Here is a 144,179-nt window from a genome sequence, read left to right as displayed (position 1 = left end):
AGGAGCTCGCATCGTGAGTGTGCTTCATCTGTCAATGTCAATCAGTTTAGTAGTCGCGTGCATTTGAGATGTGCTGAATGTACCGATCCCTTGTTAGGTTCAGGCGAATCCTTGTGCTCATCTCCCACTCTCAAGACTTCCTAAACGGAGTTTGCACCAACATCATCCACCTGCACCAGAAGAAGCTCAAGTACTTCACGGTAAGAACACAGCAGCGAGCTCACTCACCCCCCTGGTCAACAGACACGATCGATTCACTTTTGCCACACTACTATTTAGCAGTTTATCAAAGGGCATTCAGTCACTAGCCTGGTGGAACCAGGCGGTTTGCTCCTTTCACCATTGTTTTAGTTAATTGATAGATTTTATTTGACAATTTTAAAATACTTTAACATATTACACCTGGCAACAAATTCACATACATTGAAGTGAAAAATAATGGTGAATGCAGCGATCATGCTCGTTCCATCAGGCTATTGAGTCACCCCTTAGAAGGCAACCATGTATTGTGCAGTAGAGCATTATTATTAGATTATTTGAATCGGCTGTGTAATGCTAGAGCAAAAACCAAAACGTGCACCGGGGGGCAGGACCAGTGGAGGCTGCTGAGGGGAGAACGACTCATAATACTGTCTGGAACGGCGCAAATGGAATGGCGTCAAACCATGTGTTTGACACCATTCCACTGATTCCGCTCCAAACATTACCACCAGCCTGTCCTCCCTAATTAAGGGGCCGCCAACCTCCTGTGCCCAGGACCCAGTTTGAGAAACCCTCCACTAGAGTGTCCTGGACAGACACAGCCAACTGTGATCTCATCACACCTTATTAGGGAGGAGAAGGGGGGTCGTGGGGTTATGGCCTGTTGCTAATTATGCATGCGAGACAGTGTGTCCGTTGGCTTCACCGAATGGTGTGGGATGACCATGCAGATTCTATTTTTCGAATGAAAGGGTAACTATGACCAGTACGTGAAGACCAGGGAGGAGCTGGAAGAGAACCAGATGAAACGTTTCAACTGGGAGCAGGACCAGATCTCACACATGAAGGTAGGCGACGCCACATTGTGACAATGCAGAGTACTAATACTACCCCACGTGAAAATATTATTCCCCTGTACTGTAAAAGTATGATAGCCTAAGTCCCGGTCTGTTTGTGCTATCGTTGACACTCATCGTCATGCCAAATGAGTGTCAAGGACAGCAACGGAGTTGACAAAAGGCGCCAACCGTGGGAACCAGGCTAAAAGGGTATGATGCTTTACTCCGACGCCGTCTCTCTCTCTACCCGCTGTGTAGAATTACATTGCCAGGTTTGGTCATGGCTCGGCCAAGCTGGCACGACAGGCCCAGAGCAAAGAGAAGACGCTGCAGAAGATGGTGGCCTCAGGGCTGACTGAACGTGTGGTGGATGACAAGGCAAGAGGCTCACTGAAACATTTCAGTGTGGATGCAATATATTAATGTACTGGACTGAATCACATCCATTGCTTTCTAAAGCCATTCACGGTTTACTCTTGAACAAAGTAGTGCATACTCTTAGGAATAAATAATAGGTTGTTCACGCTATTGCTAATTTTAGTGTTGCAGTGGTGGTAATCATCTCTCTCCCTCTCATAGACACTGTCGTTTTATTTTCCTTCCTGTGGAAAGATCCCCCCTCCTGTTATCATGGTTCAGAACGTTAGCTTCAAATACAGTGACAACCAGGTCAGTATGTAGAAATGAGCGGGTTTTTATTGGAGTCTCGGAGCTCGTTTCTTGTGTTCCGTCCTCATTCACTAATCTGCCTATTCCTCCTCCAGCCACACATATACAAGAACCTGGAGTTTGGCATTGACCTGGACACGCGAGTGGCTCTGGTGGGGCCCAACGGAGCAGGGAAGTCCACACTCCTCAAACTCCTGATGGGAGAGGTAGGTGGTGCCATTTCAGTCAACTCTTTGTTTTACCGTCTCGTAATGACAGTATGGCATATACCGTAAAACCTCTCTTTCTCTCCAGCTGCTCCCCACTGACGGCATGATCAGGAAACATTCTCACGTGAAGATTGGCCGATATCACCAGGTAGGAGAAAGAACGTAGGAATATGACACATTGCCTGGTGGTTCCTAAAGACGGCCATCCCATGCTGGTTGCTGGGTTTTGATTGACAGGCATAAATAAACTCTGCATGCATGGATGCTTCAACTCGCCATAGTCCTGGTCAGTCCCTGGATGGGAGACCAGGTACTGCTGGAAGTGGTGTTGGAGGGCCAGTAAGAGGCACTCTTTCCTCTGGTCTAAAAAATTGGTTGGATGGGACGTTAAACCGATGGGACGTTAAACGGGTGTTCTGACTCTCTGAGGTCATTAAAGATCCCATGGCACTTGTCGTAAGAGTGGGGGTGTTAACCCCGGTGTCCTGGCTAAATTCCCAATCTGGCCCTTAAACCATCACCGTCACCTAATAATCCCCAGTTTACAATTGGCTCATTCATCCCCCTCCTCTCCCCTGTAACTATTCCCCAGGTCGTTGCTGTAAATGAGAACGTGTTCTCAGTCAACTTACCTGGTAAAATAACGGAAAAATAAAAATAGCCCGGTTGCAGAGACATAAACCTGCTTGAGCATAATATGCTGACTAGACCGGGCACACGAGTGCGTCCGCGTGTTGATTTTGTCCATCCACAACAAACGCGATCAGGACACGCAGGTTGAAATATCAAAATGAACTCTGAACCAACTATACTGAACAAAAATATAAGCGCAACATGTAAAGTGTTGGTCCCATGTTTCATGAGCTGAAATAAAAATGTTACAGAAATTTTCCATACGGACAAAAGCTTATTTCTCAAAAATTCTGTGCACAAATTTGTTCACATCCCTGTTAGTAAGCATTTCTCCTTTGCCAAGATAATCCATCCACCTGACAGGTGTGCCATATCAAGAAGCTGATTAAACAGCATAATCATTGCACAGGTGCACCTTGTGCTGGGGACAATAAAAGGCCACTCTAAAATGTGCAGTTTTGTGTCACAACGCCACCGATGTCTCAAGTTTTGAGGGAGCGTGCAATTGGCATACAGACTGCAGGAATGTCCACCAGAGCTGTTGCCAGAGAATTGAATGTTAATTTCTCTTCCAAATGCCGCCTCCGTCGTTTTAGAGAATTTGGCAGTAATCCCAAAACCGGCCTCACAACTGGCGGGGCTGCCCAGTCATGTTAAATCCATAGATTGGGGCCTAATTAATTTATTTCAATTGACTGATTTCCTTCTATGAACTGTAACTCAGTAAAGTGTTCTTAATTGTTGCATGTTGCGTTTATATTTTTGTTCTGTATATATTAATTTGGGGACAGGTTGAAACATGAAATATTCATGTACATTTAGCTAGCTAGCTTGCTGTTGCTAGCTAATTTGTCCTGGGATATAAACATTCGGTTATTTTACCTGAAATGCCCTTAAGGTCCTTTTTTTTATGGATCTTCGTAGAATTTTGACCCATTTTGAGTCACATAAAATTGTGTTCTCCAACAATTCACCCACAGATAAATGGGGAAACTCAGTTAGTTTCTAGTAATCTCTTCTCCTTCAGCCTTCTTATTCTTCTGTGGACTTTACATGGCGGTTGGCAACCAACTTTGACTGGAGTGTGGATCTCAGTTCATCTTTCAATCACCCACGTGCTCCTAAAAACCAATGATATGGGAGAGGCGGAGCATCAAACGTCAAAAATTGATCCAAGTTCTATTTTAGCGCCTGGGTGCACAGATGCTCCTTTGTTGACACGCATGAGCAATTTGGATGAAATTCAGTAACATGCGTGTGTACATTTATTTAGCGACGCTCATGCATGCAACGCAGGCGGTGTGGTCAGCATGTATGGGTGCTGACACTGGGATTTTGTGTCTGAAAATGTGGGATTGAGTCAATGGTTTTTCAAATGGGAGTTATCGTTTGTCGGATGATAGACAAGAGATTGTCCGTCTAAAATCCCACTATGTCCGATATTTTTACGTACAAAGCTTATTTTGAAAATACTTGACTTAACTTTTTAGACCAAAAACAGACAATAGATCAATTTCAAGTGTGTTCGTGTCTCTGTCCGACCTCAGCCGAAGACCTTAATGCCTTTGTACTTCACGCCTGTACTGGGTCAGCACGTACGCTTGTTAAAGTGCATCTGAATGTATCTAATATACCTGTATGGTGTTATCTCTCTGCAGCATCTGACAGAGCAGCTGGAGCTGGACCTGTCTCCTCTGGAGTACATGATGAAGTGCTACCCAGAGATCAAGGAGAAGGAGGAAATGAGGAAGATCATCGGCCGCTACGGCCTCACAGGAAAACAACAGGTGAGACCGCAGAGCTCGGTCCGGGCCCAGGATCCACTGGAGAAGCATTGACCGAATCAGATTGGTCACCTGGTATAGAAACGCTGTTTGAAGTGACTTTGACATGATTGTGTCGTCGTCACTGATAGTACAGGAATTAGTGACTTTGAAAGCTTTTCCCGTGTTTGTTCGGAATACCTGTTCCTCTCAAACCCTGTGTCTTTTAATCCTCCACAATCATTGTAGCGTTAACCTGTGGTGTATTCTGGTGGGTACTTAATGGTGGAATTTGATAGTTCTTCAAGAGCATGGAAGCACTTGCACTCCTTCATGGTCCTTACTCTGTCCTCTCCCCTAGGTGAGTCCGATCAGGAACCTGTCGGACGGCCAGAAGTGTCGGGTGTGCTTCGCCTGGTTGGCCTGGCAGAACCCCCACATGCTCTTCCTGGACGAGCCCACCAATCACCTGGACATCGAGACCATTGACGCCCTGGCTGATGCCATCAACGACTACGAGGGCGGCATGATGCTGGTCAGCCACGACTTCAGACTCATCCAGCAGGTACCACAATTATATCCTCCCTGACCGGTCCCACATCTATACTTCACATCACTTAAGTCTTAGACCCTGCTAGGTAGTTACAATATGGATAATCTCTCGTGGACAGACACATGTAACATAGGATGGCATCGTAGCGTCTGTCAACAGACTGTGTGATGCGACGACGTGATCATTTGTACAAATCAAGATTTTGCAGGTGTGCGTGCACATCTTTTGAATTTCAGAAAGGGAGGGGATTTTTTTGCCCATGCTTTGGCTGAGAGTTTCCATTTAGGGGGGGTGGAAACTTCGCCAGTAACTTTTCTCATACATCTTCCCCCAGAACCTAATCGAGCATTTGGGTTTCCGAGATACAATATGGATAGAATTGGAGAGAAAGGGAACATGTTTTCAATTGAGGTTTGTTCATTGCCTATGCTTCTAATATTGAGTTGTGACACCAATTGTTTTTTTTATTTTATTTTTCAGGTGGCTCAGGAGATCTGGGTATGTGAGAAGCAAACCATCACCAAATGGAACAGGGACATCCTGGCATACAAGGAACACTTGAAATCGAAGATTGACAAGCAAGCGCATGACATCTAGAGCCCCTGCAATCTGAGCCAGTAAACCCAATCACCATAATGGATTTGGACTCCAAAGTGCTTGTGTGGTGGAACAGTAGTCCTCAATGCTCCGGGGGGAGGTTTCCTCCAGGTACAGATCTAGGATCAGCTTTCCTCCCCAAATCCTAACCATTAGTGGGGAAAATGCAAAACTGACCCAAAGTCAGCCTCTAAGGGCAACTTCACCCTACACCCACCCGCCTCCAGCTGCAATCTGATTGGCTGATTCACCTGAAGCATCTCAAAGTGCATCATGGAACGCATTCCATATTACTGCCGTCATCATAGAAAAAGTTATATTTTTTCTAATAAGTGTAACAACCAAAAATGAATGCAGCAGCTTGAAGGTAATTTGTGCAAAAGAGCATTAATTATGCCTTTTATTTTTATTTAACGTATTGCAATAACGATTTGTCTGAATAAATTACTGAATTGACAATTGAATACTTACTGTCTCATATTTTGGGGTCTTTGAACAAACACATCTTCCAAAATGCAGCTTTTAATTCTGCATTTTCCTTTGACAATGTAGGGAATACAGTGCACTTATCTAAAACATTTACATCTTGAGAAAATAAACCTTATTTTACATCTGTGTAAACATAACATAAGAAGCAAAACTATATTCATTATGAACGGAGATGCTTTGGATTCCTGCTGTTGAACCCAACCACTCAATATGCAACCCATATCATGGCCCACTATTTGCTTTGAGAAGTCAACCTCTCCACAACCACCAACAATGCTTAGCTTTCCACTTGCTGGCTAATCAAATGTTAGTACAGTTGAAGTCTGAAGTTTACATACACTTAGGTTGGAGTCATTAAAACTCGTTTTCCAACCACTCCACAAATGTCTTGTTTACAAACTATAGTTTTGGCAAGTCAGTTAGGACATCTACTTTGTGCATGACAAGTAATTTTTCCAACAATTGTTTACAGACAGATTATTTCACTGTATCACAATGCCAGCGGGTCAGGAGTTTACATACACTAAGTTGACTGTGCCTTTAAACAGCTTAGAAAATTATGTCATGCCTTTAGAAGCTTCTGATAGGCTAATTGACATAATTTGAGTCATCAGTCAGGAAGTTAAAGCTTGGTCGCAAATGGGTCTTCCAAATAGACAATGACCCCAAGCATACTTCCAAAGTTGTGGCAAAATGGCTTAAGGACAACAAAGTCAAGGTATTGGAGTGGCCATCACAAAGCCCTGACCTCAATCCTATAGAACATTTGTGGGCAGAACTGAGAAAGCATGTGCGAGCAAGGAGACCTACAAACCTGACTCAGTTACATCAGCTCTGTCAGGAGGAATGGGCCAAAATTCACCCAACTTATTGTGGGAAGCTTGTGGAAGGTTACCCGAAACGACGTTTGACCTAATTTAAAGGCAATGCTACCAAATACTATTTGAGTGTATGTAAACTTCTGACCCACTGGGAATGTGATGAAAGAAATAAAAGCTGAAATAAATCACTCTTTACTATTATTCTGACATTTCACATTCTTAAAATAAAGTGGTGATCCTAATTGACCTAAAATTGAATTTTTACTTGGATTAAATGTCAGGAATTGTGAAAAACTGAGTTTAAATGTTTTTGGCTAAGGCGTATGTAAGCTTCCGACTTCAACTGTAGATAGAACCTGCCTTAGCTTGAACCACCCCCAACATTTCGTTTTTTGACAATACAGGAAGTAAGTAAAACTGGAGTTAAATGTTGGACCTCAGTAGTGTTAACTGATTCGTTAGATAATTCAGGCAGAAAAATCTGGGTGAAAACATGCTGTGATATATTAAGGTTATACCCCTGATCAATTCCTAATCATAGTTCCTTTGCTTTATGTAGATTGGACATCATGCATACTATACCTCTGCCAGGCCCAGGGGGATCTACACTCTGGAGTGACGTTTCCCTTAGGTACAGATCTAGGATCAGCTTTCCCTCCCCCAATCCTACACTGAACCATTAGCGGGAGAAATGCAAAACTGACCCAAAATCTGCGTTTAGGGACAACTGAACCCTACACCGGGATCAACATAGCACACTTATGTGAGACTTCGTCGTAATAACTTTAATGGGGGTTGAGATTAACTACAGGGAGCAGGGATCCCATCTAGACCTTTAGAAGCACAAGAAGGCACCCTTCTAAGGTTTCGACAGCTATTATGGTGGACTTGTGATTGAGCGAGTAGTGCCACTAGCCGCTGTTGAAGCAGTGCAGTTAGAGCTGGGTTTCTCTTCACCCAGACTACGCTGAGCCTGTCAGCTGGATGCAGAAACATGGGGCTGATACCGCCGAGCACAGCGGAAGCTACTAGCTAGCTGACCCAAGCCTCATCAGAAAGGGCTGGGCGGGGGCACTACTCATCCCCCTACTGATTGTCACCGTCGTTGTCGTCGGAGACCTGGTCAGGGGGGATGGCTCGCGGGTTGCTGGCCCTGATGCTGGTGATGTGGGGACAGGAGGCGACCAGGTTGGCGATGCCCGATAGGGTCACGCCCGAGCCGTCCAGGTTCACCTGGGTCAGACACATGCACTTCAGGAACTTCAGTCCTGAGGGAAATGGACACAAAAAGAAGGTATATTAGGTTTTCACCTCTAAATACTTCCATGGAAGTGTTGCAAGATAATGAGTGGGACCTATTTTTATTTATTTATTCGTTATTTTACCAGGTAAGTTGACTGAGAACACGTTCTCATTTACAGCAACGACCTGGGGAATAGTTACAGGGGAGAGGGGGATGAAAGAGCCAATTGTAAACTGGGGATTATTAAGTGACGGTTTGAGGGCAAAATTTGGGAATTTAGCCAGGACACCGGAGTTAACACCCCTACTCTTACGATAAGTGCCATGGGATCTTTAATGACCTCAGAGAGTCAGGACACCAGTTTAACGTCCCATCCGAAAGACAGCACCCTACACAGGGCAGTGTCCCCAATCACTGCCCTGGGGCATTGGGATATTTTTTTAGATCAGAGGAAAGAGTGCCTCCTACTGGCCCTCCAACACCACTTCCAGCAGCATCTGGTCTCCCATCCAGGGACTGACCAGAACCAAACCTGCTTAGCTTCAGAAGCAAGCCAGCAGTGGTATGCAGGGTGGTATGCAGGGTGGTATGCTGCTGGCATATAGAGATGTATTAGAGAGCTCATGTCCTATCTTTGCAATGACCGTTCAGTTGACTATTTTGGGCCAAGTGCGCCCTTTATTCAACTGTATGATGGGATCTTACCGTGGTCAGTGATGCGTGTCCGGCTGAGGTTGAGCTTGAAGAGCTGAACACAGTGGACCAGACCTCTCCTCACGACCGTGTCGCCCACCTGAGTACTGGCCAAGCTTAATACCTGGAACATAAAGCCACAACATCAATGTAACTACTGCTAATAATTGCATCAAATCAAATTTTATTAGTCACATGCACCGAATACAATAGGTGTAGTAGACCTTAGTGAAATGCTTACTTGCAAGCCCCTAACCAACAATGCAGTTAAAAAAATATTAATAAGAATAAGAAATAAAAGTAACAAGTAATTAAAGAGCTGCAGTAAAATAACAATAGTGAGACTATATACAGGGGGTACTGGTACAGAGTCAATGTGTGGGGGCACCGGTTAGTCGAGGTAATATGTACATGTAGGTAGAGTTATTAAAGTGACTATGCATAGATAATAACAGAGAGTAGCAGCGGTGTAAAAGAGAGAGAAGGGAGAATGCAAATAGTCTGGGTAGCCATTTGATTAGATGTTCAGGAGTCTGTTTAGAAGCCTCTTGGACCTAGACTTGACTCTCCGGTACCGCTTGCCGTGTGGTAGCAGAGAGAACAGTCTATGGTGGTGGCTGGGGTCTGACAATTTTTAGGGCCTTCCTCTGACACCGCCTGGTATAGAGGTCCTGGATGGCAGAAAGCTTGGCCCCAGTGATGCACTGGGCTGTACGCGCTAGCCTCTGTAGTGCCTTGCGGTCAGAGGCCGAGCAGTTGCCATACCAGGCAGTGATGCAACCAGTCAGGATGCTCTCGATGGTGCAGCTGTAAAACCTTTTGAGGATCCATGCCAAATATTTTTCTGAGGGGGAATAGGTTTTGTTGTGCCCTCTTCACGATTGTCTTGGTGTGCTTGGACCATGATAGTTTGTTGGTGATGTGGACACCAAGGAACTTGAAGCGCTCAACCTACTCCACTGCAGCCCCGTCGATGAGAATGGGGGTGTCCTCAGTCCTCCTTTTCCTGTAGTCCACAATCATCTCCTTTGTCTTGATCATGTTGAGGGAGAGGTTGTTGTCCTGCTGACCTCCTCCCTATAGGCTGTCTCATCGTTGTCAGTGATCATGCCTACCACTGTTGTGTCATCGGCAAACTTAATGATTGTGTTGGAGTCGTACCTGGCCGTGCAGCTTGAACAAAGTTTTACAACGGAGCGCTGTTAGCGCCATTGGTGCCCTATAACTTATTTGCAGAGTTCTATCCACTTACACAATAGTTGTCTATGGGGTTTCATGCGTGCTCCGTACCTGCAGGTGTGGCAGACCGGTGACGAGGGCGGCCACTCCTCGGCTGGTGACGGCCGTGCGGTCCAGACACAGCTCCAGCAGCTCCTGCAGACAGCGCAGGGAGGGCAGCCCCGCGTCTGTCACCTGGGTGTTGCTGAGCGACAGCCTCTTCAGCCTGGAGACAAGAGAGGGGGACATTTCTATCAGGGTCGTATACATTAGTGCTGACCGTAGCGAAACGTTTTGCAACAGAAAACAAAAATGAGCGTTTCTTATTGGACAGGTAATTCAGGTAGTCCCTCGTTTCAGTCCGTTTTCTTCTGTTTGGTCCCTAATGAATACGGCCCAGCATTTCTTCATTCACTGCAATGTCAACACTGGAGGACGCTGGTGAATCAACTAGAGCAGTGACCACCAATTCTAGTCCATGTGAGCAATGGTGTGCAGATTTTTGTTCCAGCTCACCACGAACACAACCAGTTAGTCTAAATGATTAGTTGAAATCACTGTATAGCTCCACAAGACAGAGGTTGGTGACCACTGAGTGCCATTCTATCATGACAAGCGTGTATATTGACACCAGGAGAGGATAATAGTTATGAGAGAGAGTGAGCTGACCTGGTCATGGTAGCCAGCTGGGTGACCCCCTGGTCGGTGACGTATGTGTAGTCAGTAAGGTCCAGCTCGGACAGCAGGGACAGTCTGGAGAGGAAGGCCAGGCCGGCGTCCGTCACCGAGTGGCGTCCAGGCAGGGTCAGCTGGGTCAGCCGGAGACCTGGGATGAACAAGCCAAAACAGACGTAGTACTTTAGTAAATACATTGAACTATATACTGTGAGCCATACACAACAATAACATCTGCTGTAATCTTCCCCTCTAATCAGGGACTGGACCTGAGAAAACAGGGAGAATGGACTCTGGAAAATCAATGACTTTAAGTCAATCAAACAGCAGTACTGCAGACCTTGAGGCCCTGATTTGAAAACTCCTGCTGTACACAGTCTCTCTCCCTCTCAGATGTGAATACTGCTGTACACACACATACCATGTGCAGCTCACCTGAGATGATCTGGAGAACGTTGTTGCCATCAGCGACGGAGATGCCGGCCACGCTGAGGGCAGAGAGGGCGGAGTGGGTGGCCAGGTGCTCCAGAGAGCCCTCCCTCACCGCCGTGCCGTCCAGGTAGAGGGTCTGCAGGCTGGGAAGCTCAGCCAGGGCCGACACGTCACTCACCTGACAGACGAGGGAGGAAGGGGTCAAAGTAGACCTAAATCTCAAAACGGGCTCAGGATATTGTGGTTGGGTGTGTTGTCGTGTTTGTGTGCTTGTACGAGCGCAAGAGTGAGCTACCTTAGTGTGTTTGATGCTGAGCAGTCGTAGCTGGGGCACATAGGCGGGCAGCGCTGCCAGGGTGGCCTCCGTGATAGAGGTCTGGTTCAGACTAAGCTGGGTGAGTGTCGAAGGAGCAGACTGCAGGTACAGCACCATCCCTACATCGCTTACTTTGGTCTGGTCTAGCGACAGGAAAGACAGGCTCTTCAAGCCTTTAAGACACAAAGGGTGCGGAGTGAGATTTTTGTTTTTATCTTAGTCCTCCTTTCAAGTTGGTGAAATGGTTGACACATTTATCCGTAATTATGATTTCAATCATTTTTACCAAGTTGAAGCGCCACTCTTGCCATATTATGCTCCCATATCATGCTTTCGGAAAGTATTCAGACCCCTTGACTTTTCCCACATTTTGTTACGTTAAAGCCTTATTCTAAAATGTATTAAATAGCTTTTTCCCCCTCATCAATCTACACACAATATCCCATAATTTTTGGGAAATGTTAGCAAATGAAATATTACATTTACATAAGTATTCAGACCCTACTTTGTTGAAGCACCTTTGGCAGCAATTACAGCCTTGAGTCTTCTTGAGTATGACGTTACAAGCTTGGCACATCTCTCTGTACTTTGCTCCGTTCATCTTTCCCTCGATCCTGACTAGTCTCCTAGTCCCTACTGCTGAAAAACATCCCCACAGCATGATGCTGCCACCACGCTTCACCGTAGGGATGGTGCCAGTTTTCCTCCAGACGTGACGCTTGGCATTCAGGCCAAAGAGTTCAATCTTGGTTTCATCAGACCAGAGAATCTTGTTTCTTATGGTCTAAGAGTCCTTTAGGTGCCTTTTGGCAAACTCCAAGCGGGCTGTCATGTGCCTTTTACTGAGGAGTGGCTTCCGGCTGGCCATTCTACCATAAAAGCCAGTTGGTGGACTGCTGCAGAGATGGTTGTCCTTCTGGAAGGTTCTCTCATCTCCACAGAGGAACTCTAGAGCTCTGTCAGATTGACCATCTGGTTCTTGGTCACCTCCCTGACCTAGTCCCAAAGTATAGCGAGATCCTTGATGAAAACCTGCTCCAGAGTGCTCAGGACCTCAGACTAGGGCCAAGGTTCACCTTCCAACAGGACAATGACCCTAAGAACACAGCCAAGACAACACAGGAGTGGCTTCGGGACAAGTCTCTGAATGTCCTTGAGTGGCCCAGCCAGACCCCAGACTTCAAACATCTCTGGAGAGACCTGAAAATAGCTGTGCAGCGACGCTTCCCATCCAACCTGACAGAGTTTGAGAGGATCTGCAGAGAAGAATGGGAGAAACTCCAAATACAGGTGTGCCAAGTTTGTAGCGTCATACCCAATAAGACTCAAGGCTGTAATCTCTGCCAAAGGTGCTTCAACAAAGTACTGAGTAAAGGGTCTGAATACTTTTGTAAATGTGATATTTCAGTTTTAGATTTTTTATAAAATGTGCAAAAATGTCTAAAAACCTGTTTTTGCTTTGTCATTATAGGGTATTGTGTGCAGATTGATGAGGATTATTATTGTTTAAATCCATTTATAATAAGGATGTAACGTAACAAAATTTGGAAAAATTGAAGAGGTCTGAATACTTTCCGAATGCACTGTATTTACAAGACTGCTTACCAAGCATTAAAAACTTAATTCATCCACAGCCGTTCTATGCTGTAGCCAGGGTCGTATTTATTAGTGCACACCATAGCAAAACGTTTTGCAACAGAAACCAAAACAAACGTTACTTATTGGGCAAGTTCAGGTATAGTCCCTTCCTGTTTCAGTCAGTTTTATTTTGTTTGGTGCCTAGTGAATACAACCCAGAATTAGAGAAGAACCTCGCCTGTAATGTGTTGCAGACAGGAGTCTGTTAGCTTGCTACATGAGGCCAGGTTCAGGTGCTGCAGTTTCAGTAGGCTGCACAGCACAGAGAGGCCTGCGTCTGGACAACGGGAAAACAAAGAGATAGCAACCATCACTATCATAGCCACAAGCTGCAAAGATAACCGGTCACATGCTTAAAGTGATAGCTTACCAATGCATCTATATTCCTTTATTTTTGTAACTTTCTTACTTAACTTGACATTCAAATGGCGCTAATAATAGTGTTGAAATAGGGCTCTGGTCAAAAGTAGTGCACTTTATATGGAATAGGTTGCCATTTGGGACGCATACTCAGTGAGCACAAAAGCGGTCAAGGTAAAGGTATACCTGTGATGAGAGGAGAGTTGACCAGGCTCAGGTGCTTCAGTGCAGTGAAGGCCCGTAGCTGCCGGAGCAGCTCGTTGGTGGAGTACGGGTAGCAGTTGAGGACAAACTTCTGCATCGGGCAGCCGAAAAAGAGTTCCAGGGTGCGCGGGCGAAGGAGCCTCTCGCGGGACATGTGACTGAGCAGGAGCTCGGCCAGTTCAGGGGTCAGACACGACAGACTGCTGCTGTACTGCATGCTGGGAGCTGAGAGAGGAGGAACGAAGGAGAGAAAGAAAGAAGTTTTCTATGCAGCTTTCCAGACATGAATTTCTGTGATCTTGAATTTTTTACACAATTGCAATAAACCACAACCAATATCATTGTATGTACAATTCTGACCATTTCTGAGATGAGATGGTTGGAAAAACAGTCGTTTGGCTAGGTCGTTGTTTTGGCAAGAAGTGAGGCCTTTCAACATTTATTTGTGTGCAAATAACAGTGTTGGACTTTAAAGTTGTTCTCTGACCTGTCATGAGGTTGACTGTGGCCCGGGTGGCCATGACACAGAGGGAGGGGACGCTGGGCGTCCTGAAGGGTTTCTTGGGGGGGGATGGGTGACCTTGAGTGGCCTGGGGGTCGTCCTGGGCAGCTCTCTGGAGGCGCTCTACTGCAGCCTGGCCCGCTGCCCCCGGCACCACACAACCTGCAGCCTCCTCTGGCTCCACTGCTGGATCCTCTGCCACCCCCTCCCTGGGTGAGACACAACCACGTTTGCATCTAGTCAAATGATTAAAGATAAGAAAAGCTTCCCGATTCTCCACCCTTGTGCACACTTCCCGTCATGGATTTAACAATGGTGGAAACTTAATCCAAGCCAATGTTTACACCAATCCAACGCTTTAAATCCATGACGGGGAGAGTGCAAGTTCACACTCTGGCTATAATGTGGAGAACTCTGCTGCATTCAAAATGAATGTATTTACAGAGCAGGTTTTGGTCCTGAGCCCCTTCTCAGGCTACATGCCATCAAGGCTACATGCCAAGTCTGAAGTTTGCATGCCAACACATCAAGTCACCGCTTATGTTTGACCTTTAGGACACTGGCACACTTCTACACATTCAACAAGTTTATAATAAGGCGTTGCAGTGCTGATCAGAACTAAACATTGAAAAACAATCCACTTTCTACGGAGTTACCTATTACATATCAATTCAACTTGAATAATCCTACAAATATTTTTTCCGATATAAGTTCTGCTTAGGGTTATAAACTCAGCAAAAAAAATAAACGTTCTCCCACTGTCAACTGCGTTTATTTTCAGCAAACTTAACATGTGTAAATATTTGTATGAACATAAGATTCAACAACTGTGACAAACTGAACAAGTTCCACAGACATGTGACTAACAGGAATTGAATAACGTGTCCCTGAACAAAGGGGTGGGGTCAAAATCAAAAGTTACAGTCATCTCCTCATGGACTGCACCAGATTTGCCAGTTCTTGCTGTGAGATGTTACCCCACTCTTCCACCAAGGCACCTGCAAGTTCCCAGATATTTCTGGGGGGAAATGGCCCTAGCACTCACCCTCCAATCCAACAGGTCCCAGACGTGCTCAATGGGATTGAGATCCTGGCTCTTCGCTGGCCATGGCAGAACACTGACATTCCTGTCTTGCAGGAAATCATGCACAGAACGAGCAGCATGGCTAGTGGCATTGTCATGCTGGAGGGTCATGTCAGGATGAGTCTGCAGGAAGGGTACCACATGAGGGAGGAGGATGTCTTCCCTGTAACGCACAGCGTTGAGATTGCCTGCAATGACAACAAGCTCAGTCCGATGATGCTGTGACACACCGCCCCAGACCATGACGGACCCTCCACCTCCAAATCGATCCCGCTCCAGAGTACAGGCCTCGGTGTAACGCTCATTCCTTCGACGATAAAAGCCAATCCGACCATCACCCCTGGTGAGACAAAACCGCGACTCGTCAGTGAAGAGCACTTTTTGCCAGTCCTGTCTGGTCCAGCGACAGTGGGTTTGTGCCCATAGTCGACGTTGTTGCCGGTGATGTCTAGTGAGGACCTGCCTTACAACAGGCCTACAAGCCCTCAGTCCAGCCTCTCTCAGCCTATTGCAGACAGTCTGAGCACTGATGGAGGGATTGTGTGTTTCTGGTGCAACTTGGGCAGTTGTTGTTCCCATCCTGTACCTGTCCCGCAGGTGTGATGTTCAGATGTACCGATTCTGTGCAGGTGTTGTTACACGTGGTCTGCCACTGCGAGGATGGTCAGCTGTCCGTCCGGTCTCCCTGTAGCGCCTAGTCTCACAGTACGGACATTGCAATTTATTGCCCTGGCCACATCTGCAGTCCTCATGCCTCCTTGCAGCATGCCTAAGGCACGTTCACGAAGATGAGCAGGGACCCTGGGTATCTTTCTTTTGGTGTTTTTCCAGAGTCAGTAGAAAGGCCTCTTTAGTGTCCTAATTTTTCATAACTGTGACCGTAATTGCCTACCGTCTGTAAGCTGTTAGTGTCTTAAGACTGTTCCACAGGTGCATGTTCATTAATTGTTTATGGTTCATTGAACAAGCATGGGAAACAGTGTTTAAACCCTTCACAATGAAGACCTGTGAAGCTGTTTCTTTTTTTCGCTGAGTTTAGATCCTGAACAGTATCAAATGAAATTGAAATCACGTTACAAAAAAAGACATTGCTTTAAAGTGGAGGTCATGGTCATGATATAGGCTAGGTTTAGGCTGGGCACTCACCTAAGTCTGTTGCCCTGGTCTGGCCAGTGGTGTCTGGGCTCCAGCACTCCACGCAGCCGGTTCTCTGGGAAGAAGGGTAATCGGGGCATATCTGCTGGGGTTATCAATAGGTTAGGCCTTTTGGATACTCAATTTAAATCTGTATTAATTCTAGAAGCCATACATCTTGAATTACACTACATGACCAAAAGTATGTAGACTCGTTGAACATCTCATTCCAAAATCATGGGCATTAATACGGAGTTGGTCCCCCGTTCCCTGCTATAACAGCCTACACTCTTCTGTGAAGGCTTTCCCTAAGATGTTAGAACATTGCTGCGGGGACTTGCTTCCATTCAGCTACAAGAGCAGTAGTCAGGTCAGGCACTGATGTTGGGCAATTATGCCTGGCTCGCAGTCGGCGTTCCAATTTATCCCAAAGGTTTTTGATGGGGTTGAGGTCAGCTTTACACCACTCCAGCCAACGCTTGGCATTGCGCATGGTGACCTTAGGCTTGTGTGCGGCTGCTCGGCCATGGAAACCCATTTCATGAAGCTCCCGACAAACAGTTATTGTGCTGACCTTGCTTCCAAAGGCAGTTTGGAACTCAGTAGTGAGCGTTGCAACTGAGGACAGACGATTGTTACGCACTACGTGCTTCAGCACTCGGCAGTGACGTTCTGTGAGCTCGTGTGGCCTACCACCTCGCGGCTCAGCCATTGTTGCTCCTAGAGGTTTCCACTTCACAATAACAGCACATGCCATGTTGAAAGTCACTGACTTGCCAATGTTCGTCTATGGAGATTGCAAGGCTGTGTGCTCGATTTTATACACCTGTCAGCAACGGGTGTGGCCAAATCCACTAATTTGAAGGGACGTCCACATACTTTTGTATATATAGTGTATTTCAGACAAATATCCAAGCTATTTAACAATCTGAATGCCTGTCTCTGAGACATATCACATGCCTCTCATAAACAAAATCTCTCTCTAATCACAATGTTCCTCTTCTTCAGCTTAGCTTCCTCTTTGGCTGTAAAAAGAATCCCCGGCAATGAGCTTCACACGAAGTGTAACACTTGGATTACTGTCTGTACCTCAGAGCTTGACTACTCAGAAAGACAGACTTATTTTTGGCACGAGTGAGTGCAGTGCAAACTTGCATAAGTTGGAAAGTCGGGCGCATTCACCTGCTATTTCCCAATCAAAGCAGCTTTCTCATGGTGAGTGAGGCGATACCAAACATCATCACTGGGCCAGTTGGCTCACTATCCTGACCGCAGCCATGGCAGGTTAGTTCAACGGATTTCTACACACACACTGGTTCACTTCAACTACTTCTGCAGTAACCTGCTGTAAAAAATATATATATTCCCAGGGGACAGCAGGTTAAATCCTACTGCAAATGGGGCTACAGTGCTCATCAAGTTCAAAGCCATTTGTCTAACCACTGACACAGAGAGAGGGCTCATCTTTATTGGACTGTAAAGAACAAGGAGTTCAGAGGAAAAACCAGGGAGACACAGAGAGACGAAGGAAGGAAGGATAAAAGAAAATTCCAAACAGAGGTTTTAGTACCATTGAGGAAGAAGGGCGGCTCTCTACCCCCTTCTGGCATCTCTTCATCATCTGAGCTGGCAGCCTCCTCTGCATCACCAGGATTCAGCTTCTGGCCCCGTCCTGTAAGGGAAAAACTGCATGAACACTTTGGAGTGGGATGAAGTGGCACCTAGACGCTGATCTTGGGTCAGTTTCACATTGTTCCCACTTATGGTTAAGGTTAGGATTGGGGGAGAGGATGCTGATCCTAGATCTGTACCTAGGAGAAACTGCGCCCGGAGTGAACAATTCACATTTAGCTGACACAGAATGCCTGAATGAAACTTAGTGCCTGTAATGGTGTTATGGTGTCTTCACAAAGTGACGCCTCAAACTAATGGGTCCATAATGCAATAGCCTTCGTGAGTAAGGCAATTATACAGCGTTACATGGTACCATGTAACCATTTACACTCCAAGAAAATGCATTTCTGAAGGTAAAACACCCAACAAGTCATCGACTGTGATATTTGAAAATACATCAAATACATTGTGAATGAGGACTTCATACGCCAGACGTGAATCTTACCCCAGGAGTGAGAAGGTCCGGTCATTGGGGGCCCAACACCAGGGATGCCTGCGTAGCCCACTGCTTCTTCCCACAGCTGGTGAGGCAGAGGTGGGGGCCGAGCGGGATCCTCCATCCCTTCCTCCTCCAGCTCTGGTATCTGGGGCTGCTGTGGCTGGGGAAGCGCAGGGGGTGGAACCACCCCCTCCTCCTGGCCCAATAAGAGGCGTGCAGCTGGGCTGGCCGGATCCTGGGGTGTCTCTGGGGGCGTGGTCTGGATACAGAGGGCGGCGTTGGGCGTGAGGCCCAGGGAGCGCAGGGAGCAAGCCAGTTCCGCCTCCCCAAAGCGTTTCCGTGGGAACCCCTGGAGGAGGGAAAAGGAGGCCAGGGAGGGGTAGCGCCCGGAGATGTGCTCCATCACGCTGCGCAGAGGGGCGTCGGCAGGGAAGCGCTCCCGCATGGACTCCCCAGAGGGTAGCCGGATCTACAGGGAGGGACAGAGAGGGTGAAACCTCCATTATAACATACCACCTCAGTCTCCATCTAACTAAGCTACACAATTCATGCACGCCTCTTCAATCAACTAATAGGAGTGCTCTCAAGTCAACAATCAAGACAGAAGTCTACCTATGCTCAGGGCTCTAAATTAATACAACACATTTTGGTAACACTGGTGTTAAGGAGCACCAGAAAAGAAGATGTTTTTAATTGATTGAGATATAGCCTATATATTGGGCCTATATGTATTCTAGATACTTCTGAAGCACATGTTGTACCATAAAAAGGAATATGGAACCCTGTAAAACATTTGTTTATTATTAAAAGCTAAAATGTTGATACAAAAACCTGTCATTGGTGGAATATTAGGTTTCTACACTGTGTAACAGGTTATTTCTGTAAATAATGGAGCCAATGTGTGACATAGGGATCAACATTTCCAAATGGATTTTCATGCAGTTCCACATATGTACTTAGAGGAATAAAAGTGAAAATATGCAAATTGACCCATAACTCTAGCGCTTCATTTTAATTTTCAAGGACCTCAACGTTATACAATTGTAAATCATTGTATATATAGGGCCTAATATAGAACCACTAAATAGGCCATTACCACTAAAAAATACCTTGCCAATGCGTTGATATTCAAATTATTATTACATTCTAAAATATGTGAGAATAATGTGGACATTGTCTGACTAAATAGACTGGATACATGCATGGCAATTTTTCTGTAGCCTACAGTATGTGGTTGACGCAGGCACACATAATTAAGCTATGAAAAGTGGAAGGATTTGTATGGAAAGCCAAATTGAAGCCAACATTCGATGTTGCCAGCAGCATACCACCCTGCATTCCACTGCTGGCTTGCCTCTGAAGCTCAGTTGATCCTGGTTGGTCCCTGGATGGGAGACCATATGCTTCTGGAAGTGGTGTTGGAAGGTCAGTAAGAAGCACTCTTTCCTCTGGTAAAATAAATAAATAATAATATCCCAAAGCCCCAGGGCAGTGATTGGGGACATTGCCCTGTGCAGTGTGCCATCTTTCGGATGGGACGTTTAACGGGTGTCCTGACTCTCTGTGGTCACTAAAGATTCCATGGCACTTATCGTAAGAGTAGGTGTGTTAACCCCGGGGTCCTGGCTAAATACCTAATCTGGCCCTCATACCATCATGGCCACCTAATCATCCCCAGCTTCCAATTGGCTCATTCATCTCCTCTCCCCATTAACTATTCCCCAGGTCGTTGCTGTAAATGAGAATGTGTTCTCAGTCAACTTACCTGATAAAATAAGGGTAAAAGAGAAAAAACATGTTATCCTCATAATAAGCGCACATGGTTTTACCGCACCCTTCAATTGAAGAGGCAGGAAACAAACGAAAGTGGCCACATTTCTCACAAAAACGATTTAAAAATGAAATCAGGGAAAATCATAAAGGCAACAGGGGAACTTATAAATTGGCTACAATAATTACAAGGACTTTTCAAGCACCAAATTGAAGAAATGTCTGCTTTTTAAGGTAGTCCTACTCCAGTACTTGAATTTCTGAGCTCCAAATTCATGTAGGCTTTTTCAAGCTCCTTGTATTGTTTAAAATTGCAGGTGTAAGTAACATGGGGGAAAAAATGTATTTGTCATGTTATTTCATTACCAGATGATATTGAGAATAAGCCCACTAGGCTATTTATACTGATCAAAAATATTAACGCAACAAGTAAAGTGTTGGTCCCATATTTTCATGAGCTGAAATAAAAGGTCCCAGAAATTTTACATAATAGTGGTGTAAAGTACTTGTGTAAAAATACTTTAAAGTACTACATAAGTCATTTTTTGGGGTATCTGTACTTTACTATTTATATTTTTGACAACTTTTACTTCACTACATTCCAAAAGAAAATGATGTACTTTTTACTCCATACATTTTCCCTGACACCCAAAAGTACTCGTTACATTTTGACAGGAAAATGGCCCAATTCACACACTTATCAAGAGAACATCCCTGCTGCCTCTGATCTGGCGGACTCACTAAACACAAATGCTTCATTTGTATATTATGTCTGAGTGTTGTAGTGTGCCCCTGGCTATCCGTCAATAAAAAATAAAATAAAAAAATTGGGCAGTCTGGTTTGCTTAAAATAAGGAATTTGAAATGGTTTATACTTTTACTTTTGATATTTAAGTGCATTTTAGCAATTCCATTTACTTTTAATACTTAAGTATATTTCAAACAAATACCTTTAGAGACTTTTACTCAAGTAGTATTTTACTGGGTGACTGTCACTTTTACTTGAATCATTTTCTATTAAGGTATCTTTACTTATGACAATTGAGTATTTTTTCCACCACTGTTCCATACCACAAAAAGATTATTTCTCTAAAATTCTGTGCACAAATTTGTTCACATCCCTGTTAGTGAGCATTTCTCCTTTGCCAAGATAATCCATCCACTTTATAGGTGTGGCATATCAAGAAGCTGATTAAACAGCATGATCATTTAACAGGTGCACCTTGTGCTGGGGACAATAAAAGGCCACTCTAAAATGTGCAGTTTTGTCACACAACACATTCATATTTTTGTTCAGTATAATTTGTTGTCATTATATGCAGAATAATTAATAGGAATAGTATTGGGTGATGCGCAATAGTCTAGCCTACACAATTGCGCATAGTAGACTCGGTGTCCAATCTGAGGCACAAAAACATGAACACATTAGATTTAACAGAGAAAGCATCAAGGTAATGAGACCCTGCTGTAAATCAAGCAGACAAATGATCAACATCAATTTGCTAGGGATAATTAGATCCAGCATGGAACCAGGTACAACGGTCACTGGCGTAACGAATGAGACACCAAAATATTCTGGACATTCCTCACAAACACCTTTTTTCTAGCACTTGGGCTGTTGTTGCATCGCATGCGCTATCACAACAGCTGTTAGTCAATTGACTGTCATTTGGAAAATTCCTTCCTGGATCAGATGATGTGTGAAAACATCAAGGCTTAACTAGTCAGCTTGACACCAAATGCGTATCCAACAAGTAGTATGCATAATTATTGAAGAACCACGTTAAATGACATTATCGATTTAGGTTTTAAGTAGAAAGGTAAGGTAACTATTTTGGGTAGAAGCATTCGATTTTGCAATCACATTGTTTTGGATTTGTGTGCCCCCCGTAACAAATCTTGATACAAAAAACCTGTCCGACATACACTACCGGTCAAAAGTTTTAGAACGCCTACTCATTCAAGGGTTTTTCTTTATTTTTACTATTTTCTACATTGTAGAATAATAGTGAAGACATCAAAACTATGAAATAACACATATGGAATCATGTAGTAACCAAAAAAGTGTTAAAACAAATTAAAATTATATTTGAGATTTATTAAATAGCCACCCTATGCCTTGATGACAGCTTCCAAAGTCATCCAACCATTATAATAAATGTAAAGCAATAGCGGTGTGGTCAACTGGATGATAATTTAATTTGGGAGTGCCTGCTTTGATACAAACATGGGGACTCCTCTTGATAAATCAATCAATATCAGATTTTTGTTTTCACGGAATCTCAATTTGGATATTTGGTTACAATTAGGCTGGAAAATATTAGCTAAATTAAGGTGAGTGCTTATGATCATTATTCTAGGTTGCTCATCTATTAGCAGGACTGATCAGAAAATGTTGCTAGCATGTTATGTAGCCTAACGTTAGTGGATTATTTTGCTTTTCACTCGCGTAATAGCCTTGGCTTCTCCAAACCAAAATCCTGTGACTTGTCTGGTAATGAATCAATGTGATTTTTTTAACTAAATCTCCATATTTTTGGTTAATTGACCTCTGGCTGGGAAAACACGTGGAGGTGCAGCTCATCTATTCGTTTGCTCATTTATAACATATCAGAAACATTTAGCATGTTATAATGTAAGCTTAAATCAATAAGTGCAATATTTTGCTATTGACTGACATTAGGCAATTGACTTTAGGCAATTCCAAAAGCCTGAGGAGATTGTGAAATATGAACACAACACTCAAATACTTTTGAAAACATAGAAAATAATGGAAATCTACGCATATCATGATGAAAATAGTCACTCGGGAACAACAGTACAGTGAAGCGCACTGGTCGTAGAGCAAAATATTTAGGAGCATATCCAACCAAAATGGTCGCACTTTAGAGCACTGCCTATGCTGCTAGGCATACAGTGGCTTCATAAAGTATTCATACCACTTGACTTATACCACATTTTGTTATTACAGTCTGAATAAAAAAATGAATTTCTCTTCTCACCATCTACACACAATACCCCATAATGACAAAGTGAAAACATGTTTTTAGATATCTTTTTTCGCTCTCAAATTTATTGAGAATGAAATACAGAAATATTGAATTTACATAAGTATTCACAACCCTGAGTCAGTACTTTGTAGAAGCCCTTTGCCAGCAATTACAGCTGAACCTTCCTGGGTAAGTCGCTTTGCACACCTGGATTGTGAACATTTGCCCAATATTATTTTCAAAATTATTCAAGCTCTGTCAAATTGGTTGTTGATCATTGCTAGACAACCATTTTTGGGTCTTGCCATAGATTTGAGTAGATTTAAGTCAAAACTGTAACTTGACCACTCAGGAACATTCACTGTCTTCTTGATAAGCAACTCCAGTATAGATTTGGCCATGTGTTTTAGGTTATTGTACAGGTGAATTAATCTCCCAGTGTTTGAAGGAACCAGGTTTTCCTATAGGATTTTGCCTGTGCTTAGCTTCATTCCATTTTTATCCTGAAAAACTCCCCAGTCCTTAACAATTACAAGCATAGCCATAACATCATGCAGTCACGACTATGTTTGAAAATATGGAGAGTGGTAATACTCTAATGTTTTGTATTGTATTTGCCCCAAACATAACACTTTGCATTCAGGACAAAAAGTGAATTGCTTGGCCACATTTTTTTATAGTATTACTTTAGTGCCTTATTTCAAACAGGATGCATGTTTTGGAATATTTTTATTCTGTGCAGGCTTCCTTTTCATTCTGTCAATTAGGTTAGTATTGTGAAGTAACTACAATGTTGTTGATCCATCCTCAGTTCTATCACAGCCATGTAACTATGTAACTGTTTTAAAGTCACCATTGGCTTCATGGTGAAATCCCTGAGCAGTTTCCTTCCTCTCTGTCAACTGAGTTAGGAAGGACGCCTGTATCTTTGTAGTTACTGGGTAATTAACAACTTCACCATTCTCAAAGAGATATTCAATGTCTGCTTTTTTAAAAATCCATCTACCAATAGGTTCCCTTCTTTACGAGGCATTGGAAAACCTCTTTTTGGTTGAATCTGTGTTTGAAATTCAATGCTCGACTGAGGGACCTTACAATTATCTGTATGTTTGGGGTACAGAGATGAGGTAGATCTTCAAAAACATGTTAAACACTATTATTGTAGTCCATGTAACTTATTAAGCACATTTTTACTCCTAAACTTATTTAAGCTTGCCATAGCAAAGGGGTTGAATACTTATTGACTCAAAGACATTTCAGCTTTTCATTTTTAAATACATTTGTAGAAATTTCAACAACAAAAATAATCCACTTTGACATAATTGGGTATTGTGTGTAGGCCAGTGACAAAAAAAATCTCAGTTGAATCAATTTTAAATTCAGGCTGTAACAACAAAAAGTCAAGGGGTGTGAATACTTTCTGAAGGCACTGAATGTAACCATTGCCAGAGGAGGGTTCAGTCTCACCATGAGGATGCAGTTGTTGTCTACACTAGTCTGGACCGTACCCCCCAGCCTCTGGCCTTGGCTGCTGCCAGGGGGGGACGTGGTCTCAGTGGAGGCGCTCGGCTGGGTCTTCTTCTCCTGTAAGCTCCTCCGGTCCTCAGCAATACGCTTCAGCACCAGCTCACGCTCCTGAGGTAACAACACACACGTCACAGGGATGCCATGTCGGAGTGTGACTTTTTTGCAAAAAGGGCTGAATATATAGTCTCAATAATTTGAATAAACCAATCTTCAATGTAAATTGTGTCACTAGGCAGTATGCACTGCAGTATGTTAGACTAGCATGTCGAATACCCTGTGGCTATGCTGGGTGTGTGTGTGTGTGTGTGTGTGTGTGTGTGTGTGTGTGTGTGTGTGTGTGTGTGTGTGTGTGTGTGTGTGTGTGTGTGTGTGTGTGCTCAGTGTGTTTCAGCTGATCAATCAGGCAGGTGCTGCTGACCTGTTTCTTCTGCCTCCTCTCGTTCCTGGCCTCGTTGGCCACACGCATCCTCTGCTGCTCCTGAAAGTCACTCTTGTCCTGCCTGATACGTGACTCCAGCGGTGGGGTGTCTGTGGATGGGCTGGTGGGTTGCGTGGGTCCCAGGACTAAAGAGGGGCCTTCAGACACACATTAGAAACAGAATGGTCACTGCTGAAATAAAGAGTCAAATAACTAGCTACTATGCTATGTCCAGAGTAGGTTGGTGTTTTGCCCAAAACTTCAGTTAAGTAATATATATTTAAGGCTACAATTTCAAGCGAGGAATGTGTCTGAGGCAGGGGAGACGACTGGGAAAGGGGATAGATACCTACCGGTAGTCAGTTGCACAACTGAATGCATTCAACCGAAATGTGCCTTCCTCATTTAAACCTCTGAATCAGAGGTGCGGGGGCTGCCTTAATCAACATCCACATAATTGGCACCCGGGGAGCAGTTGCTGTGGGGGTTAACTGCCGTACTCAGATTTTTCCACCTTGCCAGCTCGGGGATTCAAACAAGCAACCTTTCGCTTACTGTCCCAACTCTCTAACCACTAGCCTACCTGCCGCGACTGCCCTCTCTCATTGAAGTCACAAAGTTCAAGGTCGAACGCAGTACTGTAGGCTGTTTCCAGAAAGTAAGATCCCCATTACGGTGAATGGGAAAATGGCAATCTTCGTGGTCAATATTTACACAATCATAGTACCAATAATTGCTTCTATCACACCACATGCATGTCCTTGAACCGATTATTTTAAAATCGCACACAAAAGAAGAAGGATAATTGAGTTACTACCACCAGCCTTCACTACCCCGGTTGGCCTTCAACTTGAGATACTAAATGATTTGATTTGAAGGGGGCAGCACTAAGTTAGCCTGCAAAGTCACTTCCTAGAGTAGCTAAAACTACACATGCGATGTTTCCAAAAACTCCTCCATGAGCAAGATGGCAATACGTCAAATGCACCACTGAGACTTCACATACTGAAATGTAATCAATGTCATCACTATGTTATAACAAATAAGTATTATTGGAAGATTATGAGGGAGGGAGATTAGCTTGGAAACAAAAAGCTTGGATAATTTACTGTAACTTATGCCCTGTCCTGTACACAGTTCCCCTGTATATTCAGCTGGAAACAAGGCAAAGCCACTCGCTGTTCCAAGTTTTACAAGACCGTTATCTGATTTGTACAAAAGGGATAAAAGACACCACAAGTGGTCAATTGTGCACAATAAGACATTGGACCATTACATTACAGTATGCAATCAACCATGGAAAACAAATGCCTGATGAAATATCATAATGGTGTGTCACACCTCTACTGTCATTGGGCGATGTCTGTGAGTGTGATGTGCTTGGGGGGCAAGAGCTCCCCGCGTCTTTGGGAGGGTTAAATGCAGCGAACGCCGTTGAAACTGGCTGGGATGGATTTTTGACCAGCTTGTGCCTCAGATTTTCACCTTGTAAAAGCCTGACGTAAACACATAGAAAAAAAGATGGGGGGAAAAAAAACATTAACCATTTGACATGTTCAGTTATTGACAACACCTGTCTTGACATCGGAAAACATAGTTCCTTGCCTGTCCATTTAAGGGTTATGGTTTGGGAGGACTCACCACTCAGCTGCATCAGGCACTGAGAAGTGTCCTGCCTGCACGGCAGACTGGATCTGCTCCTCACTGAAGCCCATCTCACACAGGGTATGGAACAACTCTCCGATAGTCTACAACACAAAGCCATGGGGGTGTGAGACAACAGGAAAACTCATAACAAAAGGCGGGCCTATACACAAACCGCACAATTGCCCGAACACAAAAGGGGCAAAGGGTGCCCCTGGTTTCTTTGAGCAGATCAATCAGATGATGCCCTACAAAGTCAATCAATCTCACTCAATAATGCCTGAATGAAGTGTGACTGATGAATGGAGTGATTGTTTGGCTCTGACGACAAAGTGCAAGTTTGACTAAAGACAGCAGCTGATTGAAGTGAGCTAGCCTTGAGATTAATCCTTATAGGGAAATGCTGTGTTGTCATAAAAGCTTGTTTTCTAGGTCTGATAAAGCTCAACAATTTCATATGTATTTTCAACTAGCTGGCTAGCTTAGTTGGTATCTAGCTAGCTGTATTGTACTTCCAGTGCCAATTAATAAACTATAGTCACAGATAGAACAATGAGACAGATATTTCCTCAGATGTATAAATGTGAAGCATCCGCTTGGCTTTTCCACTCATGAGAGGAAGCCCACTGGCCGGTGTTTTGCAGAAAATCTCCCCCCTGCCAGAATTCTCCCCCCACCGAGCACGCACTCAATTCTTCATTGCTGTGACTTTCTTGCTAGTTGAGATTTCTACTCTTCACGCCATTGTCAGTTTAGCTTACATTTCACTGATCTTAGTAGCAGAAAGCATTTTTTATTAGTGTCCTTTGATTGCGGGGGAGGCACTAGTAATGTCTGCAGTTTTCAGTTTGTATTAGTCTATAAATAAATGTATTTGCCAAAATTCGTCATCTCTCCCATGTCTTATTCGACTAGTAGTTGTTCTGAAATGTTTATTGCTTGCCTAGATTTTACTCCCTCTGTTTAATATAACACACATTGAAATTAATAATTAATCTGTTGCCTATCCTGATGTGAAGTTTGTTCTATAGAAAGTATTTGACTCAATTTTGTCACTAAAGGAAATTAGAAGGGGGGGGGGGATTTCAGCAAGGCCATTTTCTTGCCTGCCAAAGTTCTCCCCCCCTTCCATCTTGGGACTGCAAGGCCTGGCACACTTCATAATCGTTTTGGTAGCTCATGTTGACCAGTAGGGTGTGCCACAGAAAATATTTGACTCTAGCCACAAAATTAAGGAAATTAAAGGGGGGAGGAGTATTTCGGCAAGGCCATTTTCTTGCCTGCCAAAATTCAACCCCCCTTCTAATTTCCTTAATTTTGTGGCTAGAGTCAAATATTTTCTGTGGCACACCCTACTGGTCAACATGAGCTACCAAAATGATTCTGAAGTGTGCCAGGCCTTGCAGTCCTAAAATAGTAGGGGGGTGGGAGAATTTCCGCCAGGCAAGAAAACGGCCCTCCTAATTTCTTTAATTTTGTCACTAGAGTCAAGTACTTTCTGTGGCACACATCAGAGTCAAATACTTTCTATAGAACAAACTTCCCGTCAGGATAGGCAACCGAAATTAATAATCAATGTATGTGTGTTATATTAAACAGAGGGAGTAAAATATAAGCAAGCAATAAACATTTCAGAACAACTACTAGTCGAATAAGACATGGGAGAGATCACACATTTTGGCAAAGAGATGTATTTAGCCAAATAGCCAAACCGAAAACTGCAGACATTACTAGTGCCTACCCGCGATCAAACCGCCATAAAAAATCAATTGAAAATTAGCCTAATCTTGATCATTGACTGCTGCCTTGAAGGACACAAATAAAAAATGCTTTCTGCTACTAAGATCAGTGAAATGTAGGCTACGGATCAATACAGTTTACGGTTCCTAAAACTACAATCTGATATGAACCGAGTGGACTACGTTTCGTAGACTTTACCCTTTGCAAAAGTTTTTTACAAATCGTGTTGTTTGTTTAGGAGTGCAATGGGAATGAGTTATTGCACACGCGCACTTCACAGAGGAGGTGTTCCCTGATGGAAATATGCAGACGTTGCTAGATCGCGCCAATAGGATATCGGTAGCTCGTGCTTGGCTCTGCCCACTTTGACTAATTTATTCCTATTGGAAACGACAGTCTGTGGTCAATCTTGGTTTAGTTACAAAAAATCTTTGCTATAGTCTAGGACCTCTACTCTAGGTTAGAAACTTCGACGTGACATGATGATCACTCTGAACTCCACTTCTTCAGGGAAATTATCAAAGTCCGGGTATTTTACTTGAGCTCATTCTAACCTAAACAGGGCCATTTGTATCTTAATGCAGATAACTACCGGTAGCTAGCTAGCTTACTGTCATCCTAGCAAGTGAACTACTGCTACGGGAATTTACAATGGAGGATGTGCTAGGTACAATAGCTAACATAGCTAGCTAACGTTATCCAATTAGCTAGCTAACTGTTAGTTACTACTGTACCAACTTATTTAAGTAATAACTGTTATTCTTTAGAAGTGAAAGTATTAAGCCAGTTGGCTATTTGCAACTTACCGGAGTGGAATCCATACTTTCAGTTTCAGTGGTTCTTTGCACTAGCTAGCTATGTGCCCTGTTGTTGGCTTGCATGTCAAGGAAAGATTAGTAGCCAGAGCCAATGGCTACATTACAGAACGCGATTTGAACCTATCAAAACTGCTGACAGACAGTGGGAAACGCCCCGAAAACCACCGTTATTCCAAAATAAGAAAATGTTTATACAGACTACACACACGTTTGAACACTTCGTCGTTTTGTTTCAATATCATTAAAACTGTCTGTAGCAATGTGTACTCAGACAAGACAGTCAGCAAATGATAATCCACACCACATAACCAGCAGCTCGTGGTGCCGCTTTCTTTAAATTACTGTATTTGAACAGCGGGGGTCACGCTTGCTCCATTTATTCTCTGACCATGGTTTATCCACGGCAAGAACAGTAGTACAGTTTGCCTGGTACCCAAACGCCTTGCTCCGGCCAAACACTACGCCACAAAGAGCAGCGAACGAATTCAGTTTGAGTCGTCAGGCAAAAGGACAGTCAGTATCCCCTCCCAAATGTATGAGAAATTGTCAAGAAAATAACAGGGGACTTGAACTATGATGACGTAAACACTACATGACCAAAAGTATGTGGACACCTGCTCGTTGAACATCGACATTCCAAAATCATAGGCATTGACATGGAGTTGGTCCCCCTTTGCTGCTATAACAGCCTCTGCTCTTCTGGGAAGGCGTCCACTAGATGTTGGAACATTGCTGCAGGGACTTGCTTCCATTCAACCACAAGAGCAGCGAGGTCGGTCACTGATGTTGGGCGATTAGGCCTGGCTTGCAGTCAGCATTCCAATTCATCCCAAAGGGTGTTTTGATGGAGTTGAGGTCAGGGCTCTGTGCAGGCCAGTCAAGTTCTTCCACACCGATCTCAACAAAACATTTCTGTATGAACCTTGCTTTGTGCACCGGGGCAATGTCATGCTGAAACTGGAAAGGGCCTTCCCCAAATTATTGCTACAAAGTTGGAAGCACAGAATCGTCTAGAATGTCATTGTATGCTGTAGCGCTAAGATTTCCCTTCACTGGAACTAAGGGGCCTAGTCCAAACCATGAAAAACAGCCCCAGACCATTATTCCTAATCTACCAAACTTTACAGTTGGCACTATGTATTGGGGCAGGCAGTATTCTCCTGGCATCCGCCAAACCCAGATTTGTCCGTCGGACTGCCAGATGGTGAAGTGTGATTCATCACTCCAGAGATCTCGTTTCCACTGCTCCAGAGTCCAATGGCGGCAAGCTTTACACCACTCCAGGTGACTTTTGGCATTGCACATGGGGATCTTAGGCTTGTGTGCGGCTGCTCGGCTATGGAAACCCATTTCAATGAAGCTCCCGACAAACAGTTATTGTGCTGACATTACTTCCAGAGGCAGTTTGGAACTAAGTAGTGAGTGTTGCAACCGAGGACAGACGATTTTTACCTGCTACACGCTTCAGCACTCGGTGGTCCCGTTCTGTGAGCAACCACTTTGCGTTCGTTTCCACCACAACAGCACTTCAAGTTGACCAGGGCAGCTCTAGCAGGGCAGAAATTTGACTGAACTGACTTGTTGGAAAGATGGCATCCTATGACGGTGCCACGTTGAAAGTCATTGAGCTCTTCAGTAAGGCCGTTCTACTGCCAATGTGTGTCCATGGACATTGCATGACTGTGTGCTCGAATTTTATACACCTGTCAGCAACGTCTGAAATTGTCTGAAATAGTTTGAAGGGGTGTCCACATACTTCTGTCTATATAGTGTACATGTCCCGGATTTGGCGGGACAGTCCCACATTTTGGCCCTTTGACCCGTTTACTGAAACCAAACAATCATGTCCCGCATTTTATCAACAAATTCAATTATCACAAACGTTGAAAAAAAGGTAGATTTGTCCAGTATTTCAGTCAGACATTCCAACCTGTGTGTTGCAGTCAGATTGTGCTTAATAAAATGTATACAGTACCAGTCGAAAGTTTGGACACACTGACTCATTCAAGGGTTTTTCTTTATTTTTACTATTTTCTACATTGTAGAATAACAATGAAGACATCAAAACTATGAAATAACACATATGGAATCATGTAACTAAAAAAGGGTTAAACAAATCAAAATATATTTAATATTTGAAATTCTTCAAAGTAGCCACCCTTTGTCTTGACAGTTTTGCACACTCTTGGCTTTCTCTCAACCAGCTTCATGAGGTAGTCACCTGGAATGCATTTCAATTAACAGGTGTGCCTTGTTAAAAGTTAATTTCTTTCCTTAATGCGTTTGAGCCAATCGGTTGTGTTGTGACAAGGTAGGGTGGTAAACAGAAGATAGCCCTATTTGGTAAAATACCAAGTCCATTTAAGGCAATAACAGCTCAAATAAGCAAAGAGAAACGACAGTTCATCATACTTTAAGACATGAAGGTCAGTCAATGCGGAAAATGTCAAGAACTTTGAAAGTTTCTTTAAGTGCAGTCGTAAAAACCATCAAGCGTTATGATGAAACTGGCTCTCATGAGGACCGCCACAGGAAAGGAAGACCCAGAGTTACCTCTGCTGCAGAGGATAAGTTCATTAGTGTTACCAGCCCCATTAATTGCAGCCCAAATAAATGCTTCACAGAGTTCAAGTAACAGACACATGTCAACATCAACTGTTCAGAGGAGACTGCGTGAATCAGGCCTTCATGGTCAAATTGCTGCAAAGAAACCATTACTAAAGGACACCAACAAGAAGAAGAGACCTGCTTGGGCCAAGAAACAAAAGCAATGGACATTAGACCGGTAGAAATCTGTCCTGGTCTGATGAGTCCAAATTTGCGATTTTTGGTTCCAACTGTTGTGTTTTTGTGAGACGCAGAAACGGATGATCTCTGCATGTGTGGTGTGATGGTGTGGAGGTGCTTTGCTGGTGACACTGATTTATTTTGAATTCAAGGCACAGTTAACCAGCATGGCTACCACAGTATTCTGCAGCAATAAGCCATCCCATCTGGTTTGCGCTTAGTGGGACAATCATTTGTTTTTCAACAGGACAATGACCCCACACCTTCAGGCGGTGTAAGGGCTGTTTGACCAAGAAGGAGAGTGATGGAGTGCTGCATCAGATGACCTGGCCTCCACAATCACCCGACCTCAAATCAATTGAGATGGTTTTGGTTGAGCTGGACCGCAGAATGAAGAAAAAGCAGCCAACAAGTGCTCAGCATATGTGGGAACTCATTCAAGACTGTTGGAAAAGCATTCCAGGTGAAGCTGGTCGAGAGAATACCAAGAGTGCAAAGTTGTCATCAAGGCAAAGAGTGGCTACTAAATCTAAAATATAATAATTTTTCTGTTTGCTAACTTAGGTAGCTTGTCTCGCTAGCTAGCTATCTAAACAGCTACAAGTAGCCATATATATGTCTAAAAATTGATGTTTTACAATAGGAGATTGTATCTCAATGTAAAACCTCATCTCTTTTTAGTTGTAGATATGGCTACTAAACAGCTAGGTTTATCAGCAAACGTCAGCTCATGACTGGAGATGGCTAGCTAGTTAGCCTGGTGCCTGCTAATTTGCTATGCGCCAAGCCTTGCGTTTGTAAATTGTCAGCAAACGTGAAACATCAGCAACTGTAAATCATTTTACTAGCTAGCTACAGTGCCTTCGGAAAGTATTCAGAACCCTTGACCATTTTGATTAAATTGTCCTCACCCCATCAATCTACACACAATACCCAATAATGACAAAGCAAAAACAGGTTTTTGCTCATTTATATATATATTTTTTATATATATCACATTTACATAAGTATTCAGACCCTTAACTGACTTCAGTGGGCAAATCCTCACCCTCGATTGCCACTGGCATGCTGGAGAAGTGTGCTCTTCACGAATAAGCTACGGACAACGAACACAATTGCATTTTATCGATGGCAATTTGAATGCACAGAGATACCGTGATGAGATCCTGAGGCCCATTGTCGTGCTATTTATCCACCGCCATCACCTCGTGTTTCAGCATGATAATGCACAGCCCTATGTCGCAAGGATCTGAACACAATTCTTGGAAGCTGAAAATGTCCCAGTTCTTCCATGGCCTGCATGCTCATCAGACATGTCACCAATGGAGCGTGTTTTGGGATGCTCTGGATCGACAGCTTGTTCCAGTTCCCAGCAACTTTGCACAGCCATTGAAGAGGAGTGGGACAACATTCCACAGGCCACAATCAATATGCAAAGGAGATGTCGCGCTGCATGAGGCAAATGGTGGTCCCACCAGATACTGACTGGATTTCTGATCCACGCACCTACCTGTTTTAGCATGTTGCATTTATATTTTTGTTCAGTGTAGTAATAATATACGCAGCGGCAGAGACAGGGTGAAATGTCCCTTTAAATAACCTTCTGTCCTATGTAACCATGCTAAAAATATATATTTCACCTTTATTTATCCAGGTAGACCAGATGAGAACAAGTTATCATTTACAACTGCGACCTAGCCAAGATAAAGCAAAGCAGTGTGACACAAACAACACAGAGTTACACATGTGATAAACAAATGTACAGTCAATAACACAATAGAAAAATCTATATACAGTGTGTGCAAATGTAGTAAGATTAGGGAGGTAGGGCAATAAATAAGCCATAGTGGCGAAATAATTACAATGTGCTATCACTGGACTGATAGATGTGCATAAGATCAATGTGCAAGTAGAGATACTTGGGTGCAAAGGAGCAAAAAAAATATGGGGATGAGGTAGTTGGGTGGGCTATTTACAGAAAGACTGTGTACAGGTGCAATGATCGGTAAGCTGCTCTAACAACTGATGCTTAAACTTTGTGAGGGAGATATAAGACTCCAGCTTCAGTGATTTTTTTGCAATTCGTTCCAGTCATTGGCAGCAGAGAACTGGAAGGAAAGGCGGCCAAATGAGGAGTTGGCTTTCGGGATGACCAGTGAAATATACCTGCTGGAGCGCGTGCTACAGATGGGTGCTGCTATGGTGACCAATGAGCTGAGATAAGGCGGGGCTTTACCTAGCAAAGACTTATAGATGACCTGAAGCCAGTGGGTTTGGCGACGAATATGAAGAAAGGGCCAGCCAACGCGAGCATACAGGTCGCAGTGGTGGGTAGTATATGGGGCTTTGGTGACAAAATGGATGGCACTGTGATAGACTACATCCAATTTGCTGAGTAGAGTGTTGGAGGCTATTTTGTAAATTACATCGCCGAAGTCAAGGATCGGGAAAGATAGTCAGTTTTAGGAGGGTATGTTTGGCAGCATGAGTGATGTATGCTTTGTTGCGAAATAGGAAGCCGATTCTAGATTTAATTTTGGACTGGAGATGCTTAATGTTAGTCTGGAATGAGAGTTTACAGTCTAACCAGACACCTAGGTATTTGTAGTTGTCCAAATATTCAAAGTCAGAACTGTCCAGAGTAGTGATGCTAGACGGGCGGGCATGTGCGGGCAGCGATCGGTTGAAGAGCATGCATTTAGTTTTACTTGTATTTAAGAGCAGTTGGAGGCCACGGAAGGAGTGTTGTATGGCATTGAAGCTCGTCTGGAGGTTTGTTAACACAGTGTCCAAAGAAGGGCCAGAAGAATACAGAATGGTGTCGTCTGCGTAGAAGTGGATCAGAGAATCACCAGAAGCAAGAGCGACATCATTGATGTATACAGAGAAAAGAGTCGGCCCGAGAATTGAACCCTGTGGCACCCCCATAGAGACTGACAGAGGTCCGGACAACAGGCCCTCTGATTTGGCACACTGAACTCTATCTGAGAAGTAGTTGGTGAACCAGGCGAGGCAGTCATTTGAGAAACCAAGGCTGTTGAGTCTGTCGATAAGAATGCAGTGATTGACAGAGTCAAAAGCCTTGGCCAGGTCGATGAAGACGACTGCACAGTATTATCATTTATCGATGGCGGTTATGATATGGTTTAGGACCTTGAGCGTGGCTGAGGTGCAACCATGACCAGCTCGGAAACTAGATTGCATAGCAGAGAAGGTATGGTGGGATTCGAAATGGTCGGTGATCTGTTTGTTAACTTGGCTTTCAAAGACTTTAGAACGGCAGGGTAGGATAGATATAGGTCTGTAACAGTTTGGGTCTAGAGTGTCTCCCCCTTTGAAGAGGGGGATGACCGCAGCAGCTTTCCAATCTTTAGGGATCTCAGACGATACGAAAGAGAGGTTAAACAGGCTAGTAATAGGGGTTGCAACAATTGCCGCGGTTAATTTTAGAAAGAGAGGATCCAGATTGTGTAGCCCTGCTGATTTGTAGGGGTCCAGATTTTGTAGCTCTTTCAGAACATCAGTTATCTGGATTTGGGTGAAGGAGAAATGGGGGAGGCTTGGGCAAGTTGCTGTGGGGTGTGCAGAGCTGTTGACCGGGGTAGAGGTAGCCAGGTGGAAAGCATGGCCAGCCGTAGAAAAATGCTTATTGAAATTCTCAATTATCGTAGATTTATCGGTGGTGACAGTGTTTCCTAGCCTCAGTGCAGTGGGCAGCTGGGAGGAAGTGCTCTTATTCTCCATGGACTTTAGTGTCCCAGAACTTTTTTTTTGTGCTACAGGATGCAAATTTCTGTTTGAAAAAGCTAGCCTTTGCTTTCCTAACTGCCTGTGTATATTGGTTCCTAACTTCCCTGAAAAGTTGCATATCGCGGGGGCTATTCAATGCTAATGCAGTACACCACAGGATGTTTTTGTGCTGGTCAAGGGCAGTCAGGTCTGGAGTGAACCAAGGGCTATATCTGTTACTGGTCCTACATTTTTTGAATGGGTCATGCTTATTTAAGATGGTGAGGAAGGCACTTTTAAAGAATAACCAGGCATTCTCTACTGACGGAATGAGGTCAATATCCTTCCAGGATACCCAGGCCAGGTCGATTAGAAAAGCCTGCTTGCTGAAGTGTTTTAGGGAGCGTTTGACAGTGATGAGTGGTAGTCGTTTGACCACGGACCCATTACGGATGCAGGCAATGAGGCAGTGATCACTGAGATCCTAGTTGAAGACAGAGGTGTATTTAGAGGGCAGGTTTGTCAGGATGATATCTATGAGGGTGCCCGTGTTTACGGATTTAGGGTTGTACCTGGTAGGTTCCTTAATAATTTGTGTGAGATTGAGGGCATCTAGCTTAGATTGTAGGATGGCCGGGGTGTTAAGCATATCCCAGTTTAGGTCACATAACAGTACGAACTCTGAAGATAAATGGGGAGCAATTAATTCACATATGGTGTCCAGGGCACAGCTGGGGGCTGAGGGGTGTCCATAACAAGCAAGCAACAACAGTGAGAGACTTATTTCTGGAAAGGTAGATTTTCAAAAGTAGAAGCTCGAACTGTTTGGGCACAGACCTGGATAGCATAACTGATCTCTGCAGACTATCTCTGTAGTAGATTGCAACTCCCCCCCTTTGGCAGTTCTGTCTTGGCGGAAAATGTTGTAGTTGGGGATGGAAATGTCAGAATGTTTGGTGGCCTTCCTTAGCACGGCTAGGACATCAGGGTTGGCGGAGTGTGCTAAAGCAGTGAATAAAACAAACTTAGGGAGGAGGCTTCTGATGTTAACATGCATGAAACCAAGGCTTTTACGGTTAGAGAAGTCAACAAATGATAGCGCCTGGGAAATAGGAGTGGAACTGGGGGCTACAGGGCCTAGGTTAACCTCTATAACACCAGAGGAACAGAGGAGGAGTAGGATAAGGGTACAGCTAAAGGCTATAAGAACTGGTCGTCTAGTGCGTTGGGAACAGAGAATAAAAGGAGCAGATTTCTGGGCGTGGTAGAATAGATTCAGGGCATAATGTACAGACAATGGTATGGTAGGATGTGAGTACAGTGGAGGTAAACCTAGGCGTTGAGTGATGATGATAGAGGTTTTGTCTCTGGAGGCACCAGTTAAGCCAGGTGAGGTCTCCGCATGTGTGTGGGGTGGGACAAAAGAGCTATCTATTGCATGTTGAGCGGGACTGAGGGCTCTACAGTGAAATAAAATAATAAGAACTAGCCAAGAAAGCAGTAGACAAGGCATATTGACATTAGAGAGAGGCATAAAGCAATCACAGGTATTGATCAGGAGAGCTAAAACAACAATGGGTAAATGGAAATGGATAGGCAGATCGGGTCAGTTACGTACATACAGGACCTGAGTTCGAGGCTGGGGCCGACAGGTAAATAAAATGAGGTACCGTGTTATTGAAACAGTCCACTGGGCATCATTCTTCGACGACATCATAACAGAATAGCCCGTTGAGACCACATCGGGCGATCACGTCGGCAGTTCAGTTGTGATGGATCGATGGGGCTCCGTGTTGACAATAAAGGGTCCAGGCCAATTGGCAAAGGAGGTATTGTAGCCCTTGAATTAGCTGGTATATGGGCCTAGCTCGAGGCTAGCTCAAGGCTAGCTGGTGCTTGCTTCAGGACAGAGACGTTAGCTAATAGTAGCCACTCGTTTGCAGCTAGCTAGCTGCAGACATAACAGCTGCAAACATAACATATCATTCTCACTGGTCACCATAGCAGCACCCACCTGTAGCACGCGCTCCAGCAGGTATATTTCACTGGTCATCCCCAAAGCCAACTCCTATATCATACTGTTAGATATAGTTCATGAGACCAGCCTGGGTAAAAAGACACTGGTGGTAGAGCCAAAGATAACATATAAATGAAGATGCCCCACTCAGGTTGTTTAGGGAGAGGTCGAAATTTACACAATAGTTACCCGGAGGAAAATGGGGGAGGGGTCATGCTTTTTCAATTTCAGTCAGGGAAGGTTTAGTATTTTAGAAATGTATTCCAGGGGAGGTGTTACGCTCGTTGATAGAATGAGACCAAGGTGCAGCGTGGTAGGCGTACATTTTTCTTTATTAAAAATGACACCGAAAAACAACAAAATACAAAACCAAACGTAAAGCTATATGCAGTGCAGAAAGCAACTACACACAAATAAGATCCCACAACTGAAGGTGGGAAAAGGGCTTGCTAAGTATGATCCCCAATCACCATACCCAGCCCAACAAAGAAATAGACAAACTAGAATGCCCACCCAAATCACACCCTGACCTAACCAAATAGAGAAATAAAAAGGCTCTCTAAGGTCAGGGCGTGACAGGAGGGTCATGTAATTTGAAAATCAATTAAATGTTATATTGCTCAGGGTTTGAGAATTAGTTGCTTATTATAGTATCTCATGTCTGCCCAATGATGCCGCTCATCATTTATTCTCTGATGGGCAGGCAAAATCAGCGCAATATCAAGTGCGCCTAGTGTGGTCTCAATAAAATTATCCATAGCCTACACCAGCCTTTCTCAAACCCTGGTCCCGGCACCAGTCTGTGGAGGAATGATTGCAGCATATTTGTCCTGAATATTATTATTGAATTTTTTTAGGTCTGCAGCATATTGAGTCAAATAAATAATTGCAGTAGGACTACTTGTGTAATGCACTGAACCATGCATGCAGCCAGTGGTGACCTGTCATTCAGGGCAGGTGTTTAGCAACAACAACAAAAAATATATATATTGTTTGTTCCTGTTTTGCATGTTATTTTGACATTAATACGTGTCACATATCAGTTTGCAAACAATTTAAAAAATCTAATCATTGAGTTAATAAAGCCGCATATAAAGAGGGTCTTTTTTTTCTTTCTTCAGTAAGGCAGCTCCAAAATGCAGGTGTTTCAGCCTAGATAGGTCCTTTCTGTGGGGGTGGGGCAGCCAGCGGAAAATACGGAGCATAGGGGTTGGTAATGTTCTCTAGTTGTGCCGTGATTGGCTCAGTATTCTGTCACTCATGGGGACACTGCGTCACCACAAAATCTACGGGGAGAGCTAGAAAATTCAAGCCCCTTGGATGCTGCCATTGAGTTACATTAGAAGTGCCCATCCAAGAAGGCTCAGGGTCATTGGTCACAGATAAAATTACGTCAAATCACGTTATATGTATCGTAGCTTTGATTGGACTGATCATGTCAACATCATACTTTCAGAATCTTAGCTAGCAAGCTGCAGTCATCATCATGTATCAAGTCAACAATCTACTGGCAAAGCCTTTTCAATCCTTGTCATATGAAGAGAAATGATGAAGAGAAATTATAGATAAAACATATCGGTGGTCATCGGCAATTGGACATAAACATTACCCAACAAGTTGGAAATCGCAAATTCAACAATGAGTGGTTTGGAAGGAATCAGTGGCTAACTGCAAGCATTGCAAAGCAATCCCTAGCCTGCTATTCAGTGGAGTGGGTGTGTGGTCCAAGTCTGGGTTTAAGGGTCTGGGAACTGGGAAATCTCAGACTTCAGTGAGTTCAAGAAAACTGGGAATTTTGGAAAAAAAACGAGCCACGACTGAGAAATAACTTTTGAACGGCCATCCAACTCGGAATTCCAAGTCGGGAACTCAGGCATCTTTCTAGAGCTCCGACCTGAAGATCTCTGACATCATGATTCAACCTTGTTTTTTTTCATAGTTTGCAGTTGTCTTGCAACAACCATAAATTCAGAGAATGACAGACTTTGATGACAAAATTTGCCACGAAGGACCGCCGCACCACCTTCCTGTTCAAGTGAGCACAGCAAAACAAGGTGAGTCCGAAAATATCTTGTATGCTGCTCCATAAATTATGTAATATGCCAGGGAGATATGTATACTGTAGCTAAGAAAGTAATACAAAGTGTATGTTGTGTAGTAAGCTGTTAGTAGCCCATGTGCCTCACCCTAATAATTTGGTCCCTTTTCCCCTCATAAGTTAGCCTACTGTTTTGACTTGGTGGTGCACATTTAGCCTATAGCCTGTTTTAGAGAAATGTATTCATCAAATATTGTAAGAGCTTTCATTGTCTGCTTATATGCCCCCTTTATTTATCCTACGGTTCTGACTTGGTGTACAGGGAGAATACTGTAAGAATGACCCATGTTCTGAATTCTGTCTTTGTACATTTCAAAAGTACTGTAATGAAACAGCAGGAAGCAGGTCTCGAACCCTCGACCTTCTAGCCTGAAGTCCAGCGCGCTATCGACTGTGCCGCAAAAGCATGCTGTGCGGCAGAGTCGATATCCGTGCTTATAAACCCAGGGTCGTTACACTACTCCCTCCTTTCAAAGAGAGCGTCCTCGCGCTAGCTTACGACTCTACGTCTTACAGGAACGTGCTCACCGGCCGAGCACCCGCACTGTCTTGGATGCAAGGTCCGATCACTTCTGACACCAATGTAATGAAACAGCAAGGAGCAGGTCTCGGACCATCGACCTTCTAGCCCAAAGTCCATTGCGCTATCGACTGTGCCGCAAAAGCATTCTCGTGCGGCAGAGTCGATATCCGCACTTATAAACCCAGGGTCGTTACACTACTGAACAAATTGTACTGTCCTAGCTCGCTCATTAATGTCTTAATCGAAATTACGAATTGCCTCTTACCCGCCCATTGTCCCCTTCTGCCATAGTTTGTACATTTAAATTGTCAGTAGAAACCACATTTGTTTAAGTAAGTCAGCCATATCAGATATGTTTTTTTAAAAGGCAGTAAATGAGGCTGAATTAACAGTTTCGCTGCCAGACAAGGCTCCGCTGATAGCCGTCCTGGCAATAAGACCGCACACATCCTGGTTAACGCTCTCCACCTGCCCATTACTCTCGGGGTGAAAACCTGAGGTAAGGCTGAGGTAAGGCTGATCGAGACCCCCAGACGCTCCATGAACGCTCTCCAGACACTATATCCTCAGGCACCCCGTAGTGCCGGAAAACGTGAGTGAACAAGGCCTCCGCAGTCTGTAGGGCCATAGGGAGACCGGGCAGAGGAAGGAGACGGCAGGACTTGGAGAAACGGTCCACAACGACCAGGATCATGGTGTTCCCCTGTGATGGGGGGAGATCTGTGAGAAAATCTATCGACAGGTGAGACCAAGGCCGTTGTGGAACGGGTAAGGGGTGTAACTTACCTCTGGGCAGGTGCCTAGGAGCCTTACACTGGGCGCACACCGAGCAGGAGGAAACATAAACCCTCACGTCCTTGGCCAAGGTGGACCACCAGTACTTCCCATTCAAACAGCGCACTGCCCGACCGATACCTGGATGACCAGAGGAGGGTGACGTGTGAGCCCAATAGATCAGCCGGTCACGGACAGCAGACGGAACGTACAGACGCCCAGCGTAACACTGGAGGGGAGCGGGCTCTGCACGTAACGCCTGCTCAATGTCCGCGTCCAGCTCCCACACTACCGGCGCCACCAGGCAGGAGGCCGGGAGTATGGGGGTGGAATCCATGGGCCGCTCCTCTGTGTCATACCGCCGGGACAGTGCGTCTGCCTTGACATTCTGGGAACCTGGTCTGTACGAAAGGGTGAAAACAAAATGGGTAAAAATCATGGCCCACCTTGCCTGGCGAGGATTCAGTCTCCTCGCTGCCCGGATGTACTCCAGATTGCGGTGGTCAGTCCAGATGAGAAAAGGGTGTTTAGCCCCCTCAAGCCAATGTCTCCACGCCTTCAAAGCCTTGACGACAGCCAACAGCTCCTGGTCCCTCATGTCATAGTTTCCTCGAGAAGAAAGCACAGGGGCTGAGCTTCGGTGGCGTACCCGAGCGCTGAGAGAGCACGGCTCCTATCCCAGCCTCGGACGCGTCCACCTCCACTGTGAACGCCAAAGAAGGATCCGGATGGGCCAGCACGGGAGCCGAGGTAAGCAGGGCCCTTAGGTGAACAAAAGCCCTGTCCGCCTCAGCCGAACACTGCAACCGAACCGGACCCCCCTTCAGCAGTGAGGTAATGGGAGCCGCTACCTGACCAAAACCCCGGATAAACCTCCGGTAGTAATTGACAAAGCCTAGAAAACGCTGCACCTCCTTTACCGTGGTGGGAGTCAGCCAATTACGCACGGCTGAAATGCGGTCACTCTCCATCTCCACCCCAGAGGTGGAAATGCGGTATCCTAGGAAGGAGACGGACTGCTGGAAGAACAGGCATTTCTCAGCCTTGACATACAGGTCATGCTCCAACAGTCGACCAAGCACCCTGCACACCAAGGACACATGCTCGGCGCGTGCAGCGGAGTATATCAGAATGTCATCGATATACACCACTACACCCTGCCCGTGCAGGTCCCTGAAAATCTCGTCCACAAAGGCTTGGAAGACTGACGGAGCATTATTCAACCCGTAGGGCATGACGAGGTACTCATAATGACCTGAGGTGGTACTGAACGCTGTCTTCCACTCGTCTCCCTCCCAAATACGCACCAGGTTGTAAACGCTCCTGAGATCTAGTTTCGTGAAGAAGCGCGCCCCGTGCATTGACTCAATCGCTATGGCTATGAGAGGTAGCGGGTAATTGTACTTCACAGTGATCTGGTTAAGAGCTCAATAGTCAATACATGAGCGCAGACCCCCCCTCCCTTTTCTTCACAAAAAATAAACTCGAGGAGGCGGGTGAAGTAGAGGACCGAATGTACCCATGATGCATGGATTCGGAGACATATGTTTCCATAGCCGGCGTCTACGCCTGTGACAGGGGATACACGTGACTCCTGGGAAGTGCGGCGTCTACCAGGAGATTTATCGCACAATCCCCCCGACGATGGGGTGGTAATTGAGTCGCCTTCTTTTTGGAGAAGGCGAGAGCCAAATCGGAATATTCGGGGGGAATGCGCACAGTGGAGACCTGGTCTGGACTTTCCACCATAGTAGCACCAACGAAAACCCCTAAACACCTCCCCGGGCACTCTTGCGACCACCCCGTGAGAGCCCTCCATTGCCATGAAACAGTGGGGTCATGACAGGCTAACCAGGGTAGGCCTAGCACCACGGGAAACGCAGGAGAGTCAATGAGGAAGAGATTGATTCTCTCCTTGTGACCCCCCTGCTTCACCATACCCAGGGGAGCGGTGGCCTCCCTAATCAACCCTGACCCTAATGGTCGACTGTCTAAGCGTGAACTGGGAAGGGCAGAGCCACTGGAACAATTGGGATCCCTAAACTATGGTCGAATGATCTGTCTATTAAATTCCCAGCCGCGCCTGAATCGACGAGCGCCTTATGCTGGGAATGCGGGGAAAACTCAGGAAAAGTAACATACAAAAACAGGTGTGCAACAGAGGGCTCTGGGTGAGAATGGTGCCGGCTCACCTGGGGTGATGCCAGAGTGCCCTGCCTGCTGCCTCGACCCCCAGAGGAACCAACCCGGCACCGACCGGCAGTGTGACCTCTGCGGCCACAGATGGTGCACATGAAGGAACCTCCTCCGGTCTCCCTGGGCGCAGCACCTCCCAGCTCCATGGGCATCGGAGCGGTGGTGCTGGGGGATGGAACCGACAGCTCCTGCTCTGGACGTCCGCGAGTAGCCAGCAGGTTATCCAGCTGAATGGACAGGTCCACCAGCTGGTCAAAGGTGAGGGTGGTGTCCCTGCAGGCCAACTCCCGACGGACATCCTCGCGCAAACTGCAGCGATAGTGGTCGATCAGGGCCCTGTCGTTCCATCCCGCACCGGCGGCCAGGGTCCGAAAGTCCATCGCAAACTCCTGGTCGCTCCTCGTCCCCTACCTCAGATGTCTCCCCACACAGCGTTGGCCCACTCCAGGGCTTTCCCCGAGAGGCACGAGACGAGGGCGGACACCCTCTCGCGGCCCGAAGGAGCCGGGTGGACGGTTGCCAGGTATAGATCCAGCTGCAGCAGGTAACCCTGGCAGCGTGCAGCCGTCCCATCGTACTCCCGGGGAAGGGCGAGACGAATCCCACTGGGACTGGGTGCAGGGGGGGGGCGAGTAGTGGAAATCCCTGTTGTGCTGGTGGAGGCGCTGGAGGAACTCCCTGTCTCTCCCAGCGGTCCATAGTTTAATGCGACAAAACAAACTGCACCCAGAACAACAAAATACGGGTTGAAATAACCCATTGCAAACCAGTCTGAAGTGCACATACACTTTACAACAAACAATTCCACACACAGACATGGGGGAACAGAGGGTTATATGCACGTCAAGTAATGAGGGAATGTAAAGCAGGTGGGACCTTTTTTATCCGGTCTGTAGGCCTACCGACGAGACTGCTGCTCAACCTATTCATGCAGGTACGTGTAAGTGACAAAACTGGGCATCTAGAGAGACCGAGTGGACAGAGGTATTTTCGATATGTTCCCCCTATTGTAAACTCTAACGTGGGTGATGGATGTAGACATGAATCACATGCGAAAATTGATTGGGTCACATCTGAGCAAAACTCTGCTCACATTCAAGGATTACTTCCCTTCACAATCTGATCCACGCCCGGGAAAGCAGTGGATACGTAATCCGTTCACCAACACTGAAGAGACTCAGTTTGTCACCGGTTCTTGATGATAAACTATTGGAGCTGTCCTGTGACCAAGGCCTGCGCATTCGTTTTAATGAGATGCGCCTGTCCACATTCTGGCTGTTCAGCTGCGGAGAATACCCGCAAATTTGCGAGATGGCAGTGAAGAACTTAATACTCTTTCATTCTACCTATTTATGTGAGACCAGCTTCTCCTCTCTTGCTGCAACAAAATCTAAATATCGCAACAGACTGGCTGTTGAAAACACTTTGACACCTATGTGGTGTCCCTGGGACAAAAAGTTTGAGAAAAGCTGGCCTATAATATAGGTTATAGGCCTAGGCTATACGAAGAGCATGCTCGGAGAAGCACAGAGCAAAATTTGATTTCTAAGAAAATGTACTTCCTTCCCGAGTTTTGGCGCTTCTGGGATGGTAATGTCCTGTTCAGGTTGAGAGGGAGAGCATGAAGATGAAAAGGAGGACCGGAGGTAACCTTGCTACTGCTATAATTCATTTTAATGAAAACAATGTTTCGTTGCCCAAAATGAAGCTATTTATCAGAGTTATTGACCTCACAATAAGCAATATTCGAGTAATTTACATACATGACTATGAAGCGGAAGCAGTGGAGATGGACAGTGCGTGGGTGCTGAAAGTAGGCTAATTCGAGAAGACGCAATTCATTTAAACAGTCTTCATTTTAATTTGACTTTAGGCTACGCACAACAATAGGGCTCTGTGTTGGAGCCAATGTCTTCCTATTCAAGAAATAAGCGGTAGGTCTACCTGTTTGACAGACAAAATTATAGTCTACTATCCATAGTTTTTGTCAGCCAGTTCATTCAGTCACCGCTCCTTAAATATATCAGTGTCAGTGAAGAGCTTCGTTGTGTTAAGTTAAAATCGGGTCTCGAATTGAGGGGGTATGTGGAGGTAGTGTGGCTTTTGTTAAAGAAAATGGCTAAAGCCCTTGTTAATGTAAGATTTAAAAATAATAATAATAATTGGACCTGATTATATAAAGCGTTGTATAACGTTGCTTTAGTCTGCAATGCTTTATGCTAGAAACCAGCTGTAAAATGCTGGGGAAAGACGTGACTCCGATGCATATGGGATATATTTGGTTTGTCTCTGACATTCAGAGGCTGCGCTACAACCTTCCATAGCCGGCCAAGAGGAGACAAAAAAAATGTACTCTGCTTGAGAAGTAATTATTCTTTAATTGACGTTCAACATTTCAACAGGTTATTAAACAACATACTAACTCTAAATGAGTCAGGAGCATGACAGGTAGCCTAAGAAGTAATGAAAATGAATTATTTAGGCCATTTAAAAAATATATTGTGACGCGCGACAGGCTGGCAGGATCGTTCAGCATTTTAACATTACATCAACAACAGCACTCCAACAACATGCCTATACATTTCGCATTTAGGCTGTATATGTTTGAATCATTATGTTGGGTATAGGGGAGGGTCACTTGTTTTTTTCAAGCGTAAAGGGAACGTCGGATAAAATATATATTTTACTTAAGTGAGAGCGGTCTATTTTCATTTCAGATAGATCCGATTTTATCCAGGTATTCCTCATTATAAATAACGTATATTCACTTACCATTGAAAGAAATGGTCAGTTCCGGTCTGCTTAATAGGGTGGCTCTCCCATAAGTACCAATGCAGTCGCAGCTGGGTCTGGTCTGCTTAGTTCATTGAAAGTACATGAACCACATAAATTGAGGGAGTGGGATGTCTCGCTTCCTTTTCCGTCTCTGGTCGAGCCATCATGAGAAATATGAAACATTTTACGCACGCGCATCCATTGCATGTCCACACACAAGGCAGCGGGAGGTGAGTCAGGGTAAGAAGTCTAGCTACTAAAGTAAGCAGGAAGTGGATAAAATACCTGTACTGTTTGTAAATATGTGAAAATGCCATTGTTTAGCCGAGAATAGTGTTTTTGTTAGCGAGCTGTCTTCTAAAACTGAAATTCACATTGGTTAGGACTTGACAGGCAATGTTAGCTAGCAGCAGGCTATGCTGTCACTTGGCACGATAAAGGTTGTAACGGAAAGGTTTAGCCTCCACGTCTTTGGTTTTGCTAGCAATGCTAGTCAGCTAATAATGGGAATGACTGAATTTATATTGCTAGTTTAATGGTATTGTCGATAAAGATGAATATGCCCATTCAAAACGTTGGTATAAGATACATTTTGGCACCCCACTGTAGACAACATTTAACTAAAGACGTGAGCTGACTTTACAGTAAAAAATGAATGATGGCTAAAGCCATGTGACAACAAAGTACAGTCATTTTTTTGTGAATGTGATATAGGTAGGGAGGTACGTCGCAAGGTCACTTAGCCCAATTTTTTTTAAAGGTTTTTTATTTGGTACACACATCCTATCAACTGTACTTTTCATTAGGAACTTTTTGGGTGTACTAGTCGCTTAACCATTGAACAATCAGAGGCTGTGTGTGGGGGTTTGGTCAGGGGTAACGAGGTATGCGCTTTCATTCATTTTTTGAGTGCAACATTTTCCGTTATGTTGTAAACTCATTTTTCTAACTAAACCAGTTATTTCCTCATAATGCCAAAATGACTCAGAAATGACTCTTACAGTAAACTATTTTTCTCCAGGTTCTAACCCATTGATCACACCTACAACGTCATTGCGTTTGGTACACCAGAAGTACATGCATTTCCAATGGAACGCTTCGTTTGCCTTGCAACATTGCGTTGCAGAGGCAGTTGCAGTGCGTTCTGTGTTGGTTGGTTGTTTAGCAACAAAACCCAGGAGTGTGCAACTATAGGTCAAAGCAGACAGCAATATTTCGTCTCCAATGTTTATTGAAAACGCAAATAAATTTGCTCAATGAGCACTTGTCTCTCAAATGCATCATTACAGTTGTTGGTTAGCTAGCTTAGCAAATTTGAGACATATTAGCATTGACATGAAAAATCTGTCAAAACACCTCAAAACAAGACATGATATCAATAACAAGATGAAACAAGCTGAAATGGGCCACTTATGATTCGCCACATGTTAGTTTCTTGTCTTTCTTGCTAGCAATCTGGACATACAGAATCACAACTACAGGCTGTCTTCTGCCCCGTGGAAGCATGCGCACATTGTTTTTGCGACGTTGTCAGCTAAGTCATCTATACATTGGATTAATCAAACGTATGTGTGAAATTGGTAGCAGAAGGTAAATGTTGAACTTTTGTTGCACACATCAAGATGATGCAGCGTACCATTTTGCACAAGCATTTCGCTACACTCGCAATAACATCTGCTAACCATGTGTATGCGACCAATACAATTTGATTTGATTTGAATGACGCTGTAGGTGTGTAACGCCTCTATCACAAGCAGCGTGCAACAAAAGTTCAACATATGCACCACACAATGCACTGCAACTGCACTACAATGTAGTGCTGCAAGGCAAACACAGGGTTCTGTTGGAAATGAATGTACTTCTGCTGGTGTACCAAAACGCAATGACGCTGTAGGCTAATAAAACTGTCAGGAGGTCTATGGCAGGAAGGATGTGTCTCCTTAGCTCTCCCATGCAGGTTTACCTCTGTCATCCATAGCTGCTGACACACTCGCACTACATTGCATCTCATGGCAGTCTCCTGATCTAATGGGATTGGCATAGTGAGTAAGGAATACTATAAAAATGTATCTATTACTAGCCCACAATATGTTGTCTTATATCAAATAAAAAATTTCTTCTTTAAAAACACTGCACTGCTAGTACACCGAGACCAGTCTACCGGTATGCACATGCACACACATCCATAAACATGTCATAGTGGGACCCACTATTGAAGTCATTTCATTATGAAATGGTTCTAGGTGTATATCTTACCCATAAGTAAGCTATCCTGTCAGCTGTCGTATGTTCATATCCCTTCTGACACATACTGGGCAGGGCTGTGTGTAATTAAGACCTATTTACAGTTCCTTCAGAAAGTATTGCACCCCTTGACTTTTTCCCCCACATTTTGTTACAAACTGGGTTTAAAATTGATTTAATTGTAATTTTTGGTCAACAATCTACACAAAATACTCTCTAATGTGAAAGCTGAAGAAAAATTCTAACATTTATTGAAAATGAATGAAATATAAAAAATATCTTGATTAGATACAGTTGAAGTCGGAAGTTTACATACATCTTGGCCAAATACATTTAAACTCGGTTTTTCACAATTCCTGACATTTAATCCTAGTAAAAATTCCCTGTTTTAGGTCAGTTAGGATCACCACTTTATTTTAAGAATGTGAAATGTCAGAATAATAATAGAGAATTATTTCAGCTTTTATTTTTTCATCACATTCCAAGTGGGTCAGAAGACAACATACGCTCAATTAGTATTTGGTAACATTGCCTTTAAATTGTTTAACTTGGGTCAAATGTTTCGGGTAGCCTTCCACATTCCTCCTGACAGAGCTGGTGTAAATGAGTCAGGTTTGTAGACCACCTTGCTCGCACACACTTTTTCAGTTCTGCCCACAATTTTTCTATAGGTTTGAGGTCAGGGCTTTATGATGGCCAGTCCAATACCTTGACTTTGTTGTCCTTAAGCCATTTCCCACAACTTTGGAAGTATACTTGGGGTCGTTGTCCATTTGGAAGACCCATTTGCGACCAACCTTGAACTTCCTGACTGATGTCTTGAGATGTTGCTTCAATATATCCACATAGTTTCCATCCTCATGATGCCATCTATTTTGTGAAGTGCACCAGTCCCTCCTGCAGCAAAGCACCCCACAACATGATGCTGCTACCCCCGTGCTTCACGGTTGGGATGGTGTTCTTCGGCTTGCAAGCCTCCCCCTTTTTCCTCCAAACATAACAATGGTCATTATGCCCAAACAGTTGTATTTTTGTTTCATCAGACCAGAGGACATTTCTCCAAAAAGTACGATCTTTGTCCCCATGTGCAGTTGCAAACCGTCGTCTGGCTTTTCTATGCGGTTTTGGAGCAGTGGCTTCTTCCTTGCTGAGCGGCCTTTTGGGTTATGTCGATAAAGGACTTGTTTTATTGTGGATATAGATACTTTGTACCTGCTTCCTCCAGCATCTCCACAAGGTCCTTTGCTGTTTTTCTAGGATTGATTTGCACTTTTCGCACCAAAGTACGTTCATCTCTAGGAGACAGAACGTGTCTCCTTTCTGAGCCGTATGACGGCTGCGTGGTCCCATGGTGTTTATACTTGGGTACTATTGTTTGTACAGACGAACGTGGTACCTTCAGGCGTTTGGAAATTGCTGCAAAGGATGAACCAGACTTGTCGAGGTCTACAATTTTATTTTCTGAGGTCTTGGCTGATTTATTTAGATTTTCCCATGATGTCAAGCAAAGAGGCACTGAGTTTGAAGGTAGGCCTTGAAATACATCAACAGGTACACCTCCAATGGACTTATGGAGGTGAATTATGTATTTATGTCAATTAGCCTATCAGAAGCTTCTAAAGCCATGACATCATTTCCTGAATTTTCCAACCTGTTAAAAGGCACAGTCAACTTAGTGTATGTAAACTTCTGACCCACTGGAATTGTGATACAGTGACTTATATGTGAAATAATCTGTCTGTAAACAGTTGTTGGAAAAATGACTTGTGTCATGCACAAAGTAGATGTCCTAACCAACTTGCCAAACTATAGTTTGTTAATAATACATTTGTGGAGTGGTTGAAAAACGAGTTTTAATGAGTCCAATGTGTATGTAATCTTCCAACTTCAACTGTAAGTATTCACTCCTTGAGACAATAGATGTTAGAAACACATTTGGCAGCGATTACAGCTGTGAGTCTTTTTGTGTCAGTCGCTAAGAGCTTTGCACATCTGGATTGTACAATATGCCCATTTATTCTAAAAAATATATATTCAAGCTCTGTCAAATTGGTTGTTGGATTATTGTTATAAAGCCCTTTTCAAGTCTTACCACAGATTTTCAAGCAGATTTAAGTCAAAACTGTAACTAGGCCATTTAGGAACATTCAATGTCGTCTTGGTAAGTAACTCCAGTGTAGATTTGGTCTTGTGTTTTAGATTATTTTCCTGCTGAAAGCTGATTTTGTCTCCCAGTGTCTGTTGGAAAGAAGACTGAACCAGGGTTTCCTCTAGGATTTTGCCTGTGCTTAGCTGTGTTCTGTTTATTCTTATCCTAAAAAAACTCCCTAGTACTTGCCGATGACAAGCAAAGCTATAACATGAGGCAGCCACCACCATGCTTGAAAATATAAAGAGGGGTACTCAGTGACGTGTTGGATTTGTATTCAGGACAAAACATATTTTTTTTGCAGTATTACTTATGTACCTTGTTGCAAACAGGAAGCATGTTTGGAAAATGTTTTATTCTGTACAGGCTTCCCTTTTTTACTCTGTCATTTAGGTTAGTATTGTGCAGTAACTGCAATGTTGTTGATCCATCCTCAGTTTTCTCATATCACAACCATTAAACTCTGTAACTGTTTTAAAATCATGGTGAAATCCCTGAGCAGTTTCCTTCCTCTCCGGCAACTGAGTAGGAAGGACGCCTTTATCTTTGTATTGACTGGGTGTATTGATACACCATCCAAAGCCTAATTAATAACTTCACCATGTTTAAAGGGATATTCAGCGTCTGCTTTTTCTACCAATCGGTGCCCTTTGCGAGGCATTGAAAAACTTCCCTGGTCATTATGGTTGAATCTGTCCTTGAAATTCACTACTTGATATGTGTGGGGTATAAAGATGGGGTAGTCATTCAAAAATCTTGTTAACCACTATTATTGAACATGCAACTTATTGTGTGATTTGAAAAGCACATTTTTTACTCCTGAACTTATTTAGGCTTGCAATAACAAAGGGGTTGAATACTTATTGACTTGACACATTTCAGACTTTCATTTTTTAATTAATTTGGAGAATGTTCTAGAAACAAAATTCCACTGACATTATGGGGTGTTGTGTGTAGATCAGGCTGTAACACAACAAAATGTGGAAAAAGTAAAGGAGTGTGAATACTTTCTGAAGGCACTGTAATTAGACTTGATTTGACGGAAAAACATTTAGGTTTTATTGTTACGTGGTAAGACTAACCATCCAAAGAAGATCAGTGACTTATAAGTCAACGCAGCTATTTAGGATCTAATTTATTTGATAGCTTTTTGATAAAATCTTCAGAGTTAAGCAAAACTATGAAGGCCTGCCTTCCTAAAAGACAGTTGACCTTTTTAAAGGTGATACTTATTCACCTGCCGACCCTGTTACTCTCATCTACCCACCCCAGCCACTAGCACATACTGTCATATTTGATTCACAATCCAGCTGAGAAAGTCTAGTTTACTTCATCTGAGGGCCGGAAAGGTGTTGGAAACCGAACATGTTTGATTTAGAGAAATACGTTGTGCCTGTATGCTTAGGAGCTGGAAAATCATTAGATGAAAAGTTTCCAGCCTTCTCAGCCGCTAATCCAAGAACACGTCAGGGGTGCTGTAGGAACATATCTCCACTCTGCGGTTGTGATCTCAGAGCTATGGTTTGTTTTCTTTGGCTCCACTGGAGGAAATCAAGCAGCCCCATTGTGAAATGATCAGTCATGACTGGGCGTGGTGTAACAATATCAATGCACCACCGACACGGCTGATGGAGCACTCGACATAGGCTACTTTATTGAGTATTGCTTTCGTTATACAGGAGAAAAGGCGAAAGTCGAACACCTCCCTCTTGAGTTCTTATCAAGACTTCTTGTCACTCTTTGTTTGTTTTCCTTTCCGCTTTCCTTCAGGAATTGAATTGGCTCAGTACTTTATCCGTCAAGGTAAACAAATCTCCCTTTAAGTCTCCAAAGGGCTAGAGAAACTAATATAAAAAAGGTATTTATATCACAATAATTTCCTATGGTTATGATGCACAATTTTCTAAACACTTAGGTTATTTACTTGAGAGCAGAATTGTTACTGCTGCTCTACTTAGCAGGCATCAAATAAGCAGTGTTACTTTGATATAACTCTTTGGATAGCCTACTCTTTGGCCAACAATCGTATTGATTTCATGTTTAAACCGCATTAAGCTCTGTGCAGCCTCATTTGGTACATCGAATTATACACTGAACCACAAATACTGTTTGGCACCAATGTTCCCTCCACGGGACTGCCGTGCACAAGAAATATCAGCACGAGATTGAACTTCACTCAACTTTCTAGAGTTTTCCCTGTTAACGCTATCAATGTTTCCCTTTACTGTGGGAATTGTGAGCAAATCACCACAATATTAGCAACTTTCAATGGAACATACCTAAACAAAACGAACTATGCAAGAGATGTTGTAGGCAGAACACATAATAGTAGGATTCTATTGCATTGACAGGGAGGACTCAGGCCCATACTCTACACAGACCGGTGCGCCATAACCAATCAGAGCTGCAGTAGGCCTAAAGGCAAATAGACCATTGCCATATATGGATCTGTGCCATTCACTTTGAACTGGACTGTTTTTACAGCATGAGCTGTCGTGAGTAGACACGCTTGTTTTGAGATCAAAGTAAGAGCGACGTGTCTATTTGTTCATATCCTTTGCTATACCAAACAAAACTATGAACTCAACATGCAACAAATTAAAAAATATTATACTGAGTTCATATATAAGGAAATAAGTCAATTCATTAGGTCCTAATCTATGGATTTCACATGACTGGGAATAGGTCACAGATACCTTTTTTTTTTTAAAGGCAGGGGCGTGGATCAGAAAACTAGTCAGTATCTGGTGTGACCATTTGCCTCATGCAATGCGACATCTCCTTTGCATATATATATTTTTTTAAATTATATATTTGTATATCAAGTTAGCATCGAGTTGATTGTGGCCTGTGGAATGTTGTCCCATTCCTCTTCAATGGCTGTGTGAAGTTGCTGGATATTGGAGAGAACTGGAACACGCTGTCGTACACGTCGATCCAGAGCATCCCAAACATGCTCCATGGGTGCCATGTCTGGTGAGTATTCAGGCCATGGAAGGACTGGGTCATTTTCAGGTTCCAGGAATTGTGTGAAGATCCTTGCGACATGGTGCCGTGCATTATCATGCTGAAACGTGATGGAACAACAATGGGCCTGAGGATCTCGTCACGGTATCTCTGTGCATTGAAATTGCCATCGATAAAATGCAATTGTGTTTGTTGTCTGTAGCTTATGCCTGCCAATACCATAACCCCACCTCCACCATGGGGCACTCTGTTCACAACGCTGACATCCGCAAACCGCTCCCCTACACAGCGCCATACACTTGGTCTGCGGTTGTGAGGCCGGTTGGACGTACTGCCAAATTCTCTAAAACGATGTTGGAGGCAGCTTGAATTAACATTCAATTCTCTGGCAACAGCTCTGGTAGAAATGATTGCAGTCAGCAATGCCAATTGCACGCTCCCTCAAAACATCTATGGCATTGTGTTGTGACAACTGCACATTTTAGAGTGGCCTTTTATTGTCCCCAGCACAAGGTGCAACTTGGGCTGTTGCGGTGACCGTATTGCCGGCGTTCACTAGTCATGAAGGTAGTCAAATTCCACATGACCGTTTATTTGCGTTAATTAGGCTGCTCCAAGCTCTGATGCTGCTGATGGTCATTAATAGTCTACCAAACTTGCTAACTACCTGGTACTCAGCACTCTATTGTCCCTCTAATCATTCTGACATCAATGCAAATGTTATCGAAAATCTAATCAAACACTTCATGTGAGCTCATGTTGCGCTACATTTCTATAAGCTATGCAATTGTGTGAGAAAACAGAGTGATGGCCTCTATTAAAAATATGATCCCATCAGCTTTCTATAGGCTAAGCCTACTATATTTATTTTCTTAACTTTCCTAATACTAAGCACATTGCTTCTCTTTACAACAGGAGTATAGCCTACCTGGCTGGCATGAAAACGAACCACGGGACAAGTGTCCTCCAAATCAAATTTTATTTGTCACATACACATGGTTAGTGTAGCGAAATGGTTAGTGTAGCGAAATGCTTGTGCTTCTACTTCCGACAATGCAGTAATAACCAACGAGTAATCTAACCTAACAATTTCACAACATCTACCTTACACTTGTGTGTATAACGGGATGAAGAATATGTACATAAAGATATATGAATGAGTGATGGTACAGAACGGCATAGGCAAGATGCAGTAGATGGTATCGAGTACAGTATATGCATATGAGATGAGTAATGTAGGGTATGTAAACATTATATTAAGTGGCATTGTTTAAAGTGGTTAGTGATATATTTTTTACATGTATGGCAGCAGCCACTCAATGTTAGTGGTGGCTGTTTAACAGTCTGATGGCCTTGAGATAGAAGCTGTTTTTCAGTCTCTCGGTCCCAGCTTTGATGCACCTGTACTGACCTCGCCTTCTGGATGATAGCGGGGTGAACAGGCAGTGGCTCGGGTGGTTGTTGTCCTTGATGATCTTTTTGGCCTTCCTGTGACATCGGGTGGTGTAGGTGTCCTGGAGGGCAGGTAGTTTGCCCCTGGTGATGCGTTGTGCAGACCTCACTACCCTCTGGAGAGCCTTACGGTTGTGGGCGGAGCAGTTGCCGTACCAGGCGGTGATACAGCCCGACAGGATGCTCTCGATTGTGCATCTGTAAAAGTTTGTGTGCTTTTGGTGACAAGCCGAATTTCTTCAGCCTCCTGAGGTTGAAGAGGCGCTGCTGCGCCGCCTTCACCACGCTGTCTGTGTGGGTGGACCAATTCAGTTTGTCCGTGATGTGTACGCTGAGGAACTTAACTTTCTACCCTCTCCACTACTGTCGATGTGGATAGGGGGGTGCTCCCTCTGCTGTTTCCTATTCGCTATTTAAGTGCATAGATTACATTCATTTTTTCCCCCCTGCCCCTGTTTCGAGACAAGTACATAATAATGGTCCATTCTAAATCAAAACAAATTTCACACATATATATATATATATACAATATTAAATCAAGAATAGTCTGATGGGTCATTGGTGACAATATTAGTCTATCACTTGTGAATTAATATATTATCACTTGTGAATTATGCCCAGCGTAAGGCAAGAAACAACTTTTTAGAATCATAGTCGCACACCTAATGTAGCCTAGCCCATAGGCCTATATGTTTTGCTGAGGTTTATCACAACTAAGGTGGCCAAATAACAATAAAATTAAGCACATCAATCTGCTTACAATGGGCGTAGAGCCTAACTGGCATACTTAAGCAGCGTGTGTGTTTTCTAGTTTAGGAAAGATCATTTTCACCATAAAATACACCTTTAATAGTATAAGCATTACATGCATAATCACATTATTGGTCACTTTTGATTGTGGTGTTTTCCTGCTAAAATAACATTTGTCCTTGTAGCCTACTACCTTGTGCGCATTGCTGCGCTTATAATGTGAAGAAATGGCCTAATAGTTGATCAACATTTTAAGCTAAACATTCTGATCTGTTGGTCAGCCTCATTGCGTAAAAATGTTTTTGTGATGCTAGTGGTTGTATTAATTTGGGATTTATCTAATCCCACAACTGTCCCTGACTATGTTTGGAATATTTATTTCTCACACAGAATAGAATAGATTAACTTTTGTACTATGGGGGATAGTAGATTGACATAGGCTAGTGCTTTTGCTGTTCGTTAGGCCTAGTCATCTTGTTGGCGGACAAAGTAAAAGTACTGTCCACAATCTTCAATATGCACCTCGGAATTGGATAAGGATCAAAGCAAATCTAATTTTATTAGTCACATACACAAGGTTAGCAGATGTTAATGCGAGTGTAGCGAAATGTGCTTCTAGTTCCGACAGTGCAGTAATATCTAACAAGTAATCTAACATTCACAACGACTACATTATACACACAAATATAAGGGGTTGGAATAAGAATATGTACATACAAATAAACTCAGGAAAAAAAGAAACGTCCCTTTTTCAGGACCCTGTTTTCAAAGATAATTTGTAAAAATCCAAATAACTTCACTGTAAAGGGTTTAAACACTGTTTCCCCATGCTTGTTCAATGAACCATAACAATTAATGAACATGCACATGTGGAACGGTCGTTAAGACACTAACAGCTTACAGAGGGTAGGCAATTAAGGTCACAGTTATGAAACTTAGGACACTAAAGAGGCCTTTCTACTGACTGAAAAACACCAAAAGAAAAATGCCCAGGGTCCCTGCTCATCTGTGTGAATGTGCCTTGGGCATGCTACAAGGAGGCATGAGGGCTGCAGATGTGGCCAGGGCAATAAATTGCAATGTCCGTACTGAGACGCCTAAGACAGCGCTACAGGGAGACAGGACGGACAGCTGATCGTCCTCGCAATAGCAGACCACGTGTAACAACACCTGCACAGGATCGGTACATCCGAACATTACACCTGCGGGACAGGTACAGGATGGCAACAACTGCCCAAGTTACACCAGGAATGCACAATCCCTCCACCAGTGCTCAGACTGTCCGCAATAGGCTGAGAGAGGCTGGACTGAGGGCTTGTAGGCCTGTTGTAAGGCAGGTCCTCACCAGACATCACCGGCAAACACGTCGCCTGTGGGCACAAACCCACCGTCGCTGGACCAGACAGGACTGGCAAAAAGTGCTCTTCACTGACGAGTCGCGGTTTTGTCTCACCAGGGGTGATGGTCGGATTTGTGTTTATCGTTGAAGGAATGAGTGTTACACTGAAGCCTGTACTCTGGAGCGGGATCGATTTGGAGGTGGAGGGTCCGTCATGGTCTGGGGCGGTGTGTCACAGCATCATCGGACTGAGCTTGTTGTCATTGCAGGCAATCTCAACGCTGTGCATTACAGGGAAGACATCCTCCTCCCTCATGTGGTACCCTTCCTGCAGGCTCATCCTGACATGATCCTCCAGCATGCCAATGTCAACAGCCATACTGCTTGTTCTGTGTGTGACTTCCTGCAAGACAAGAATGTCAGTGTTCTACCATGGCCAGCAAAGAGCCCAGATCTCAATCCCATTGAGCACATCTGGGACCTGTTGGATCGGAGGGTGAGGGCTAGGGCCATTCACCCCAGAAATGTCAGTGAACTTGCAGGTGCCTTGGTGGAAGAGTGGGGGTAACATCTCACAGCAAGAACAGGCAAATCTGGTGCAGTCCATGAGGAGGAGATGCACTGCAGTACTTAATGCAGCTGGTGGCCACACCAGATACTGACTGTTACTTTTGATTTTGACCCCCCCCCCCTTTGTTCAGGGACACATTATTCCATTTCTGTCTGTCACATGTCTGTGGAACTTGTTCAGTTTATCTCTGTTGTTGAATCTTGTTATGTCCGTACAAATATTTACACATGTTAATTTTGCTGAAAATAAACACAGTTGACAGTGAGGACGTTTCTTTTTTTGCTGAGTTTATATGGATGAGCGATGGCCGTGCGACATAGGCAATATGCAGTAGATGGTATAGAATACAGGATATACATATGAGATGAGTAATGTAGGATATGTAGACATTATTAAAGTGACGTTATTTAAAGTGACTAGTGTTCCATTTATTAAAGTGGCCAATGATTTCAAGTCTGTGTTTAGGCAGCAGCCTCTCTGATGGCTATTTAACAGTCTGATGGCCTTGAGATAGGAGTGTTTTTAGTCTCTCGGTCCCAGCTTTGATGCACCTATACAGACTTCGCTTTCTGGATGATAGCGGTTGAACAGGCAGTGGCTCAGGTGGTTGTTGTCCTTGATGATCTTTTTGGCCTTCCTGTGACAACGGGTGCTGTAGGTGTCCTGGAGGGCAGGTAGTTTGCCCTCAGTGATGCCTTGTGCAGACCGCACTACCCTCTGGAGAGCCTACCGGTTGTGGGCAGAGCAGTTGTCGTACCAGGCGGTGATACAGACCGACAGGATGCTCTCGATTGTACATCTGTAAAGGTTTGAGTTTTTGGTGACAAGCCAAATTTCTTCAGCCTCCTGAGGTTGAAGAGGCGCTGTTGTCTCTTCTTCACCACGCTGTCTGTATGGGTGGACCATTTTCAGTTTGTCCGTGATGTGTATGCCGAGGAACTTAACTTTCCACCTTCTCCACTACTGTCCCGTCGATGTGGATGGGGGGGGATGCTCCCTCTGCTGTTTCCTGAAGTCCTCAAACATCTCCTTTTTGTTTTGTGGACGTTGAGTGAGAGGTCACACGTCTGCAAACTTGATGATTGAGTTGGAGGCGTGCATGGCCACCCAGTCATGGGTGAACAGGGAGTACAGGAGAGGGCTGAGAACGCACCCTTGTGGGGCCCCAGTGTTAAGAATCAGCGGGGTGGAGATTTTGATTCCTACCCTCACCACCTGGGGGCGGCCCATCAGAGTCCAGGACCCAGTTGCACAGGGTGGGGTCGAGACCCAGGGTCTCGAGCTTAATTACGGGTAATATGAATAACTCTAAATTAAGAATTTACTGTAGTAGTACCTATGTCTTTGTTAATTGCTCAATGGAGAATAGCCGCATGTACGCACTCTCAAATCGTTTGGAGAAAACATCCTTTCTATTTTATTCAGTTTTGTTCAATTGTGTTCTTCATACTATAATATAAAATAATGCCACAGAATTTTAAGTCAATTAGACCGGCAGTTATTTGCTTGACATTCACCGGCTGACATTTCTTTACCGCCACAGCCCTAGGTCCACCTGTGTAATGATCATGCGGTTTAATCAGTGTCTTGATATGCCACACCTGTCAGGTGGATGAATTATCTTGGCAAAGGAGAAATGCTCACTAACAGGGATGTGAACACATTTGTTCACAAAATTTGAGAGAAGTATTTTGTGCCTCTGGGATCTTTTATTTCAGCTCATGAAACATGGGACCAACACTTAACATGTTGCGTTTTATATTTTTGATCAGTGTAGTTAGTGAGTTATTAGCCCAGTTATAGATAATTTGTAGTCAGCAATGGGGGAGTGATTGCTTCCTACAAGAACACAAAATCTGTGAATTTTTTGAGATCTTTGAAAAACAAGGTAAAGAGCTTTTTTTCTGTTGTATTTTGAGACCGGCTTGAATAACCTAAGTAGCCAATAGGCAGAAGGTAGCATAATCTGATTCTCTGTAATAGTGGTATGGGGAAAATTATGCATTTTATTTTGTAAAGTGGTTTCTTGCATCAAAGAATGCAACACATTTTTGTGGATAAACAGGTTAATGTCAAGCCCTGCATGTTTCATGGAATGTAGACCTACATTGAGCACCACACATTGGCTGCTACTGTAGGCTGAATGATAGAACAGCTATTTCCATGTTAAAATGTAATGGGATGCATTTTTTTCCATTTGTATTTGAATGTAGGCCTACATTAAAATCAAATTACCACAGTAGCCTTCTTGACCACTGTTAAAACTAACTTACAGCAGGCACAGGCTCAGTGTTCACAGAATTTTCACAACGTTAAATTTTGCGCTCAGTGACAAACACTTTGAGGGAACGTTGTTTGGTGCACTTACAACTTTCACCTCCCAGTCTCACTCCGTTTATACTGCCTCCCCTTTCAGTGTCCATTGTGATGCTCCGTCTGTCAGTATGATGTTAGTGCCCAGCGTGGCCTAAAACCATGACCTCAATCAGGTCAATCCCATCTCTCTCTGCACATATTGTTCATCTCAGACCAAACATGAAACAAAGTATGTGGTCCTTATGAACATCATGAATGTACTGTACTGAAATATCATCATCTGGATGACAATTGCTATTAGGCTATTCATGCCAACATGAATGCGAAATACTTAGATTCCCTGAGACCATATTCAAAATGTCTGACACTGCTGCAGTCTGTAAATGTGTACCATTTTCCAAAGATTACATTGAAGACACAAGAAGCATTTTGATTTCCACCTGGAATAGTAATAGCCTATCAAATTCAGCCTGCAGCTAGTGTATCATGTTATTCATAGCACATGATTTCCCAGGAATTTGAATGCCTCTGTGTGTTTTGAGGCTGGAGTAAGATTTCATGATCATTGTTCAGATTTTCTCCACGCCTCAGTCTGAGTCTTTTGGGACCAACTTGCGGCCAACTCAGCTTATTACAAAGGGACACCTGGTCAAAGCTTCACATTTACCATTAATGTCTTGTGAGAAAAGTGACTGACATTTTGTACTGCCAATGCAACCTGAGATGCTCAGTGGACTAACAATGACACATCTTTCTTAGTACCTAATCAGTTATGCTGGCTGGGTCCACAACGGTTTGGTTTTTACATTTGCCTTCACAACAGAAGTTGTTAAGTGGATATGCACTGAATAACATCCATGGGGACATCCACACTGACATTTGTATAGAGTGGTATGGTCTGTATGCAGGCCTAAACATGGGCAGGGTCAGTGGTATGCAACAGTTGCAACAGTTACAGTTGTATTACACTGACCGTAGCTTGAACTAGAGGTTGACCGATTACGATTTTTCAACACCGATACCGATTATTGGAGGACCAAAAAAAGCAGATGCCGATTTATTTATTTATATGTAATAATGACAATTACAACAATACTGAATGAACACTTTTATTTTAACTTAATATAATACATCAATAAAATCAATTTGGCCTCAAATAAATAATGAAACATGTTCAATTTGGTTTAAATAATGCAAAAACAAAATGTTGGAGAAGAAAGTAAAAGTGCAATATGTGCCATGTAAAAAAGCTATCGTTTTAAGTTCCTTGCTCAGAACATATGAAAGCTGGTGGTTCCTTTTAACATGAGTCTTCAATATTCCCAGTTAAGAAGTTTTAGGTTGTAGTTATTATAGGACTATTTCTCTCTATACGATTTGTATTTCATTAACCTTTGACTATTGGATGTTCTTATAGGCACTCTAGTATTGCCAGTGTAACAGTATAGCTTCCGTCCCTCTCCTCGCCCCTACCTGGGCTCGAACCAGGAACACATCGACAACAGCCACCCTCGAAACATCGTTACCCATAGCTCCACAAAAGCCACGGCCCTTGCAGAGCAAGGGGGACAACTACTTCAAGGTCTCAGAGCGAGTGACATCACCGATTTGAAACGATTTTAGCACGCACCCCGCTAACTAGCTAGCCATTTCACATCGGTTACACCAGCCTAATCTCGGGAGTTGATAAGCTTGAAGTCATAAACAGCTCAATGCTTGAAGCACAGCGAAGAGCTGCTGGCAAACGCACGAAAGTGCTGTTTGAAAGAATGCTTACGAGCCTGCTGCTGCCTACCACCGCTCAGTCAGACTCCTATATCAAATCATAGACTTAATTATAACATAACACACAGAAATACGAACCTTAGGTCATTAATATGGTCAAATCCGGAAACGATAATTTCGAAAACAAAACTTTTATTATTTCAGTGAAATACGGAACCGTTCCGTATTTTATCTAATGGGTGGCATCCATAAGTCTAAATATTCCTGTTACATTGCACAACCTTCAATGTTATGTCATAATTACGTAAAATTCTGGCAAATTAGTTCGCAACGAGCCAGGCGGCCCAAACTGCTGCATATACCCTGACTCTGTTGCACAGAACGCAAGAGAAGTGGCACAATTTTCCTAGTTAAAAGAAATTCATGTTAGCAGGCAATATTAACTAAATATGCAGGTTTAAAAATATATACTTGTGTATTGATTTTAAGAAAGACGTTGATGTTTATGGTTAGGTACACATTGGTGCAACGACAGTGCTTTTTTTCGCGAATGCTTGTTAAATCACCCGTTTGGCGACGTAGGCTATGATTCAATGATAAATTAACAGGCACCACACCGATTTATATGCAACGCAGGACAATCTAGATAAACTAGTAATATCATCAACCATGTGTAGTTAACTATTTATTATGTTAAGATTGATTTTTTTTATAAGATACGTTTAATGCTAGCTAGCACCTTACCTTGGCTCCTTGCTGCACTCGCATAACAGGTAGTCAGCCTGCCACGCAGTCTCCTCGTGGAGTGCAATGTAATCGGCCATGATCGGTGTCCAAAAATGCCGATTTACCTATTGTTATGAAAACTTGAAATCGGCCCTAATTAATCAGCCATTCCGATTAATCGGTCGACCTCTAGCTTGAACCATACAAATATGTTTTTTGTGCGTATGGACCATTTCTGGGATTTTTTCAATTTAATCTCATGAAACATGGGACCAACACCTTACATATTTTGTTCATATTTTCATTCAGTGTAGATCATGATCTTAGAGATTAGACTACATAGTGTCCATTGCTGGTGTGTGTGATGGCCAGAAGAGAACATGATCGTGAACCATGACTGTGACTAGTGCATAAACCACATAGGTCTATTAAAAAATGGATCTCAACTGGGGATTTGGGATTTTTCCTTTGGTGTTTTTGAGAAGCTTACAGAGATTTACCATGCTTTTTGATCTGTATCAAGAGTTTAATTCCTCACCTTCTTTATACCAAAGACTTTCAGCTTTCTATTCAGACTGATGCCAAGTACATATCTAGCTAACGTATTTGTCTACAAGAGTGATTATGTATTTAATTTGGATTATTCAAACACAGTAATAGATGATAAGTCTATTTTGCAGGCAAGGGTATTAGCTCTGACCTCTAGGCTCTATTCCAACATGCCAATGGGGTGTGTTTGGGACTCAGCCCTAGGATGTATGGAAGGTGTGGTAGTAGGCAAAAGTTGGATGATGGTTGCTAGTTTCTATGTGTCAAATTGTGTGCTATCAATAGACTACACACCACACCCCTCCACTCAATAGCCCTTGCTTGCCTCGCTGAGGTAATTGTGCAGAGGAGGCGGGTCTTGTTACAGCAGGAAAATGAAATGCCTTTTACAATGTTCTTGACATTGTCTGTTGTCACAGGATTGTTATGTTGAGCCTCTGAAGTTTCCACTCTGATGCTGCGATATGTAACCATGTGGGAGGTGGGAATTTACCAGTTGTGAAGTCGTAAATATCATTTGGATGCATTCATGTGATTTGAACTCGTTGAGAAATGCTGATTCGATAAAGGGCCTCGTTGCCAACATCCCAAAGTATCCCTTTAACCAAATAGCTATCGAGACTATCTGTATTGCCTTTTTGCACTAACTTTTTTCTCATCACATATGCTGCTGCTACTGTTTCTGTCACTTTATTCCTAGTTATACAGTATACACACCTACCTCAATTACCTGCACATTCGACTCGGTACTTGTACCCGTGTATATAGCCAAGTTATCGATACTTATTGTGTATTTATTATGTGTTTTTTATTTATTCATTCTTTCTGTATTGTTGGGAAGGGCCCAAAGTAAGCATTTCACTGTTAGTCTAACCCTGTTTATGAAGCATGTGACAAATAAAATTTGACTTGATTTGATAAGCTAATGGCCAACAAGCTGCGGCAACCATACATTTAAAATACTGCTATCATGCTTGTAATCTAATTATAGAGTTAAAAAATCACTAATAGATTGCTTTTCATAAATAATGATTTGTTGCATTTAACTTCTGAAAATGCTGTTATAGAGGCCATTTCTTAGTAGGTGACGTCTGAGTTGACCATGTGGGGGAAGTGGGTGCTCTGGATGATGGATGAGTTTCCAGCTAGTAATTACCAGTTGGAGGGCCATTCAAGTGGAATTTTCCCAGTCGTTTGTGGTAAATTCCCACTTTGTTATGAACGCACCATGACACTACCTCAAGTTTTGACTGTCATAAATGGGGTGTGTCTGTAGCACGGTACATCGCCCAATTCATTGGAAGCTTCGGCTTTGGCTTGCTTATATAGAGCGGGTACTACAGGGGTTGCTCAACTAAAAATGTTGCGGTTATGCTGCAGGATTTAGAGGTCATTTGTTGTTTAGTACGGTACCCTGCGTCACTACTTCATTGACCAGACCAGCGCAAGGAGGAGTTGGAACTCAAAAGCATAATCAGTGCACTAAGGCGCTACTGTGTCATTAAAAATACACTTATTTTTTTGTTACTACTCGTCAGTATTACTTACTAAAACTGTTGTTACATTAAGGTTTTTATTCTAAGAGAAACTTAGACTACAATTATGGTGTGGAAATGTTAGGATTATTTTTGCTCTTACTGTAGTACTGTTTTCTACTCCCGACTGGTCACGTTGTACAGCGCCCGAGTGGCGCAGCGGGTCTAAGACACTGCATCGCATTGCTACAGATGCTGGTTCAATACCCGTGCTGGCCACGCCCGGGTGACCCATGAGGTGATGGTAGGCTTTTGATATCTCTCCCTCCTATAAACAGAAATAAATCATTCTAAATAACAAACTGGCTTTATTTACAAATTAGTAACCATGTCTCACCCCATGTTCAAGAATGGCCTTTTTCTCACTCACTTTACGTTTTTCGAAAACTAAATCATCTCTAAAAATTGTTATTTTTAAAACAAAGCTATTATTATTAATAATAATTCATTTAGAATTTATATAAAGCCCCTTAGATATTCTCAGATATATTAACCCTGTTTTTCACAAGCATAGCAGGCTGTGAATTCTGCAAACAACGTTTCTAGCAGGACAATATATATTGGTTTTGGCTCCCGAGTGGCGCACAATGGGGATTGCCTTGCAGTTCTCCAGCTTGATCCACTGACTAGGGAAACGTTCTTGCTGTTCTTAGTGTCTGTCTGCACGTTCAAACTAAAACAATGTAACTAATAATGGTGTGAAAAATGCCGCTTAGATATGAATTCGGAGGGCAGATCTGATTTAAATATTGAAGCCTTAGACCTCTCACTAAAGGCGTCAGCCAAAAGTTATACTTAAATCCGAATTGGATTTAACAAAAAATTACATGAAAAGCGCAAATTTCGAAAAGTAATTTGAAAGGTAGATACAAATTATTTGTGACATTGTGGTTACAATAAAGACTGTCCATCACAGTAGTGATGGACAGCTGGTGGCATTTTGAAAACAGGTTTATAAACATTTGTTTTTCACAAGTGTACTGTAGCAGGTGGAGCCCTACAGTGTTAGCAGGACAATAGACTCTTTATAGCCTGGCTATTGTAAGTGGGAACATCCCCCTACTTGACCAGTTCATCTTTGCTTGTAGGCTTGGCAGAGTTACGGATGAATGTTTTCAGTTGATGCCAAGCGAGTTTGATCAGGTTTAAATCAGGAGACCTACATGTAGAGAGAACTTTTTTTTTTTAGATATACTGTAGGCCTACCGTAGGTGGTGTTGGTCTTTTTATTTATTTTATTTAACCTTTATTTTACTACATGAAGGTCTACTTACTCTGCTGGCGTCTTGACCCAGTTTATGCCCTCATTTGCAATGCAATCCGGGCGGCAATGCAAACCGGGCGGCAGTGTGTTTTCGGTCATTGTCTGCTTTTGGAGAAGAAAAAAAGAAATTTAGCCTAACAGGCAAATTTAGGTACAATACTAGAAATATACATGTAAATAGGCCTAAACATAACAAAATATTGCTATAATCCTACCTCGAAAGAAACGATGTGGTGCCAGAAACACCTCTCTGGCATAGGGTCCAGCATATTTCTTGATGATTTCTTCCTCAAAGAAATCTCTAGCCATGATTCCTGAAAAAGGAGGCAACAGTGAATTATTGTGGAACACATAGCAGTCCGTGATGTGTAGGCTACAATATTTTATTTACCTTTTGCTTTGTAAATAGCCAAACTTACCATCAAAAGTCAAATATGGGCCTGGTCCCTGGTGAGAAATTGCCCCCCACACATGGAGTTTGAGCGGATGCTTGGGACTCGGCTTGCTTTATCTTCCTTTTTTTCCTGTAACAATTTTGAGCAAATTGCTCAAGGGCCATGGTTGATTCGTCTGTGAAGATGACGTCATTGAATGTCTCACCAGCTTTGATCCATGCCTGGGCCTGCAGGACGCAAAGTTCTTTGTCAGACGAATCATCGGGTCGAAACTACAGAACAGTACAAAACAAGCACACATGGTTAATGCTCTGGGAAAAAGTGTGTATGTATGTACACTACCGTTCAAAAGTTTGGAGTCACTTCAAAATGTCCTTGTTTTTGAAAGAAAAGCATGTTTTTTGTCCATTTTAAAATAACATCAAATTGATCAGAAATACAGTGTCGACATTGTTAATGTTATGAATTACTATTGTAGCTGGAAACGGCAGATTTTTTTATGGATTATCTACATCGACGTACAGAGGCCCATAATCAGCAACCATCACTCCTGTGTTCCAATGGCACGTTGTGTTAGCTAATGTGTTAGCTAAGTTGATCATTTTTAAAAGGCTAATTGATCATTAGAAAACCCTTTTGCAATTATGTTAGCACAGCTGAAAAACTGTGGGCTGATTAATGAAGCAATAAAACTGGCCTTCTTTAGACTAGTTGAGTATCTGGAGCATCAGCATTTGTGGGTTCGATTTACAGGCTCAAAATGGCCAGAAACAAAGACCTTCTGAAACCCGTCAGCCTTCATTTCTCAGAACAAGAATAGACTAAGTTTCTTCTGACTGTGATTAGAGCGATGTTGATGTTGTGCCGTGATGCCAGCAGATTACAGATGGCCTTTGCCGATCGCTCATCTTCATTCATTAGTGAGTCGATGGCTTGAATAGTCTCGCTGGAAATGGAATACAATGTAAAAATGTGCAGCATACAGTAAAGACCAGCAGTCACTTTATTTAAGCATTATTTTTAGCATTATTAGACCCACTTTACAGTAGTCTCCCACTGTACCTGTTTATTTTCTTGGGCTTTCACATTCAGCGTAGCACAGGCATCTGATAGTGTTTGCGAATAGCACTGACCGTGACCAAAATCCCCAAGTCTACCAGTATTCTTTTAAATGTCTCCAGTAGATTTTCCATTCATCCTGAAAGCCCTAAAATGCTCACTTAAATGAATAGAGGTCATGGTGCTACAGTATGTTACAGCATAATCAAAGTGAGGACAATCGGCGATTAGGCACTCACCATGTTTACTACAGTATGTACTGTAGGCTATATTTACTTGTCAGACAGCATAGTAGCCTAATAAAAAAAATGCAGGTGGCTTCTATCTTCAAAATGCTTTATTATCCAAATGTTTAAAATGAGTGTGGGCGACCTCCTGCAACCGCAAAATGTCAGATAAAGCATATACTGTACAGTACTGTATTTATTCATCAGCATCTTTATGCTTTCGTTAATACAATGTTGATAAAAATGCAGATGCTTATTTCCTTATGGCTCCATAACGATTTACTATGAGAATAAATATCCACTGAATGACAGAAATATTGGAACAAAGTAGGCTAATTAAGGAAAGCGAATTGTTGCTTACTGGAAAATACTCTTTCAAACACACACGGTTATGTTGTACAGCGCCATTCTGGCTATTAGCAGGACAATAGACTTGCCTAGAAAGAGGGTAGGGGGAGCATTCTATCGCCAAATGTATTTCTCAGTTATGTTGGCTGTATCACAACCGGCCGTGATTGGTTACAATTTCAGTTTAATCTACCAGGAAATACAGAACAAATAATACAACAAATATTGTGGTTAAACTCAAATATCTTAATTGATAAAACATGTTTATCAATTGGAACCTTTTAACATGTAGAAGGGGGAAAAATAATAATTTTTATTATTATTATGTATCACATCCGACCGTGATTGGGAGTCCCATAGGGTGGCACACAATTGGCTCAGCGTTTCTCTCCCTCTAAAAACAGAAATAAATGTTTTGGCCTTTGGTGGTCAAACTAGTACCAACTAGCATTAATGGTAAAAATGGCTGACAATTTAAATAACGTTCCATAGAATTCTGCAGCAGCCCGCAAGGTGTGCTGCAGTATGACACAACTTTTAAAGGAGAAACCACTGTACCTGTTTGCTGAAATGGGTGCAAGAGGGAAGTTCGTAACATGGCTCAAGCTCTTTCACAAGGTGCTGAAACCCCCCATTCTCAACCACCGTGAATGGGCGCATATCCGCGGCTATAAATCAAAGACTGTAAAAAATATAAACATAGCTTACCTATCGCTCTTGTAATTTATTTGGACCAGTCAGAATCAGTTGCCAAGGAATGTTTGAATGCCGAGGAGAGACGATGTTGTATTATTTCTATGAGTTTCCGTCTTGCTCTGGTATACTGGGGTGATGTCGGTGTAAATCTGTCGACATTTGAGGTGTTGGCAGCTGCATAGGCTATTCTCGTAGAGCGTGGCGACATACTGTTAACGTTTTATTCACACCTCTCTATCCTTCACGGTTATAATCTATTGGGAAGCCGAAATGTTCCCAAACTGGAGATTTAAACGATGATCCTTTATCGACCCCACCACTCTCTATCCTACAGAACTAGTTCCCCGTTGCGCCTCATAAAAGGACAGTTTGAAATGTGGCAATTAAGATTTGAATTTTGGTTACAATGTGGGCATAGTCTAGTTGTTTTAACTAATTTCAGGCTATTCCGGTTTCTTTTTCAGCTCAGATTTACTCAAGAGGCATAGGCCTCCAACGCAGCGTAGGCATAGCTTATAGGCCTAGTGTTTGTATTGAAAACATTTTTTTGTATGTAATCGGGTTCACAGTCCGGACTGAACCAAGGTCCCTGTACTGAATGGTTCGGTACTCTTACGTGTACTCTTACACCCCTAGAAACCACATGTTTGGCTCTGGTCCATGAATTCCATTCTAACCATTACAATGAGCCCGTCCCCCTATAGCTCTTCCCACCAGCCTCCACTGGTATCGAGGCTAGAACGATGACTGAATTTTCCTCTTTAGACAGTGGGGTCTGTTGACAATAAGGAAGCACATGAAAACCTCCATATCGGCATGCCACCACGGGATCTCCTCACTCGGCCCTTTTCTATATCCCTCCCCACCCCAAGACAGGTGCTACTTAACTTGCAGACAGAGCTAGACAGACAGAGCCGGCTGACTGATTCTTCTGAGGGTAGATGGAGAGAGCTGGACGTACAGTAGATTCATCAGGAGCAGCTGTTGCTGTGTGTGTGATGCTGGAAACACTCCAGTTACTGTGTGCACAGAACTGGCGAAGACTGGGGTCCTACCGGCCCCAGCTCTCTGAAGTCTGGACGGAGAGATGCGTCTGCATGTTGAATGTTTCAGCTGAAACGACCCCCAAGCGCTAGTGCTATTTCAAGGGAAACAACTTTTCAACGGAGGCGAAGCTATCAACACTAACCACTGCCAGATCACCATAGGAATAAACCAATAGGCCAGCTGGGCTTATAGCAAACACCTATCTAGATCCAGGGTCCTTCTTATTCAAGTCGGTGCCAAGACAATTTGGAGAGGGCTTTGACTAATCGGGACTGGAGAGTTTGTTTATGATGCGCCTGTTTACTTACTTGCAAATGTGTAATGATATTTGTTGCGTGATCCGGGATTAATAATGTTACCACTATTTGACATGACAAAAAAAGTTAGCTTCTGAGGGATCGTTGATCTGAGTGAGCATCTAGATCATAGAGAATGATCGAGGCCTCTAGTGGCCAAAATGCTTTATTAGCATGGGCAACGCTTTATCTATTAATGCACAAATTGACTGCACTGCAGGCATTTATTTAAAAAGTACAAATATCCACATGTATTAAAAAAATTATACTAATCCTATGCTATTGAAAACCCTACTGTGGGTATTTCAAAATACCCCGGGATATGATAAATACGGTATAACGCCCAACCCTAGAATGTCCTTTTAAAAAAGCCACTGCTGCAAAAAAACTAGTGGAAACACTGGGCTACAGGCTTACAACAGGAACAGAAATGATAGGAAGCAGGAGAATCTGCTGCAGAAAGGAGTTTTGCTGACGGTTTCAAAACTCAGTCCAAGTGAGCTCGAAGTGTTTAAAACACCATAGTTATATATCACTCAAAGGTATACATTTCATTATTATTAAAAAAAAAAAAAATATGTGTATCAGGCAATTGGTTAGAATACCTTTTTAAATCTGTTATATAGACTAGGCTATATTTATAGTCTTAGTTTTATGTTCATGTGTCTGCCCAGTTACAGAAGTTTTGGTCATTTCAGCCAGGTTTGGATGATGCTGTTGCTCACCACATCAACTATTTCCGCAAGCAAATATGTACTCAGTTTTCCTTTTTGAAATTTTGGAACTGACCAAGGGAATGTAGTTGGCTGTGTTGCAGAGATAGTTTGAAATGTAAACAGCATTCTATCTACTGAGCATTCGCCTAATTGTCTGGTGGCCACAGTAAAAAAGCTCATCCTCCACAATCCAAAGGGGCTCTCACACCTCTTTTTATAGGTCTGACCACAGTACTCCATGGATAAATGCTATTTTCAGTGTGCTATTGGGACAGAGGAAACCCCAGTCTTTGAACTGGTGTCTAGTTTGAGCTCATTGTGGCTTTTGTTCTGCGTTTCCTCTTTCTTCCAGAATGTCATGTGACTCCCTGTGAGCACATATACCCAATGACAAACAATCATGCATGCACACTAATACTCTCTCACACACACACACAGGCACACACACACAGCTGTGTTTTTGTGAAATTTCAGGACTTTTTCAGGGGAAAACATTTACCTAACCTTAACACAAAGACCCTAAATCGAACACTTAAGCTTAAAATAGCAATTGACCAAATTCAGGTTCTTGTTTCCCTACCTTATCAGGACATTCGGGTGAATTATTAGGACATTGGGGTCCTGATAAGGTAGGAAAACAAGTTCACACACACACGTTATGTTCTTCTATCATCATGGGGACCTAAAATGTATTTCCATTCAAAATCCTATTTTCCGTAACTACGAACCCTTACCCTAACCCTAATTGTAACCCTCCCCACGCACGCACGCACACACACACACACACACACACACACACACACACACACACACACACACACGCCTTGTCACCCATGGCTACAGGCATTTCTTCAGCACTAAGTCTCATGTAAGCTGATGTAGGAATGCTTGTTGTTTGACCCACTGGCTAAGTGTTTAGATTGAATTACTGCACACTTTGTTCAAAACATGTATAATCCAGTACCTTAATTGACTTTATGTGGAATTGTTTGAAGTTTTAAGCGGATTGATAGTTCCGTTTTTCCTAACAGAGGTATGAAGCTTGGTATACCTCTGGACTACAATAAAGCCTGATTGCAATCATTTCAGTATCTCAAAATCAGTAATAGGTTATAACAAAACCACATTCTCCAAGACAATGGCATTGTCTTTACGCAATAGAACAAAGGAAAAAAACATTTGACTATGTTTGTTAGCTAGCTAGTCAGCCAGTTTAAGTGTAATGATTCCAATTATTTTTCAAACGAACCGACATTATAAAATGGAAAGTTTGAATGCTGATTGGTTGATAGCAGGGAGTTATAGACAGGTTAGTTGTTTAGCAACAAAACCGACATGTGCCCAACTACGGGACAAAACAGGCGGGGTTGGCTTAGATTGTTGACAACATGTAAACTATATTAAGTCTCCAAATGTTTATTGAAAACATACATTTGTACAATGAGCACTTGTTGTCTCAAATACATATTTACAGTTGTTGGTTAGCTAGCTAGTGCATTTTTGCCACATTAGCATAGACATGACATCAGTGAAAACACCTCAAAACAAGAGACGGTATCAATAACAAGATACAACGAGCTGAAACGAACCACTTACGATTCCCTGCATGGCAGCTTCTTTATTTAAATATTTTGACCACGTTTTTATTTGCTTTGTCATTTTTTTTCATTTCAGACACAGTATTCATCTCAATTTACACAGTTTATACCACGTAGGCTGCCAGTACCAAAAAAATATATACTTACAGAGAAATTATCACACAGGAATTTGTAATAATATAATTGGTACAGTTGGAAGTTTACATACACCTTAGCCAAATACATTTAACTAAGTTTTAAACAATTCCTGACATTTAATCCTAGTAAATATTCCCTGTTTTAGGTCAGTTAGGATCACCACTTTATTTTAAGAATGTGAAATGTTAGAATAATAGCAGAGAATGATTTATTTCAGCTTTTATTTCTTTCATCACATTCCCAGTGGGTCAGAAGTTTACATACACTCAATTAGTATTTGGTAGCATTGCCTTCTAAATTGTTTAACCTGGGTCAAACATTTCCTTAGCCTTCCACAAGCTTCCCACAATAAGTTGGGTGAATTTTGGCCCATTTCATCCTGACAGAGCTGATGTAACGGAGTCAGGTTTTGTAGGCCTCCCTGCTTTTTCAGTTCTGCCCACATGTTCTATGGGATTGAGGTCAGGGCTTTGTGATGGCCGCTCCAATACCTTGACTTTGTTGTACTTAAGCCATTTTGCCACAACTTTGGAAGTATGCTTGGGGTCATTGTCCATTTGGAAGACCCATTTGCAACCAAGCTTTAACTTCCTGACTGATGTCTTGAGATGTTGCTTCAATACATACACATAATTTTCCATCCTCATGATGCCATCTATTTTGTGAAAAGCACCAGTCCCTCCTGCAGCAAAGTAACCCACAACATGATGCTGCCACCCCCGTGCTTCACAGTTGGGATGGTGTTCTTCGGCTTGCAAGCCTCCCCCTTTTTCCTCCAAGCATAACGATGGTCATTATGGCCAAACAGTTGTATTTTTGTTTCATCAGACCAGAGGACATTTCTCAAAAGTATGATCTTTGTCCCCATATGCAGTTGTAAACCGTAGTCTGGCTTTTTTATGGCGGTTTTGGAGCAGTGGCTTCTTCCTTGCTGAGTGGCCTTTCAGGTTATGTTGATATAGGACTCGTTTTACTGTGGATATAGATACTTTTGTACCTGTTTCCTCCAGCATCTTAACAAGGTCCTTTGCTGTTGTTCTGGGATTGATTTGCACTTTTCTCACCAAAGTACGTTCATCTCTAGGACACAGAACGGGTCTCCTTCCTGAGCGGTATGACTGCTGCGTGGTGCCATGGTGTTTATACTTGCATACTATTGTTTGTACAGATGAACGTGGTACCTTCAGGCGTTTGGAAATAGCTCCCAAGGATGAACCAGACTTGTGGAGGTTTACAATTTTTTTTCTGAGGTCTTAGCTGATTTCTTTTGATTTTCCCATGCTGTCAAGCAAAGAGGCACTGAGTTTGAAGGTAGGCCTTGAAATACATCCACAGGTACACCTCCAATTGACTCAAATTGTCAATTAACCTATCAGATGCTTCTAAAGCCATGACATTGTTTTCTGGAATTTTCCAAGCTGTTTAAAGGCACAGTCAACTTATTGTATGTAAACTTCTGACCCACTGGAATTGTGATACAGTGAAATAATCTGTCTCTAAACAATTGTTGGAAAAATGACTTGTCACAAGAAATTTGTGGAGTGGTTGAAAAATGAGTTTTAATGACTCCAACCTAAGTGTATGTAAACTTTCGACTTCAACTGTATATGTGTGTGTAATATATATATATATATATATATATATATATATATATATATATATATATATATATATATATATATATATATATATATATATATATATATATATATATACTGCTCAAAAAAATAAAGGGAACACTTAAACAACACAATGTAACTCCAAGTCAATCACACTTCTGTGAAATCAAACTGTCCACTTAGGAAGCAACACTGATTGACAATAAATGTCACATGCTGTTGTGCAAATGGAATAGACAAAAGGTGGAAATTATAGGCAATTAGCAAGACACCCCCAATAAAGGAGTGATTCTGCAGGTGGTGACCACAGACCACTTCTCAGTTCCTATGCTTCCTGGCTGATGTTTTGGTCACTTTTGAATGCTGGCGGTGCTTTCACTCTAGTGGTAGCATGAGACGGAGTCTACAACCCACACAAGTGGCTCAGGTAGTGCAGCTCATCCAGGATGGCACATCAATGCGAGCTGTGGTAAGAAGGTTTGCTGTGTCTGTCAGCGTAGTGTCCAGAGCATGGAGGCGATACCAGGAGACAGGCCAGTACATCAGGAGACGTGGAGGAGGCCGTAGGAGGGCAACAACCCAGCAGCAGGACCGCTACCTCCGCCTTTTTGCAAGGAGGGGCACTGCCAGAGCCCTGCAAAATGACCTCCAGCAGGCCACAAATGTGCATGTGTCTGCTCAAACGGTCAGAAACAGACTCCATGAGGGTGGTATGAGGTCCCGACGTCCACAGGTGGGGGTTGTGCTTACAGCCCAACACCGTGCAGGACGTTTGGCATTTGCCAGAGAACACCAAGATTGGCAAATTCGCCACTGGCGCCCTGTGCTCTTCACAGATGAAAGCAGGTTCACACTGAGCACATGTGACAGACGTGACAGAGTCTGGAGACGCCGTGGAGAACGTTCTACTGCCTGCAACATCCTCCAGCATGACCGGTTTGGCGGTGGGTCAGTCATGGTGTGGGGTGGCATTTCTTTGTGGGGCCGCACAGCCCTCCATGTGCTCGCCAGAGGTAGCCTGACTGCCATTAGGTACCGAGATGAGATCCTCAGAGCCCTTGTGAGACCATATGCTGACACATGCACATTTGTGGCCTGCTGGAGGTCATTTTGCAGGGCTCTGGCAGTGCCCCTCCTTGCACAAAGGCGGAGGTAGCGGTCCTGCTGCTGGGTTGTTGCCCTCCTACGGCCTCCTCCACGTCTCCTGATGTACTGGCCTGTTTCCTGGTAGCGCCTCCATGCTCTGGACACCACGCTGACAGACACAGCAAACCTTCTTACCACAGCTCGCATTGATGTGCCATCCTGGATGAGCTGCACTACCTGAGCCACTTGTGTGGGTTGTAAACTCCGTCTCATGCTACCACGAGTGAAAGCACCGCCAGCATTCAAAAGTGACCAAAACATCAGCCAGGAAGCATAGGAACTGAGAAGTGGTCTGTGGTCACCACCTGCAGAATCACTCCTTTATTGGGGGTGTCTTGCTAATTGCCTATAATTTCCACCTTTTGTCTATTCCATTTGCACAACAGCATGTGAAATTTATTGTCAATCAGTGTTGCTTCCTAAGTGGACAGTTTGATTTCACAGAAGTGTGATTGACTTGGAGTTACATTGTGTTGTTTAAGTGTTCCCTTTATTTTTTTGAGCAGTGTATTTCAAATTTCTGACAGTATTTGATGTTTCTGAATAATAACAGTTCTAAATATGCTTTATGGTTAGTGCATGAACCTAGGATGGCAGAAAATTATTTATAATTGGTTTTTATGGGCTTTCTCCATTCTGATTGCTTTATACTGTTCAACCGAACTTCAACAAAAAATAATAGGAGGACAAAACTGACACTAAAGTAGTCTTATTTGTAGAACATTGCATCAAAATGTTATTTTGTAGCCTCATGCTGGTACTCGACCAATGGTTTCCAGTTGTGTAGTTGGGCTATTTGTTCAATTCAAGCATTCACTTCCAGAAATGTCATCAATTTCTTAATTTCTTGTTCTAATGTATAATTTACACACCGGCACGTTTCTTTTGTCTTTTAGTATTTCCATTTTTTTGTGAACAAAAAAAATCGTACTTTTGCCACTAGACAGCAGTCCGACAATTTTCGGGGGTCTCTACTCCCGAAGTTGTAGACTTGTTGTGCTTGCAAGTTACCTAGCTCAGCTGTTAGCAGTTTCTTGCTGGCCATTTTTAAAAACGAATGATTTTAAATAGTTTACTGAATTATTTAATGTAACAAATACAACATATAAAATACTGTTAGAGAGGGTACAGTAAAAATCCACACCAGTGCGTGGATAAATACCGTTAGGCCTATGTAGTAATTAAGCAATAATGCCTGAGAACCCGGGAATTATCATTTGACAAGGTGAAGCCAAGGGCTGGTGCTTGCCTCTTCTTAGGCGGAGAATGGGACGTCCCACTCACATCGTTGCCAGCTAAAATGGCACTCCAGCACTGGAATTCAGAGTGTTTACGGTTTCCTTGGTGAATTATTAGTTTCATGTTCATTCTTGGGCTAGCTAGGCTACTGGTACAGGAGAGATTGTTGCACAGGTCGTAGAGGCTGACAGATAGGTTTATACAACCGCCGACTGTTGCAAACCAAATAGTAGCATGGACAAATAATATGTAGATGTTTATGAATTTCCTGCCTGGGCTGCGGGGACAGTGGAATTGACATTAACACCATGTTATTTTGCGAGAGCTATTGTCCCACATCTCCTGCATATCAACCAATCCGCATCAAGGATCCAAACAACCCGTTTTATGAAATATGATATACGGCCCAGCCCTACGCCACCGTTTGTCATTGTTCAGCACAGAATTGCTATTCAGCTCAAGGTCCAGTTGATTGTATGTCATGGCAACCAGATTTTGTCGAGCTCTCTCATGTTGTATTGTCAATGTCTACAGCATTTACTACACTGCTTGCCCATTGTGGCACACTATAGTCAAGCATTATTGTCCCAGGTTTCGCCTGTGTCAATATAGTTGGAGCCAGACATCTGAAGATTGGACTGCTTCCCTGCATTAATCTATTGATGATGAGGTCATAAAAATGATATCTTGTAAGGCTGAGGTATTTCCTAATCCAGAGTCACATTATTCTGGTGGGATAGTTATCACCACACATTATGGCTGTGTTGCTACTTTGACGCTGGAGGTGAATGTTTTCATCACACAAGATTAGCTACACGACTCATCACTTTGGCCTTGTTCTATTACAAGAAAATAAGTGTGTTATCTGTTTCTTTTGTAAAATTCCAGATTGAGGTATAATATTTATACTTTAGTTGATTGTGTTTTGTGTTCAGTTCATAAGCTATAGGCCTGTTCAATTGCGTCTAAAAAAAAGTGTGTCTGTGCTTGTCTGAAGCCTCTGACTCAGAGGCTTCGGACAAGTCGTCACTGACTCCAGTCACATGGCTACTTGTCAGCGGGCTGCAGGAGGAAACATAATCCTGAGGAGGAAGGCTGCATTTATCAGTCTGTGACTGTTAGTGTGAGAGGGAGCATCTGGGGGAACAATAAACTAGGCTAGGAGCCCACCACGGCCAGTAAAGCCACACAGAAAGCCTCTCTAATTGCAGCTTGCTTTCTGTCTGTCTTTTTGTCTCACGCTTTTCTTTTTCTTTCCTTCACTTTGTCCGGTTCCTGGTCTCCCCTCACAGCGGCGGGGAGCTTTGCAGCTTTGCACTACAATGTCAGGCTCCCCTGCAGGAGGCACACCAAGGTACAGTATAAGGTTTTTGAAGTTGTCTCTCTATACGGTCTCGGTGGTGACTTGTTGGAAGCTTTGGAAGTTTTGATACCTGTCCTGTTAGGCTGTTTTCATGTTACTTTTAACCATTTACTTCAATTTGGATCTTGCCTGCTTCATTCAATGTGAGTTTTTGTGATTTCAGTTTAATACCGTACAGCAAGGTTCATTTGGTTAGAGTTGCGTTGTGCTCTAAGTAATTCAATTAATTGAGAGTAAAGTTTCACCTAGTGGACCTGCAGAGGTTTAGGTCTCCGATGACACTCACTCCAGAAAAATGATCCTAATTTCCTATCATATTCCAGTCTGCACTGTTTGTGCTCTTCTAGTTAAGTGGCTCCAACAAACACTCCGCCACAGTCGTATAAAGCCCGAAATAGACTCTTTATGAACTTGTTTTCAGCAACACACATGGTTTGCTAAATGGCATTTTGAGTTCATGATAAATGCATTTGCTTCCCTCAGAGTTCTTTGTTTGCTCTATTGGAGGTTTGTGCATTTCTTTTCACTTTCTGAAAACTCCCCTGTCTAGTTCATTCATGGTCAGTAAGTGTAGTCAGTTGGTACCTAGGCTACATTTGAGGTTTTTCTTCTGTAGTCTGTCTGTACCTTTTAGTGCAGGGGTGTCAAACGTAAGGCCCGTGGGCCAGATCCTGCCTGCGAGCTGATTCAATGCAACCGGCAGGTGGTTTGATTAAAACCTTTTTTAAAATTATAATGGACTTACAATACAATCTCTTCGCTAGACAGTCAGGTAGCATCAAAGTCCAGGAAAGGCGTTCTGTGTGAAAGATGCTATGAAAAACAGTAAGATGCACTCTGCGTTACCGAACCCAAACTGTACTGTGCAAGTAGGGTAATAGTAGGCCCACTATTAAAATAGATAAATGAGGCTACATAGGCTACATTTGCTTTTGAAGTGTTGATACCTAACCTGTCCTGTTTGGCTGTTTTTCTTGTTACTTTTAACCATTTACTTCGATTTGGATCTTTTGGTTTTTGTCTGCTTCATTCAATGTGAGTTGTTGTGATTTCAGTTTAGTACCGTACAGCAAGGTTAATTTGTTTAGAGTTGCGTTGTGCTCTATTCTGATAAGTAATTCAATGAATTGAAAGTTAAGTTTCCCCGAGTGGACTTGCAGACGTTTAGGTCTCCGATGACACTCACTCACAGGTTTCAGCTTTTTGGCTCTGTCTCACTTGTTTTTATTTTATAGAATAACAACAAAATGTGATGTTTTAAGATCACAACAATGCTTAAACCCCTTCAGGTGACCACTTTTGAGGTGTGGGAAAAATCTAGAAATGTTGATTTTATTTTTGTTTTGTGTAGTTACCCTTTAATTCAACTGTGCAGCACTGTTGTTTGGCTAGCTGTGTTTCTGTAGCGCACATGAGATGGAGTTTGCAAAACAATTGGCCACTGGTTTGGTGCAAATAATCATCATTCTGCCAGGTAGGCATAGGCTACTTTGTAGCTAGTTAACATTTAATTGAGAAGGTTTTTGGGAAAACCTGTCCATCTACCAGAAGACAGTTAGGCCTTTCATTAGCATCGCTATATTTTTCCTGTTCCATAATTGTATGAGACTTGGATGTTTTACATCATATTATGAGGCATGTCTTACCTTGCTTCAAAGTAGCCTATAGTCAAAATCCCACCATAGAAACATGGAGGCAATTATTTTGTAGAGACTTCCTCATATGTGCTCTCCTGTTCTGTTGGTTTTCAAATCAACTTTGTTTCATTGTCTAGCAGCCAAATGCATTATCCTAGTCATATTAGCAACTTATGATAGTTGTTGCATCTTTAGATTTCCCCTATTTCAAAATTCGTAAAGGATATTTCCATCTCTGTCCATGAAACCGCTCGCATGTGCGGTGGTGTGCATTTTAGAATGGTGTTTTTCCGCAAATTGCATTTCTGCGCTTAAAATGTGAAGAAGTAATAGTTTATCAACATTTTAAGCTAAACATTTGTATCTTTTCCATCAGCCTTATTAATTGATATGGTATATGCCTATAACAACAACAAAAAATAGGTATACGGCTTATACCCTCCACTACAACACTGCCTGCCAGGCAAAATGAGTATGGACAGCCCTGCTTTAGTGTATTTGATAAGGTTCCTCTCGTGTATATAAGTTGTTCAGTGTTGATTATGGTGACTAATAGGAATAGTCTACACCACTGGGGAAAATCTGAGGGAACATGACATTTGTTTGGAGTTGTCCACATTAGAGGTCGACCGATTAATCAGCATGGCCGATTAATTAGGGCCGATTTCAAGTTTTCATAACGATCGGTAATCGGCCTTTTTGGACACCAATTACATTGCAATCCACGAGGAAACTGCGTGGCAGGCTGACCACCTGTTACGCGAGTGCAGCGTCAAAATGACCTTGTGGCTGCAAGGAGCCATGGTAAGTTGCCAGCTAGCATTAAACTTATCTTATAAAAAACAATCAATCTTCACATAATCACTAGTTAACTACACATGGTTGATGATATTACTAGGTTAACTAGCTTGTCCTGCGTTGCATGCGTTGCATATAATCAATGCGGTGCCTGTTAATTTATCATCGAATCACAGCCTACTTCAACTTCGCCAAACAGGTGATGATTTAACAAAAGCGCATTCGCCTTTGCACAAATGTACCTAACCATAAACATCAATGCCTTTCTTAAAATCAATACACAGAAGTATATATTTTTTCAACTGCATATTTAGTTTTTTTTAAATTCTGTTAGCAGGCAATATTAACTAGGGAAATTTTGTCACTTCTCTTGCGTTTAGTGCAAGCAGAGTCAGGGTATATGCAACAGTTTGGGCCGCCTGGCTCGTTGCGAACTGTGACTAATTCATTTGCCAGAATTTTACAAAATTATGACATAACATTGAAGGTTGTGCAATGTAACCAGAAATATTTAGACTTAGGGTTGCCACCAGTTCTATAAAATATGGAACGGTTTCGTATTTCACTGAAAGAATAAACGTTTTGTTTTTGAAATTATAGTTTTCAGATTTTACCATATTAATGACCAAAGGCTCGTATTTCTGTGTTTATTATAATTAAGTCTATGATTTGATAGAGCAGTCTGACTGAGCGGTGGTAGGTAGCAGCATGCTCGTAAGCATTCATTCAAACAGCACTTTGCTGCGTTTGCCAGTAGCTCTTATCAATGCTTGAAGCACAGCGCTGTTTATGACTTCAAGCCTATCAACTCCCGAGATTAGGCTGGCAATACTAAAGTGCCTATAAGAACATCCAATAGTCAAAGGTATATGAAATACAAATTGTATAGAGAGATAGTCAACGTGTCATAATTCCTATAATAACTACAACCTGAAACTTCTTAACTGGGAATATTGAACTGGGAATATTGAACCACCAGCTTTATCATGTTCTGAGCAAGGAACTTAAACGTTAGCTTTTTTACATGGCACATATTGCACTTTTACTTTATTCTCAAACACTGTGTTTTTGCATTATTTAAACCAAATTGAACATTATTTATTTGAGACTAAATAGATGTTATTTATGTATTAAATTAAAGTAAGTCTTAATTGTTCATTCATTATTGTTGTAATTGATATATCTATCTATATATATCGTCCGATTAATCGGTATCAGCTTTTTTTGGTCCTCCAGTAATTTATATTGGTATCGGCGTTGAAAAATCTTAATTGGTCGACCTCTAGTCCACGTTTTCCTGTGTCTTGGAGCCTCACAATCATTAGAAATAGGAGTTGATGAACTCTATTCTGTGAATTAGTCATTCATAGGCTTCATAGATGAACACAGTGTATTTTGAATTAGGTTGAATTATGCTGGCCGTAAAGATTTATCTAAGGGACACCTCACACTTGAGCAGAAGTGCTATCACGATGCTGATGTAATGTAGTCTATACCCTACATATTCTATGCTAACCCTGCAAAACCACATCTAAAAACAAGTTGTTTTCAAGAAAGATAAACCCTGTCCCTAAAACAGGAGTCGCATACACTAATATAGCCTAAGCATAGACTAAGTAAAATCTTAAATCATCTTAAGTATACGTTGTGTCAACGATGAGGTTTCCACATTATAATTGAGTGTCTATTTGTGGAATGGCATTTTCATTGGCAGTTAGATTTCTTATTGAACTGCTTTTCCTGAAATGATGCCTTTGATTGAAGTATGCCAGTATGTAATCTGTGGTCTATACTTTTATGCCACACAATTTAAAGGCTTAAAACTGTATCTCCAACTGCAACACAACATGTTTTTACTACCACTCTTGAATTGAGGCTTCCAAGAGTTATTGGCTTGTCATGTAGATTGAGCCTACAACAGCTTCTTATAAGCTTGTGTGGTACTGACTGTATAGACTCACTTTACATGTTATATTAAATCATTTGCAGATATTAGTACTACTACAATAACCACTCTAAACTGATCAGCTGCTAGGCTTTGCTATAAGCGTACTCTTAGCCTATAGCTTACTGCATATTGCGTGACCCAAGTTCTTTATAATCTCACAGAGCTGTCATGCTGTGCAAGTCATACAGGCCTAGGAGGCAAAATGCTAATCGAAATGTATGGGTTTTAACTGCAGTTATTTATAAAGTGATGAGCTTTCCCTAGGGGGGCATTATTTGACTCTAATGCAGACTGTTTTCAGAGCAGGTCCTTATTGTTCTGTCAATTTAAGTGGACACAGCGCAGATGCTATTTGATTCCCATGTCTGAGACATTGGAAGTTTACTGGTATGAGTGGGAAGTTGGGAATCAAATAGGACAACTCAGGGCTCTAAAGTGCGACCGTTTTAATTGCATATGCGCCTAAATATTTGCGAGCACCAGTGCGCCTCGAAAAATTAAGGATTCTAGCTTTATTACCTCAAATATGTTTCATTGTGCTCCTAAATTTCTTTGTGTGAGCCTTCAATTTAGGCGCACACGTGCTTCTTATAAAAAAGGTCAGCGTAGAGCGCTGCTACTGCTTGATGGAAGTAAGCAATTAAGTTGTTTCATGGAACTCTGCCACTGGTGTCATAACGTTGTAAATACCTTCTCAAGTCTCCTGTCAGATTCAAACTACCCAGGTAACTAATATTGATTTCTAATACTCTATTTGAATAATTGTTTTGTAATTTTACAGCACTGATCCATATTTTGCTTTGTGAAAGCAGGTAGATGTCTTGTGATAGCATTAGAATGGAATCTCAGACATTGATGAGGAGTTAGTTATGTCACCATAAGGTTTATTGAGTACCAGGTGACTTAAGGTGACATCAGAATTGTGGAAACTCCGGTGACTTGACTAAACATAGATTAGAGAAATGGAAGACTTTACATAGCTTTATTTGCCAGTACTCTTCCACTCTGCAAGGGAAATGGTGCAGAAGGCTGCAAAGGAGGCCACAGGGCTAGATGACCAAACCTCAAGCAGGAAATGCTCACTCATGTAAAGGGTCTCCTCATCCACCTGTTTTGCCATATCATAGACTAGTGATAGTGCAAGCTAGCATGGTAGCTCTTCCGGTAGACTTCCAGTCATTGCGTTAACGCTAGTTAGCATTGGCTCCAGGGTGGGAAATTTAATGCCCAAATGTGATTAGCCACTCAAATCTTTTATCAGCCACATTTCTTTAAAACGCATGTACATGTTTTGTAATGTTAAAACAACATATTAATGTGTTCTATACCTTTTCAAGCAGGCAAGGCCTCCATCTTTCTCTATTGTTTGAACCAGATATTGAACCTATGCTGTACCCTACCTCGCTTTCACCACTGTAGTGTTGAGATTCTCTCTTCGAGGTGACACACACACTCAGATATATGTATGTTTTTTTTTAAATTACATTTAAAAAAAAATTACATGTGGGCTTTGGATAAAAAAATAAAAACTGCTCCCAAATGCTCTGTGTGACCACCCGCCTATGTCTACAAGCCAGCCTAAATCTAACAGCATTTGACTGTTGTTAATTCCCCATGCTGATTGGCTCACAAAACTACCTCTACCTTCATACTGGATGCAGAAACATAAAATGTCTGTCCATAATTGCCAGAATCTTGCACTATCACTTTAACCTATATTTCTTCAGGTTATGTTAATGCAGTAGCAGTTAAGCCTGGGACAGAGGTTATGTTATCAAATTTTATTTGTCACTTGCGCCGAATACAACAGGTGTATTCGAGAGGGGGGGGGGGGCAATGCAAATAGTCTCGGCAGCCATTTGATTAGATGTTCAGGAGTCTTATGGCTTGGGGTTAGAAGCTGTTTAGAAGCGTCTTGGACCTAGACTTGGCGCTCCAGTACCACTTGCCGTGCGGTAGCAGAGAGAACAGTCTATGACTAGGGTAGCTAGAGTCTTTGACAATTTTTAGGGCCTTCCTCTGACACCGCCTGATATAGAGGTCCTGGATGGCAGGAAGATTGGCCCCAGTGAAGTACTAGGCAGTACGCACTACCCTCTGTAGTTTCTTGCGGTCGGAGGCCAACCAGTTACCATACCAGGCAGTGACGCAACCAGTCAGGATGATCTTGATGGTGCAGCTGTAGAACCTTTTGAGGATCTGACGACCCATGCCAAATCTTTTCAGTCTCCCGAGGGGGAATAGGTTTTCTTGGTGTGCTTGGACCATGTTCGTTTGTTGGTGACGTGGACACCAAGGAACTTGACACTCTCACTCAACCTGCTCCACTACAGCCCCGTCGATGAGAATGGAGGCGTGCTCAGTCCTCCTTTTCCTGTAGTCCACAGTCATCTCCTTTCAATCTTAGGATGATAAATGTCCTTTATTCAAAAGTCTGGAAGGCTGATTGATTGCAGGCTGAAAATATCAGTTCCCTGAAGAAGTTATGACATGGCTGGATACATCCACTGTGCAATTTGGCTCCACATTGATTTCCTTTCATTGTGATTGCTGTATTTCAGTTTTTTTGGCTTTGTATTATTTGTATTATTACTGTGTTCATATTGTTATCATAATGGATGTTATTACAGTCTTGCCCTGGGGTGCATAAGCCGTTTCCCATGGTTGTGTGGTCAGGAACCCAGTGTACTGTAATTGTAACTTTATCCCACTGTTGATCGCTCCCCTTTCCTTAGTCAGCAGGGGTCTAGTTTTACTGAGAGTCATATTTTAAGCGCATCAAAACTGTTTTTTGGTTCTTATTGTGCAGTTTGACACAGTCAATTTTCTCATGTCTCCTAATTACAACTGTGCGGTGTGTGTGTCACGTGTCATTGAGAGAAGATGTCTTGTCTCAGTGCAATTGACTTGTTGATCATTTAAGATCTCTGGTACATGGAATTAGTCATATTCCTGTGCCTTTATGTATCAAGCGTCTTGGAGTAGTGTTGATCTAAGATTAGACCGGTCCCCCCTGTTCATGCAATCTTATTCATTGTGATATCAAAGGCAAAACTGATCCTAAGTCAGCTGTCCTACTCTGAGACGCTTGATGCATACGGCCCCTAATGTCACTCCCTTTCCTTGTCCCTCTTGAAGTCCACTTATGATTGGGAGAATTAAAAAAATGTAACAAACCGTTCTCTCTCCAGCCCACAACCTCCAAACAACAGCACGCGTCATGGCCTAATCTCTATGTAGTTGACTGTACTAAGTTATGAGCCAGGCTACCTCTTAAGGACCTCTCTTGCAAACAAGGTCATTGATATGATTATGCCCTGGCTTCAGTGAAGCACTTTGATAGTGATTGCCAGGAAAACTAGGCTGCCTTTGACGGGACAGGCAGTGTTTCTAACGGTGAGTCTAGAATGGCCCAACGTGAACAGCCACCCTATTTCCACTATAGTGCAGTGCACTACTTTTGACTAGAGCTCTATGGGTCTTAGTCAAAAGTAGTGCGCTATAAACAAAATAGGGTTCCATTTGGGTTGTACAGATCTCCTCTGCTATAGCTGTATAAATGAAACGGCATCTCTCCTTCAACAGAGACACACAGAGCCAATGTTTGACTCACGCCAAGTTCTCTGTAAACTGAAACCATTGACCACCTGGAATATCAAAGGGATTGAAAAGGGTAAAACTTTCTGTTGATGTTTGCTTCAACAGGAATATATTAGGAAACATTATTCAGAGTAGGTTATACAGCATGCACCAGCACCTGATTCCTCGCAATCAGTTAGTCTAACGTTGGCTGCCAGTTATCTTGAAATGGGTACAAAGACTCAATCAAAATGCATATTATGCAGTACAATGATCATACCAGACTTTGATGTTACAGCTCTTGGTGCTGCACTACCACCAGCCCTGTCTGTCCTTGCTTCCTGTCTGCCTCTACTGTCCCCAAAGGCTCCTGACCTGCAGGAATGGGTCCTCCTGCAGGGGTAGGGCGAGTGGCTCCAGTCACGCGCCATCACTTATCACAGCCTCCTCTCCACAGTAGCAAGTCCTTATCTGGCCCTTATCAGACAGTGGTTGTAATGACCTTGGGGGTGGTGAGGAATTACAGTAGGACTGGAGTCCTCCCCGACAGGGACACAGTAACAGACACGTGACTAATCATGGTTAGGGGCCCTGTGCCTAAGTCTGAGCTTGTGCTGACAACCTCAGCCTTTAGGCAGGAATCAAAGATGAATTATCATCTTCCTAACCAAACAAGGAAGCCGTCATGACCTTTGCGTTTTGCGAGAGTAGTTTTATTGTGCTGTGTAAAAACAAGATGACTCATTGAGTTTAGCACTGACTTTGCTGACAGCATCTTTATTGAGGAAAAATGTACTTACTATGATTATGTGGTTGTCTCACCCAGCTATCTTCAGATGAATGCGCTAACCCAAGTCGCTCTGGATAAGAGCGTCTGCTAAATGACACATTTAAAAATATATATATATATGTGTGTGTGTAAAGGTTTGTTTTAAGATGCACTTACATCTTTCTGTCTTTCCCAGGTTATGCTGCCCAAAAGCTGTCTGAGTCCGAGTGAGAAAGAGAAGGGCTGAAGCCACACCGTTCCCTAAACCTGTTAGCTATCCAGACAGCCACAGCACCAGCACCCATTCCACAGAGGAGAGGAGCCATGAGCAACCCCAATGAACCCAGCAATGTTACAGACGCCTTGGCATCAGTCATCCACATCGTAAGTCCATTCGTTCACGCTGTGATACAAGTTCAGTAAGTCAGCCCAATCAGATCATCCTAACAAACGTTTGCCACACAATGCAAACAAACACAGACATCAAGAGACCTGTGATTTGACAATCAATGACATCAGTAAGAAATTGCGTGTCAACATACAGTTCCGGTCAAAAGTTAGGACACACTCATTCAAGGGTTTTTCTTTATTTTTACTATTTTCTACATTTTAGAATAATAGTGGAGACATCAACACTATGAAATAACACACATGGAATCATGATCATGATTAACCAATAAAGGGTTAAACAAATCAAAATGTATTTGAGATTCTTCAAAGTAGCCACCTTTTGCGTTAATGACAGCTTTGCACGCTCATGGCATTTGTCTGACACTTCTTTTGGTTCCTACATGATTCCATATGTATTATTGAATCGTTTTGATGTGTTCACTATTATTCTACAATGTAGAAAATAGTACAAATAAAGAAAAACCCTTGAATGAGTGTGTCCTAACTTTTGACTGGTACTGTACATTGATATATTATTGCTCCTGACTTTATATTGTGTTAGTTTATGCTAATTGAATATTCTCATAAAACTGCAGTGGTCCTCTGCCAGAAAGGATTTCATCTGATCTCTGACTGCCAAACGTCCTTGTTTCTTTGTACACGTGACACACATTCTCTCTATGCTAGAGTTCTGCTTCGTCAGCCTCTCCAGTTCACTGCGTTTTGGAATGGGAGTGTGTTTTTTGGATTGTGCCGTTCCTCTCAGAGCAGGGTATATACAAATCCATGCCCTCACTGGGATTGAATCCCCTGACTCCAGGCAGGTTTAGGGATATTTTTATTAATTCTGACTTCTGTATTGAAACATGAAACGTTTTTCAAACCATTTCCCTTGTGCCCCATTTGAGAAGTGCCTGCTACCCTTATACGACCTTATAGGGTGGAGATTGGCTTGGGGAATCAATTATGTCGAAGGTTACACAAGCCAAGCAATTTCCTTCCACTTTTCTTAAGCCAGCGTCTATTTAGAAATGACTGGCTGTACTAGGACCAAAATATCTTGTTGTATTTCCAGGCCTTTCCAGTGCCCAGTTTGTTATGTGGGGCAGAATGGGCACTCCAACCTAACATATTGGCATCAGTACTATTAGAAGCTCAGTGCTAAAGCATCTCTGTGGTTTAGGCTCAGAGCAGAGGCCAGCTGGCCTTGTACGAAGGTCAATGGTTAAAACTAGATTCCAGCCCCCTGGGGGCCTCTCAAAATAACAATCTGAAGAAGATGAGTAAGTTGCTTTGGGTAGCATTGAGAGAGGCCGTGAGGGTCATTCAGTAAAAAAAAGTTTTCTGGGCAATCAATGAGGAACAAATACACGTCCTCTTTATGGTTTCTTCAAATGATTAATTGAGATTGGATACAGAGTTTACAGCATCCATTTGTGACCCACACAAACATTCTCCCACGACCCTCTTAAGCATGCATGCATGCACACATACAGTAGACTCAAACACATGCACCACCACACACAGTGCAAGAGCGGTAGATACTAGAACGTCACTCACTGCTCTACCACTTCAGGAAATGCCTGCTTCCCCTGAGCTATGCATTTTTTTTTTCAGTGTTCAGTCAGCTGCTTCCTATCCCATGTTACACAATCATGTGGCTGTGGCACTAGACAACCCCCCCCCCTCAGGACTGGCCTACTACCTCTTGGTAGGTGGACTCTCCAAGACATAAACAACTAAGAGTGAAAGGACGCTCATGTCCCGAATACCTCCCTGTGTTAGAATGTAGCGGTAGTTCTGTAGTTGAATTGTAATGTCCCTGCTACACGTGTCTGAGTTGGAGAGTATGGACGGGTATCCCAGTGGCGGTAATTGCTAATTATGGCCTACAGATATATCTACCGTATGTCTGGTTAGAGTGACAAGTCTGCTGTTTTGTGACATTACACCGAACTTATTTAACCTTGGGCTCTGGGCTCTCCAAACCTTTTCCTGTCCAAGGCTTGTTGATGGACAGCATTGACGGCTGTGATTTGAATACAGTCTGCTGGTAATCAGATTCAGCCCATTAGTCAGTTCAATCTAACTCGGTTACAAAGCTGGCAGCCATGAAGCGTCTTTATAATCTCTTACGGAGAATTCAGACGGTTGTCAGGTTGTCAATACATACCCAAGCTGCTATCCAATTGACGTGTTAACAAAATCTGCAGCCATGAAGTTGTAATCTTTCTTGTACATTCGCACGAAGCTGATAGTTAAATTGACAAAAGACATGTAGGTTTGCTATATGACTGGAGGTGAAGCTGTCATTCGTCATTTTCCTTGCTTCCTTGCTCTTCTGAGTTAATAATTCACCTTTCAATCGATGAGTGTACATGCTTGTATGCAAGGGGGAAGAGAGAGTGTGTTTAAGGATAGTTGAGATAATCCTATTTGGATTTTGGAAGGGTCGGTCAACGTTGTGACACTGGGGTTGATGTCCTCTTCCTGCCGCTAGGTACTGCCCTTTTGTCATGTGACTGGAGGCAACCGAAAGAGACCTTAGACAGAGGTTGAAAATGAGATTACTGTGTGCGGTAGTTATTTTTTACTTATCAAGCAAAAAATACGGTCGCTAGAGATAATGCCGCGTGAGAAACGAGATTGGACTTTGATGGAGTTTCTTTACACAGCAGCAAAGGTGAGTTATGAGTTTGAACACAGGGTAACATACAACAACATAAAGAGTCACATGGGCATTGATCCCCTTTAGAAGCGCCTCTCCATGTGTGTGGACATGAAGAGACTTTTCCTGTTCTATGTCTACATACCACGTGCACTATATTGGTTTTAAAGGCTGAACAAAAAATATAGTAGATGGGTCTACACCTGACTTGTAGTAAAAGTGAACACAATGGGGTTCGAAACTGAATGATTTTGTCCTTTTTTCCCTGACAACATTTTGTTGTAATGTGTGCAACAAGTGAAACGTGAACTTTGCAAAGATTTGTTGCGACAACAACTAATAATAATAAAGATTTGTTGCACTGTCCAATTCCAAAGGCGTCTGCGACGGTCTTGTTATTTTGTTAACAGCCCATTGACTGTTTGCGTGAGTATGTGAATGGAGGACCACATTTCTTCTATTTGTTGTCTTAATCAGTGATTTGCTGATAGTTACCCCTCGACTGTCAACAGATGGAGCGCGCTAGATATCTCAGCAGGGGAATGTGGTCAGTCAGTGTGTCTTGTAAAACTCCTGGCTCTGGCAGCCATTAGCTATGTGTGAATAGTGTTGGACAGCTAGAAGTGGCAGGGCATGCGTCCTTATTGGCACCCTATTCCTCTATGTAGTGCGTTACTGTGCAGGGAATAGGGTGCTGTTTGGGACACAGATGTGGTGTGAGAGGATTTATACAATCAGCATGTTGTGAGTAACACCTCCCCTAGAAGTGACCCCATTAGAGAATAACTTTAGAGGAAGGCGTCTGGCATGGCAAATCGCCAGCCTCTCTTGTTTGTCCCTCGTAAAGGGATTAGAATTAAGAGTCCCCGCACCCCAACCCCCTTTCTCCTCTCTAAGTCACAGTATGACAGTATCCAATGTCACTGGCTATCATCACGCAAGCTCATGCAAGGGATATCACATTAATAATAATAATATTTATATAGCGCTTTTTAGTACATGAAGAATCTCCAAAGGGGCCTCCCGGGTGGTGCAGTGGTCTAAGGCACTGCATTGCAGTGCTAGCTGTGCCACCAGAGACTCTGGGTTCGTGCCCAGGCTCTGTCGCAGCCGGCCGCGACCGGGAGGTCCATGGGGCGACGCACAATTGGCCCTAGCGTCGTCCGGGTTAGGGAGGGTTTGGCCGGTAGGGATATCCTTGTCTCATCGCGCACTAGCGACTCCTGTGGCGGGCCGGGCGCAATGCGCGCTAACCAGGTCACCAAGTACACAGTGTTTCCTCTGACACATTGGTGCGGCTGGCTTCCAGGTTGGATGCGCGCTGTGTTAAGAAGCAGTGCGGCTTGGTTGGGTTGTGTTTCGGAGGATGCATGGCTTTCGACTTTCGTCTCTCCCGAGCTCGTACGGGAGTTGAAACGATGAGACAAGATAGTAACTACTAACAATTGGATACCACGAAATTGGGGGGAAAAGGGGGGGAAAAATTCATTAAAAATATATATTTAAAAAAGAATCTCCAAAGATGCTTAATAAAAAAAATGTTTTAATAAAGAATGAAGTTAATTGATAATTCATGGGCTGCATGGACAAAGATCTTCCACAGAGGCGGGTGCAAGTCCAGATGACATTCCACTCGCACTAGGACTAGCTCCACTCCACTATCACTTAATCAGTGTGGGAAAGAAAGCTTTAGCATTGGTGGTCTACCCCTCAATAACGTTTTATGCATGGCCACCCTCGATTTTGTCAAGCTTATTTCCTTGCGTTTCTCTGAACATCAACAACTAAGAATCAAGGTCAGTGGTTGAAAAGATTATTTGGTGGACAGTTTAATCAGACCTCAAAAGTGAAGGGAAGCAACTTTGAGGTACACTGGCCTGTTTACCTGGTGGTACCACTGGGGAGAAAGAAACAGTGGTTATATTTACACACAAGGCATTACCTTCAAAGACCTCATCAACAGATGGGCATGAGATCTCCTCGTCTGGCCTGCTGCTGCAGGAATGCAGTGACTCAACAGAGTATTACGTGATCACTTACTACTCTATATCCGCCATTGTACACCTGTTCTTCTGCCCTGAGTGTTGCTGACTGTGTGGGATTTCAGCCACCTCTCGGCTCCTCTAATCCTCTCTACAACCTCGGTGTAAGTGACTAGCTGAGTACTCATGACACTCACTTTGCTTGTAACAAACCTAGTATATGTTAAGCAGACAGTAGGGGTTATTGCATTACTGAGATTAATATTTCAGTATGCCTAATCTATCTGGTTTACTGTATTGGGGAACTGTAATTAGATATTAGAAAGCTTCCTCTGCGTCTCTTTTCACTTTCCACACGGCAGATTTGATTTCTCTTCTTGTGTGTGATGTTTATTTTGATAAAAGTTTTGTCTACCTACCTGGTTCCTAAGAAGGTCCTCTGCAGGCTTCCCCAAACCATCAGTACGACCAGGGTAAAGCTACAGTATGACAACTAACGGCCTGTGAGTGTTCATGGTACCTACAGAATCGTAGCACCAACCTCACTTCAGGGCATTGTGGAGGTCACTCTGCGTTCCAAGTGACCTCCACTTTGACCTTCAAAGTGTTCTACGAAGCCTCCGCTTCACCCTGCCCCCCGGCTAAGCAATGATAAGACAAGGCAGAGCACACTGCGTGTTCACATCTCCCCAGCTCATCTCCTATCTGATCACTCAGTACCTTCAAATGCAATGACTCATGAGATACAGTTCTTGCTGGGTGCAGAGCCAGAGGCCAATGCACTTTAATTTTACGCTTTTAAGTCTTCCAAAGCCACACAACCATTGCGTGCCATTGTCCTCTAACAATCCATTGCAGTCACGAACATGTCCAATGTTTAACCCCAGAACATTAGCACTTAGTTATTAGTTACACCACAACGCCTCCACCAAGTACCACCAAGTACCGCCTCCACCAAGTAGCAGGACATTCAGGTGTTCTATCCAATCTAGTTGTGGACAAATTATGTAAATATGTTATTGCAAGTTGTGGAAAAGCCCCATTTGCTGATTCAATGACCTATATGGCACATGTACAATGCATGTTCTCTCCTCCCACAGTACAAGGCTGAGAGAATGTTTCTGTAAAAAGAAAAACATGAGTGAGAAAGTTATGAGGGTCAAAGAAACCAAGACATGCTAACCTCTCCCCGTTACCAATAACGGGAGATTGGCATGTCTTGGGGGTATGATCTTTGACCTTCGGTAACTTTCATTATTCACGATTCATTCAGGATTATCCATAAGCATGGTAGTATCCACATTCATGCAGACGTGTTTAGAAATATATTATATTCTTATTTACAATAAAAGTGATTCCAAAATGACAAAACATTATTTACCATTATTTTCTATTGGGTACAATATAATTTGAAACACAACCAAAACAAACTGCAAATGCATCCAACAAGTTTGTAGCATCTAGGGCTGTTACGGTGACCGTATTACCGCCACGCCGGCAGTCACGAGTCATGACCGCAGTTAAATTCCACGTGACTGTTGATTCACGATAGTTAGGCTACTTCAAAACTGCACTTGCTAACAGCCATTAAGTCACTAATGGCACTCTAATGGTCCTTCTAATCACTCTGATATCAATGCAAATGTAATCAAATCAAACACTTAATGATTTAATTTAATAATCTGCTGAGGTAACAATAGCCGAAACCAACATTTTAGAAATTTCTGGCCTTGAAATCTGGCCATGATTTTTTTTAAATCTTTTTTTTATTGAACTGTTGTTTAACTAGGCAAGTCAGTTAAAACCTCTACCGCTTCTCTCTCCCGGATCCGGGATCCTCCTCATCAAAAAAGCTGACTAGCATAGCCTAGCCTAACGTGACAGGGATATCATATAATATAATTTTCATGAAATCACAAGTCCAATACAGCAAATGAAAGATAAACATCTTGTGAATCCAGCCATCATTTCCGATTTTTAAAATGTTTTACAGCGAAAACACAATATGTATTTCTATTAGCTAACCACAATAGCAAAAGACTCAACCGCATATTTTCACAATTTTTCTACCGCATAGGTAGCTATCACAAAAGCGACCAAATAGAGATATAATTAGTCACTAACCAAGAAACAACTTCATCAGATGACAGTCTTATAACATGTTATACAATAAATTTATGTTTTGTTCGAAAATGTGCATATTTGAGGTATAAATCATAGTTTTACATTGCAGCTACCATCAAAAATATCACCAAAGCAGCCAGAATAATTACAGAGAGCAACATGAAATACCTAAATACTCATCATAAAACATTTATGAAAAATACATGGTGTACAGCAAATGAAAGATAAACATCTTGTGAATCCAGCCAATATTTCAGATTTTTTAAGTGTTTTACAGCGAAAACACAATATAGCATTATATTAGCTTACCACAATAGCCAAACACACAAATGCATTTATCAGCAGCAAAAGGTAGCGATCGCAAAAACCAGCAAAAGATATAAAATGAATCACTAACCTTGACCAACTTCATCAGATGACAGTCTTATAACATCAGGTTATACAATACACTTATGTTTTTTTCGAAAATGTGCATATTTTGAGCTGCAAACCGTGGTTATACATTGTGAATATGTAGCATCGATTCACCAAATTGTCCGGAGATATTTTGGACACTCACCAAATCTGACCAAAGAACTCATTATAAACTTTACTAAAAAATACATGTTGGACAGCAAATGAAAGATACACTAGTTCTTAATGCAACCGCCGTGTTAGATTTTAAAAAATAACTTTACCATAACAAACAGCTTACGTTATAGCGAGACAGCGCCCGCAAAAAGGGCGGAAAATAGGACTCAACATTTTCCACAGAAATACGAAATAACATCATAAATTGCTCTTACTTTTGCTGAGCTTCCATCAGAATCTTGTACAAGGAGTCCTAGGTCCAGAATAAATCGTTGTTTGGTTTTAGAATGTCCTTTTCTCCTGTCGAATTAGCAAACTTAGCTAGCCATGTGGCGCGAACATGCCCATCTTCTCGACGCAAAGAAAGGAAAATTCCAAAAGTCGCAATAAACGTTGAATAAACCGATACAACTCGGTTGAAAAAAACTACTTTATGATGTTTTTATCACATCTATCAAATAAAATCAGAGCCGGAGATATCCACCGTGTATACCGAACGCTTTTCAGAAGCCAATGTCGATGTACTTCGCGCGCCAGAGAAGACAAAGACATTTCCAGACCTCCCACTCCAAGAGCTCTTGTTCGACCTCAGATCAAGCTAGACACCCCATTCCACCTTCCACTGCCTGTTGACATCTAGTGGAAGGCGTATGCAGTGCATGCAAATCCATAAATATAAGGCAATTCAATAGGCAGGCCCTGGAACAGAGCATCGTTTTCAGATTTTTCACTTCCTGTCTGGAAGTTTGCTGCAAAATGAGTTCTGTTTTACTCACAGATATAATTCAAACAGTTTTAGAAACTTGAGTGTTTTCTATCCAATAGTAATAATAATATACATATTGTACGATCTAGAATAGAGTACGAGGCAGTTTAAATTGGGCACGATTTTTTCCCAAAGTGAAAACAGCGCCCCCTATTCACAAGAAGTTTTAAGAACAAATTCTTATTTTCAATGGTGGCCTACGGGGAACATGGGTTAATTGCCTTGTTCAGGGGCAGAACGACAGATTTTTACCTTGTCAGTTTGGTGATTTGATCCAGCAACCTTTCGGTTACTGGCCCAAAGCTCTAACCACTAGGCTACCTGAACCACGTCTTCCCATATGGACAGAAAAGAGCAGAAGATCTGAGCGGTCCCATCAGATCCAGTTTGTCAAAACCAGGTAAAACTGTTTCCAAAACATGGTCATGGATATTGTTTTGAAGCCAAACACAACGGCAGCCATTTGGAATCATTTTGGATTCAAGTCAAATGTGAAAGATCAGCCAATAAATCTGGATGAAGACATTTTACAAATATGCGAGAGGAATGGTGATCTACTTAGAGAAGAAACGGGACCTGAAAGCAACCCCCGGTACCCTTGATAGTGCGTGCCGACACCGAGATGAACTGCTATATGGCAGAGAAAGAACCAGACACATCTGCTGACCCCCTGTCACGGTGGCAGCATAACCACTCTTGTTTTCCTTTATTGGCTCTGCTTGCCAAAAAGTATATGTGCATGTGTGCTACCAGCACTGTGTCAGAGAGGGTGTTCAGCACGGCAGGGAACCTAGTTACCTCTCTCCGGTCTTCACTGAAGCCCGACAAATTAAACATGCTGGTGCTTCTTAATCAGAACCTTACAGCCTAACTTTGGTGAGTGCTATAGCCTATGATAGTGGACTGCAACATTTTTGCAAAAACATACCTTATTTACATTAGTATTCAGACCCTTTGCTATGAGACTCGAAATTGAGCTCAGGTGTATCCTGTTTTCATTGATTATCCTTGATGTTTCTACAACTTGATTGGAGTCCACCTGTGGTAAATTCAATTGATTGGACATTTGGGAAGGCACACACCTGTCTATATAAGGTCCCACTGGTAACAGTGCATGTCAGAGCAAAAACCAAGGAATTGTCTGTAGAGCTCAGAGGTAGATTTGTGTTGATGCACAGATCTGGGGAATGGTACCAAAACATTTCTGCAGCATTGAAGGTCCCCAGGAACACAGTGGTCTCCATCATTCTTAAATGGAAGAAGTTTGTAACCACCAAGACTCTTCCTAGGGCAGTCCTAGAGCTGGCTGCCCGGGCCAAACTGAGCAATCGGTGGAGAAAGGCCTTGGTCAGGGAGGTGACCAAGAACCCGATGGTCACTGACAGAGCTCCAGTGTTCCTCTGTGGAGATGGGAGAACCTTCCAGACAACCACCTCTGCAGCACTTCACCAATTAGGCCTTTATGGTAGAGTGGCCAGACAGAAGCCACTACTCAGTAAAAGGCACATGACGGCCCACTTTGGGAGGCACCTAAAGACTCTTTGGCCTGAATGCCAAGTGTCACGTCTGGAGTAAACCTGGCACCATCCCTATGGTGAAGAATGGTGGTGGCAGCATCATGCTGTGGGGATGTTTTTAGGGTTGCAAAATTCCGGTAACTTTCCCAAAATGTCCAGGTTTTCCAGAAATCCCGGTTGGAAGATTCCTGCATTTCCCGATTATTCCCTTCTGATTACAGGAGTTTTCCAACCAGGATTTCTCGAAAATTGGGGAAAGTTACCGGAATTTTGCAACCCTAGATGTTTTTCAGTGGCAGGGACTGGGAGACTAGTTAGGATCCAGGAAAAGATTAACGGAGCAAAGTACAGAGATCCTCGATGACACCCTTCTCCAGAGTGCTCAGGACCTCAGACTGGGGCGAATATTCACCTTCCAACAGGACAACGACCCTAAGCACACAGCCAGGACAACGCAGAAGTGGCTTCGGGACAAGTTTCTGAATGTCCTTGAGTGACCCAGCTAGAGCCCGGGCTTGAACCCAATCTAACATCTCTGGAGAGACCTGGAAATAGCTGGGCAGCAACGCTCCCCATCCAACCTGACAGAGCTGGAGAGGATCTGCAGAGAAGAATGGGAGAAACTCCCCAAATACAGGTGTGCCAAGCTTGTAGCGTCATACCCAAAAACACTTGATGCTGTAATCGCTGTCAAAGGTGCTTCATCAAAGTACTGAGTAAAGGGTCTGAATGCTTATGTAAATGTGATATTTTTTATAAATGTGCAAAAATTTCTGAACGTGTTTTTGCTTCATCATTATGGGGTGTAGATTGTTTTTTTCCCCCTCATCAATGTAATCAATTTTAGAATAGGGCTGTAATGTAACAAAGTGGAAAAAGTCAATGGGTCTGAATCCTTTCCGAAAGGCAATGTATGTTTTGATTTAATAAGACATTATAAGGTTTGTATCATTCACAACTAAAGTTTCCAAATAACTACAAATCAATCGTTTAGCACTTCTTTCAAATCACTTTTTAAGCTGAACACAGAATAACGGCTCCATGTTCGCACTAGCTCATCAGTCATTTGGGAAAAATATCCTTTCAATTTTATTCAGCGATGTTCAATTATATTGTTAGTATAACTTCTTGAGCCTATGGGGGCGCCATTTTGACTTTGTAAAAATGAGTTCCCAAATTAAACTGCCTCGTACTCAATTCTTGCTCGTACAATATGCATATTATTATTACTATTGGATAGAATACACTCTCTAGTTTCTAAAACCGTTTGAATTATTTCTCTGAGTGAAACAGAACTCATTCTGCAGCACATTTCCTGTCAGGGAGTGAGATTTCAGAAATCGAGGTCCCTGTTCTGAGGTCAGTTTATAAGTCCCCATGTAAGCCATCGGGCTACATGCACTGCACACGTCTTCCTCTAGATGTCAGTAAGCGGGGAGAATTTGAATGGAGTGGATTGCGCAATCTGGGACCTTATATAAGACCGTGGAACGGAAGTACCGTCCTTTTCAACTGTGCGCCTGGCGCAAGAAGACATCACAATGGCGTCCTGCAAACGCTTTCGTTTTAGTAGTTCTATATCTCCGGTCATGTTTTTATTCGTTATAGGTGTTAAAGACATCATAAGGTAGTTAATTTAAACCGACTTATAGCAGTTTATAGCAGTTTATTGCGATTTTCTGGGATTTCTTTGTCATGCGCTATCACGAGTTGGACACCTCTCCAGTTGGTGGCTAACATTAGCGGCTATTTCGACCGGACAAGAGGACATCTTTCAACCCAAAGACGATTGTTCTGGAGAAAGGACACCTTGCCCAAGATTCTGATGGAAGCTCAGCTAATAGTAAGCAGTCTTTATGCTGTTAATTCGTACTTATGTTGACAAATGTTAAATAATAATTCCGCCATGAATTATGGGGCGGTCTCGCTTTAGCGCACGCTGTATTGCGCAGTAACGTTAATTTTAAAAATCTAACCCAGCGATTGCATTAAGAACTAATTTATCTTTCATTTGCTGTCCAACTTGTATTTTTTAGTCAAGTTTATGAATAGTTTTCGATTAGAATAGGTGCCTTTCCCAAGATTTCTCCTGACATTTTCTTTGCAGCTTGGCTACTTTTCTCATTGTATAACCACGATTTGTGCCGCTAAATATGCACATTTTCGAACAAACTCTATATGCATTGTGTAATATGATGTTATAGGACTGTCATCTGAAGAATTCTGAGAAGGTTAGTGAAAAAATTAATATCTTTTGGTGGTTTATACGTAATCGCTATGTTTGGCTTGAATCAATGCTGTTGTGATGTTTGCTATTGTGGTATGCTAATATAACGCTATATTGTGTTTTCGCTGTAAAACACTTAGAAAATCTGAAATATTGTCTGGATTCACAAGATCTGTGTCTTTCATTTGCTGTACGCTGTGTATTTTTAAGAAATGTTTTATGATGAGTAATTAGGTAATACACGTTGCTCTCTGTAGTTATTCTAGTCGCTTTGGTGAGAGTTGTGATGGTGGCTGCAATGGTAAACTATGATTTATACCTGAAATATGCACATTTTTCTAACAAAACATATGCTATACAATAAATATGTTATCAGACTGTCATCTGATGAAGTTGTTTCTTGGTTAGTGGCTATTTATATCTTTATTTGGTCGAATTTGTGATAGCTACTGATGGAGTAAAAAACTGGTGGAGTAAAAAAAGTGGTGTCTTTTGCTAATGTGGTTAGCCTAATAGATTTACATATTGTGTCTTCCCTGTAAAACATTTTAAAAATCTGAAATGATGGCTGGATTCACAAGATGTGTATCTTTCATCTGGTGTCTTGGACTTGTGAGTTAATGATATTTAGATGCTAGTATTTACTTGTGACGCTATGCTAGGCTATGCTAGTAGCTTTTCTACTGATGGGGGTGCTCCCGGATCCGGGTTTGGGAGGTGTTATAGCACTGGAATTATAAGCATACCTTGTCTGTTAAATTACTAGCCTGCTGCCATTGGCATGGCGCATAGCCAGATCAGTAACATACATAGGCTGACTCAGATTTATGTTAATCTGTTCTTCTGAAATACATTTTCTTCATATTATGTTTTATTTTTTTTATTTTACCTTTATTTAACTAGGTAAGTCAGTTAAGGGTTAACTGTCTTGTTCATGGGCAGAACGACAGATTTTTACCTTGACAGCTCAGGGATTCGAGCTTGCAAACTTCCGGTTGCTAGTCCAACGCTCTAACCACTAGGCTACCTGCTGCCTTTTATAGGAAATACCTGCCTAAAATAATGGTTTCATTGTGATCGTGTATAGGCTATTAAATGTATTTATTAGATTTTTAAAATGTAGATGTTTCAAAGGTACGCATCAGCAGCTTGCATGTGTGGAACCCCTTTATCAGTTAACGGTCAATTACCGTGAGACCAGCAGTTATTTGCAGTTATTTGCCACAGCCCTAGTAGCATCACAAGCTTGATGTAGTCATTACATGCTATAAATGTGGGACCAAATACAAAACTTTTGACTTCCTTATTTATAAAAATATTTAGGAGTGTCAATCATTTTGATCCCTCCCCTTTTAAGAAAAACATGTATTACTTGTTAGACAAAATCTCTTTCTCTGAGCAATTGTATTATACTGAACAACAATATAAACACGAAATGCAACAATTTCAAAGATTTTACAGAGTTAAAGTTCATATAAGGAAATCAGTCAATTCGAAAGAAATTCATTAGGCCCTAATCTATGGATTTCACATGACTGGGAATACAGATATGCAATGGGCCTCAGGATCTCGTCACAGTATCTCGGTACATTCAAATTGCCATCGATAAAATGCAATTATGTTCATTGTCTGTAGCTTATACCTGCCCATACCATAATCCTACTGCCACCAATGTTGACATCAGCAAATCGCTCGCCCACATCACACCATACATGTGGTCTGCGGTGGTGAGTCCTCTAAATGACGTTGGAGGCAGCTTATGGTAGAGAAATTAACATTAAATTCTCTGGCAACAGCTCTGGTGGACATTCCTGCAGTCAGCCTGCCAATTGCACGTTCCCTCAAAACTTGAGACATCTGTGGCATTGTGTTGTGTAACAAAACTGCACATTTTAGAGTTGCCTTTTAATGTCCCAAGCACAAGGTGCACCTGTGTAATGATCATGCTGTTTAATCAGCTTCTTGAAATGCCACACCTGTCAGGTGGATAGATTCTCTTGGAAAAGAAGAAATGCACACTAACAGGGATATAAATACATTTGTGCACTAAATTTGAGATAATCTTTTTGTGCTTATGGAACATTTCTGGTATCTTTTATTTCAGCACATGAAACATGGGACCAACATATTACAGTTTGTGTATATTTTTGTTCAGTGTAGTATAAAATATAATTTCCCTTTTTTTTTGTATGTGATGTAGCTCAGTATTTGAAGTATTTATTTTATACAGTCATCATTGTTCGTCTTTATCACGGGTGTCAATAATTTCAGACCCCACTGTGTACATACACAGTATAGTGTATATACCCTGAGTGTACAAAACATGAACACCTGCTATTTCCATGACATAGCATTCACCTGGTCAGTCTGTCCCTTATTGATGTCACTTGTTAAATCTACTTCATTCAGTGTAGATGAAGGGGAGGAGACAGGTTAAAGAACGATTTTTAAGCCTTGTCACAATTGAGACATGGATTGTGTATGTGTGCAATTGAGGGTGAATGGGCAAGGCAAAATATTTAAGTGCCTTTGAACGGGGTATGGTAGTAGGTGCCAGGTGCACAAGTTTGTCAAGAACTGCAACGCTGCTGGGTTTTTCACACTCAACAGTTTCCCATGTGTTTCAAGAATGATCCACCACCCAAAGGACATCAAGCCCCATCCCACTCCAAGGCCTCTGACAGAGTTTTAGGGTCTAAAGTACCTTGGTCAATATTGACACGTACCAAAGTTAAAATGAGGGAGGTGAGTGCAAGGTATTGTTTGAGGACCATTCAAACACGGCTTGCCCTTTCAGGTGCGGTTGGTTTGTCCTCAGAGCGAGAATAAATGCAGAGTCTTGTTTATTCTAACACGGCACAATCATAAGAGATAGGTTAGTGCCAGGCTGGGAGATACAGTTCCGATTAGCGCATCACGTGGTCACAGGGAGAGGGCTCTCTGCTCATTCTTGGGTGAATTATAAAGGGTGTTGCGATTCAGAGCCCCACAGTGTCGCCGTAGACGAGGGCATTGCCACTTGCCTCAAACACCACTCCTGACTCCCAACACTCATACCACAAGTCATCCCATTGAAACATGAGTCTGGTAAGTCCCTTAAATCACTGATGGAAGAGAAGGAGAGCATATTTTGTCTTTCTATTGCTGGTTCTTTTGCTGTAAGGGTTTGTTATTGCACATGTTTTTGGTTGTGGGAAATAGTTTCACCTCGCTGGCAATCCCTTACACATCCTCTCTAGCTGTAGAGATTGACTGTGAACTGCTGTGCACAGTAATAGGCTAAAAGCTGTCTTTACTACTCCTGGAGTTCCTAGTGAGTGGGGATGTTTTTCAGGTAGACTTGGCTGTCATTTTCCAACTGAACTTTCATGCTTTATTGAAAAATAGTATGTGGTTAAGATTGGCAGCACTACTCTTGGATGAAGTGCCCATCAACTGGCATTCATGTGTTGATTGTATTGGAAAGGACTACAGACTATCAAAACTTTCGAGATTTCAATTGTAGCTTACAGGTCCAAAGATTGGAGACTGTTGCAGAAAGCAACTCTCAAATGTGTTTTTAATGTAGGTCACTGAGGTAAGGATGAGGCCCTTGTAGTCTACCTGAGCAGCTTCGTGTGGAACTGTCTGACTCTCGACCTTTTGAAGGTTGAACAGAAGTTTCACGTTGGGTCAATATTGATTATTTGTGGCTAGGGCTGTGGCGTTTGGAATTTTCGTCAGCCGGTAATTGTCAAGCAAATAACTGTCGGTCTCACGGTCATTGACCGTTTAATTAACATAAAGGGGTTCCACACATGCAGCTGCTAATGAGTGCCTTTGAAACATCTACATTTTATAAGTCTAAAGTGTATTATAAACAGGTTGGTTCGTAGTCTGAATGCTGATTGGCTGACAGCTGTGGTTTACCACGGGTATGACATTTATTTTTACTACTCTAATTACGTTGGTAACCAGTTTATAATAGCAATAAGGCACCTTGGGGGTTTGTGATTTATGGCCAATATACCACGGCTAAGGGCGGTATCCAGGCACTCCGTGTTGCGTCGTGCTTAAGAACAGTCCTTAGCCGTGGTATATTGACCATATAACACACCTCCTCGGGCCTTATTGCTTAAATAAATCAATTGAATTGCCTGTACACCATTACAATAAATCCGTTATTTATTTTACCTAGTACACACATGGAGCGGTTATTCTGTGTTCAGCTTAAAAAGTGATTATTTGAAACAGGTTATGTGTTTGAGTGGCAATTTGGCAACTTGAGTTGTGAATGATACAAACCTTAATGTCTTATGAAATTAAACATATATGAGCTGCATGATTCCACTCTATTGATAATGTAAAAAGGCATACACCATTTCGATTTAAAATGACCAATATCAGCTGGGCAGGCTAAACACCACCATCACCATTATATAATGATTAAGCTGTTACGATTTAGCATAACACAATTATGTTTATGGTCTATTTTTTTCTTTCTTGAGACAACAAAAAGCATCATGGTGACATCAGCATTGTGACAAATAGTGGCTGTAGGCTACATATATAGACATTTTTGTATTTTCTCTTTTTTCTTGTTTAAAAGGGGTTTGTTATGAAGTTCATGTAAAAAAATATATGAATAAAAACACTGAAATAGTATTACATGTAAAGCAAAAGCACACGTGAGGAATAAATAAGACACTTCTAATTATAAAAATACAACCCAAGGGAAAATTGTAAAACTACTGCACTCAAGGTTTTAGCTAACTGTTGCCTATAATGGCTATTGTTTCAGTCCACTATCATAGGCTATAGCACTCGCCAAAGTTAGGCTTTAAGATTCCGATTTTAAGAAACGCCAGCATGTTTACTTTGTCGGGCTTCAGTGAAGACCGGAGAGAGGTAACTATGTTCCCTGCCGTGCTGAACACCCTCTCTGACACAGTGCTGGTAGCACACATGCATTTATACTTTTTGGCAAGCAGAGCCAATATAGGAAAACGAGAGTGGTTATCCCACCACAATGACAGGAGGTCAGCAGATGTCTTTCTCTTCCATATAACAGGTCATCTCGGTGTCGGCACGCACTCTCAACTTTAGTTGTTCTACAAAAGTTAGGCTATATGTTTTGATTTTCTCACAGGCTACAAGTGAAGACAGACACATCGTGGGACGCAACTGCTTGCATCCTTATCCAATTCCGAGGTGCATATTGAAGATATTGGAAGGACTGTCCACATTTACTTTTCGTCAGCCAACAAGATGACTAGGTCTACTGAACAGCAAAAGCACTAGCCTATGTCAATCTACTATCCCCATAGTAAAAAAGTCTACCTATTCTGTGTGAGAAATAAATATTCCAAAAATAGTCTGGGACAGTTGTAGGATGCAATAGATCCCAAATTAATACAACTAATAGCATAAAAACATATGTTTTACGCAATGTGGCTGACACAACAGATAAGAATGTTTGGCTTAAAATGTTGATAAACTATTAGACTATTTCTTCACATTATAAGCGCAGCAATGCGCACAAGGCAGTAGGCTATAAGCGAGAATTGTCCATTTGTGGGAAAACACCATTATCAAAAGTGACCGCGAATGTGATTATGCATGTAATGGTTTTATTATAAGATGCATTTTTATGGTGAAAATGATCTTCCCCAAACTTGAAACTCACGCGCTGCTTATGTTTGCCAGTTAGGCTGTAAACCCCTTGTAAAGCGGATACATGTGCTTAATTTTAAAACTTTTTTTTTTTGGACACTTTAGTTGTGATACAAACCTTATCAAAACATATAGGCCTATGGGCTAGGCTACATGAGGTGTGCGACTATGATTTAGAAAAAGTAGAGGAGAAAAAAAGCTGTTTCTTATGCTGGGCATTATTCACGAGTGATGATGACATGTAATTCACAAGTGATAGGCTAATATTGCCACCCATCAGACTTTCCTAATATTAAGCATATTGCTTCTCTTTACAACAGGAGTAATATTAGCCAATCACTTGTGAATTATATATTAGTACTTGTGAATAATGCCCAGCATAAGAAACAGCCTTTTCTCTCGCAACTTTTTCTCATCAGTCGCACACCTCATGTAGCCTAGCCCATAGGCCTATATGTTTTGATAAGGTTTGTGTCTTAACACATACTAAATAATATATGGGTGAAATTAGTTTTGATTTAGAATGGACCATTATCATGCACCTGTCTCCAAATGGACAGTGGGAAAAAATACATGTAATCTATGCACTTAAATAGTGGATGGAGGATGCTTTTCCCGTGATTCATTTTCATGCCAGCCAGGTAGGCTATACTCCTGTTGTAAAGAGAAGCAATGTGCTTAATATTAGGAAAGTTGAGCAATAAATATAGTAGGCTTAGCTGATGGGATCCTCCTCTTTTTAATAGAGGTCATCACTCTGTTTTCTCCCGCAATTGCATAGCCTATAGAAATATTGCGCAATATTGCGCATGCTCTCATGAAGTGTTTTGATTAGATTTTCGTTTACATTTGCATTGATGTCAGAGTGATTAGTGGGACAATAGAGTGCTGAGTACCAGGCAGTAAGTTTGGTAGGCTTCTAATGACCATCAGCAGCATCAGAGCTTGGAGCAAGCAGCCTAATTAACATGACTAAACGGTCATGTGGAATTTGACTGCCTTCACGACTCGTGACCGCCGGTGTGGCGGTAAAATGGTCACCGCAACAGCCCTATTTGTGGCACATGTAGACACTGTCAGAGATTCGTCTGCAAGGTTCTGTGTTTTACGCCTGTGTGTGGTATGTGTGTATTTGTAGGTCACACTGTAACTCCATGACATGGTAGCCAGTGCTGTGAAGATGGTTTTGTGCTTTATGAATGTTGTCTTACTGTTCCGTTTTCCAAATTTCTTCCCTATAGTTTAAACATGCAGCCCCATTGCTAAAATATTTATTTTTTAATATTTATATATTTTTTACATTTTAAGGTAGAAAATCACAATGATTAAGCTAATAGTTACTCTATACACGTAGTGCAGATTCTTTTATTTATTTATTGGTGTTATTTGGTGTAAGATGGACGAGTAGGTAAAAAGCCCATTGTCCACCATTTCTACAGACTGATGGGGAGTGTGAGGTGGAATAATCATATCTCATCAACCAATGTTTTTTCCTTGGTCCCCCTCGAGTGCAGGGGAGAATTTAATCTACCGATGACATGTTAAATGGCCTGAGAAAGGGTTTGGAGGGGCGTTAAATGAGGCATGGTGCCGCGACTGTTTGGCTAGTGTCACAGGAGTGGAGAGTGCTCAGTGAGGAGCCGCACGATCAGTACTATAGCCACAGCAAAATCTGCTTTGCCTTAGCGCTGGACAGAGGAGACGAGGAGAGGATCCCCCACTTTGTTGGGATCAAGTTCACCTGTGGCTCCACCTTTGCAACCATCCTTATCACAGCACGCCTCCGGCAGAGGTGGTCTGCAGCCCGATCTAGCACCCTGCTGCAGGGGAAAACATCACTTACCTCAGGGTTTCTCAGCCATCTCCTCAGGGACCATCAGGCGTTTCACATATTTGTTATAGCCCTGAACTGGCACACATGATTCAATTATTATTATTATTATTATTATACTGAACCAAAATATAAACACAACATGTAAAATGTTGGTCCCATGTTTCATGTGCTTAAATAAAACATACCAACATTTTTCCATATGCACAAAAAGCTTATTTCTCTCAAATGTTGTGTACAAATTTGTTTACATCCCTGTTAGTGAACATTTCTCCTTTGCCAAGATAATCTATCCACCTGACAGGTGTGGCATATCAAGAAGCTGATTAAACAGCATGATCATTTCACAGGTGCACCTTGTGCTGGGGACAATAAAAGGCCACTCTAAAATATGCTTTTTTTTTGTCACACAAGATAATGCCACAGATGTCTCAAGTTTCCAAGGAGCGTGCAGTAGGCATGCTGACTGCAGGAATGTCCACCAGAGCTGTTGCGAGAATCTCTACCCTAGGCCGCCTCCAACGTCGTTTTGGAGGAATTATCAATACGTCTAGCCGACCTCACAACCGCAGACCATATGTAATCACGACAGCCCAGGACCTCCACATCCGGCTTCTTCTCCTGAGGGATGGTCTGAGACCAGCCACCCAGACAGCTGATGAAACTGTGGGTTTGCACAACCAAATAATTTCTGCAAAAACCGTCTCAGGGAAGCTCATCTGCGTGCTTCTTGACCTGACTGCAGTTTGCCGTTGTAACCGACATCAGTGGGCAAATGCTCACCTTCGAATGCCACTACTGGCACACTGGAGAAATGTACTCTTCACGGATGAATCCCGGTTTCAAATGTACCGGGCAGATGGCAGACCGAGTGTATGGCGTTGTGTGGGTGAGCGGTTTGCTGATGTCGATGTTGTGAACCGGGTGCACCATGGTGTCGGTGGGGTTATGGTATGGGCAGGCATAAGCTACGGACAACAAACACAATTGCTTTTTATCGATGGCAATTTGAATGCACAGAGATACCCAGATGAGATCCTGAGGCCCATTGTCGTGCCATTCATCTGCCGCCATCACCTCATGTTTCAGCATGATAATGCACAGCCCCATGTCGCAAGGATCTGTACACAATCCAAGGAAGCTGAAAATGTCCCAGTTATTCCATGGCCTGCATACATGTCACCGATTTGAGCCTGTTTGGGATGCTCTGGATCGATGTTCACAACAGCGTGTTCCAGTTCCCGCCATTATCCAGCAACTTCACACAGCCATTGAAGAGGAGTGGGACAACATTCCACAGGCCACAATCAACAGCCTGATCAACTCAATGTGAAGGAGATGTGGCACGCTGCATGAGGCAAATGGTCACACCAGATGCTAACTGGTTTTCTGATCTACGCCCCCACTTTTTTTTGTGACCAACAAATGCATATCTTGTGAAATCCATAGATTAGGGCCTAATTAATTTTATTTAAATTGACTGATTTCCTTATGATTCCTTGAAATTGTTGCATGTTGCGTTTAAAAAATATATTTTTGTTCAGTGTAGTTGATCATTCGAGTCAGGACTTACCTCCCCGAGATGTCCCCAGGATCTCCATCACACCACTCATCACTCCACCATCCATCCATAGCACCACCCTGTCCAAGTCATTGATCAGTGCTTGTAGTGTAACCACTGTTTTAATTTGAGCCTGTTGTAGTGTTCAGAGACCAAGCACAAGCTCTTGTCCTTTCAGTGGATTTGTCCTGTGGGATGACTAGCACTTCCTTCAGTGTCCATTTGGTTCGAGCTGCATTGCTTTGACATGGGGAATAGGGATGAATGAAGTCGGCGAACAACCTCATAGAGCAAATCTGAATAAATGGATTGCCTAAAATGGACAATGGCTCAGTCCAGACAAAAGGACCTTGGCACTCCCATGTTGATCTAAAAGAATTGGATAAGTATTAGCAATATAGTTGTAGCTTTAACTTAACCTTCAGAAGACTTGATTACATTTTCGCCATACTGATTTACGTCTATCCAAACCGTTCAGATTTACTGTGGGTCTAGGATGGGGGATGTTTCTGAATGGGGCCTACAACATGGTTCTTTCTCAATTCGTCTTTCCTTGATTCCTTGCGTCCTTATCAAAACCCATTGGAGAAGAAGGTTCGATGGGGGAGACTTGGACCTTCTCCTCCAATACAATTAAAAGGAGTCGAGGAATCAAAGAAAGATTAATTGAGATGAAGCCAATACCTTTCCCTCTTTTCCCTGACTGATCTGAATTGACCCTGTCCTCCCTCTCTTCCTCTCTCAGCCGGAGGCGCCGTCAGCCTCGTCCATGCGAGGAGCGGTTGAGGAGGATGAAGGGGACCTGAACAAATCCCTGGGGGTCCAGCGCTTTCAGCAGATCCTCAGTTCCGCCCCCAGGGTCCCCGACGAGCAGCACCGCACCTACAACGAGGAGGACTTTGAATGTAAGCACACATACACAATTGTTCACACAACTTGCATACATGCGTAGGTGACTCACATACTTTTTTTAACCCCCTTTTTCTCCCCAATTGTTAGTAGTTACTGTCTTGTCTCATCGCTACAACTCCCGTACGGACTCGGGAAAGGCGAAGGTCGAGAGCCATGCGTCCTCCGAAACACAACCCAACCAAGCCGCACTGCTTTTTTAACACAGCGCGCATCCAACACGGAAGCCAGCCGCACCAATGTGTTGGAGGAAACACCGTACACCTAGCAACCTGGTCAGCGCGCACTGCGCCCGGCCCGCCACAGGAGTCGCTAGCGCGCGATGAGACAAGGATATCCCTGCCGGTCAAACCCTCCCTAACCCGGACGACGCTAGGCCAATTGTGCGCCGCCCCATGGGCCCCCCGGTCGCGGCCGGCTGCGACAGAGCCTGGGCTCGAACCCAGAGTCTCTGGTGGCACAGCTAGCACTGCAATGCAGTGCCTTAGACCACTGCGCCACCCAGGAGGCAGGTGGCTCACATACTTTTGTAGAAATTGTGGAGTGGATTACCTTAATTTTTGTGAATCGTAAATATAAACCATTGATTTACTAATAAAATAAGTCCCTCTGAAAACCACACAAAATGTTTGATCTGCTAACCATTTCCCTCCTGCAGACCACCGTCACTCCTCGCACCACATCCACCACCCCCTGTCCAAGCTGCCCTCCGATGGGAGGAGGAAGAAGAGCGGCAAGAAGAAAAAGAAGGAAAGAGAGCGCAAGGACAGTTCCGGCCCAACCAGCAACACCGCCATTGAGGAAGGAGAGGATGAGGAAGATGATGAGGAAGAGGGTGGAGAGAGCCACACCCATCTCTCTGAGACAGATTGTGACACCGTCAAAGAAGACGTACAAGTAATGACACATCTTTCATGTTTTCAAATGCGCTTTAACATTCACTTCAGTTGTCTGTCAGTTGTTTTTTTGAAACATGAACCAAAGGTAGCTTAGCGTAAGTCAGGGTTCCCCAAACTCGGTCCTGGGGCCCCTCCTGGTTTTACGTTTTGCCCTAGCACTACACAACTGATTCAATTAACCAACTCATCAAGCTTGGATTATTTGAATCAGTGTAGTATTAGGGCAAAAACCAAAACATGTACCCAGGTGTGGCCCCAGGACCCAGTTTGGGAAACCCTGGCGTAAGGCAATATGCATATCTTACACCACTGATACTGGGTTCTGCATGCCAAATGACACCTTATTCCCTATATAGTGCATTACTTTTGACCAAGGCCCAGGTAAAAATTTAGTGCACTATAAAGGGAATAGGGTGCCATTTGGGACACTGACATGTTTTTTTGCAGTGTGGCTGTGGTTCAACAGATCGAATCCCCCTGTCAGCATTATCATATTTTCCTCTATGAATATTTAAACACAAGCTTAATCAATTATTTAACTGGTTTGGGGTTACACTGTTATAACACTGACAACTATTGTGTTCTGCCACACATGACCGGTTTTGACCTGTGATGGTGTGATATGCGTACAACATTAGTTGGCCAAGCCATCACCCCAAGCTTTTCTCATATGAAGCTTTCTTTTATTCTTGAAATATAAAATAAATGCTCAAGAGTGTGAATCCTCACAAAACCCTGACGAAAAGAAGACCATGATTTTTGGGATGTTTTTATGAAATGTAATCCATTAAATAGTCCTTTGGAGGAAGGATTGTTGACATGTATATTTAACATTTTTATCTAAAATAATTGATCAAAGTTGGCATATTTATGACATTTTTGCCTCACCCATGTTTCCTTTGATAACCTTTTACTGCAGTGGGCTAACTCTGGGTCGGTCACACAGTGTTTCTTCGTAGTGTTAAACAAATCTACTTTGAAACAAAAGTACACACCTCACACACATGGTTATGGGCAACAGCATTAAAAGAAGACACTAGTACCATGTCAGATACAGAGTTGAAATGTATTACATTTAGAGTTTGATTATTCTCTTATTTAGTTAGAGTTTATTAGGATTCTCATTAGCCGACGCCAATTGCGACAGCTTGTCTTCCTGGGCTCCGACACATAACTAAAAATACATTACAGACAAAGACAATTTATATACATTCTAAAACAATAACATAGACATTACAGACTTTTATATTTAAAAACATTTGGTCACATGGGGGAGAGGCATTGTGGCGTGAGGTGTCTTTTATTTGTTTTTTTAAACCCGGTTTACTGTTTACTGGGACTGTATGAGATGGGAGTGCCATGGGTTAATGGCTCAATATAATTTCTAGATTTTTTTTCCCCCCTCAACCTGGGGACTATGAAGACACACCTGGTATCATGTCTGGTGGGGTAAGTATGTCTGTCAGAGCTATATATTAGTTGATTATACAGGCAATTTTGAATACTTCTCTCAAAAACAAGAATTGATGCTGACAATCTCTCCTCTACTTTTAGCCAAGTGAGACAGATGTGCAGACTGTTGACATTAGCCCTCTGTGTACACTGAAGGGCAAGACTTGCTGCTCTGTTCTGGGCCAGCTGCAGCTTTTCTAGGTCCTTCTTTGCAGCACTTGACCATATCGCTGTGCGATAGTCGATATTAGATAAAACTAGAGCCTGCAGGATTTGTTTTATCGACAGTGGTGTTTAAAAATGCTGAGCATAACTTTATCAAAGGCATACCTCTCCCCTCTTTGCAACAATTGAATCAATATGCCTTGACAATTTACAGTCTAAGTTGACACCAAGGAGTTTTGTCTTCTCAAAACAGCCACATCATTCATTACCAGATTCTGCTGAGGTCTAGAACTTAGGGAATGATTTGTACCAAATACAATGCTTTCAGTTTTAGATATGTTCAGGACCTTTTTTGTTACTAGCCACCTGGTCCAAAAATGACTGCAACTCTTTGTTTAGGGTTGCAGGGATTTCACTAGCTGCGGTTGCAAACCCTCTGTGTTCTATTAGATAGATAGCTCTCGTCCCATGACATGGCAGAGGATGTAAAGCCATAACAAATCAATTTTTCCCGATTTATGGTCAATAATCACAACGGCTGCACTGAAGTCAAACAATAAATCTCCCACTCTCTTATTATCCATTTATTTCAGCCAATCACCAGTCCTTTGTGTCAGTGCAGTACATGTTGAGTGCCCTTCTCTATAAGCACGTTGAAAGTCTGTTGTTAATTTGTTCAGAGAAATAGCTTTGTACCTGGTCAAACAACCTTTTTCTAAAAGTTTGCTAAGAGCCGGCGGCAAGCTGACTGGTCAGCTGTTAGAACCAGTAAAGGGCGCTTTTACCGTTCTTTGGTAGTGGAATGACTTTAGCTTCCCTCCAGGTCTGAAGATGAACACTGTTCTCCAGGCTCAGATTAAAGATATGACAAACAGGAAGGGCAATGTAGTCTGCTACCATCCTCAGTAGCTTTCCATCTAAGTTGTCCAAACCAGGTGGTTTCTCATTATGGATGGACAACAATCATTTCCCCACCTCTCCCACACTAACTTTACAGAATTCCAAATTACAATGCTTTTCTTTCCTTATTAGGTATTTTATGCATGAATATGATGGCTCACAGTTTGCCCACTTTGCCAATGAAATAGTCATAGGCAGGAAACACTCAACTTTACAAAAGCAATAAACCAAGCTTTCTCGTTCAGCATGTGCCGCTCTCTGATGACAACATTTTGTGAAAATCACCCAAAAATGTTGTTATTTTTTTGTTGTGGTCTAGGTTTTGTGGGGAATCACTCTGAATGATTTTAAGGCGATTCATTTTCTACATATTTGTATATATTCTTTTTCTCTTTACCATGAACCCTATTGCAGTTATTTTCAATAGTATGTTGAATATACAGAACACTCATGTTCATGTCATGTGTGCCCTCACTCCCTCCATAGTTCTTTCTGTCAGATGAAGATCGCCTGGTCACACCTACCACAGACAGCCCCCACCCTGTCCGAGGGATGGAGGTTGTGCCTCAGTCGGCCGTGGGCACCGAACCTGAAGATGCCGCCTCCACCGAGTGAGTACACCTCTCTGAATACACCCATATTTTTATTTCATTATTACCGTAATGAGGTGATTGGGTGAGATCATTTTTGCCAGTTGAAGTGTCACCCTGCTTTGCGTCACAACACGACAAGGACTCTTTTGTAGCACTTAGCCTGATACTGCTTGCTCTGAGGCGTTCTCAGTCACTGATTGGATGAGAGAGGTGGTGTGTGTGTGTGTGTGTGTGTGCGTATGTGTGGTCTCACCCAGGCCGGCCGGCACACACTGTACGTTACCATGTTCCCGGCATCCAGGCAGCCTGCAGGGTTCTGATCTAATAGGGCACGATTCATCCCCTTGCAACAACACAGAGCCATATTTCACCTGTCTGACTGTCTCCATAGAGAACAGAACACTGACCCTTCCTACTAACACACCTCTCCCTCCCTCCACCTATGGTATTTAGTCTCAGGACACATTAGTGCTTTGTCTTTTCTTCTCCAGTCTGCCGAAGTTTTGCTCTGTGTGGACTTCCTCCTAATAGTACTACTAAAACTGCAAAACTATACATTGGAAGATAGAGATGTCAAACAAGTGGATTATTCTGACTGCGGAGGGAACTTCTGAATATAGTTGAGGAAAGTAAAGTTTTTTTTTTTTCTGAAACAACCATAAACTGCTTAGGAGACAGTTTGACGTCTGTAGGTGAGTGTTTGTCGGGTTTTGGGAATGATCTGTTTGCTGGACTGACAAATTTTAAGTGGGCATCTTCACTCCTTAGTTTATGATGACATTTTTAGGATGATTTAGTGCACCTGATTTTTTTTCTTCTCCTGTGAAATTGGCTTCCTGTATGTTTGTTCCAAGGAATGTTGAGGGAGACCAACAAACCGTTCTCCTCTTTTATCTTGGAAAATGTGAATTTTGTCATCTATTGGCCCCTAAATTAAAAATGAGTTAAGTTGTTTAGCCCACTTCAGAGCCCTATACTATGAATCAAGTTTGAGGAGTTAGCAAGGTCAACTCTGAGATCAACTTGGGATAACCGGTACCACAAAAATGGCGTAGCTTTTAGCCAGGTACATTTCTATGGCAACATATCCTTCAGAACTAATCTGCTCCGAGGCAGGCTAATTCAGGGCTAACTCCATTTTATCCTGAAGTGTCTGAGCCACGAGTTGAGGACCAATGAAAACCGATTCTCTCCCTCTTGCAAAGATTGTGTCATCATACACTTCATTTGAGGAAGACTACTGATTTTAAATATTTTATTAATCAAATGTACTTTTTTGTGTTAAAAAATGCCTATCATATTAGTAATGACATTTAGTAATGACAGCATTTGCTTTCTGAACTGTACATTTTGCGCAATTGTGTTTTGAAATTTGTTAGCAGGCTAACTGACAGCCAACCATAGACACACAGTATAATCCATAGATGGCAGTTCCCATTCAAGTCAATGACACTGTCGAAGGCTTAGGCCGAAACGTTTGTCTGTATACCTACCATGAATGAAATAAATACTAAAAAGAAACCTGATCTCCTTTTTGAGTTGAGCTACACAATTTTGGAAGACATTGCTCTAGTGTACCCTTGAGTTTAACAGTCAAATTGCCATGGGTCGAGGTTCCAAAACCCTAATGGATTATGTCTATGATCACAATGCAATAAGCTATTCCACAGATCGAAGGAGCACTATGAGTGGGGAAAAAGGTGCTCTTGCATTGATAAGCACACTAAAGACTGAATTAATGATAAATCATAATTTATAGACCGCACATTTCTATTTCATACCATAGCCTGCTGATTTTGCCAGATAACCTTTTCTATCATTTATATTTTGGCACAAATGAAAACGTGGCACTGACTCACCCATGGATTGATGTTTCAGCATTGTCTCAATGAAGAGTTCGGGCGTTACAAGCCTGCTAGAGTTGGAGGGAGGCGGACGAGCAATATCCACCATCGTAGTACTGATGAAGCCTGACCTGGAATGTGAAGCTAGCTTTATAAAAGCCTGAGTAGATCTAGCTTGCTTTCTTAGTACACCCCTCAGGCTCACGTCTTAACTTTTATTGACCTTAAAGTTATTAACTCTGTTCTTTCTCTCTCTCCTCTCCCAGAAAGCCCTGTCCGGCCTTGTCCAGCAGTGACCCATCCGACCCTGCCTCTCTGACCCGCATAGCCAGCCGCAGCTACGACCTGCAGGAGCGCCGGCGTACGGGCAACATGACTGGCGCCGAGCAGGCCAAGTACCATCGCATCCCCACGGATGAGAGTGAGGCGCAGACCCTGGCCTCGGCCGACTTGGACGGCATTAAGAGTGAGTCTGGGGAAATGGAGAAACATCACTTTACACATTTCGGCTTGGTTTACAGATTAAGCCTAATCACGGACTAAAAATAATCTCCATTGAAAATGCTTCTTAGTCCAGGTTTAGGCTTAGTCTGTGTCCGGGAAACAGCCCCTACATGTTCAGCCATTCATTTGTTGTCGACTGAACTGAAGCAATGTTTTAGTGCTTACTTTATTGTATGTATCATTAAATTCAGAAGACATGTTGGTTCTCTCTTTTATGTTCAAACTTCTTGTACATTTACAGGCTGTTTTGTCCATTGGGAGATTTGTTCAGAAGCCCAGTACTCTAAACTCTCCCAGACCTTGGAGTGCTGCAGTCATCTGCTCTGCCAGATTAACTTTTAAAGACGGCTGTGAGTGTATGTTTGTGCGTGCAATTCGGCCTGTTTGATATCCCACATTGTTACCCTTCCAGCTGAGCACTGTGATTAGAGTGGAAGAACAGTCTTTGGCTCCACTGAAGGTCGGAATGCTCAGGACAGAGAAAGAAAGAGAGGGGGACACACAGGGGTACATTAATGAGGGGCACTATGAGTCAGTGTGCCCCCCCGTTGCCCTGTGACGTCCCCAGATCCAGGGGCACCAGAGGGGATTTACATCAGGGGGGGTCGACCCCTCAGCGGACAGCGGGCAGCTTATCAGAGTGTGGCGGACAGGAACAGAACAGGAGCGAAGTCCTCTAATTAAATTAGCCTGTTCCCGCTGTCAGCTGAGGCCCTTGGAACCAGGCCCAAGCCAACCTGGTGGCTAATTGAGAATGCTGCCCTTCTGGTTCACAAGTCCTGAGTCATTAGTGACAATAAAACAATGGGGAAGAGCTAAGTCATCTGAAAGACCAACATGAGAGGGAAGCTGATGAGATGCATGGAGATGATCTGATGTAGGTGATGTAGGTCCAGTGCCATCATGGGGCTACGTGACATAGATGGTGTGGCCTTTGTCCCCTCAGCGTCCGAGCATAGAGATCCTATTACATTACTAGTCATGAACCCTTCAAGTTTCAGAATGGTCCGAAAATGACATGGGTGACGCATTTTATTTGGGTATTTTAATTCCTCATTCTATGATCTTTTATTTTCTTCCCAGAACTGCAAAGCAGCCTGGGAAAGTGCCATCGCGGCTGGCTGCTGCTCAATGATTGGAATGATTAGATCACTCTCTCCTTCCCCTTTTTGTTCAACCCTCCGGTTGTTAGCACCTCCGCTAGCTAATGCGCTCGGACGGTTTCTACCTCAACCAGGTCAGGTGGTGGTCAAGGAATGGCAACTTTTTCCCCCCGCTTTTCTTCGAGCTCCAGTCCTGGACACGCAAGGACTGGATCTTGAGACTGTAGAGGTAACTGTTCCTCATACCCATGCCAGCTTTATGCCAGCACTGCGCACACCTCCAAGCTCCTCTCCTTCAACAGTGTTATCCAGTTAGGCCCAGTCCCACTCTGGGTCTGCCCAGACACTCATGCGTGCACCAGGAGCCAGACACATCGTGGAGCCTCTAGGGCGGACTAACGGTTCCAGTGGACATTGCGTTGAAGTCGGGACAAGTTACAACAACACCTTACAGCAAAACTTGGACAATGAACAAGAGGCTCACATGACAAAAGATTATACTTTGTTGCTCTCCAGTTTCACCCGCTGGGTTTTCCTAAAAGGACCAACAGGACAACTTGTTCATTAGGAGAAAATGCTGTCATTTTTTCCAAACCCTCAGAGTTGATGAAGGTGCTCAACGACCAGGGTGTTTCTCAAATAGGGAAAGAGGCCACTGATAAAGGTAAGGTTCCTACCTCTAACAGGATCATCGCACCCGTTGCCACTACCCTCTCAGATATACCTGAGAGACTCTCTGCCATCCAGCCTCCTTGTCCAGGTTGTCCTTCGTTTGAGGCCAGTCTGGTAACCCAACCCCACAGCAAGGTCAGGTGAAAAAAATCAGCTGCCTGGCCTCTGAGTGTGGGACTCTGAGATTTGACCTGATGGTGGGGACGTCATCCCAGAGCCAAGAGCTCACCGTTAGGAAGATACATTTTTGCGGAAAAAGCTACAACACTACAATGGATTCCTGACCACTGTTAGTCAGTGTTTGGGATCACAATCGCCACCACAGTCATATTCAAAACAAACAATAAGGGGATGTCAATACATGATAGATCAATATATAGTGACAATCGTGAAACTATTGCGATGCCTGTCCATAGATGGTGATTTTGCACTCACCTCTCCCATTTCTCACCTTTCACTCCTCAGGCCATCGTTTTGAGGATGTCCCTGGGGTACGGAGACACCTGGTCAGAAAGAGCACCAAGGGCCAAGTGGTGCATGTCGGCAAGGACCACCAGGAGACCAGCATACGCAGTCAAAAAAAGGACCGGACCCCACATGAGGTGAGTGTCCGAAAGAACAAGCAGTAGTACCCACTCCTTTGCTTGTGTTGGGAAACAGTGTCACATAGTCCCTTGTTTCAGATAGTATGATTGGGTTTTATTAATTTAGATGGTTTTCATGGATTTCCTGACGTTTTTGGCAAGGATGAAGATTTGAAGGTTGATGTTGCTGCTTGTTTTAAGACATTCCATGCAGGACACGTGTAGGTGAAGTTCCTCTTTGGAGACCAGTTTCTATGTTTTGCTCAGTTTAGACAAAGGTAAATAGGGTTCATTGTTTTCTTGACCCCCCCCCCCCCCCCCCCCCCCATCAACTGGAAAATCCAGACAATGTTTTTCCCCTCGTTCTCTGTCTGGGAGCAACCCCCCTACAGTATCTTATGTGGATAGGAGAGGGGGCAGAACACAATTAAAAATGAATTAATTTGTTATTTTCTTTCACACATCCAAAAGAAAGAGGCGGCGAAGAGTTCAGGTAACAAGACACCAGGTGCTCCCTGAGAGAGGGAGCCATGTTGTAGTAACACACACACACAGAGGCCCCCAACAACAGGTTCCTCTCAGGGTAGAGAGCGTGTACGAGCTACAGTGCGTGTGTGTGGGGAGATGTAAGGGTCGCCTGCTCTGTGCGCGGGTCTGTGTCAGTGTGTTGAGCCCACCCTCTCGCTCCTTCCAGTCGTTACCGCCAGTGGTTCTGTACCGTTCTGCCTCCCGGCCAGACGGAATGGTCTTATTGGACTACTCTGGCCATATGGCCCGGCCCCAGAAGGTGAGGCGGCTTAGCCGGCCAGACACAGGTTCCAGGAGTGTGGGTTTGCATGTGGCGCCGTGTGTCTGCACGTGAGGGTAGGTACAGTATGATCACTCGCTAATCATCAGTTATGTTGTTGGCTTGGTACTAAAACAGGTAGTGGTGGGTTGGGTCGCACTAACTCACCAGCCTAGTTTCTCTTTAACCAGCCTGTTGTGACGTGATAAGGCTGTAATGGTGCGATACTGTGTTTCTACTCATCAGAGTCTCTGCTATTCTACTGTATTTCTACTCATCAGTCTCTACAATTTCTACTGTATTTCTACTCATCACAGTTTGGATGTTCGGGAAGAACTTAATCTCAACGGAGCGACTGTGGTGCTCATTCAAATGGTTTTGACTGAAATAATGTTGCATTTACTAGTTGCTTCGGCTAGTTTCTGTCCGTGGCCTATATTTGCGAAGTGTATTGACTTTGAGGATAATTTCAATGCATGTTTATTGGGTGTTCCTAATATAACCGAGTAACACTGTTGAGTGTGTTTCTGTTTGACGGCAACATGCACCGTATACTTGGGTTCAACTACTATTTTAAAATCTTTAAAATCTTTTGAACATTTGCTCCAGCCTGCCTGGAATGCCAGATGGACTGGGTTTGCAGTTTGGGGACTATTTTATTGGTCCATTAAGCCAGGCAAGCTCAATCAACCACAAATAAAGTATTTAAAATAGTAATTGAACCCAGGTCTGATGCATTTTGCATGGTTTTCAGAAGTCAATAGGTTCAAGGCCTGGTGCCAACTACTTTCACGCTTGACATTTTGAAGAGTGAAACTAGATAAACACATATGGACACGTAGTTCTCTGGATATGCTTTCCCTTCCTTATAATGTCGACTGTCTTTAAAGAAACAGCATGATCCTGAGAAGAGCTAGCGTTCATTCTAAAATAACAGAAGAATATGGACAAAAAAGTGCTATCCGGGATCCTTGGGACGTCCCTACCCTAAATCCTAACCCCTACCCTTGCCTAACCTTAAATAGAACCCTTGTCTAACTTTAACCCTTGCCTTAACCATTTTACATTTCAACTTCAACTGGGTAGGGCCATCCCAAGGATCCCGGACCGAAGCAGATCTAGACACATTTAAGCTAATCGAAAACAATTTCCCCTGATTAGTTCAGTTATTCCAATCCTCACTGAATCTAATCAAGTTTGCTCAATAATAACTTGGTTTGAAGGAGATGCTGGTTTGAACATTTCAGACTCCTGGATGTGCATGGGCATCTACACTGAACATGCTAATATCATGGATATTGACTTGCATTGGTTTTTGGACAAACATGCTACAAAGTTAGCAATTGGAGACAGTGGTCACTGGCCAGGTAAACAAAAGAAAGGATTACTGTCTTACCTTGTACATAGACTGCTTACAGGGTAAGGAAACCAATATGTAATTTGGGTGAACTATCACTTTAGCGTCCATCTCTCCCTCTCAGGTGTTTGTGGAGCTGAACGAGCTGATCATGGATAAGAACCAGGAAATGCAGTGGCGGGAGACAGCGCGTTGGATCAAGTTTGAGGAGGACGTGGAGGAGGAGACGGATCGCTGGGGCAAACCCCACGTGGCCTCGCTCTCCTTCCGCAGCCTGCTGGAGCTCCGCAAGACCATCTCCCACGGTAGGAGAGGAGGAGAGAAAGAGAGGAGAGGGAGAGAAAGTGTGTGTGTGTGTACATCTGTGTTTGCCCTCACTGCAGTGACCCTAGTGTGCCGTGTCTCATCTGCCACCCAGGGGCGGTGTTGTTGGACCTGGACCAGAAGACTCTGCCTGGCATCGCCCACCAGGTGGTGGAGCAGATGATCATCTCAGACCAGATCAAGGCTGAGGACCGCGCCAACGTGCTCCGAGCCCTGCTTCTCAAACACAGGTACAGCACGACCACTACACCTACAAATCGTCTAGGACAGCTTAGTGAAAAAGACACTCTTAAGACGATCTCATCTCTTAGTATGGAAGTACGGAATACTGCCGTAGTTTTAGAAAATGTGTTTGGACATTACTGTATTTATACTCTGGCTGTTGTTTTTCAACAGATACATAAAACAAATCGCTGGAGTTCGTCTAACATTCTGATCTCATAGATGAAATGGCATTATTAGTTCAGCATGTCAATTCACACTGAACTTTCCATGCCTGTCCCCCACGCCGCCTGCTTGCTTGGTAGGTCCCACCTCGCCCTCTCTCACGCGATGTATCTCCTGCTTAACCTCTGTGTGCCTTTCCCTCCCTCCCCCCGCAGTCACCCGAGCGACGAGAAGGAGCACAGCCACAACCCCTTCCCCAGGAACATCTCTGCGGCCAGCCTGGGCAGCCTGCTGCCTCACCACCACAGCTCCAACCACATCCACCAGCCAGAGCCCTCCGTCACAGAGCCCCTCATGGGCTCGGCCAGCTCGGCGGAGCAGGAGACGCGCATCGACGTGGAGAAGAACGACGTGCAGGTACCTACAGCTCCGGGTTGATTGATACTATGTGGTTTACTGTGGCGAATGTAGGTTGGATAACTTATTTGACTGACAGAGAGAGCAGGCAATAACATTGTGGTGGAGACATGTTTATTTGGATAGATATGTATCTTCTAGCAGTACATGGTTGAGTCCCTTTTTAATGGTTAAGGTCTCCTGTTGGTCAGCTAGACAGAGACCTGCGTTAACTACGTTATGATTTGGTGTTCTGCAACAGAAGGAGTCGACTCCAAATATTGGCATGCACAGGTCCAAGTCCAAGCATGAGCTTAAGCTGCTGGAGAAGATTCCAGAGAACGCTGAGGCCACTGTTGTTCTTGTGGGTGAGTTGAATTCTTTCAAAAAGGTACCCATTGTTAACTGAAAACGAACCAGTAAATACTGGCTGAAACAGGAGTGTAAAATATTGCAGTTTCCCAGATACTCTGTTCCTCTTTCCAGGCAGTGTGGACTTTCTGGAGCAGCCCACCATGGCGTTTGTCCGGCTGCAGGAGGCGCAGGAGCTGGACTCTGTACTGGAGGTCCCCGTGCCCGTCAGGTTCATCTTCGTCCTGCTGGGACCCTCCAGCACCAACATGGACTACCACCAGATCGGACGCTCCATCTCCACACTCATGTCTGACAAGGTCAGCGTGGGACCAATTTAGAGCAGACCAATGGATAGAGTGCAATAAAAAACATTCCATGTTGTAATTTCACTGTTTTCAGTTTCCATTTATGTTTTCATTTGGTTTAACTGTTGTTACCTCTGAAACCTCACACAGGATGATGAGTATAAATCCTAATATGTCGTGTGTTTCCTTCCCCTTTCCATGCAGCACTTCCATGAGTCGGCCTACCTGGCGGATGACCGTCAGGACCTGCTCAACGCCATCAACGGCTTCCTGGACTGCAGCATCGTGCTGCCCCCCTCAGAGATGGGCGGTGAGGAGCTGCTCCACTCAGTCTCTCGCTTCCAGAAGGAGATGCTCCGCAAGAGGGAGGAGCAAGGAGCCCTGCTGGCCAAGGAGCCCAAAAGCCAGGAGGAGAAAGGTGGGGGAATTCTGACATTTAGGTCACAGAGAAAGGATGTCCTAGAAACTTTCCCAGCGTCTCAGAGCGTTACCTGGATGATAATGTTTTAAGAGTTTCCTTTTTTTTCTTCAAACCAACTTAATTTTTCTAGTGCAGTATTTGAAATTGAAGTCCATGTTGACACGGTCTGTGTTCATGTCTTCCAGAGGCCCTTCTATCGCCCGGGAAGCCGGGAGACGACCCCCTGCAGCGTACGGGACGCCCCTTCGGCGGCCTGATCCGGGACCTGAAGCGCCGCTACCCAAAGTACGCAAGCGACTTCAAGGACGCGCTGAACGCCCAGTGCGCGGCGGCCGTCATATTCATTTACTTCGCCGCTCTCTCCCCAGCTATCACCTTCGGAGGCCTCCTGGGTGAGTCCCCCAGGGGTTTAAGATGGCTAGCAAATTCTGGCACATTAACAGAAATGTTGATGAACGTACATTGTCCCTGTGTAAGTTCATTAAGTAAGGGGAACAATGAACAGGATGAAAAAACTAACCTCACCACAAATCCACCCGATACCAATCTACCCCAACCAACACACAACCAGACACTTAGCATGTGTTTAAGTCAGGCATTGGAGCTGTATTGAATGCTATTTACTAATGTTTTCAAATAATGTTCTTAGGTCGTTTCCTGAACGTTGCCTGTGCGGTTTCTTGACTGTGTGCCTTGTGGTAGGTGAGAAGACTGAGGGTCTGATCGGTGTGTCTGAGCTGATCGTGGCCACGGCGCTGCAGGGCATTCTCTTCTGTCTCCTGGGGGCCCAGCCGCTCCTGGTGGTGGGATTCTCTGGACCCCTGCTCGTCTTTGAAGAGGCCTTCTACTCTGTGAGTTAACTCAAACTGGATTCGGAGATGACATTCTTAACTACTACTTAAGAATCCCTTTTGTATTTCCCTGCCGTTGATGGTGTGTGTAACAATCATGTAACAAACCTTCCGTCAGTGTCATAACTTGTCACACCCTCTACCACTCTAGTTGCTTGTGTCCTAACCTCTCTCGCTCATATATATATATATATAGTTCTGTAAGGGGAACGGGGTGGAATACCTGACGGGCCGGGTGTGGATCGGCTTCTGGCTCATCATCATCGTGGTGATAATGGTGGCCTTGGAGGGCAGTTTCCTGGTTCGCTTTGTCTCGCGCTTCACCCAGGAGATCTTCTCCTGCCTCATCTCACTCATCTTCATCTTCGAGACCTTCTCCAAGATAGGCAAGGTACTGTAAACCTGGCGCTCAGTTGACTATAGTATTGAAACTGATAGAAACTATTTAGTGCCCTTATTAATGCTAAAAGCACTTGAATTTGTAGAGGGGGGGATCAAATCTGTCTCTAGATTGGACTATGCTCACAACATGGGGTCGAAATAATACATTGCATAATATGATGCAAAATGCATCTTACTGTGACACATTCTGTATTTTTTAAGTTCTGTATCTTACACTTGAAAGATAGTTTTTGAGTGGTATTTTCCTTTAACAGGTACGTATTTTGTGATTTGAGTGGCCCTGATCCGAGAACAAAGTGAATGGGACAGAAAGCCCGGCTATAATCCGGCCTTATGATTTCAGGAATGTTACTATTTTCAGACCTTTGCCAACACAAGACTTTGAAGGGATTATTTGTCTATGAATTAATCTCCATTCTCAGAACGTGTTTGTGCGGGGACCTTAAAGGTATAATGTCAGTTTTAATCTCTCTGAAGTCGTGTTGAAGTGATCTCGGTCGGGGGGAGGTAGTGTGTGCGTGCGTGCGAAGCGGTGCTTTAATGCGAGCCATTTTTCTGTGTCGCCGGGCAGATTTTCGTGGAGCACCCGCTGCAGCGCTGTTCCTCTGACAACAGCACGGCGGAGAACTCCACAATGGAGAATAGCCCCCTGGAGCTGTTGCTTGGCAACGGCACCATTTCGGTGGTGCCGGTGAAGGTCTGGAGGGAACCCAACACAGCACTGCTCTCCCTGGTGCTCATGTCTGGAACCTTCTTCATTGCATTCTACCTGCGCAAGTTCAAAAACAGTGCCTTCTTCCCCGGCAAGGTAAGATACAGAAGCATTATCAGGATGTATGTCAATTTAATACAAACTTAATAAGACTAAACATAATTATTTTGGAGTTTATTGTCGAATCACAGAACGTCCCTCCCTAGTGTCCCTTCATACTGTTTTTGTGTTGTTCAGCTGCGTAGGATCATTGGGGATTTCGGGGTCCCCATAGCCATCCTCATCATGGTCCTAGTGGACTACAGTATACGTGACACGTACACACAGGTGAGCAGTACTGCAATGACAAGAACTCCAAAGACCTTCATTAGTTTGTTAATTGAATCGTCTCGAATATGCTTAACTTCTGTTATACTGATAAATTCTATAGAACCAGTTTCTTTGAAGACATATTACGTCATGTCATTACCCTCTATAACACATGTCACTTTCTCCCTGACCTTGTGTAGAAACTGAGTGTGCCCAGTGGCTTCTCTGTGACTAGTCCTGAGAAGCGTGGCTGGGTGATCAACCCCCTGGGCATGGACACCCCGTTCCCCATCTGGATGATGTTCGGCAGCATGCTGCCCGCCCTGCTGGTCTTCATCCTCATCTTCATGGAGACACAGATCACCACGTGAGTCAGTGTCACACACACCTCTCTCCCATCCTCTAGGGTCTTCTTTCCCCAGATATTCAAATCAAAACAAATCCAACTTTATTTGTCACATGCGCCAAACACAAGTGTTGACCTTACCATGAAATCCTTACTTACAAGCCCTTAGCCCTTCTTGAACTGCACTGTTGGTTAAGAAAATATTTACCAAATAAACTAAAGTAAAAAATAATAAAAAGTAACACAATAACATAATTAAAATACATGGTGTGAATAGACGGTATATACAGTGTGGTGAGGACATGCATGGAAGACATTACATTTGATGTATTATATATTTATCAGATTTACTCCTTCTCAACCATCTGCCTCCCTCCCTCCCTCCCTCGCTCCCCAGGCTGATAGTGAGTAAGAAGGAGCGGATGCTGGTTAAGGGTTCTGGCTTCCACCTGGACCTGCTGGTGATCGTGGTGTTAGGGGGCACCTCGGCCCTGTTCGGCCTGCCCTGGATGGCCGCCGCCACCGTGCGCTCCGTCACGCACGCCAACGCCCTCACCGTCATGAGCAAGGCAGTCGCCCCAGGGGACAAGCCCCGCATCCAGGAGGTCAAGGAGCAGCGGGTCACAGGGTTGCTGGTGGCCATCTTAGTAGGTGAGTGTCTTGTCGGCTAGATGTAGAGTAGACTAGAATGGAAGATGTTTGGCGCTTCTAAAAAGTTTAACGTAGCTTCCTCCCATTGACTCCTCCCTTCTCTAGTGATTTGAAAACATAGGATAAAAACAAAATATACAAGCGAAATATCTGTGACTTTGCTTCTGTTAACTTGGCTTTTCCCATCAGACTAAAAGAAGAGGCAACTGTAATAGAGTATTGAGATGCACTCATGTTTTCAGTCATTTCTCTATCTAAACTCTTCCTCCCTTGTCCTCCAGGCCTTTCCATCGTGATCGGAGACCTCTTGCGTCAGATCCCCATCGCTGTGCTGTTTGGCATCTTCCTCTACATGGGTGTGATGTCACTCAACGGCATCCAGTTCACCGAGCGCCTGATGCTACTGCTGATGCCCCCCAAGTACCACCCAGACCACACCTACGTCCGCAAGGTGACCACGGCACACAGTCACAGAGAGAAACTTAGAGCAGTGGCTCTTGGTCCGTATGCATTATGATCTGAAAGGCAAAACTGATTCTAGTTCAGAAACCCCTACTCTGAGACACTTGTTGGTTCCCAAAACTTTTTTGGCCCTGATCCACCGACTAGCTAGTCTGCCTGATACCAAACTCAAAGTCTTCCTGACTACAGAATCTGGAGAGGCTGATATGATGTTGTAGGCACGATGCGTTGATAATGAAGGGGGGGGTGCATTTTCTTCTGTGTGTTTTTCTCATTCAAACACAACGCATACAGCCACACACAGCTCCCAAGCACCGCCCCCTTCCATTACAGCTCAGTGGGTCACAGCTGTCCTTTGCTGTGTACCACGTGGGTCGCATCAGCCATGCTACTAAGCCTTTCCTGTATAATCCACTATATAAACCTGTAGAAGCTATTTACCCCAATGGGATACCAGACTGTGTATATATACTGTATGTGTTATACTGTATCATATGCATGATTTTCATTGTCCCATTTCATGTGTATTACGGTAATCCACCACATTAACCTATAGTCACTGTCCCCCCCCCAGGTGAAAACGCTGCGGATGCACCTGTACACGCTGATCCAGCTGGTGTGTCTGGCGTCGCTGTGGGCCGTCATGTCCACCGTGGCTTCGCTGGCCTTCCCCTTCGTCCTCATCCTCACCGTGCCCGTTAAGATGTTTCTGCTGTCACGCATCTTCACCACCCGAGAGATGCAGTGTGTAAGTTAGCCCACACGGCGGCACACTAGGCCCATTCACTAGCTTTAGGCCAATTCACTAGCATTCAACCTATGGGCCCTGGTCAAAAGTAATGCACTATATAGGGAATAGGCTGCCATTTGAGACCCATCTACTGTCTAAACTCTGAGGACATTTGAGGAGAGGGCCTTATGGCACATTATATGAAAAGCGTAGGGAGTTTCTACTTGAGGCTGTCTGATCTGCTTGTTCTTCAGGGGGGTTTTAGGCCTGGCTTGGCGTAATGGACTTTTTACCCTGTATAAAACGCTGTACATTTGATTGAAGAAAGATTTACAATTCATCTACCTAATTCAAATCAATCAATCTTAATCAACAGTATAGCTAGTGCCTTGCTCTAACATTCTGCTCTCTTCTCTCCCAGCTGGATTCTGATGACGCGGAGCCCATCTTTGATGAGAGAGAGGTCCATGACGAGTACTCAGAGATGCACATGCCTGTGTGACCCACACCATCATATGCCTACCTATCGCTGGATTCATCCCGCAGTGGCCAAACCAACCTGCCAATCACTCTACCAGCCAATGAGAAGCCTGTCCAAGGAAAACCCTATATACCCAATTGACAGACCTTCAGACCATCATTGAGCTCTGTTGGTCCTGGCTTCCATTGATTTAACCACACCTGACCTAAGATGTCGTATGCAGGCTTGGTTCCCTTTCAATCTCATTCACTTGGACAGAGTTCAATTGGATGCCATGAATGGATGCCATGAATGATTCAAAGTTTTCATGACAACATACAAGCGGCCTCATGATGACACACAGCAGCAAATGGAGACCCATTATAGGGGGCATATCATGTCATCGGAAGGGGTTAGGGGTCGGAGCACTTTGTGGCGTTAGGGATGAATACCGACTGAAAGGTCCAACCAGTTCAGCATATTTATTTTATTCATCATCCATGTTTTTATATATTGCTACATATTTTTTTAAATATCAGTGGAGGAGAGGTTAAAATTGTGCTATATAGATTTATAATTTCAAGGTTTATTCCAATGACATGAGATATATATATATATATATATATATATATTAGTAAGTTGTTTAATACACAATGATACATTTTTCAACCCTGAGAGGGTGCGCTGATTCACATTGAATGTGTGGATGATTACATATGGGATACATTCCTTGAGTCAATATATTTTAAAATATTGATATTTGATTTTGTTCTCTTTATGTTTAGCTCTTTTAGCTCACTAAGCGCCTTATTAAGAAGACGATAACTACTGAGGAACGTTGTAGATGTTGCCTTATTTGTTTTAAACGGCTGTAATTTCAACAGCCACTTTTAAGCTCTGAGCACTTTTTAAGACACCAAATTTGAATATTTGTTTTTGTGTAATATTAAATTAGTGTTTCATATTTGCCTTTAGGTGTCTTAGTCTATCAAATACTAAGCTGTGTAAAATAAATACATAGAAATGTAAGGCATCTATCTCCATACCATTCCATTAGCTAGTACGGAAGGAGTCAGATTTTTATGTTTCCAAACAATTACAAAGGAGACACAACCTGCTCCGACTGATATCAAGCTAATAAGGTAGTGGAGTCCTACTGGTTTTACCAGTAGTCATTACAACACAGTACTTAACAGGTCCGCAGTCACAGCGGTCTTGTGGAGATGTGATGAGATGTGGGAATCTGTCTGTGATTGTGTGGTTTGTTCTGGACAGAGAAAAGATATGCAAAATGCATGTTTTTTTTTTTTTCAGTTATAATCATTTGTTTTCATCCAGTCATCATCTGTGCTTATTTGGCCGCTGTGGTGCCTCAAGCTTAGCGGCAGAGGGGAACCAAATGTAACCAAAGTACACATGGTAGTACCAAATGCTTTCAAAGTACTGTACTGAACGTAAATGTAACTCTCCCCAAACTTATTTTTTTATGTAAATTGACCGGAACTAGTTGTCCGTCCGTATATGTAGTCTTATCACATGTATTTGAGGTACTGAAGTGGGATCCCATCTCTCAAGTGCTACACATTTCTGAAGTACTGTCTACATGAAATAGTTATACAGGTAAATGCCAAAATAATGGAAACACCTGAGTAAATGAGGGATACAAATGATATTGAAAGCAGGTGCTTCCACATGTGTGGTTCCAGAGTTAATTAAGCCGTTAACAACCCATCATGCTTAGCGTCATGAATATAACTCGTGGGTGAGCTATTATTTTGGCTACCATGGCTTTGCCCTCATAAGATGATAATGCCCCCATCCACAGTGCACAAGTGGTCACTGAATTGTTTGATGAGCATGAAAACGATGTAAACCTTATGCCATGGCCATCTCAGTAATGCTTATGGGAGATTCTGGAGCAGCGCCTGAGACAGTGTTTTCCACCACCAACAAAACACAAAATAATGGAATTTCTTGTGGAAGAATGGTGTCACATCCGTCGAATAGAGTTCCAGACAGAATCTATGCCAAGGTGCATTGAAGCTGTTTTGGCTCGTGGTGACCCAACGCCCTATTAAGACACTTTATGTTGGTGTTTCCTTTGTGTTCACAATGAGGGTGATAATGCAGATGCAGTATATGTCCTGGGGGGGACATCTTTGTGTTCTCACTGTCAACCTGTCGGCATAAAACTTGTACATTTTTGGGGAAAGGACTTATTTGTTTCTTTTCTGTGTGAGTGGTTTTATTTCTTGCCAGACCTCGGCCATGTAAATAGTTTTGAGTGTGGTCAGAACAATCGAATGTGGTTGTCATCTCTGTTTCTTGCCACCTGGTTAATGATGTTTCCAAAGTGGGCAAAGGGGTTCAGCAGGTCAAGACCATTCTCTTGCAACATTCCATTTTATCATACGTCTAAGGTAATTTGAGTAATTATATTATCAAGTGTCGGCTAGAAGCAAATGCATTGTCTAAAATGCATAAATGATACTGTTGGCCAAATTTCTGTTCAGTCCGTGTAGAGTTGACAATCACCTTAGTATTGCCCATGCCACGGGAATGGCTTGAAGCCTTTTTACATATTTTTATTATATGTATATATGTACACGCACAGTACCAGTCAAAAGTTTGGACACATCCACTCACTCAAGGGTTTTTCTTTATTTTTACTATTTTCTACATTGTAGAATAATAGTGACGACATCAAAACTATGAAATAACACACATGGAATCATGTAGTAACCAAAAAAGTCTTAAACAAATCAAAATATTTTTTAGATTTTAGATTCTTCAAATTAGCCACCCTTTGCCTTGATGACAGCTTTTCACGCTCTTATGATTCACCTTGAATTCTTTTCCAAAAGTCTTGAAGGAGTTCTCACATGTGCTGAGCAGTTGTTGGCTGCTTTTCCTTCACACTGTGCTCCAACTCATCCCAAACCATCTCAATTGCGTTGAGGTCAGGTGATTGTGGAGGCCAGGTCATCTGATGCAGCACTCCGTCACTCTCCTTGATCAAATTGCCCTTACACAGCCTGGAGGTGGGTTGGGTCATTGTCCTGTTGAACAACAAATGATAGACCCATTTAGCGCAAACCAGATGGGATGGCTTATCGCTGCAGAATACTGTGGTAGCCATGCTGGTTAACTGCCTTGAATTCTAAATAAATCGCAGTGTCACCAGCAAAGCACCATCACTCCTCCATGCTTCGCAGTGCGAACCACACATGCGGAGATCATCATCCGTTCACCTACTCTGCGTCTCATAAAGACGCGGCAGTTGGAACCAAAAATGTCACATTTGGACTCATCAGACCAAAGGACAGATTTCCACCGGTCTAATGTCCATTGCTCGTGTTTCTTGGCCCAAGCAAGTCTCTTCTTCTTATTGGTGTCCTTTAGTAGTAGTTTCTTTGCAGCAATTTGACCACGAAGGCCTGATTCATGCAGTCTTCTCTGAACAGTTGATGTTTGAGATGTGTCTGTTTACTTGAACTCTGTGAAGCATTTATTTGGGCTTCAATTTCTGAGGCTGGTAACTAATGAACTTATCCTCTGCAGCAGAGGTAACTCTGGGTCTTCCTTTCCTGTGGTGGTCCTCATGAGAGCCAGTTTCATCATAGCGCTTGATGGTTTTTGCGACTGCACTTGAAGAAACTTTCAAAGTTCTTGAAATGTTGCGTATTGACTGACCTTCATGTCTTAAAGTATGATGGACTGTCATTTATCTTTGCTTATTTGAGCTGTTCTTGCCATAACATGGACTTGGTCTTTTACTAAATAGGGCGATCTTCTGTATACCACCGCTACCTTGTCACAACACAACTGATTGTCTCAAACGCATTAAGAAGGAAAGAAATTAAACAAATGAACGTTTAACAAGGCATACTGGTTAATTGAAATACATTCCAGGTGACTACCTCATGAAGCTAGTTGAGACTGCCAAGAGTGTGCAAAGCTGTCATCAAGGCAAAGTGTGGCTCCTTTGAAGAATCTCATATGAAATCAATTTTGATTTGTTTAACACTTTTTTTGGTTACTACGTGATTCCATATGTGTTGTTTCACAGTTATGTCTTCACTATTATTCTACAATGTGGTAAAAAATAAAGGAAAACCGTTTAATTAGTAGGTGTGTTCAAACTTTTGACTGGTACTAGTGTGTGTGTGTGTGTGTGTCTGGAGTTAGACCTATGAATATTATTTTTAACATGAAATGCACTCATTGATTGTTAAGCCATGTCTCTGTCTTTTCCTTCTCAATGTTAAGCACTTCTTCCCATGGTCTATGTCATGTATTTGTGCCTGAATAGATCTACATCTGCACATGGTGACCTTACATGTGTCACCTGAATATGTCACCAGCGTCCTATCTGTTTCAGTTTGTCAATGAAGTTCCATTGTTTTCACTTTTAGAATGCCCATGAATCAGGGCCCGTATTCATAAAGAGTTTCAGAGTAGGAGTGATATCTGCCTGGCTACCAAAACTCCTTGTTCCAGCCAAATGCTATGCCAAGCCAACAGACTATAGTTTGTTCTCTGCAATGAGTCTGGATCTGTGTACCTCCCTGACGATTTTTGTAACGCAAACACATTCTAACTGTTCGGATTGGTCCCAGAAACCGATGGGTTGGGCCAGAGCCAAAACATACTTGGGTAAAGCGGCGTTTTGAAAATTCATCATTGGCTTTGATATTCTGATTGGTTAGAGATTATCCAATTGCTGCTGACTTTTTTTGGTTTTGTACAACACCCCTCATTTTGACCTCGCCACAAACGACTTCAACGATGGCAGTCTCAGACTGAAGTATGTAGCGAACCTAAAACAGCTGAATATTTCAGTTTGAGTTGTCAGGCAATGATGATATAGGCTCAGATTTTCCTTTTAGATCCTAATGAATAGGATTATATGGACAGAGGGGACCTGATCCTAGCATTCCTACTCTGAGACTCTATTAATCCACGTCCTGATCCCTCACATGAATTGCGTTAAGTGGCAATATGTGTTGTCTTAAAGGGTGTTTGTTGTGCAGATGTTTTAAAAGCTGTTGCAGTAATGCATGACCATGGACAAAGTGGTGGGAAGCAAAATATGTTCGTTTTTTTGTGGAAACGGGGATGGATGGAGGGAAGGTATTCTGTACATGATTGGCAGAGCCCACCAAACTTTTTTTTTTTTTTTGGTAGTTCAATTTCAAAGGAAACATATAATATTCTGGGTGTTCGTTGCTTTTGTTCAGTGTACATAAATAGTTCAAATATTGATAAGTAAAGTAACTTTTATATTTAACTTGACCTGTGCTGTAGTGTTCTTTTTATTGAAGAATTCCACCAACATACAGTGCATTCGGAAAGTATTCGGACCCCTTGACTTTTTCCGCATTTTGTTACATACAGCCTTCTTCAAAAATGTATTTTAAAAATAAATAAAAAAGTACCTCATAATGACAAAGCAAAAACAGGTTTTAGACATTTTTGCTAAAAAAATCTGACTTCAGACCCTTTACTCAGTACTTTGTTGAAGGACCTTTGGCTGTGATTACAGCCTCAAGTCTTGGCACACCTGTATTTGGGGAGTTTCTCTCATTCTTGTCTGCAGATCCTCTCAAGCTCTGTCAGGTTGGATGGGGAGCGTCGCTGCACAACTATTTTCAGATCTCTCCAGAGATGTTAGATCGGTGTCAAGTCTGGGATCTGGCTGGGCCACTCAAGGACATTCAGAGACTTGTCCCGAAGCCACTCCTGTGTTGTCTTGGCTGTGTGCTTAGGGTCGTTGTCCTGTTGGAAGGTGAACCGTTGCCCCAGTCTGAGGTCTTGAGCACTCTGGAGCAGGTTTTCATCAAGGATCTCTCTCTACTTTGTTCTGTTCATCTTTGCCTCGATCCTGACTAGTCTCCCACTCCCTGCCTCTGAAAAACATCCCCACAGCATGATGCTGCTACCACCATGCTTCACCATAGGGATGGTGCCAGGTTTCCTACAGATGTGACACTTGGCATTCAGGCCAAAGAGTTCAATCTTGGTTTCATCAGACCAGAGAATCTTGTTTCTTATGGTCTGAGAGTCCTTTAGGGGGCTTTTGGCAAACTCCAAGCAGGCTGTCATGTCCCTTTTACTGATGAGTGGCTTCTGTCTGGCCACTCTACCATAAAAGCCTGATTGGTGGAGTGCTGCAGAGATTGTTGTCCTTCTGGAAGGTTCTCCCATCTCCACAGAGGAACTCTGGAACTCTGTGACCATTGGTTTCTTGGTCACCTCCTTGACCAAGGCCCTTCTCCCCCAATTGCTCAGTTTGGCCGGGCGGCCAGCTGAGCAATTGGAAGAGTCTTGGTGGTACCAAACTTAATCAATTTAAGGTTGATGGAGGCAACTGTGTTCATGGGGACCTTCAATGCTGCAGACATCTTTTGGTACCCTTCCCCAGATTTGTGCCTCGACATCCTGTCTCAGAGTTCTATGGACAGTTCCTTCGACATCATTGCTTGGTTTTTGCCCTGACACGCACTGTCAACTGTGGGACCTTTATATAGACAGGTGTTTGCCTCTCCTAATCATGTCCAATCAATTGAATCTAACACAGGTCGACTCCAATCAAGTTGTAGAAACATCTCAAGGATGATGAATTGAAACAGGATGCACTTGAACTCAATTTCGAGTCTCATAGCAAAGGGTCTGAATACTTATGTTATACTTATATTGTGTGTAGATTGAAGAGGAAAACATTTTATTTAATACATTTTAGAATAAGGCTGTAATGTAACAAAATATGGAAACGGGGAAGGAGTCTGAATACTTTCAGAAGGCACTGTATATTTTTTTACATTCGACTTATACATTACTAATTCAAAAAATGTTTTATAATGTTGAAATATAGAAATTAAAATAGATTTTCATCATGTTGAAACTAACCTCAGTTTTGTAACTAGGTCAAAAACGGAGCATGACCATATCTGCACATTTTCCTTTGTTGCGCATCTCCCATCCAAAAACAGACATCAGAGGCTCCCTCCCAGAAAAGCTTGTTTGTCTTTAGTGTTCATCCCAGAAGTCAAGTGGGTGGTCCTAATACCGAACAATGACCTCAGTCAGGCTGCTCCACACACACTGGTAGGAAGATGGCTGCTCTGCTGCTGCTGTTGGTTAGTGCTGGAGTCCTGCTGTCTTCTATTGAGGCTCAGGAGGCTTACAGTAAACTCCCTGACAAATACAGAAAAGGAGTGGATCTGGCCCTGCAACAACTCAACTCTCATTCTGGAGTCCAGTATCATTATCTCTTCTTCAAGAGTCTCCTGAAGTCCGACATAGAGGTAAAAATCTGGTGCCATGAATCATGCCTTTATTAGGCTCTATTTGGTGCATGACGAAAGTAAAGACAAACAGAACCATGGAAATTTCCGTTACTGGGAGGTTGTTTTTCTGAGGAATGTGGCAGAACCATTTTGTGTAGACCTCTCTGGTAAATGTTTATGGTTTAGTCTACAATGCTTTATACGTTGTTTTTTTTCTTCTAGCCTGGATATGATGTGAGCTATATTTATCACAATTTCTACCTTAAAGCCACCAAGTGTGGAAAGGGAACAGTTGACGCCACGCAATGCAAGTTCAGGGACGACCGAGTGAGTACCTGGAACTGTCTGAGAACAGTTGCTCTGAATCATCAACTCCCTGAGGGCTTTCATACAATCCCATGGGTTATAGTCGACACATCTAAGTCTACAGCATGGAATAAAAATGTATATATGATGCTGTTGTCGACGCTGTCATATTGTGTGTATTTCTACAGTCGTTGATAGATTGTGCAATCTGCTACAAAACCTTTGCTGGAAAGATTGAGAAGGAGCCCAAGCCGTATGTCCACTGTCTCCACAAACCAGCGCTTACAGAGGTGTGTTGGGTCACTAGTTGTCCCTTCCCATTAAACGGTTTCAATCCCTCACCACACAAATTCTATAACAAAGTATGCTAATGAGAAACATTTTAGAATTTTCATGAGGAAAATTATAGAATTGTCAATATTCTGGTTCCTGTAAGTACACTATCACATGAGAGATTAACTCTTTCTTATTATCTAATTCAGAAACATGCAGTAATTTCAGTGATTTGTTCCATCACATAGAGTAAACATTTTTTTTGAGGACATTAATATTGTGAAGGTTATTGAAGAGGAATATAAACATTTCCCCTCTTTTAATGTTGTGAATTTCAGGATATGAAGACAACAAGAGTAGATCACTGTAACACAATGAGTTACCAAAGTGGAGACGCAACTATCCTGGCTTCAAAGGGTTCCAAGTGAAATTCTTGGCAATGGGAGCAATGTCGTTTTGTGGCCATGATAAAACGTTTGTATTGCACAATAGGCCTACATCTGAATTTAGTCTGTAAAGGCACCCTCATTTCATCTGTATTTGTTATTGTGTTCACATTCATCAAGTACAGTATCTAACAACTTTAAACACACTAAGACTTATACACACTAAGAGTTGTGTTTTTTAAAGATGCATATATCGGTCTGCTAATACAGGACTAGTGCACTACTTTTGTGAAAAAATGTTAACTAAATGTATTTGAGAGTTTATCAGCATTTGTAACTTGAGTCTGATAATTATCTGTACAAAACAGTTAATCTGATAATACTTGTGGAATTTACAAATATTGCTTGATATGTTTTCCTGTTTCTTGAACTACTTTGCAAATGCAACTTATTTCTCTGGGAACTGAAATGGTATTTTCATTCCTTTTACATTTTAGTAGATTCTCTTATCCAGAGCAACTTACAGTAGTGAGTGCAGTGGTGGAAAAAATACCCAATTGTCATACTTGAGTAAAAGTAAAGATACCTTCATAGAAAGTTGCCCAGTACAATTCTACTTGAGTAAACATCTAAAAGTATTTGGTTTTAAATATACTTAAGTATAAAAAGTAAATGTAATTGCTAAAATATGTGTCAAAAGTAGAAGTAAAAGTTTAAAGAATTTAAAATTCCTTATATTAAGCAAACCAGGCGGCACCATTTTCTTGTTTTTTAATGTATGGATAGACAGGGGCACACTCCAACACTGACATCATTTACAAATGAAGCATGTGTTTAGTGAGTCCGCCAGATCAGAGGCAGTAGGGATGACGAGGGATGATATCTTGATAAGTGTGTGAATTAGACCATTTTCCTGTCCAGCTAAGCATTCTAAATGTAACGACTACTTTTGGGTGTCAGGGATAAAGTACATAATTTTCTTTAGGAATGTAGTGAAGTTAAAGTAAAAGTTGTCAAAAATATAAATGGTAAAGTGAAGTACAGACACCTGAAAAAACTGCTTAAGTATTACTTTCAAGTATTTGTACTTAAGTACTTTACACCACTGAGTGAGTGCATAAATTTTTGTACTGGTCCCATGTGGGAATCGAACCCACAACTACTAGTGTTGCAAGTGCCATGCTCTACCAACTGAGCCACATCATCACAAACCATTTACTGTCTCAATGTACTAAATGAATGTATTGTGCATTGTTGTTCTTCGTGGTGATGAAATGTCTACAGGTACCAAACCTAGATGTACAGTATAATACAGCAATGTACATTTACATTGGGGTTTGTGAGGATGGTAAATTAATACTTCACAATAAGTGGTTGTTTTCCATGTTATTTGATCAAGAAAAATAATTAATTTGATGTGGATGTTTTGTGTCTGTGCCCATAACTTTGTTCTTTCTAGATTCCATTAGGAATGACAGTCGCAGAGAAAGGGACAGGACAACAACTCTTACAAATCCAACTATTGAATCCTGCAAGATACTGTTCTTAAATATACAACTACCCTTTTTTTTCCAAAGCAGAGATGAAAAAAAGAAAAGTATTGCCTGCTCTACAGACGTCTATATCGGTCCGCTAATACTAGTAAATATTTTTTTTCTCCTATTTTTTACATTCAGATTTTTCAGGGGATGCTACAGCACCCTCCAGACCCCTACCTACCGCGGCTATGTTCACGGATGCTACCTATCCTCTTAAATATCCCAGGAGTTGAGCTGGATGCATCCCTTCTGTGTATTCGTTGTGAAAATGTTGAAAGTTGAGTGTGGTACACTTAATTTCAATACAATTTTATTCAGAAAAGATTAATCAGTCATTGGTGTTTCTCCCTTCCAAATAGCACATAGGTGGACATGATAGGGGACGTTCCTGTAGATGTTGCAGCAACTCCCATTCCTCGATAGGAACGTCAAGAAAAACAAGCAATGTACAGCACAGTTGGCTGATAGAATGTTTAACGCTTCGATCAGACCGACAGCGTCATTGCATCAATGCTATGTAATACATTCTGCAGTCTAATTTTTTTATTTTGTAATCCACCATTTTTATTGGATATGTGTGCAACAAAAGTCATTCGCCTTTTGCTACTATTTCTGACAAGTCTATGCGTATGTTGGATCCAAGGTATGCACCACACAGAACATAGGACACACTGTAACTACTTCTGCAAGGCAAACGCAGCGTTCCATGGAAATGAATGTAAATCTGGTGTACCAAAACGCATTGACACTGTCGTTGTCTGTGTGATCTAGGCATAGGGCTCTATTCGTCCGTATCATGCCAATTACGTGTTACAGCATGTTGTGATTTTAAGGCAATGTTCCGGCATTAGCGGAGACTGCGTTCAAGCGAAACGCTGCATATGTCGGCTCAATCAGAATTTTCCAGTGGTGTAAAGTACTTAAGTAAAAATACTTTAAAGTACTACCATATATTTATATGTACATATTCTTATTACATCCCTTTACATTTGTGTGAATAAGGTAGTTGTTGTGGAATTGTTAGATTACTCGCATTAACATCTAACAATGTGTATGTGACCAATAAAATTTGATTTGATTACCTAAGTAGTTTTTTGGTATCTTTTGACAACTTTTACTTTTTAATCCACTACATTCCTAAAGAAAATAATGTACTTTTTACTCCATACAGTTAACCTGACACCCAAAAGTATTCATTACATTTTGAATGCTTAGCAGGACAGGAAAATGGTCCAATTCACACACTTATCAAGAGAACATCCCTGGTCTTCCCTACTATCTGGCGGATTCACTAAATTTACAAACGAAGCATTTGTGTTTAGTGTTGGAGCGTGCCCATAGCTATCAGTAATATAAAAAACAAGATGTTGCCATCTGGCTTCCTTAATATGAGGAATTTGAAATGATTCATACTTTTACTTATGATACTTATGTACATTTTAGCAATTACATTTACTTTGGATATTTAAGTATATTTCAAACCAAATTCTTTTAGACTTTTACTCAAGTATTATTTTACTGGGTGACTTTCACTTTTACTTTAGTCATTTTCTATTAAGGGATCTTTACTGTTACTCAAGTATGACAATTGGATACTTTTTCCACCACTGGAAATTACCTTTACATTTCTAGCTTGAACTTCCACTTTCGCGATACAGATTGAATAGAGCCCTAGGCTTGTCCTAGTCATTCCTAGCTTCTGAGTAATAGTTTTGTTTCTCGTAAATGTTTACCCCGGTGGGAGAAGTGTCCACTGTCCACAGAGTTGCCTTCGTCAGGCTGCTCCACACACACTGGGAGGAAGATGGCTGCTCTACTGCTGCTGTTGTTGTTTAGTGCTGGAGTCCTGCTGCCTTCTATTGAGGCTCAGGAGGCTTACAGTAAACTCCCTGACAAATACAGGAAAGGAGTGGATCTGGCCCTGCAACAACTCAACTCTCATTCTGGAGTCCAGCACCATTTTCTCTTCTTCAAGAGTCTCCTGATGTCCGACATAGAGGTAAAAAAAAACTATGTTGGTTGTTGTTCCCACTAAATTGATAGATACAAATATGCACAGACCATGAAGGGCTAAAACAGAGGAAGACCTTTTGAGGTTGAGATCAGATCCATACAAAAGTGTTACCATGTTACTAACAGTGGATAATGCAACCTCAACACCATTTTTTCTTTCAGTCTGGGTTTAAAGTACAATACATCTACCACAATTTCTACTTGAAAGCCACCACATGTGCCAGGGGAACCGTTAATCCAAGCCATCAGCGATGCCAGTTCAGGAATGACCGAGTGAGTAACATCAAATCAAAGTTTATTTGTCACGTGTGCCGAATACAACAGATGTAGACCTTAAAAGACAGGCTATATACAGTAGCGAGGCAATAAAAGTAGCGAGGCTACATACAGACACCGGTTAGTCAGGCTGATTGAGGTAGTATGTACATGTAGATATGGTTAAAGTGACTATGCATATATGATGAACAGAGAGTAGCAGTAGCGTAAAAGAGCGGGTGGTGGGTGGCGGGACACAATGCAGATAGCCCAGTTAGCCAATGTGCGGGAGCACTGGATGGTCGACCCAATTGAGGTAGTATGTACATGAATGTATAGTTAGTGACTATGCATATATGATAAACAGAGAGTAGCATCAGCGTGAAAGAGGGGTTGGGGGGGGACACAATGCAAATAGTCCGGGTAGCCATTTGATTACCTGTTCAGAAGTCTTATGGCTTGGGGGTAAAAACTGTTGAGAAGCATTTTTGTCCTAGACTTGGCACTCCGGTATACTTGTACTTGCTTCTACAGGTTCTATAGTTTTTTCTCAAAGCATTTGAAGAACATAAATGAGTATTTAAATCATGAGCCACTTCTCAATCAATTCAACAAATGTATTTTTAAGTTGCTGGAGATAAAGTTTATGACTGCTGACATATCATTACAGGTTATAGATGTAGCACCATAATAAATCCATATGTATTTTGTGTGTATTTTAACAGCCACTGATGGACTGTGGAATTTGTTACAAAACATTTGCCGGAGAGATTGAGAAAGACCCAAAGCCGTATGTCCACTGTCTCCACAAACCAAAACTAACAAAGGTATTTATTGAAACTTGACATATATTGTGAAATATCTATTTTTAAATGACATGTGATAGAAATGATGACACAGCATGAATCCATTTCCTTTTGTTTCAGGCTATGTTGACAACAAGACAAGAGCACTGTCGCAAGATGAGCTACACCAGCGGAGCCCCTACTCTCCTATCCAGCACCAAGAATGAAACTGATGAGTGAAATACCATAGAATAGATGGTTCATAAGACAGAATTGAGAATGTACTGCATTTACAACACACTGGTGTAATTTTTAGTTTGTGCCAAGATCACTATGGTTTAAAGGGCATACCGCCACTTTTCAACTTCATATTCATTATCTCCAGCACCATACCAGTGTCTAAAAAAAGATCTAGTGAAAAAGTGCAATTTGATGATGTCATCAAAAGTAAAAACATTTTAAAAACAGTGATTTTCAAACACTATGAGATTCATGGTCACGCAGGAGCAGGAAAATGCCCTTCCCCTGGCTAGAAACTCGTTGCAGGTTTTGAAAATCACCGTTTTTACTTTTAATCCTACTCAATGACGTCATCAAGTATATCCATTTTTTAGGAGCTTTCTAACCACAAAATGTAGAAACGTGTCCTTTTCATACACTGATATTGTGCTGGAGATAATGAAGATGAGGTTGAAAAGTGGTGTAATTGCCCTTTAACTACATTTTATAACATTTGATAACAACAATAATTTATTGAATGTGCACGTACATGTCTGTATATAGTGTACTATTTAGTATCTCAGCTACACTGAAATAAATTTTTTTTTAAACTACACAAAAATTACTGAAATCTTTTTACTCTAAGTGGTGAGCCATTGCCATATTGATTTCATGCTTCCCTTTTCCAATTCCAACAAACAACTTCATGACTAGGCAGACTATGAATCAACCATTTGACTCTGTTGTGTTGTGAGACATTGTTTTCTAGGTAATAAAATTAATAGAAAATGTAGAAAATGGTTTTGTATCACTGCTATTCATTTGGGAAAGACAATTCTAGTGCTGGTAAGTTACCTAACTGTTTAGGGGGAGTAACAATGCATGAGTTGTGTAATGAAGTCCTCATGGCCAAAGACCTGCCCTCTCTTGGTGCCCTGTCCAGGGGGGGTTTCAGATGGGTGACAGGGGTGGCAACGCCCCCACCCCGAAATATAATTAGCCACCCTTTGTAGCCCCTCTATATTCATTGGGTCAGAGCTCTTGATTGAACAGCCTGTATCTCAGTTGAGTTGAAGAAAGCAGTGCAGAAGAGGTGGAAGCTGGCTAGTTCTACTTCACACCTTTCAGACCGTCAGTACGGTTGGAAGTATGGATTATATCCCTCTTCCTCAGCGCAGGTCGAGTAATAATAACAACAAAAAATAATAACAACAAATCCCTCCGCGCAAAATTCGCCCTCCAAGGCTGTGTGACAGCTCTCCCCTACCTATCCCTTTTCTGACTTTAACATTCATTTGAAGACTGTTATTTATCTAATTAACTAACTATGTTTTATTGTTACCTGTAACGATGTGCACTGAGAGTCGGGAAGCAAGTACAGGGAGTGAATATTTAATAAATAAACAGAACATAATAAGAAACACTAACAGCACACAGACATGAAACAAAAACAATAACGCCTGGGGAAGGAACCAAAGGGAGTGACATAAATAGGGCAGGTAATCAAGGAGGTGATGGAGTCCAGGTGAGTGTCAATATGCGCTGGTGCGCGTGACGATGGTGACAGGTGTGCGTAATAATCAGCACTCTGGTGACCTCGAGGCCAGAGAGGGAGTATACGTGACATTACCCGATTCAATTAATTATGTAACAATTAACTCATTAGGATCTGGGGCACCACGAGAGCGGTTCTTTAAAGAGTTACCATCTCCCGAATTAAACTCTGAAAGGTCTTTACCTATAACGTCTATAAACAGTCAACTTATTAACCATAACCTCGTATCATATCATTCTGAACAGTCGTAACCTCCTTGCATCTACAAAAACTCGAGCCTTTCTTAAGATTTAGTACTACACAAATTGGTTTAATTATTTATTTACTAGCTTTTAAATGGGAACACAGGATAACATTTGCAGGTCCTCACCAGACATCACCGGCAACAACGTCGCCTATGGGCACAAACCCACCGTCGCTGGACCAGACAGGACTGGCAAAAAGTGCTCTTCACTGACGAGTCGCGGTTTTGTCTCACCTGGGGTGATGGTCCGATTCGCGTTTATCGTCGAAGGAATGAGCATTACACCGAGGCCTGTACTCTGGAGCGGGATCGATTTGGAGGTGGAGGGTCCATCACGGTCTGGGGCGGTGTGTCACAGCATCATCGGACTGAGCTTGTTGTCATTGCAGGCAATCTCAACGCTGTGTGTTACAGGGAAAACATCCTCCTCCCTCATGTGGTACCCTTCCTGCAGGCTCATCCTGACATTACCCTCCAGCATGACAATGCCACCAGCCATATTGCTCATTCTGTGCGTGATTTCCTGCAGGACAAGAATGTCAATGTTCTGCCATGGCCAGCAAAGAGCCCGGATCTCAATCCCATTGAGCACGTCTGGGACCTGTTGGATTGGAGGGTGAGGGCTAGGGCCATTCCCCCAGAAATGTCCGGGAACTTGCAGGTGCCTTGGTGGAAAAGTGGGGTAACATCTCACAGCAAGAACTGGCAAATCTGGTGCAGTCCATGAGGAAGAGATGCACTGCAGTACTTAATGCAGCTGGTGGCCACACCAGATACTGACTGTGACTTTGATTTTGATCCCCCCTTTGTTCAGGGACACATTATTCCATTTATGTTAGTCTCGTGTCTTTGGAACTTGTTCAGTTTGTCTCAGTTGTTGAATCTTGTTATGTTCATACAAATATTTACACATGTTAAGTTTGCTGAATATAAACACAGGACGTGAGGAGGAGGTGACTGAAAATGTTGTTGTGTTTGATGCAAGAAACCACTTTACACAATAAAATGCATTATACTTTCCATACCATTATTAAAGAGAATCAGATGAATGATGTTACCATCTGCCTATTGGATACTTAGCTTATTCAAGTCTGTCTCAAAATACAACACTGCCCCTTTAAGACAAAAAAAGCTCTTTACTATGCTAACTTTTCAAAGAAAATGTACACATTTTGTGCTCTTGTAGGAAGCAATCACTCCCCCACTGCTGACTACAAATTATCTGTAACTGGGCAAAGGATAGGAAAAAAGGGCAAAGAATATGGGGAAAATGTGCACGCGTGGCTACAAGCGCAACTTGGTTTTGCCGCACTGGTCTGTAGAGTACAGTAGGTCTGAGTCGTGCATGTCAATGCAATAAAATCCTACTCCGATGTGTTCTGCCTACAACAAAATATCTTGCATAGTTCGTTTTGTTTAGGTATGTTGCATTGAAAGTGGCTAATATTATGTTGATTCGATCACAACTCCCACATTAAATGGAAACGTTGATAGTGTTAACTAAGGGGGAAAACTCTAGTTGAGTTGAGTTCCATCTGCATGTGCTGATATTTCTTCTGCACAGCAGTCCAGGGGGAGCTACATGCAGCTGAGGAAACATTGTTCCCAACGCTCTCTATAGCGCTACTAAAGGAAAGTGTTTTTTTCCGAACGTGAGTGACTCCAATTGTTGGCCTGTACATGCTCTAATTCACAGGAGGCTGCTGAGGGGAGGACGGCTCATAATCATGTCTGGAAAATAATGAATGGAATGGCATTCATTTAATACCATTCCACGCATTCCGCTCCCACGATTACCACGAACCCATCACCCCCAATTAAGGTGCTATCAACATCATATGCTCTAATTGTATGTTTTGTGTCCCCCACGACTGCTAACATGAGTTCCAAATATCTCTAACGGTCGCCCCAGCGTGAGTTGTTTTGTGCACGTGATATCAGAATGTACTGACTGTTCCAAGATGTAATTGTTGCGCAACAGGACAGTTAACACCCGCTGCCTGCTAATTATCTATAGGCTGTTTCAACTTGTCAATTTCAAATTATTTTCTAACAAGTGTTTGAATTGAAGTTTGTTCCGCCTCCTCATTAATTCACATAGAAGTAAATAAAACTTGTTCGAAAATAATTTTAAATTGACAAGTTGAAACATAGCCTATAGATAATTAGCAGGCAGCGCGTGTTAACTGTCCTGTTGCGTAACAATCACATTTTGGAACAGTGAGTGCATTCTGACATCATGTGCATAAAACAACTCAGGCTGGGGCGACCGTTAGAGATATTTGGAACTCACATGTGAAAAGGTTAAGTCACCACAGAAGTTAGTGTGAAGACCAACATGACAAACATGAAATGAAAAAAATATTTTTGTAATCTAACAATACAAAAATTTTAAATTAGTTGTTTATACAAAACTTTACTGCATTTGGTCATCTCCAAAATGTGGCCTTTCAAATATTTATGTTGTTGCTTTTCTATTTATACATTACTGTGTTCTATGTTTGTGCTTTTCTAATAACCATTGTCTGTGTTCATGCACGTGACTGATTGAATGAACCCTCAAAATCAGTAACTGCAATTTGGCAGTACTCCCAGACCCTTGCTTTGAGAACGATATCTCAGTTTCAAGGTCTCAACTTAGAGAGAAGAAGCCTTGTGATGTATTGATCTGTCACATGCATGACCCAGTATTGGTCGGTCACATGAATGAATCAAACGTTAATGATTAATTCATTATGCATAAGCTAAATCA

General features: G+C 42.7%; 3 protein-coding genes across 10 annotated transcripts in view; 2 read left to right on the top strand and 1 right to left on the bottom strand.

Annotated features, from left to right (window-relative positions):
* The window catches only part of LOC120051133 (ATP-binding cassette sub-family F member 2-like), an 11,383-nt gene extending 5,455 nt beyond the window's left edge, over positions 1 to 5,928 (top strand). For 4 of the 5 annotated variants that reach the window (XM_038997826.1, XM_038997829.1, XM_038997827.1 and 1 more), the window contains 10 exons: positions 1 to 13; positions 98 to 200; positions 954 to 1,049; positions 1,299 to 1,418; positions 1,620 to 1,709; positions 1,805 to 1,915; positions 2,004 to 2,066; positions 4,210 to 4,338; positions 4,676 to 4,879; positions 5,348 to 5,464. The exon at positions 1 to 13 is cut by the window's left edge and continues 83 nt beyond it. In XM_038997826.1, coding sequence (XP_038853754.1) covers positions 1 to 13; positions 98 to 200; positions 954 to 1,049; positions 1,299 to 1,418; positions 1,620 to 1,709; positions 1,805 to 1,915; positions 2,004 to 2,066; positions 4,210 to 4,338; positions 4,676 to 4,879; positions 5,348 to 5,464 — 1,046 coding nt within the window. Of the gene's footprint in view, positions 14 to 97; positions 201 to 953; positions 1,050 to 1,298; positions 1,419 to 1,619; positions 1,710 to 1,804; positions 1,916 to 2,003; positions 2,067 to 4,209; positions 4,339 to 4,675; positions 4,880 to 5,347 lie in introns of all 5 variants that reach the window. The other variant, XM_038997825.1, reaches the window with a different exon arrangement.
* A 1,098-nt stretch (positions 5,929 to 7,026) lies between these two features.
* On the bottom strand, positions 7,027 to 29,548 carry LOC120051132. 3 transcript variants are annotated; one of them, XM_038997822.1, is made up of 17 exons: positions 29,282 to 29,548; positions 26,733 to 26,839; positions 26,433 to 26,587; positions 25,092 to 25,249; positions 24,614 to 24,781; positions 18,393 to 18,855; positions 17,844 to 17,945; positions 16,286 to 16,379; positions 14,041 to 14,264; positions 13,536 to 13,778; positions 13,168 to 13,266; positions 11,331 to 11,524; positions 11,039 to 11,213; positions 10,598 to 10,754; positions 10,001 to 10,154; positions 8,723 to 8,834; positions 7,027 to 8,042 (listed from the first exon to the last, which is right to left on the bottom strand). In XM_038997822.1, the coding sequence occupies exons 1-17, from the start codon at positions 29,294 to 29,296 to the stop codon at positions 7,861 to 7,863; spliced, it is 2,802 nt and encodes a 933-aa protein (XP_038853750.1). In that variant the 5' UTR covers positions 29,297 to 29,548; the 3' UTR covers positions 7,027 to 7,860. The 3 variants fall into 3 exon arrangements, with proteins under 3 accessions (XP_038853750.1, XP_038853752.1, XP_038853751.1); XM_038997824.1 differs by having other exon boundaries at positions 16,286 to 16,349; XM_038997823.1 differs by having other exon boundaries at positions 16,286 to 16,376; positions 29,282 to 29,547.
* Positions 29,549 to 86,631: 57,083 nt separating this feature from the next.
* On the top strand, positions 86,632 to 128,434 carry LOC120051131 (anion exchange protein 2-like). 2 transcript variants are annotated; one of them, XM_038997819.1, is made up of 22 exons: positions 86,632 to 86,781; positions 108,431 to 108,590; positions 109,253 to 109,491; positions 112,497 to 112,621; positions 114,714 to 114,913; positions 117,192 to 117,328; positions 119,579 to 119,759; positions 119,873 to 120,008; positions 120,381 to 120,582; positions 120,824 to 120,929; positions 121,048 to 121,232; positions 121,425 to 121,638; positions 121,827 to 122,033; positions 122,344 to 122,492; positions 122,689 to 122,883; positions 123,466 to 123,702; positions 123,844 to 123,933; positions 124,116 to 124,282; positions 124,659 to 124,912; positions 125,194 to 125,363; positions 125,949 to 126,122; positions 126,526 to 128,434. In XM_038997819.1, the coding sequence occupies exons 1-22, from the start codon at positions 86,722 to 86,724 to the stop codon at positions 126,604 to 126,606; spliced, it is 3,669 nt and encodes a 1,222-aa protein (XP_038853747.1). In that variant the 5' UTR covers positions 86,632 to 86,721; the 3' UTR covers positions 126,607 to 128,434. The 2 variants fall into 2 exon arrangements, with proteins under 2 accessions (XP_038853747.1, XP_038853749.1); XM_038997821.1 differs by lacking the exon at positions 86,632 to 86,781 and adding an exon at positions 89,311 to 89,470.
* The last annotated feature ends 15,745 nt before the right edge of the window (positions 128,435 to 144,179 follow it).

Source organism: Salvelinus namaycush, chromosome 7 (assembly GCF_016432855.1).
Source record: "Salvelinus namaycush isolate Seneca chromosome 7, SaNama_1.0, whole genome shotgun sequence".
NCBI classification, from domain to species: domain Eukaryota; kingdom Metazoa; phylum Chordata; class Actinopteri; order Salmoniformes; family Salmonidae; genus Salvelinus; species Salvelinus namaycush.
The sequence above is the reverse complement of the archived record's forward strand: the minus strand, read 5'-3'. Positions and strand labels throughout refer to the sequence as shown.

What these genes read in the sequence shown, in the direction of transcription:
- LOC120051132 (XM_038997822.1), bottom strand. An exon ending in GACCAGGGCAACAGACTTAG is followed by an intron (nt 14,265 to 16,285) that starts GTGAGTGCCCAG and finishes TGTCTCACCCAG; the next exon opens with GGAGGGGGTGGCAGAGGATC. An exon ending in CTGTCTGCAACACATTACAG is followed by an intron (nt 11,525 to 13,167) that starts GCGAGGTTCTTC and finishes TGTGTCTTAAAG; the next exon opens with GCTTGAAGAGCCTGTCTTTC.
- LOC120051131 (XM_038997819.1), top strand. Translation starts at nt 86,722, where the DNA reads ATGAGCAACCCCAATGAACCCAGCAATGTTACAGACGCCTTGGCATCA. An exon ending in CAACGAGGAGGACTTTGAAT is followed by an intron (nt 108,591 to 109,252) that starts GTAAGCACACAT and finishes TCCCTCCTGCAG; the next exon opens with ACCACCGTCACTCCTCGCAC. An exon ending in CGACTTGGACGGCATTAAGA is followed by an intron (nt 114,914 to 117,191) that starts GTGAGTCTGGGG and finishes TTCACTCCTCAG; the next exon opens with GCCATCGTTTTGAGGATGTC.